We start from the raw sequence: 144,179 nt of genomic DNA on the forward strand, positions 1-144,179 counted from the left end.
TTCTATAGGTCTCATGTGGCTTTGACACAAAGTCTAAAATCTCAAGTGGACTTGACATATCTGGCCAAAGACGAGCAAGGATTCTCTCCTTGAATTCTCTTCTTGACTCCCTCTATGTAGGGTTTTCGGATTCACTTTTAGGCCCAATTTTAATAATTCGAACCGTATATATTTTAAGATTTATTCAGTATACCATACCTATAAAAAATCAAATTGATCGGATATTAGAAAGTATGTGTTCAGAAAAATCGAACTACAAACTATTTTTTAATAAATAGTTTTCCAAACACATACTTTCTGATATCCGGCCAACTTGATTTTTTACAGGTATGATATACTGAATAAATCTTAAAACATGAACGGTTCGGATTATCAAAACTGGGCCTAAAAGTGGGCCCGAAGGCCCTGCAAGGAGGGAGTCAAGGAGAGGATTCAAGGAGAGGATCCTAATTCGCCAAAGACACCCGAATCAGGATCCTCTCTTTGAGGTTCCTACTTGACTTCCTACTTGTTGAGTTATTGGGTTCACTTTTATGCTCAATTTTGATAATTTGAACTATTCACATTTTAAAATTTGTTGAGTATATCATACTTGTAAAAAATCAAGTTGATCAGATATCAGAAAGTATGTATTCGAAAAACTGTTTATTAAATTTTTTTAAAAAATAGGTTTTAGTTCGATAATTAGAACACATGTTTTCTGATATCTGATTAATTTGATTTTTTACAGGTATGATATACGCAACAAATCTTAAAATGTGAATGATTTGGATTATCGAAAGTGGGCCTAAAAGTGAGCCCAATGGCCTAGCAAGTAAGAAATCAAGGAGGAACCTCAAAGAGAAGATCCTAATTCAAGACACCCATTGTCCTAAGTAACTTGACACACTCGGAATATATGGTGCAAATATCTCACTATTCAAACTTAACACAAACTCAACCAACAATATAAAGTTAAAGACCCCATAACACTGTGCTTGGTTATAAGATTTGAAAAGAAATTTAAAAAGAGAAAAAGAAAGTTATGTGAAATGTAAATAAAATATACTTACATTTCACCTAATTTCACACTTGTTCTCTTTCCCTTTGCAAATCTCTTTTCAAAATTTTCAACCAAACACAACGTAAAATGACTTGGCATCTACCCAAGGTGAAAGTCCTCCCTCATCCTAACCCATTTTAGATGTTGAAGGATAAAATTTGAATAAAATATATTGTTATGAAGTCTTGAACTAGTTTTAGAAAAGTATAAAATAAAAAAAAATAGACTTGATGGTAATTTGGAGGGAAAAATGATCCTTATTGTTGGTTTTTAGCTTATGTAGTACAGGATTTGCTAGAATGCCTCATTGATTCGGAGACAAGGCCCAGCCCATACATACAATAGGCAAAGGAAAGACCCACATTTCGTAGATCCCGCCCGGAAAATACAAGTTTGACAGAGGATTGGGAAGGAGAGATGCCAGAAAAGGCTCCAAATGGTTTAGTAGACTTTGTGCAGATATGTGATGAGAGTCGCAAATATGTTAATGAGAAGGCTTGCGTCTATATGTGTGGGGTAGTGGGTAGGCCTATGTACCGGTTTCTTCTAAGATGTATGAGGCTATTGAAGTTACTAGCTTCAATCACTTGGCTAAGATTTTGATCAGATACAAAATCATATCTAATGGTATTTTTATGGGGATTTAGGCTTGGTTTGGCATACCTCAAAAAAACTAAGAAGTTAAAAAATTATTTAAAAAGTTATCATCATTTATCAAAAAAAAATATAAAAAAATTAATTTTACACAAAATTATTACAAACAACTCTGACGTCCACAGAGCTGACTTTTTTGTAAAAATTACACAGGCGGGGTGCACAAACAACATGGTACTGTTTGGCCCATAGGGGCTTATCACAGGTCACGTTTTGATAATCTGAACCGTTCAATGTGTAGAACTCGTCGAGTACTATATGCTTATAAAAAGTCACATTGATCGGATATTGCTAACTATATGATCAAATCAATTTTGTATAAAAAATGAATGGTGTTATAGGTAACGGTTGAAAAAAAAACTAACTGATCAGGTAGTTATCGATATCCGATCAATGTGATTTTTTACAAACATATAGTACTCGACGAGTTCTACACATAAAACGGTTTCGATTAGCAAAACAGGACCTGTGGTGGGTCCCCACGGCCTGAACAGCACCGTCGGATTCAATGCCCGAAGAGGGAACCATCTCCTAACCTATACTCTGCATACGTTCCCCCTTAGAATATCTCACCGTATTGCATATTCTATTCCAATCTTCTCCTATAGACTAATTTATATAATTTTTTAATACACATTTTTTCGTAAAAAGCCGAAAAGTTATTCCAAACAACCATTTTTTTTTTCTCAACTTTTTAATCTAAAAAGTAAAAAACATACACTTATTTAGGACATCTCAAACAATCCCTTACTCACTATTCAAGATCATTGCCATTCCTTTTTGGGACGCTATAAGATTGACGGCTACCTTTTGGTGGTAGGTTAGGGTAGATGGTAAGGCCCATGTTGTGGCTAATCTTCCTAATTGTGCGGGGCCTAGAGATATGATTAAACAAAAATGCTTTAGAGCTCTAATATAGGAGCTCTAATAGCTCTAATGAGAAGGTAGGTCCTACCCTGATGTGATGTTTGTATCTTGTTTTGTTTTTTTTGCTTTGACACATCATTAGAACTCAAATTAGAGCTCTATATTTAGAGCTCTCTATCATTTCCCATGATTAAATTTGCCATTGCTGCAGGTGTTAAGCAAAATTTAAAGAGAATGAGAAGCAGAGCACCAGAGTTTTTTACTAAGTATAATATAAAAGTAATAGCAAGTGAATTCAATGCTTGTAAACTATGAAAATATATAAGTACAAGAGCAATGATTCATACCCCTTTAAAAGTCTCATTCCCATCATCCGCACACACGTGGGGTTGGGGATTTGAGATCAAAAAAAAAAAAAAAAAAAAAATTTAGCCTATACATAACCAAAAACTAAAAAAATAGGTTTAGGCATCAATATTATTATTGTCTTTAGCTCGCCCCCCAAAAAAAGCGAAGCGGCAGGTGGGGGCGGGAGTGTAATGACCAACGTTGGCCTCTGACACCATTGCCACTATGACTTTGTCAGCTTCACCTTCAATGCGTGATATGTTAGTCCTCTTGTAATCCAATGATTCATTATTGTATATATCCCACCAGCTCTTCACTAGCATCTTGATGTCTTTTCTATCCATGTTCTCTTCTTTTCCAGTATACCTCCATGGGTTTGATCCCTAGAAGAAAAAAAAAAAGGAAAAAAAGAAGCCAAATTACAAATTAATTACTTTAGAACACCTGGATGTCTCCGTCCAAGTATATCATCTTATGGTACTCCACGAACTGCAATTGATAACAAGTCAATATGCATTATTTTAGCTAGAAAGATAATTAATTAGTATGAAATAACAAGGAAATTAAGAACTTATACTGAAACAATAATTTGAGAAAGTGAGAGAGGATAGAGAGAGAGAGAGAGGGACAATTGTTTTATCTGTAAAAAGAATATATTTACACTCAGAGAAGGCACTCTCTTTTATAGAGAGAAATGGATGCCTTGGATGCCTTGGAGGATGTCCACCGAAAGCATGCATATGATGATGTCCACCTAAAGTAGACAAAAGGTGAAGATATACAATTATACAATTATATATTAACACAATGATACACTAACATCCCCCCGCAAACTCAAGGAGGGAAAGCATCAACCAAGTTGAGTTTGGAAACAAGATCATTGAAGCGGCCAGGAGGATGAGCCTTAGTGAAGATATCAGCGGGTTGATCGATGGAAGCAATAGGGAGAAGACGAATAGTACCACAGGTAACATGCTAGCAAATGAAATGACAATCAATCTCAATATGTTTGGTGCGATCATGAAAAACATCATTGTGAGCAATCTGAATGGCACTCTGATTGTCACAATAGAGAGGGGTAGAATCAGAAGAAGAAACACCCATATCAGCAAGGAGCCAGCGAAGCCAGAGAAGTTCCTGAGTAGTATCAGCAAGAGCTCGATATTCAGCTTCGGTGCTAGAGCGGGCAGTGAGGGATTGTTTTTTGCTACGCCAAGCAAGAAGAGAATCCCCTAAGAAGAAGCAGAATCCCGTGGTGGAGCGTCGATCCGTAGGATCCCCAGCCCAATCAGCATCAGAAAAGGCACGCAGTTCAAGAGAGGAGGAAGCAGAGAAGTGAAGGCCATGGAACAGAGTGCCTTTGAGGTAACGAAGGATGCGGAGTAGAGCAGTATAGTGGGGAGTGCGAGGAGCTGACATGTACTGACTGACAATGTGAACAGCATAGGCAATGTCAGGACGAGTTACTGTGAGATAGACAAGGCTGCCGACGAGTTGGCGATAAAGAGTAGCATCAGAGAGAAGAGTCCCATCAAGAGGAGTGAGACGTATCTGAGGATCAAGTGGAGTAGAGGTAGTTTTGCAATCAGTAAGACCAGCACGAGCCAGAAGATCAGAAGCATATTTGGCCTGGGATAAATAGGAACCAGTAGAGTCATGAGAGACTTCAAGGCCCAAGAAGTAGTTAAGAGTACCAAGGTCCTTCATCTCAAACTGGCGGTGGAGGAACTGTTTGAGGTGGAGAATACCAGCTTCATCATTACCAGTGATAATCATATCATCCACATACAGAAGAAGAAGAGTGGTACCATGAGAAGTAGTCCGTATGAAAAGAGCAGAGTCATAGGAGCTAGAGGTGAACCCGAAGTCATGAATGGTAGAACTGAACGTAGCAAACCAAGCACGAGGTGCTTGCTTGAGGCCATAGAGAGCACGCTGGAGTTTGCAAACCTGATGAGAGGGAAAAGTGGACCCAGGTGGAGGTTGCATGTAGACCTCCTCAAGAAGATGACCATTGAGGAAAGCATTTTTGACATCCATCTGAAAGAGCCCCCAGTGGCGAGCAGCAGCAACAGCAAGTAAACTGCGAACAGAGGTGAGCCGAGCAACAGGAGAGAATGTCTCCTCATAATCAATACCATATTCCTGGTTGAAACCCTTGGCAACAAGACGAGCTTTGTAGCGTTCAATAGAGCCATCAGAATGTGTTTTGATTTTGTAAACCCATTTGCAACCAATGGCAGTCTTGCCAGGAGGAAGATCAACAAGATCCCAAGTATGAGCTTTGTCTAAGGCCTGGAGTTCATCAGTCATAGCTTGCTGCCAAAGAGGATTAGTACAAGCCTCACGATAGGAGGTAGGTTCATAAGTAGAGAAGGCAGCAGATCCAACAATATAATCACGAAGATGGAGAGGAGGTTGAGTTACCCGGCGTGGTCGACCTGTAGGAGGATCGGTGGGAGGAAGAACTGGTGGAGAAGGAGGTGTGGCAATAAGAGGTAGACCTTCAGGAAGAGCAGGCTGAACAGGATCAGGAGTGAGCAAGGGCGTCTCGATGAAGGAGGAACCTGTATCAAAATCAGCAGAAAAAAGATCTATGGAAGGATTAGTAAATAGTACAGTAGTGGAAAGTGCGGGTAAGTGAAAGGAGGATAGCGAGGAAAACATTTGGTGCTCCCAGAAAACGACATGGCGGGAGATACGAAGACGTTGAGAGAGTGGATCCCAACAACGAAAACCTTTATGTTCAATCCCATACCCAAGAAAACAACAAAGACGAGAACGAGGTTCAAGCTTGGTGTGCTCATGGGATTGAAGTAGAACAAAGCAGGCAGAGCCAAAAACCCGGAGATTGGCGTAAGGAGGGGGAGTGCCATGCAGACGTTCAAAGGGAGTTTGATTATGGATGACAGGGGAAGGAGCACAGTTGATAGTGTAAACAGCAGTGAGGGCAGCTTCCCCCCAAAAGTTTTCAGGGCAGGAAGAAGAGAGAAGTAGAGCGCGAGTAGTGTCAAGAATGTGCCTATGTTTCCGTTCAGCGCGGCCATTTTGCTGGGACGTGCCAGCACAAGATCGATGAGGCAGTGTACCATGATGTTGAAGAAAGGAAAGGAAATCGGAATCTCGATATTCCATAGCATTGTCAGAGCGAAAAATTTTGATGGTTTTGGAGAATTGGGTGTGGACCATTTGGGCAAACCTATAATAAATGTGTTTAAGTTCAGACCTATTTTTCATGAGAAACAACCAAGTAAACCGGGAAAAATCATCAATAAAAACAACAAAATAGTGGGATCCTCCCATAGTAGTAGTAGGGGAGGGCCCCCAAATATCGGAATGTATAAGATCAAAAGGTGCAAGGGAAACAGACGTACTTTTATTAAATGATAAAGCAGGTTGTTTGGCAAGTTGACAGGGGATACAATCAAAATTATCAGGAATTACATGACCCAACTATCCACTAGAAACCAAAGACTTCAAGCGATTAACAGAAATATGCCCTAAACGACAATGCCAAAGATGAAAGGGAGATAATGGGGAAGTAGATGTAGAAGCAGCAATCTGAGGAGAGGCAGGCACATGAAGGTGCAGGAGTTCATAGAGACGTCCATGCTTACGGCCGATCCCAATAGTCTGCCCTGTCTGAGGGTCCTGTACCAAACAATCAGTAGCAGAAAATGTGACAGTTAGACCAAGTTCACATAATTGACCAATGGAAATAAGGTTTAAGGTAAGAGCAGGGATATGATAAACTTGAGGGATAGATAAAGAAGGGGTGGAAACAGTACCAACATGACGAACAGACATGAGGGAACCATCAGCAGTATGTATTGAGGGAATATGAGGAGATGAAGAGAAGGAAGAAAAGATAGTAGAACTGGATGTCATATGATTACAACAGGCAGAGTCAAAATACCAAGAAGAGTTACCTGGGATTACAGACAAAGCAGTAGGAGGAGGTGTACCAGATGGGGAGAGAAGTTGTTTGAGCATGGCCTCTACATCCGTCGGAGAAAAGCTAGGGGTAGACGGAGCAGGTGACTCAGAAAACCCCGCAGAGGTGGCAGCATCAGTGTGAGGAGATTGATTCCCGGAAGCAGCAGCAGCAGTGTGATGAGTCTGATTCCTAGAAGCAGTAGTAGCAGTGTGATGAGACTGATTCTGGGAACGATGAAAGCTTCCCTGGGAGGAGCCACCGCGAGAGGAGTGGCTATTGGACGATGATCGGGATGGATTGCGAAAACAATCCTGTTGTAGATGACCAGGACCAAGTTTGTTGCAGTAGCGGCAGGATCGGACGGGGCAATTGACCAGGAGATGGGTTGAAGGAAGGCCCCGATTCTGACAATAGAGGCAAGCAGTGGTCCGTTGGGTAAATGATGGCCGGTACGGAGGAGTGGCAAGAACAGAGTCCACATGATGAGTGTGAAGAGTACCGAGACGCGTCTCCTCTGATAGCAACTTAGAAATTGCTTGTTCAAGAGTGGGCAAGGGATGGCGATGAAGCAGAGAGGCACGTACGGGCTCAAAGGAGGCAGTAAGAGCCATAAGAAAGTGCACCAACCTTTGCTGGTTGCGATAGATAGTAAATAAAACAGCATCTTCGGGGGCATGCCAAGTTGGTTCTGAAAGAGCAAGCTGATCCCAAACAGAGTACATTTGAGAAAGGAATTCATTAATGGACTGAGTGGATTCTTGGCGCATGCGGTGAAGTTGGGTCTGAAGTTGATATTGGTGGGCAAGACCAGTAGTCTGGTATCGTTCTTTCAAGAAATCCCAGATGTCTTTTGCAGGAGTAGTTACAGAGTCAAGCTGAAAGCGACCAAACTGAAGACTGATAGAGGTAACAGAGGTATTACGAAACCAGGTAATGATTTGGTAATTCTTACTGTCCCATTCCTCAAGTCGGTTTTCAAATGTAGCAGTAGAAACAGTAGTTTCATTAGTGTCACTGTCTTTCACCGGTTTAGTCACATCCCCGGTGACAATTCGCCAAAGCTTCTTTCCTTTGAGGAAGGAGGACATGGCTTGGGCCCACAGAACATAGTTTGAACCATTCAAAATAACGGAAATAGGATGGGAGGCATCAAGACGATCCATAATACTAGTTGAATAGGGTTTAAAGTAATAGGATAGACCTGTAGGAGCAAAATTAGGTAAAACAGAGTGTACCAGTGAGTCCGGAAGGTCGAAAATAGCCAGGAAAGGTATGCTGGACAGAGATGATGTCAGCAAAGATGTCAGCGGCGCACGTTAGCAGAGTGCAGAAAGGAGCACGTTAGCAGGAAGCGGCGGTGCACGATAGCGGCCAGGCGCAGACGCGGCGCACGGTAGTTGTTTCGGCGCACGCGGGTGCACAGTAGTGAAATGGCGCACGAAAGGCGCACAGTAGCAGGCGCGGCGTACGGAAGAGACAGGGCTGACGTCAGCCGCGGATCTTGTGGGCGCGTGTGGGCGCGTGTCGGAAGTGACAGATGACGGATGGCGCGTGCGGGCGCGTGTGAGAGTGGTGGCGGAAATGATGACGCGCAGTGGACACCGGCGGCGCGTGTGGGCGCGTGGAAGGTTTTCTGAGGCCGGGCTTGGTGCCGTTGGAATCGTGAGGAAATTTCGAGTGGTTTGGTGTAGTGTCGCTGTGTATGGGACTAAACACCAAAATCGCAAATTGCCAGAAATGTAACTCTGGGCTCTGATACCATGAAACAATAATTTGAGAAAGTGAGAGAGGATAGAGAGAGAGAGAGGCACAATTGTTTTATCTGTAAAAAGAATATATTTACACTCAGAGAAGGCACTCTCTTTTATAGAGAGAAATGGATGCCTTGGATGCCTTGGAGGATGTCCACCGAAAGCATGCCTATGATGATGTCCACCTACAGTAGACAAAAGGTGAAGATATACAATTATACAATTATATATTAACACAATGATACACTAACATATACCATGAAATTGTATACAAATTTTTAACTAAAATTTGTTATTATTAGACACATACCTCCCAGATGCGAATCTTAGAGTAGTTGATGACATAGTAGGCCATAGCAAACCGGGTCTGGTTCTCCGGCGGGTACACCGGCACGATCTCACTGACTATGCATCCCTGAGCCACCAGCATACGGCGGTGTTCCTCCGGCACATCCGGAAGCACGGCCACCACAAGCGGGTAGGCAGTGTGGACTTTCCTCAGGCTCTTGGCTAGCCCGACCACGCCCTTGACATAGTCACCATTGCCAGCCAAGAAAGTGACATAAGCTCTGCTCATCGGGCTCGAGGCCTTGACTAGGCTGTTGGCCTTGGTGGTTGCACTCACAAGTTCAGGAGCCATTTGGGATTTCGCAACAAAGTTTAGAGAAAGAAAGAGAGGTCTAGAGAGAGAGAGAGAGAGAGAGAGAGAGAGAGAGAGAGAGGAAGTTGGGAAGTGTTTTTGAGAAAATGAAGAAGAAATCTGGGGATGTTTTGTGGGTTTTTCTTCAAATGGGGGCATTGCGTATTTTTATAGGCGTAAATGGGGGCATTGCTTATTTTTACAGGCGTTGCGTTGGTGGATGAATCTTCGAGGAAAGTCATGTTAAAGGTTCATGATCTGGAGACGTTGTTGGGTTTGGTGGGCTTGAAATGTTTTCCCCAACGGCATAGGGATAGCGAGGCCTACGGAGAAATCTAGATTTGTTATCTGATATCCCAATCAAATCGGACTGTACGCATGTTAGAGTGGGTGTGGCGGTGATTAGATCTGACGGCTGCGAGTTTCCTCCTCGAATAGAGAAAGTATGGAAATGGATAATGGGTCGGTGCGAGTAAAAGGACAAACTAATAAAATAAATATTGAATAAATAAAAATGAAAATGAATTACGATGTTGAATGTAATACCGAATCAATTGGTGTATATAAAATTATTTAATTATAAATATTTAAAATTTGTAAAGTTATCTCATATTATTTGTTAGTAAATTAATTAGTATATAAATTGGTACATATAACATTATTTATTTAAATATCTAAATACGGTGGTGCACTAATTAATATACTAATTAGTATACAAACATATGTGATGATATTACTATTTCAAAATTATGACCTCATCTATTGTAAAATTTACAAAGAACCGAAATCTCTAAAATTATGTCACATCATCTGTTAGTGCACTAATGGTATACAAATTGGTACATATAACATTATTCGTCTAAATATAAGATACTATATGATCATTTAAAAATAATAATAATTTGTTTATTGTCTTATAAGTTAATTTTATATTGATTTAATAAGTGTTTTCACTCACATTTATATTAACAGTAATGATAGAAATACAGAAACCAAATACCTATGCATATAAACTTACTCATGTATCAATGTAAACAGGACATTAGGTGTGTACCCGTGTACTATTATTTTGTAGCGTGAAATTTCGTATTCAAATCCTATGATCTCTATGATTCTCTCTTTTCCCAAGTAACAATTAACATTTAACATCTAGCCTCTTACTAATGTATGTTAACAATAATAAACAAAATACGATAAGAAAAATAATATTATGTCACTTTTGAAAAGAAGAAGATACGTGAGAATTAATAGATATGACTAATTATTGTTAAGCTACAAAATAATCATAAATAATTATGTATTAATAATTGAATTTAAGAAGCGTAGTGTGATATTAAAGTGTTCACAAGCCAACAGAGTATTAAGCTAGGCGCATAATCGACCTTTGGTATCTAACAAAAGAAACCTACTATCCTAAGTAACTTGACACACTTGGTATATATGATCCAAATTGTCCATTTCAACTATTCAAACCTATCTAGGCTTGGTTCAATTAGCAATAGCTCAAATAACATGAGCTCAACCAACAACATGAAGCCCAAGACCTCTTAAAATGGCTTGGTATCTACCGAAGGCAAAAAACCTTCCCGCATCCTAACCCATTTCAAATGTTGAAGGGTACATTTTATAGCGACCCCGGTCTTTTCCCATTTGATTATTGTATCCGGACTTAGGTTCCGTATATTCTGTCATTGTATAATTGGTGTTGTCGTCATTTATTTTCTCATTTAGAGTTATAGGATGTGTTGGGCAGGGTTGTTTCAGGTTGGTTGGGTTCGGAAACCAAGTGTTGCCGTCCAGTTTTTGGGTTGTTCGCTCGAGCGAGGACTTGGTCGCTCGAGCGAGGGTTGTTTTGTGTCTAGTGGCTCGAGCCAGATTATATTCGCTCGAGCGAGCGATTGCGTCTAGTATAGGCCTGAGGGCAGTGTTTCTTCGCTCGAGCGAGATTTCCTTCGCTCGAGCTAGAATCCTGTCGCTCGAGCATGCTCCTGGGTTGCAGACCTGAAGCATTGCATTCTTGGCTCGAGCGAGGGTTTCGTGTGTCTGGTAGCTCAAGCGACCAAGTGTTCGCTCGAGCGAGCCTGTCGGGTTTATATACACAGCAGCGGTTTTTAAAACGTTTTTTCACATTCTTTTGATCCTAAAACCCTAGTTCCGAGTTCTCTTTCCCTCTACTCACCTTCTCTCTTAGGTTTCATCACCTTTTAGGGTGTTTCTACCCTAGTTGCTTTATTAAAAAGATAGAGTGAGTTGAGAGCTTCGTTTTAATCTGAGAGTTTGTAGTTTTGGAGCACTTGGGTTTTTGGGTTATCATCTCCGTCTTCTCTATTCGGGTTATCTTCTTCGAGGTAGGGATTTTCTACTCCATTTTATAAGTTTTGTTCTAAGTTTTGGTATATTGATATGTTGGGGTTACTTTGGTAATTTTGGGAAAAACCCTAGTTGTATTAATAAATTAATTTGTATAATTAATTTAAGGGAATTGGGGAATTTGGTTAAATTCATGAAATTGAGGAATTCATTGATTAAATGGTGTAGTTGGATAATTTAAATCACTCGCCTATTGAATTGTTGATATATTTATTTCCAGTCTAAAAATAACTGTTTTGGGCTATCGGTGGAGGATAGTCGTGATTGTTGTAGACATTGCATGTGGATTAGGAATAACTGAAACTAATCACTTTGGTTAAGTCATTAATTTTGACTATTGAATTAATACAGAAAATATGTGTATTGATTGAGCATTGCATTTGCATATTGTTTGGGAGGAGATAGGGGATGTACTCCACGGTTTAGGGGAAGATAGGGGATGGACCTCTAAACCGGATTTTTGTTTGGGAGGAGATAGGGGATGGACTCCATTAGCATCACTATTATGTGTGCTTATTAAATTGAAGTGTTTTTACATGTTATTGATACAGTACTAAAATGTGTATCAATCGGGAAGTATGAAGTGTTTTGATATAAGCCTGAGTCTCATTTGTGTTGATGATATTGGAGGTAATGTGAATATGTTATGTAGTTCACTGTTATAAGTTTGGCCAGGTTCTGAGCCTTATTGATAATAATGGGAATTGAAACATGTCATAGACGTTAGTGTCATGAGACTGTATTAAGTTATAATTGATTATCTTGGTTGGCCATCTATTGAATGCTATAGCTTTATTCAATGCTTATATTTGGTTTAGTATTTTTCTACTGGGCTGTGGCTCACCCTTTATGGGAACATCATTTTCAGGTTCAGGTGATAAGCTACTTCCAAGGACTTAGCTTGGGAGGATTTGGCTTTTGGATTTGAAGACTTTTTTTAGTTATTTGTTTATTTGATAAACATTCAAGCCTAGGGCTTTATTTGTATTTGAGTTAAAACTCATATTTTTGTGTCTAAGTGTTGGCTTGGAAAGATGTAAGCCCATAGGACATTTAATTTGATGTTACAAGTAATGTTTTTATTTAGTAATACTCTGATGAATGAGATAATGAATTGTTTTCTTTCAATATTGCATGTCAAGGATATATATATAATATGGGTTTATTGGTGAGGGCGTGACAACTTGGTATCAGAGCGTACCGGGTTTGAATACTTTGGGTACGTGGGAAGTGATTAGTATCACAATGGGTTCGTCTCGTTTGATAGAGACTTAGTGTAATGTTATATGCATGCTTACATGATAACATGTTTATGTGACTATGTGGGTATGGAATGTAGTTCCTTGGATGTTGATTGGACCCTTGAGTTTCTAGTAGTCTTGTTGGAAAGGCACTTGATCAATGCTGCTTCCAACCGGAACTATAGTAACGCTTCAGGACTATCATCATCCAGGAATGAAAATTCATAGGTGCTTATGTGATTATGTGCTTACGTGGAATGAATTATTGTTGTCCAATGCATTAGGACGCGAGTGTTTAGCATCGGCACATTTATAAATGTGCTAACGTCTTTGTTTCCTTTATTAGGATGTCAGGACGAGGACGAGGACGCGGTAGGCGTGGTAGGCCGGGTATGCAGGAGGTGCCTGTGCCAGAGGAGATTCCGGCAGTTCAGGAGGGAATTGGCCAGGCCAATGTGGCCGAGCCAGTAGGCCAGCAGGCTATGGGCGCTCTAGCCCGAGAGATAGCAGGGGCATTCAGGGAGTCAGTAGGTATTCTCGGAGCTGAGAATCAAGCTCGGGTCGTTGTTGCAGATGCAGGACCTTCCTTTCTGAAGAGGGAGTTCTTCCGGTCTAATCCGGATGAATTTGTGGGTGATCCTAAAGAGCCGCTTAAGGCAGATGAATGGCTCGAACAGACAACGAAGACGTTTGAGATGCTTGGCATCGAAGACGAGGGGTTGAAAGTGACCTTGGCATCTTTCCAGCTGAAGGGGGATGCAGGTCAGTGGTGGAAGTTCACTAAGGGTCGTATAGGAGGTACATGGGAGGCTTTTGTGAATGCTTTCCAGGAGAGGTTCTTATCTCCAGCAGTTAGGGAGAAGCTGAGAGACCAGTTCTGCCAGCTTAAGCAGTCGAGTTCTTCAGTGGCCGAGTTTGAGGCTGCATTTACTAGTTTGTCCAGGTTTGCACCTGATTTGGTGGCGTCTGAGGAACGCCGTTGTATCGAGTTTGAGAAGAAGTTGAGGCGTGGCCTCAAGCTGAGAGTTGGGGGAACTATGATTCGGGATTATGGGCGTATGGTTGATGCTGCGGCCCACATGGAAATCATGATACAGGAGGAGGAGGAAGGACAGAAGGGCTTCAAGAGGAGTCAGGATGGTCAGAGTGATGGTAGGAGACAGAAGGGTTTTAATCCTCAGCAGGCTCAGGGTAGCTTTTCTAGATCGATTTTTCCTGTGCCGAGTGTTAGTTCGGGAAAAGGCAGTCAGGGAGACATTACCTGTTTCAAGTGTGGCCAGCTGGGCCACAAGTCTCCAGTTTGCCCTCAGAGGGGAGGAGTGCAGAGAGCAGCATCAACTTCGGCTCGATCTCAGAGTCAGGGTAGAGGCCAGCCACTCTCGTGTTATCAGTGTGGTCAGCCAGGGCATATGAAGAGGTATTGCCCGCAGTTGGGTGGCACACCTGGTGCATCTGGTTTGAGGCAGATTCAGGGTCAGCTGCCAACTCAGTCGGGTCAGGCATCGAGGGCCAATCAGGGGGCTTCATCGTCCCAGTCGGTGCAGCAATCTTATGCTCCTAGGGGTGAACAGGTTGATCAGAGGTCGTCTGGGCGCGTGTACGCTGTTACCGCGCAGGATCTTGTACCGGCACCATCAGTTGTGAGAGGTACCTTCTTGTTTTGAAACTCGGTTGCTAGTGTTTTGATTGATACGGGTGCATCTCATTCCTTTGTGTCTGCTGCATTTGCATCTGTTTTGGAGTTAGAGTTAGCACAGTTAGCATCCCCTATTTGTGTAGTGTCACCTCTTGGGGGTGAATTGATCTTGAAACAAGGTGTCAGGGGTTGTGATATAGAGGTCGCCGATCATAGACTTCCATTTCCTTTTGTAGTTATGCCCACGAAGGGCTTTGATGTTATTTTGGGTATGGACTGGTTATCGTCATACCGGGCAGTTATTGATTGCTACCGCCAAAGGGTCACTTGTTGTACCGTGAGCGGGGAGTGTTTTCATTTTCTGGGGGACCGGGTTGGTAGTGTTTTTCCACCGGGGTATGATCTACGAGGGCGGAGTGAGCTTAGTGGTCTACTTGCTAGCTTTGAGAGTGGTGAGGGTAATGAGACCCAGACTGTGTTGCCAAGAGTGGTTTGTGAGTACTCGGACGTCTTTCCCGAGGACCTTGTTGGTTTGCCACCTCACAGAGAGATTGAGTTCTCTATTGACTTAGTGCCCGGCACGGCGCCGATTTCTATGGCACCTTATCGTTTTGCCCCAGCTGAGTTAGTTGAGTTGAAGATCCAACTCCAAGAGTTGCTAGATAAGGGCTATATACGTCCTAGTGTTTCGCCATGGGGAGCACCGGCTCTCTTTGTTAAAAAGAAAGGTGGTGCTTTGAGACTTTGTATAGATTACCGGAAATTGAATCGGGCTACGGTTAAGAATAAGTACCTTATGCCTCGTATAGATGATCTGTTCGATCAGTTGAAGGGTTCCCGTTGTTTCTCGAAGATAGACTTGAGATCGGGTTATCATCAGTTAAGAGTCAGGGAGGAGGATATTCCGAAGACGGCATTCCCTACGCGGTATGGCCACTATGAGTTTCTGGTGATGCCATTTGGGCTCACCAATGCACCGGCAGTTTTTATGGATTTGATGAACCGGATATTTCGGGAATTTTTAGATCGTTTTGTAGTCGTCTTCGTGGACGACATCCTTATCTATTCACCTTCTGAGGAGAAGCACAAGGAACACTTGAGAGTGGTGCTTGAGTTACTTAGAGCCCATAAGCTTTATGCTAAGTTTGGGAAGTGTGAGTTCTGGCTAGAAGAGGTCAAGTTCTTAGGCCATGTAGTTTCTGGGGAAGGAGTGTCTGTTGATACATCCAAGATTGAGGCAGTGCAAGATTGGGCACAGCCTAAGAGTGTGTTTGAGATCCGCAGTTTTCTGGGGTTAGCTGGGTATTATCGCCGGTTTGTAAAGGATTTCTCCAGGTTAGCTTCACCTTTGACTAGATTGACTCGGAAGGGAGTCAAGTTTGTATGGAGTGAGACTTGTGAAAAGTCGTTCCAGGAGTTGAAAGTTAGACTGACCACCGCTCCAGTCTTGATTATTCCGGAGAGAGGGTTGGGTTATGCAGTCTATTGTGACGCCTCACGAGAGGGTCTGGGTTGTGTGTTGATGCAAGAAGGGAAAGTAGTTGCCTATGGATCACGTCAGTTGAAAATCTACGAGAAGAATTACCCTACGCATGATTTAGAGTTAGCAGCTGTGATATTTGCCTTGAAGATTTGGAGGCATTATCTTTATGGTGAGAGGTTCAAGGTATTCTCGGATCATAAGAGTCTGAAATATTTGTTTACACAGAAAGACTTGAACTTGAGGCAGAGGAGGTGTATGGAGTTTATTGAGGATTATGACTTTGAGTTGCATTATCATCCGGGGAAGGCCAATGTGGTGGCCGATGCCCTTAGCAGGAAATCTATTGGTGACATAGCTAGTATAGCCATCCGGGAATGGGAGATATTGGGTGCACTTGGGGAGTTTGATTTACTTCTGGGCGAATCCGTTGAGGCTGCGGTCTTGTTTTCTGTTGTTGTACAGCCTACACTTATGACTCGAGTGTTAGAGGCTCAGAGGGGTGACCTTGAGGTAGAATCCCTCCGTGAGAAGATTTCCTGTGGAAAAGTTGAGAAGGGTTTGACGGTGTATCCCGACCTGAGTGTGAGATACCGAGACCGTCTGTTTGTGCCGGAGTCTTGTCGAGAGGAGGTACTCCGAGAGTTTCATCATTCACGCCTTGCGGTGCATCTGGGAGGCACTAAGATGTATCGGGATTTGGGTCGACAGTTTTGGTGGCAGGGTATGAAGAGAGATGTGGCAGTTTTCGTGTCTAAGTGCCTTACTTGTCAGCAAGTGAAGGCCGAGCATCAGAGGCCAGCGGGTTTGTTACAACCCTTGCCTATTGCTGAGTGGAAGTGGGAGCATGTCACTATGGACTTCGTTGTGGGTCTTCCGAAGACGCAGCGAGGTAGTGATGTTATTTGGGTGGTTGTAGACCGGTTGAGTAAGTCGGTGCACTTCATTCCTATGCGCGTGAGAGATTCGGTAGATCATCTTGCCGACTTGTATATTCGGGATATAGTGAGATTGCACGGGGTTCCAGTGACGATCGTCTCAGATAGAGATCCTCGTTTTACTGCCAGGTTGTGGCAGAGTTTGCAGAGTGCCTTAGGCACTAAGTTGACCTTTAGCACGGCTTATCATCCTCAGACTGACGGGCAGTCCGAGCGTACTATTCAGATCCTTGAGGATATGCTTCGGGGTTGTGTTCTAGACTTTAGTGGGTCGTGGGAGAGGCACTTACCGTTGGTGGAGTTTGCCTACAACAACAATTTCCAGTCTAGTATCGGTGTGGCACCATTTGAGGCCTTGTATGGCCGACCGTGTAGATCTCCTGTTTGTTGGGCCGAGGTGGGTGATGCACCTCTGTTGGGTCCGGAGTTGGTCAGGGAAACGACGGAGAAAGTTGAGCTTATCCGTAAGAGGCTTGTTACAGCCCAGAGTCGTCCGAAATCTTATGCTGACCGTAGGAGGAGACCTTTGGTGTTTGAGATGAGTGATCATGTCTTTCTGAAGATATCACCCAGACGGGGATTGATGAGGTTTGGGAAGAGCGGGAAGTTGTCCCCTCGGTTCATTGGTCCTTTTGAGGTCCTTGAGAAGATTGGTGAGGCTACTTATCGGTTAGATTTACCACCACAGTTGTCCGGAGTCCATGACGTGTTTCATGTGAGTATGCTTCGGAAGTATGAGCCGGATCCATCACATGTGTTGGATTGGACTGATTTAGTGGTTGACGAGGATGTCTCGTATGAGGAGAGACCGGTTCGGGTCTTGGATAGGCGGGATCAAGTTTTGCGAGGCAAGACCATCCCTCTGGTAAAAGTTCTGTGGAAGCATCACGGAGTGGAGGAAGCCACTTGGGAACATGAGTTGGAAGTCCGCGAGAAATACCCGGACATGTTTATCGATTTGTAATCTTGTATTTAGATTTTGTAATATTGTTGAACTTAAGAGCTTTATATATGTCTTAAGTTGTAAAACATTGAGAATGTTTAGTTTATGGAAATATTTTGGAATTTGCCTCATAATGGAAGTTTAGTAACTTGAATATGGTGAATATATTGTTGAATTAGAGTGCTGTCATGAAATTGAATATGATATTGAAAACTGTTAAAATTGAAAGGAAAAATGCATAATACTGATGCGGATTGTAATATATGCTATTTTATATACACATTATGAGATGCTTCTTGATAAGAGATGAAATGACCAGTTTTGGGTCAAGTTGTATACTATTGAATTGTCATATTATTTAAAAAAAAAACCTGTTTCCAAAAAAACTTATGCTTAATTTCGGGGACGAAATTCTTTTAAGGGGGGGAGGTTATAGCGACCCCGGTCTTTTCCCATTTGATTATTGTATCCGGACTTAGGTTCCGTATATTCTGTCATTGTATAATTGGTGTTGTCGTCCTTTATTTTCTCATTTAGAGTTATAGGATGTGTTGGGCAAGGTTGTTTCAGGTTGGTTGGGTTCGGAAACCAAGTGTTACTGTCCAGTTTTTGGGTTGTTCGCTCGAGCGAGGACTTGGTCGCTCGAGCGAGGGTTGTTTTCTGTCTGGTGGCTCGAGCCAGATTATATTCGCTCGAGCGAGCGATTGCGTCTAGTATAGGCCTGAGGGCAGTGTTTCTTCGCTCGAGCGAGATTTCCTTCGCTCGAGCTAGAATCCTGTCGCTCGAGCGTGGTCCTGGATTGCAGACCTGAAGCATTGCATTCTTGGCTCGAGCGAGTTTTTCTTCGCTCGAGCGAGGGTTTCGTGTGTCTGGTAGCTCGAGCGACCAAGTGTTCGCTCGAGCAAGCCTGTCGGGTTTATATACGCAGCAGCGGTTTTTAAAACGTTTTTTCACATTCTTTTGATCCTAAAACCCTAGTTCTGAGTTCTCTCTCCCTCTACTCACCTTCTCTCTTAGGTTTCATCACCTTTTAGGGTGTTTCTACCCTAGTTGCTTTATTAAAAAAATAGAGTGAGTCGAGAGCTTCGTTTTAATCTGAGAGTTTGTAGTTTTGGAGCACTTGGGTTTTTGGGTTATCATCTCCGTCTTCTCCATTCGATTTATCTTCTTCGAGGTAGGGATTTCCTACTCCATTTTATAAGTTTTGTTCTAAGTTTTGGTATATTGATATGTTGGGGTTACTTTGGTAATTTTGGGAAAAACCCTAGTTGTATTAATAAATTAATTTGTATAATTAATTTAAGGGAATTGGGGAATTTGGTTAAATTCATGAAATTGAGGAATTCATTGATTAAATGGTGTAGTTGGATAATTTAAATCACTCGCCTATTGAATTGTTGATATATTTATTTCCAGTCTAAAAATAACTGTTTTGGGCTATCGGTGGAGGATAATCGTGATTGTTGTAGACATTGCATGTGGATTAGGAATAACTGAAACTAATCACTTTGGTTAAGTCATTAATTTTGACTATTGAATTAATACAGAAAATATGTGTATTGATTGAGCATTGCATTTGCATATTGTTTGGGAGGAGATAGGGGATGTACTCCACGGTTTAGGGGAAGATAGGGGATGGACCTCTAAACCGGATTTTTGTTTGGGAGGAGATAGGGGATGGACTCCATTAGCATCACTATTATGTGTGCTTATTATATTGAAGTGTTTTTACATGTTATTGATACAGTACTAAAATGTGTATCAATCGGGAAGTATGAAGTGTTTTGATATAAGCCTGAGTCTCATTTGTGTTGATGATATTGGAGGTAATGTGAATATGTTATGTAGTTCACTGTTATAAGTTTGGCCAGGTTCTGAGCCTTATTGATAATAATGGGAATTGAAACATGTCATAGACGTTAGTGTCATGAGACTGTATTAAGTTATAATTGATTATCTTGGTTGGTCATCTATTGAATGCTATAGCTTTATTCAATGCTTATATTTGGTTTAGTATTTTTCTACTGGGCTGTGGCTCACCCTTTATGGGAACATCATTTTCAGGTTCAGGTGATAAGCTACTTCCAAGGACTTAGCTTGGGAGGATTTGGCTTTTGGATTTGAAGACTTTTTTTAGTTATTTGTTTATTTGATAAACATTCAAGCCTAGGGCTTTATTTGTATTTGAGTTAAAACTCATATTTTTGTGTCCAAGTGTTGGCTTGGAAAGATGTAAGCCCATAGGACATTTAATTTGATGTTACAAGTAATGTTTTTATTTAGTAATACTCTGATGAATGAGATAATGAATTGTTTTCTTTCAATATTGCATGTCAAGGATATATATATAATATGGGTTTATTGGTGAGGGCGTGACACATTTTGAATTAAATATACTATTATGAAGTGTTGAACTAATTTAAGAAAAGTAATTAAAAGAATTGGACTTGATGGTAATTTGGAGGAAAAAATGATCCTTAATGTAGTTTTTTAGGCTTATGTTTACACGGGTTTGCTAAAATGTCTCATTGGTTCGGGGACAAAGCCAAGTCCGTACATACAACAGGCGAGGGAAAGACTCACATTTCATAGTACTTGGGAAATGCAAGTTTGATAAGGATTGGAGAGGAGTGGTGCAAGAAAAATCTGTAAGCCTTTGTTTGACATGTTATGTTTTTTGATTTTTTAGTTATTTTAATTACAAAAGGATAAAAAAAAAAGACTTTTTAACGCAATAAGATAAAATATCATAGCTAACTCATAAATATTTCATTTTTTTCTCACAAAAGTCAAAAAAGGCAAAAAAACATATCCCAAATGAAATTTTTTAGTCCCAAGCTAAAATAGTCAAAAAGCTAAAAAACTAAAAAGTTAACTCACATTCCAAATGAACCCTAAATGGTTTTAGTTGTCTTTGTGCAAGTCGTATGTGGTGAGCAGATATAGGGGTGTTTTGGGAAGTTGGTAAAAAGTTAATTTTTTAACTTATTGACTTTTTTGGTAATTTTTTTGAAAAAAAAATTGACTTTTTTTATGGCTTTTTTGTGCTTTTTTAAAAAAAAACTTGATAAAAAGTCAAAAAAAATAATTTTTTATCAAGTTCCCAAATTGCTTCATAGTAATGAGGAGGTTCTCGTCTATGGGGGTGTTTGGGAAGATGGGTTTGAGGCTAAAATACCCTCAAACTAAAAAAAAAGCCAAAAAGCTCCTAAATCAACCCTTTTTATTAAATAAAAAAAAATAGCTGCAGCTGTCGGACAGTGTAGGCACAGCCTACACTGTTACATTGACAAGTTGTTCCATCACTTGATAAATTACGATTTTGCCCATTTACATCAATTTAAAAAATTGTGATCTTAGGGACAAATTTGTCATTTTAACTTCAAACATCATTTCAACATATTTTTCAATACAATAACTCAAATAAAAATCCAGCCCATCTTCCTAAACACAAAAACTAAAATAGCCCACTAAAATAGCCAAAAAACTAAAAAACCTCTAAAATAGTAACTTCTCAAACATCCACTATATGGTGGCTTATGTACCTTATTTCTTCCCATCTATGAGTCTACTAGAGCTATTCACTTCGATCATTTAACTAAGATTTCAACCGGATACAAAATCATATCTAATGATACTTTTATGGAGATTTTATCCTTATTCAAGATGGTTGTCATTCCTTTTGGTGGTTAGGGTAGGGTATCTTATTACTAATTGCATGTGGGTTAGGCTTCGAACATATGAGAGCAACAATTATGTTGTAGGGCGTTGAGACCATAGCATGTTACACGAAAAGTTATTTATTGTAGAGTATAGTAAGTTGTAACACAGCTTACTTCGAAGAGCCACTTATCCATTATATTAAATTAAGGTTTTAGAGATAAAAATTTAACAATAAAATTATTTTTAGGGATGAAATATTTTTATTGTTAAAAGTGTTATTATTGCATTTTTAATTAGCGATAAATTGGACATTTAATGATGAATTAGGAATATTTTGAGGCCACAATTTGTCTAAATAAATAAACATTTTTTTATCAAATTATTGTCCGTAAAAGTATACTTTTTAGCGACATTTTAAAAAATTTATCGTTAAAAGTTTCTTTTTTTGACTTTTCAGAAGGATTTTTTTAGTTACTATTCTCACATTGAAAGAAATTGATTCCTAAATATTTTTTTCAACGAATTTTAACTTTCAGAGACAAAAAAGCTTAGTCCCTAAACTTTTATTTATTATAGTGGCTATAGTGTTGTTACACAAGATAAGAATGTCACCACACTTGACAAATGAACTTTGTTATGTTTCTGGGTTTGTGAATTGGATTCAGTCGGTGTCATGGCATAATCAAAATAAAGGAGTGATACTTTGGTTATCCGCGAATGCTTCCAAAGGTGACCCTCTAGAATTTCTGGTTCTTTCTACGGTCTGTGAAATATTTGTACCAATTGCTTTAATCATATCCAAATGTTAATTTTGTCAATTTTGTTCATAAAATTTGCTATTTGAAGCAATTTCGGACAGTCACCTAAAACATTAATGGAATAGTAATAAAATATGCATTTGGTATCACTTTGGTATTTGAATTTTGAATTTTGTCTCTAAGCCTTTCAATACTACATTTCATCTTCTTCATTAAGGCTTTTTTTTATTTTTTTTTTATTTTTAGGAGAACTTTGAAAACGTAATTCACATGGAAACTAAAAGCCAAACCATCAGGCTATCCCCTGCACTTCGATATGCAAACTAATTGCTGTAATGAATTTGGCTGAATCTCAACACATGAATTGAAGATAGATTTTGGTGACACTAGCGCTCTGATTGATTGAGGGATTTAGGAAGGGACTCGGAAATAGAAAAGGAAAATGTGTGTGAAATTAAAAGAAATATAGGTATATTTTATTCACATTTTATCTTCATTTTTCATTTTCTTTCCAAATCCCTTCTCAAATTCCTCAACCAAACACAGCGTAAGTGTTTGTTTGGAATAAACTTTTTTAGTCCGACTTTTTTGATTTTTCAACTATTTTAGCCTGACTAAAAAAGTTCTGTTCAGGATGAACTTTTTACTTTTTTGTTGTTGTTGTTGTTGTTGTTGTTGTTGTTATTGTTGTTGTTGATTTGATAGTTATAAGAGAAAAAATGAAATAATTATGATTTAGATAAGATATTTTGCCCTTTTAGTCTATTTTGTGGACTAAATTCACTCTTATCTTGACTTGTTAGTAAAGAATGAATTTTTCCAAACCCAAGTGAATTGCAAGTCCTGCAATTTGCTTGTTCTGTCAAATGACCAACCACGGTATGGAACCTCAAGAATCTCATCTTCACTGGAAATTTTTTTTTTTATTTTTTATCCCCATCTCAAAACTTTTTTCCCTACACGATCAGGTCAAACACTCCCATAGAAATTTGACTTAGAATTATGAGAATCTGGACAGATTGAGAGAATTTGATGTTTGATTGATCGCGTTCTAGGACTTGAAATTGTGATTGTGAACTTTGATCCATAAACAACCATCCAAATTAACAAAGAAACTCTGATTGGAAATATGGTTATAACTTTTAATCATGGAGATATTAGACAAAATCTAAATGAGATACAGAGCACTAGGGATTCCACCTTTGTTAACAATGAAAATGTATTAGTGTAATTATACATTTCCAATATTCACATACCCAATAAAAATACAAGTTAAAAAAAAAACAAAAGCAATATCTACTTTTCCTAATTACATTATCTGCCACTTTAAGTAAGTCAATCCTTCATAACTTTAAAAAGACTATACACATTTCAAAAAATTAAAGAACTAAAAACAGGATTAGGCATGAATGCGGTTCTTCACTTTAGCCCCTCAAAAAATAAGGCTAAGCAGCGGATGGAGCGGGCATGTAATGACCAACACTGGTCTCCGACAGTGCCACCCCTTCAATGAGTAATATGTTAGTCTTGTAATCCAATGACTCATCATTGTATATGTCCCACCATTTCTTTACTAGCATTTTGATGTCTTCCCTATCCATGTTCTCTTCTTTCCCAGTATACCTCCATGGCTTCGATCCCTAAAAAATACCCAAACAACAAATTCACCCCTTCAGAATATTGGTTTCATTTAATTAAAATAATTTGAGATAAAAATTAAAGAACTGGATTATAAATGATCATAATCACTCACCGCAGCACAGTAATGAATTACTTTCACTTTATCAAGCTTAATGCTCTCTGGGTGGCGCCACAACAAGTCCAAAACAAGGTTGTAAATTGGTGAGATAGGTTTGTAAACATCCTTAAAGAACATGTTCAAAAAGTCCTGAAAGCACAACCATTAAAGCCCAAATCAAATTAAAGGCGAAACATATATATATACACATGGAAAAAACAAAAAGGGTAAGACTACACTAATACTAAAACAAATAATTTATAAATAAATTTAATAAGAAAATGAATAAAATAAACCTGAAGTTGATTCAGTATAGTTTTAATAAAAAGTTATGATCCATATTGAGGGTGGACGGTGGTGCTCATATTTATGTTTTTAGTCATATGCAATTGATAAAATCAATAGTCCAGTTGTCCAAACACCTATGTTACATGGACTCGTCACTTTGGGGCGAAGTACCCTTGTCGACACGACACGACACAGGTGCGGGTGTGAGATCTGTGTCGGATTCGCCTCGTCTCTCTTGGACACGGCACTTTACAGACAGCAAAGAAATGAAAGAGGAGAAAGGAAGAGAACCTGGTCACTGTTGGCTTCGATCATCGATCACGATTAGGGCTCTCACTATTGATCACGATCGTCTTCGTCTAGGGCTTCGATCACTGTCGATCTCGACCTCGAGCTCGATCGTCTTCGTCTCTCTCTTCGTTTCTGCTTCTCTCTCTCTCTTCGTCTCGTCTCTGCTTCTCTCTCTCTCTTCGTCTCTCAATCTGTTCTGTCTCTCTTCGCCTCTGTTTTAATGATCATATATATTGATCATATATAATATATATAATATAATTTATATAATTTATCATATATAATAATAATTTTTATAAATTATTATTCATATTACATTTACATTAATATATAATATATAGTATAAATTACATTAATATAATAATATGTAATATTATTCATGTAAAAAAAATTATATAATACAATAGATATTATATAAATTATATAGATATTATATAATAATTATTGTATAACATATAAGATATTTATAAGATAATATATACTTATATATATTAATAAAAATAAATAAACACATATATGTAAAATAATTATTTGTTATTTATATAATATAACTCATCTTAATAACTATATTTAAAATATATATATATATATAACGTATCCCCGTAACCCGTATCCAAATTTGGATACATATCCATGTATCCTTAATTTTTAATTTTGAAGTGTCCGACCCCTAGATACGCACCCGCACCCGATCCTCGTACCCGCGTCCGTGTAACTTAGCCAAACAAAGGCCTCAACACCCTCTATCTTTTTAACAAAGGCCCTAGGCTAGATTCACACTCTAGGGAGATCAAATCTTAGAGAGAATATAAGTGTAGAGAGAGAGAGAGGCTCGAATTTAGGGTTTAATCAAAGAAAGGAAGTGAAAAAGTGATGTTTAAGATGCTGCTGTCCGCTGATATAAAACACGCTCGCTCGAGCGAAGGCTTGGTCGCTCGAGCGACCAGACACAGAAAACTCTGGCTCGAGCCAAGAAGTTCTCGATCGAGCGAAGAAAAACCCAGACCGCTCGAGCGAAGGAAGCTCGCTCGAGCCAAGAAAGACAGCTCTCAGGTCCAGAACCAGGTGCAACCGCTCGCTCGAGCGAGCCACTCTGGCTCGACCCACCAAACACGAACCCCACTCTCGCTCGAGCGACCAACTCCTCGCTCGAGCGAAGGTCCAAAATTCTGGGCAGCAACACTAGGCTCCCGAACACAACCAACCTGTAACAAACCTGCCTAACACATCCTATAACTCAAATATGAAGAAAAGGAATGTAAACACGATAATAACCAACTACCAACATCCACGGACACATGTCCGGATCACTGTACAACAAGGGTAAACCCGGGATCGCTATAACCTCCCCCCCTTAAAGAATTTCGCCCCCGAAATTAAGCACAAGTTTTCAAAAACAGGTTTTCCTCCATTTTAAACAATGTTACATTTGAACATTCAACAATTCGACCCATTACCGGTCATCCCATCCCTTTAACAAGAGACATATCACAATATGTAAACAACATATGTATTTTCAACATGCATCAACATTATGCACTATCTTTCCATATGAGGCAAGTTTCAAAACATACTTCCAATAATCAAAACATTTTCAATGTTTCACAACTTAAGACATAAATAAAAGCTCTTAAGTTCAACAAAATGTAAAATTTAAATACAAGATTACATATCAACAAACAAGTCCGGATATTTCTCTCGAACTTCCAACTCACGTTCCCAAGTGGCTTCCTCCACTCCGTGATGTTTCCACAAGACTTTCACCAAAGGAATGGTCTTGCCACGCAGGACCTGATCCCACCTATCCAAGACCCGAACCGGTCTCTCCTCATACGAGGCATCCTCATCTACCTCTAAATCGGTCCAATCCAACACATGTGATGGATCTGGCTCATACTTCCGAAGCATACTCACATGAAACACGTCATGCACTCCGGACAACTGCGGCGGTAAGGCTAACCGATAAGCAACCTCGCCAATCCTCTCAAGGATCTCAAAAGGACCAATAAACTGAGGGGATAACTTCCCACTCTTCCCAAACCTCATCAGACCTCGCCTAGGTGATATCTTCAGAAAGACATGGTCACCTACCTCAAACGCCAAAGGCCTCCTCCTGCGGTCGGCATAACTCTTTTGTCGACTCTGGGCTGTAACAAGCCTCCTACGGATAAGCTCAACTTTCTCCGTCGTCTCCCTAACCAACTCCGGACCCAACAAAGGTGTATCACCCACCTCGGCCCAACAAACTGGAGACCTACACGGTCGGCCATACAAGGCCTCAAACGGTGCCATACCGATGCTAGACTGAAAACTGTTGTTGTAGGCAAACTCTACCAAAGGTAAGTGCCTCTCCCACGTCCCACTGAAATCAAGGACACAACCCCGAAGCATATCCTCGAGGATCTGGATAGTACGCTCGGACTGCCCGTCAGTCTGAGGATGATAAGCCGTACTAAAGGTCAACTTAGTGCCCAAGGCACTCTGCAAACTCTGCCATAACCTAGCAGTAAAACGAGGATCTCTATCTGAGACGATCGTCACTGGGACCCCGTGCAATCTCACTACGTCCCGAATATACAAATCGGCAAGATGATCCACCGAATCTCTCACGCGCATAGGAATAAAGTGCGCCGACTTAGTCAACCGGTCTACAACCACCCAAATAGCATCACTACCCCGCTGAGTCCTCGGAAGACCTACAACGAAGTCCATAGTGACATGCTCCCACTTCCACTCGGCAATAGGCAAGGGTTGCAACAAACCCGCTGGCCTCTGATGCTCGGCCTTCACTTGCTGGCAAGTAAGGCACTTCGATACGAAAACAGCCACATCTCTCTTCATACCCCGCCACCAAAACTGGCGACCCAAATCCTGATACATCTTAGTACCTCCCGGATGCACCGCAAGGCGCGAATGGTGAAACTCTCGGAGTACTTCCTCTCGGCAAGACTCCGGTACAAACAAACGGTCTCGGTATCTCACACTCAAGTCGGGATACACCGTCAAACCCTTCTCAACTTTCCCACTAGAGATCTTCTCTCGGAGGGATTCTACCTCAAGGTCACCTCTCTGTGCCTCTAACACTCTAATCACAAGTGTAGGCTGCGCAACAACAGAAAACAAGGCCGCAGCCTCAACAGATTCGCCCAGTAGCAAATCAAACTCGCCAAGTGTTCCCAACATCTCCCATTCCCGGATGGCTATACAAGCTACATCACTAATGGTCTTCCTACTAAGGGCATCGGCCACAACATTGGCCTTTCCCGGATGATAATGCAACTCAAAATCATAATCCTCGATGAACTCCATCCATCTCCTCTGCCTCAGATTCAAGTCTCTCTGTGTAAACAGATACTTCAAACTCTTATGATCCGAGAATACCTCGAACTTCTCACCATAAAGGTAGTGCCTCCAGATTTTCAAGGCAAAGATCACAGCCGCTAACTCTAGGTCGTGTGTGGGGTAATTCTTCTCGTGTATTTTCAACTGACGTGAGCCATAAGCTACCACTTTCCCCTCTTGCATCAACACACAACCCAAACCCTCTCGTGAGGCATCACAATAAACCGCATAACCCAACCCTCTCTCCGGAATAATCAACACCGGAGCGGTGGTCAATCTAACTTTCAACTCTTGGAACGACTTTTCACAAGTCTCACTCCACACAAACTTGACTCCCTTCCGAGTCAGTCTAGTCAACGGTGATGCTAACCTGGAGAAATCTTTCACAAACCGACGGTAATACCTAGCTAATCCCAGAAAACTGCAGATCTCAAACACACTCTTAGGCTGTGCCCAATCTTGCACTGCCTCAACCTTGGATGTATCAATAGATACCCCTTTCCCGGATACCACGTGGCCTAAGAATTTGACTTCCCTCAGCCAGAACTCACACTTCCCAAACTTGGCATACAGCCTATGGGCTCTAAGCAACTCAAGCACCACTCTCAAGTGTTCCTCGTGCTCCTTCTCTGAAGGTGAAAAGATAAGGACGTCGTCCACAAAGACGACCACAAATTGGTCTAAGAACTCCCGGAAAACCCGGTTCATCAAGTCCATAAAGACTGCCGGTGCATTGGTAAGCCCAAATGGCATCACCAGAAACTCGTAATGGCCATACCGCGTACGGAATGCCGTCTTCGGAATATCTTCCTCCCTGACCCTCAACTGATGGTAACCCGATCTCAAGTCTATCTTAGAGAAACAACGGGAACCCTTCAACTGGTCAAACAAATCATCTATACGAGGCATAGGGTACTTATTCTTAACCGTAGCCCGATTCAACTTCCGGTAGTCAATACACAATCTCAAGGCACCATCTTTCTTTTTAACAAAGAGGGTCGGCGCTCCCCACGGTGAAACACTAGGGCGAACAAAGCCCTTATCTAGCAATTCCTGGAGCTGAACTTTCAACTCAACCAACTCTGCTGGAGCAAAATGGTAAGGTACCATAGAAATCGGCGCCGTGCCGGGCACTAAATCAATAGAGAACTCTATCTCTCGGTGAGGTGGTAAACTAGCAAGATCTTCGGGAAAAACATCCGAATACTCACAAACCACCCTCGGCAACACAAGCTGGGTCTCACCACTCTCACCACTCTTAAAGCTGGCAAGTAGACTACTAAGCTCACTTCGCCCTCGCGAATCATACCCCGGTGGCAAAACACTACCAACCCGGTCTCCCAAGAAATGGAACCACTCCCCGCTCAAGGTACATAACGTGACCCTCTGGCGGTAGCAATCGATAATAGCCCGCTATGACGATAACCAGTCCATACCCAAAATAACATCAAAGCCCTTCATGGGCATGACAACAAACGAAAAAGGAAGCCTATAGTCGGCGACCTCTATATCACATCCTCTAACACCCTGTTTCAGGATCAACTCACCACCCAAAGGCGATACCACACAAATAGGAGATGCTAACTGTGCTAACTCCAATTCCAAAACAGATGCAAATGCAGCAGATACAAAAGAATGAGATGCACCCGTGTCTATCAACACACTAGCAACCGAGTTGCAAAACAGAAAAGTACATCTCACTACTGATGGAGCCGGTACTAAATCCTGCGCGGTAACAGCATACACGCGCCCCGTAGGCCCCTGGTCTACCTGCTCACCTCTCGGAGCAAAAGACTGCTGCACAGTCTGGGATGACGAAACCCCCGGATTGGCCCTCGAGGCCTGCACAGACTGAGCTGGCTGAAAACCCTGCGTCTGCCTAGAACCAGACGCTCCCGAAGTGGCACTCAACTGTGGGCAAAACCTCTTCAGGTGCCCAGGCTGTCCACACTGATAACAAGTCAAGGGCTGCCCCCTGCCCAAACTCTGACTCTGCGGTCTAGCTGAAGAAGAAGCAGCTTTCTGACCCCCACCCTTCTGCGGGCAAACTGAAACCTTGTGACCCAGCTGGCCACACTTGTAACAAGTGAATTCCCCCTGACCACCTCTCCCGGAGCCTACACTCGGCACTGGGAAGGTCGATCTAGCAACACCACCCTGCGACTGCTGAGGGTTAGAACCCCTCTGCCTCCTGCCATCACTCTGACTATCCTGGCTCCTCTTGGAGCCCCTCTGTCCCTCATCCTCCTCCTGCATCATAAGCTCCATATGAGCTGCAGCATCTACCAGGTGTCTATACTCTCGGATGTAAGACCCACCAACTCTCAACTTGAGGCCCCGCCTCAACTTCCGCTCAAACTCATAGCAACGGCGTTCCTCAGACGCCACCAGTTCCGGTGCAAACCTGGACAGACTGGTAAAAGTAGCCTCAAACTCGGCCACTGACAAGCCCTGCTGATTAAGCCGGCTAAACTGATCCCTCAGCTTCTCCCTAGCTGCTGCAGACAAAAACCTCTCCTGAAAAGCATTCACAAATGCCTCCCAAGTACCACCAACACGAGCCTTCTCGTACTTCCACCATTGACCCGCATCTCCCTTCAGCTGGAAGGATGCCAAGGTCACTTTCAGTGCTCCGTCCTCGATGCCAAGCATCTCGAACGTCTTACTCATTTGCTCTAACCACTCATCAGCCTTCAGTGGCTCTTTCGGATCCCCGACAAACTCATCCGGATTAGACCGGAAGAACTCCCTCTTCAAGAAAGAAGGCCCTGTCTCAGCTGCCTGATTCCCAGCTCTAAGAATACCCAAAGCTCCTGCTATCTCTCTGGCCAAGGCACCCATAGCCTGCTGACCCACTGGCTCAGCCACATTGGCCTGCCCAACTCCCTCCTGCACTGCCGGAATCTCACCCGGTAACGGTACTTCCTGCCTCGTAGGTCTACCACGCCTAGCTCCTCTTCCTCGTCCTGACATCCTAATAAAGGCAACACAGAACGTTAGCACATTCATAAATGTGCCGAAACTAAACACTCACGTCCTAATACATGGACAACTGTAATTCACTCCACATAAGCACATAAACACATAAGCACTTACGGATTTCATTTCCGGATAATGATAGTCCCAAGGCGTTACTAGAGTTCCGGTTAGAAACAGCATTGATCAAGTGCTTTTCCAACAAGACTCCCGGAAACTCAAGGATCCAATCAACATCCTAGAAATTAAATCCCATACCCACATAGTCACATAAGCATGTTAGCATTTAAGCACATAGCATATGATACTACATCTAAGTCTCTATCAAGCGAGACAAACCCATTGTGATACTAATCACTTCCCACGTACCCAAAGTATTCGAACCCGGTACGCTCTGATACCAAGTTGTAACGCCCTCAAAATAACAACATTAAACCCATCTGATAAGGCATGCATTTACATATAAACTAACCACATTCCTTTATTCCTTAGAGTTCCAATACATAAGTATTACATGTTAACATCATAACAAAATGCCCTACGGGCTTACAGCTTTCCAAGTTAACACTTGGTTACAACAAAAGAGTACTAACTCGTTTACACATAAAGCCCTTGGCTTGAGGTTACATGTAATACATCAAAAGTTAAGCAACAAAAGTATGCCCGCCTCTAGCCTCCCAGCTATGTCCTTGGAGGTGGCATGCTACCAGTACCTGAAAATGATATTCCCATATAGGGTGAGCCACAGCCCAGTAGAAATATACTAAACCAACCATGAACAATGACTAAAAGATTAGCAATTGATAGATGGCCAACACTGATACAATCACATAAATCATATATTTATGTCAAACGACTTACAAGTCCCAATTACCTTTCATTTTCCCTTTTTCAACAGATAGGCATATAAGCACTACCCACATGCTCAACAGATATGTATAACAACAATATCCACATTCTCAGATAAGCAAATAAGCTATATCCACATTCTACAACAGATATGTATAACAACAATATCCACAGATAAGCATAAAAGCTATATCCACATATCACAAAGATAAGCATATAAGCTCTATCTTCACTTCTTTAGACAAGCATATGAGCTGTATCTACGGAGTTCATCCCCTATCTTCTCCCAACACTATCCGGTTTAGAGGTACATCCCCTATCTTCCCCTAAACCGCGGAGTACATCCCCTATCTCCTCCTCTACACATAACGTATATAAACACACTGGTTCTATATACAATCACCCAATACATACAGTTAATGTATTCTATCAACCGTCAAGTTCCATGACACACTTCATTGATTAGTTTCAGTTTACCTAATCATCATGCATTGTCTACAACAATCACGACTATCCTCCACCGATAGCCCAAAGCAGTTATTTCTAAACAGAAAATAAATGCACAAATGGATATTCAATCAACATTTCATTTCCTCATTTCTCGCCATTAATTATCCCAATTAATCAATAATGTAATTAGGTCATTATCCATAATTACCATTTCAACCTTTAAGGTCCCATTTTCATCAATGATTTAACATTCATTCAATTTCTCTATGCCAAACATGCATCCAGGTTTATTATGAATAAAACCCCAACTTTTGTAAAATTACACAAAAGCCCCAAACTTTCACAAAATTACCAAACCAAACCCAACATCTCAAAATACCAAAATTTAAAGACAAAATCCATAGAGAGGAGTAGGACATCCCTACCTCGAAGTTTAAGCCCAAAAGGAGATGAAGACTCGAAGATCAACTTGCTCCAAATCCAAACTTTTTCAGATTAAATCGAAGCTCTCAACACCCTCTATCTTTTTAACAAAGGCCCTAGGCTAGATTCACACTCTAGGGAGATCAAATCTTAGAGAGAATATAAGTGTAGAGAGAGAGAGGCTCAGATTTAGGGTTTAATCAAAGAAAGGAAGTGAAAAAGTGATGTTTAAGACGCTGCTGTCCGCTGATATAAAACACGCTCGCTCGAGCGAAGGCTTGGTCGCTCGAGCGACCAGACACAGAAAACTCTCGCTCGAGCCAAGAAGTTCTCGATCGAGCGAAGAAAAACCCAGACCGCTCGAGCGAAGGAAGCTCGCTCGAGCCAAGAAAGACAGCTCTCAGGTCCAGAACCAGGTGCAACCGCTCGCTCGAGCGAGCCACTCTGGCTCGACCCACCAAACACGAACCCCACTCTCGCTCGAGCGACCAACTCCTCGCTCGAGCGAAGGTCCAAAATTCTGGGCAGCAACACTAGGCTCCCGAACACAACCAACCTGTAACAAACCTGCCTAACACATCCTATAACTCAAATATGAAGAAAAGGAATGTAAACACGATAATAACCAACTACCAACATCCACGGACACATGTCCGGATCACTGTACAACAAGGGTAAACCCGGGATCGCTATATAATATGAGCCTATTAAGCATTGTGTTTGCTTAAAAAAATTCTTATTTTTTTAAGACATGAAAAATCTCGTAGTCCATGTCGTAACTCATATTACACCTAATCCTACATTCCTAAACATGTATCGATAGAAAGGATAACAAACTGAGTGAATATTTATATACAAATTGAACAACATAGAAATTAAAGTTCTATTTCTTTCTGTAAAAAAAAGGCATCGTCAAATGGTTCAACAATTAGAAACTAACCTCTTTGCATCTCATAATGGTTCATCAATTTTCATCTCTCTCTAATCTATTTTCGTCAATTTGATAAATTATGACCCACTTCAATTTAAAATATCAAATTTAGTAAATAATAATTTGAATCTGTATCCAGTTAAACTAACCTAGAACAATGAAACTTTGAACAACCAATCAAAGAATTCTAAGAAAATAGAAAAACTTTTGCTAATGGGATTAGTTAAAGCTTGAACAGTATGATACCACAATTCAAACCAATTAAGTCATGAATTTGAAAATCAATTAATTTAAAAAATGAACTCACGAATTTTGTTTAGAGCCTATTTGTTGAAATAGAAAAATGAAATGTGGTTTAGATTTAATTGAGACAAAATGTAAAATAAAAAACATATAATATAATATAATTGATTTATTAAATCATTCATTCTTTCTTACTCCCCCTACCCCACCCACTCCAATTTGATTTTAATAAACCCAAATAATGATAATTGTAAGAAAAAATAAAAAAACCATACTTATAAATTTCCTACACAACCAACCAAATAAATAACCCAGAATAACAATGATCAATAAATGCTTAAGTAAGAATACCAATCAAATACTTACCACAATGTTTCGTTATGAAAGGTCTTAAGGAAGTCCTCAAGCTGCCTAATGTGAGCCTATTAAGCATTGTGTTCCCTTGAAAAAATTCTTATTTTTTTTAGGACATGACAAATCTCGTAGTCCATGGCGTAACTCATATTACACCTAATCTTACATTCCTAAACATGTATGAATAGAAATGATAACAAATTGAGTGAATATTAAATGAAGCTGAGTGAATATTGTTTTGTGTCGTATACATGGCAGGATAACAAACTGAGTGAATATTTATATACAAATTTAACAACATAGAAATTAAAACTCTATTTATTTCTCTAAAAAAAAAAGGCCTCGTCAAATGGTTTATCAATTTTCATCTCTCTACCCCACCCACCCCAATTTGATTTTAATAAACCCAAATAATGATAAGTGATTGAAAAAATAAAAAAACCATACTTATAAATTTCTTACACAACCAACCAAAGAAATAATCACAGTATAACAATGATCAAATACTTATCACAATGTTTCGATATGAAAGGTCTTAAGGAAGTCCTCAAGCTGCCTAATGTCAGCCTATTAAGCAAACACAAGGCTTCAGATTATTGGTTTGAATTTGTGGAAATTAACAAACCTGCGGGAAATTAAGCAAACACAATGCTTCAAATTAAGCAAACACGATGCCTAATGGAAATTAACAAACTTGCTGGAAATTAAAGATTAACAAACCTCAAAAGATGCTCTCTCTCTCTCTCTCTCTCTCTCTCATCTTCATTATTTATAGGTAAAAATCTGCTGCACCAAATAAATTTCTGGCAATAACAATGAAAAAGGCTGAAGGTGTTTCAATATGGACTATGGAAGTTTCTTTAAGACCAAAATCAACAAAACAAAAAAAATCAAGAAATAAGAAAATAAATTCAAGATTGTGCCTTCAATAAAAATATATATATATATATCCACAAATTTTGATTTGTTGCAGTAGTAGGAAAAGTGAACCCGAATACCCAATTAATCAAACACAATGCCTAAAGGACTTAGAGTAAAGAATTAAACAAACCTACTGGAAAAATAATTATACTTGCTTGACCAAAAAAAATTAATACATAAATTCAAGATTGTGCCTTCAATAAAATTGATTATATAATTATAAATATATTTGTATATATCTACAAATATTGATTCGTTGCAGTAGTAGTACCCAATTAATCAAACACAATGCCTAATGGAATTAGAGTAAAGAATTAGACAAACCTGCTGGAAAAAGAATTAAACTTGCAAATATTGATTTGTTACAGTAGCAGTACCCAATTAATCAAACACAATGTCTAATGGAATTAGAGTAAAGAATTAGACAAACCTGCTGGAAAAAGAATTATACTTGCTTGACCCAAAAAAATTAATACTCAAGAAAAATAATTAGACACCTCAAAAAAAAAAACTACCAGATTTAGAAGAAACTCAGAAAAATATACTTGGTTTAAAAATATTCTTGCTGGACCCAAAAAAATTAGACACCTCCATCCATGATGGGTTAAAGATAGAAAAAGATTGGTTTCATGTCTTTTGGTTTGCTCACCTGAATAGTATTTATACCAAATTCTTCCTTTAGATTCTTTATTCAGTCGGTTTGGGACTGCCACTACTGATGAAGATTGGTATGGCGGAGAGAGATGGAGGAAGAGAGAAGATGAAGAGAGTAATAGGGGGTTCGGGATTGGGTCTTCGGCAAGGGTTGGGCTCCTACAGGGAATTGAAAAAGAGCACGAAAATGGGCTTTGATGGAGAGAGAGAGAGAGAGAGAGAGAGAGATTTTGAGATGAGAGGAGTACTTGTAAGAGAGATATTTTGGAACTTATATTTTGGACCATTAGATATTGATGGTAATTGATTTTAACTATTGAAATGTCCAAATAAGACAAATGAGAGTAAGACATTTTCAGCCATTGGATTGAATCAATCTAATGGTCCATATGTTGACACTTATACATTTTGAGCCCTTGAATTCAAACCAAGCCTTCCATCATAGATATATATATGGTGAAGACTTGTACCAACAAATTTTATAAATTACTTTCAATTTTTTGATGTAAATTTTTCATTCATTAGATTATTTTTAAAGTCTACACAGGAGTAATTATTTTATTTTTGACGTTAATTGTGTGTCAAACTAATACCACAAAATTAAATAATTTATGACCCTCACAAGCAAAAAAATGTTGGAGAAATAAGTTTTTAGCTTTTTTCCTTGGGAAAATTTAATGTCAGTGCAAATGTTGAATTTTTTTTCTTCAAAATAATATAAAGTAGTATTAATTATTAAAATTACATACTTTTCATGTATAAGTAACTATTTTTAAAAATTATAGTTGATTTGCAATTTTTCCTTTTTTCTTTCTTTTCTTTTTCATTTTTCTAATTTTAGTTGGGGTTGGGTCATTTGTAGTTTGGATAAGGTGCTTATTAAAAGGATAATGGTAGGCTAACTGTAACTGTAATATTTAGCTAATAACTTTGCCTTTAAAAGAATTAATAATATATTTTTATACAAAAAAATATATGTAATGACCCAATTTTTTCTTTTAAAATAGCCAGCGCATAATTTAATTGAGCAAATTTTTGAATTTGATTACCGTGTAAATTTTGTGCAAAAACAGTTAGGTTTTGTATTTTTTAAAAATAGTTTCCGATCTCAAAAAATTATGAAATTTTTATAGTTGTTCCCATATGAGTCTAGCACGTTGGATAAAAATTTCATAATTTAATGATGAGTATTTATTTTATAAAAATTCATAGACTGATTGGTGTTCAGTTTAATTTATAGCAGAATTTAAAATTGAGTTTTGGGTGTTCGGACCATGATTTGAGATAAATTTGTTGGGTCTATTTTGGTATATAATTGGACCATATTTGACTTATGGGTGAGACCCATGACTTAGATTTAATTTAAATTGAGTTTATTTAATGACTCACGTTTAACTGTTTGGTCTTTTTAAAATGTGATTGGTAATAACTACCTTGAGAGTTGTTATTATTTATTATATAGAATTATAATAAATATTTGATAGTTGATTTTATAATGTGTACCATTAAACGAAATTTATTTTGTGGTGAGATAATATTATATCTTTTTATCATTAAGGATGTTAAAATATACTTTTAATTAATATATGTATATATATATATACATATTTAGATTCATAGATATTTTAATATAATAAAATAAAGTATAATAATGATGATAGAAGAGCAGCCCACGTGGGGCTACTCCATTTCCCATCCCTCTCCTCATTTCACTTCATTCCTTTTTCTTCTTTTTTTGGTTCTTGAGCAGCATTCTCTCTCAATCTCTCTTGTTCTCTCAAATTTCTTTTAGGTTTATCACAAGACCTCTTTGATCCACCAAAATCTATTAGATTTTAGACCATAGTTCTTAAGATCAAAGTGAAGAGTTTCGTGAGAGCAACGTTTTGACCGGTGGAGATCGAAATCCAACAAAGTTGAAAATTGGAGTTTTTGCTTGTTTCCTCTTCTAGCTTGAGGTAGGGATTTTTCCTACACTTCTTTATGCACATTTACTTGATTATAGGGAGCTTAGAGTTGTTAATCATTTAATTAGAATTTTTGAAAATTTTGTGATTTATTTGCTTAAAAGAGAAATTTTGAGAAAAATAAAAAGTTGATGCCCAAATTGCGAAAGTGTAAACTTGGAATATGTTTGTAAGGTTATGAAAGAGTTATGTTTTAAATTTGAACAAAAACGGACTTCGATTCAATTGGTTTTGAAATTTTTACCGGTTTGTGACTAGAAGAGCATTTTTAAATAAAACAAAGGAATTACGCTTAACTTTTTGGGCTTTAGATCAAAATAGGATGTCATAATTGAATAATGCTTGGAGAATGAGTTTGGAAAGAAAATGATGTTTTCTTGGGCATTAATGGTATTATTTCGCTTAATGTATCTGTTGAAATAAAACCGACACGGTTAGAAATGGACCTTGAGAGCTTACCAGACGTGATTGTGATATAAAAACTAGTGTAGTTGTTCATATTTGATGAGACGTGGAATAGATTGTATTTATCAAAAAATTTTGAAATTTAATTTTTTAAATATCTATTTAGATATATCTGTTTTGGGCTATTGGTGGAGAATAGCCATGATTGTTGTAGAAATGCATGAAACTTAGGTAAATTGAACCACATTCCTCATTTGTTGCATTGGACATTGCATTACATTTATTTCATTGGAATTGTATTTGCTTTTGAGAAATGTTTGGAAATGTATCACTTTGCGAAAAGATAAATACTTGGTGAATCTAGGTAGGGGGTGTAGAACCGCGCGATTAGGTGTTGAGCCTTCCAGTTTATTGGTAAAAATGACAATGGTAGTACATTAGGGCCTACTTGCAGACACTCACCTATAGATTCACAGAGCCTGTATTCATGTAACATATATGGTTTAAAATGGAAATGATTTTATATCTGTTGTTGCATCTTAGCATTGCATGCTTTATAAAAAAAAAAAAAAAAAAAAAAAAAAAAAAAAAAAAAAGAGAGAGAAATTGTTTTATCATGAGCATGGCATGAGCATACTCCTTTTTAGTCTTGTCATGAATCATATACTGTGTAATATATCTCTACTGGGCTGTGGCTCACCCTATAAGGGAAACCATTTCAGGTACAGGTGCTATGCCTCCGCCAAGACATTGACTTGGGAGGACTCGGAGCTGAGGCTTCATTTTTGTTTAATTGTTATTTGTTGAATGTAAGCCCAATGCTGTATTTATGTTGAGTTGAAACTCCATTTTGTGTAACCAAGAATGTTCTTGGATAAATTTGTAAGCCTATAGGGCACTTATTATCTGTTTGGCTTCCATTTCATACTTGTTGTAAAATGTGTGCTTGGGATTGGAACTGGGGCATTGAGATGTGAATAGCATGTTTTTGGCATTTGGGATTCAATGAAAATGGATGTATGGAATGGTTAGCTATATATATGTGTTTGTCTATCAGGTGGGTTTTGTAGCATAAATAGATATACGCTGCCCAATTTTCGGGGCTACAATATAAATAATTAAATTTTTGTATACAAATTATGAAAATAAAGAAGATTGAAATTTACAATTTAAGTCCCATAATTTTATCACAATTTATTTATTATTTTTTAATTTGTCACAAATTTAATTATGTAATTTTAGCCCCCTTGTTAGAATTGCAAACTTAGGTGAGTTTAACCCAAGCAACTTGAGTTGATCTTAAAATTTTTTAAAGATTGAACAACATCGTTTTTAATTAAGTGAGGACCTATGCAGAAATTTAAAAATTCAAATTAAATTTGAGTTGACATGTGCAGAAATAGCAAATAACTTGACCAACCAAAACAAAATTATATACAAAAATATATAAATTATTTGTGAATTTATTTTTTTAAATAATAAATTAATTAATTAAAAATTTAATATTAATGAATAAAAGAAAAGGCAATATACTTAAGATTTTCAATAGAATTTTTGTTGAAAATATTTAAAAAATACACCTTTTAGAAAGGGATCATTGAATGAAGGGTTGTTTGAGAAGTGCCATATTAGCTCACTTTTTTTATCTTTTTATCTTTTTGGGTCACATTATATCTCTACTTTTTTTACACATCTTTTCATAAAAAGTAAAAAATGTAATTAATTATCTTTTTTGGGTCACATCACATCTCTACTTTTATATACATAATTTCGCAAAAAGTAAAAAAAAATATATATATATATACTTATTTAGCACTTCCCAAACTACCACTAAGTTGATATTAAAAAATTTACATTTTATAATGGTATAAATAATTTAAATTTGATTTTTTAGGAATTCATTTTAATTTAAAAATTACAATAAAATATTAAATAGAATAAAAAAAATTCTTACAAAATAAAAGTATTTGAATAAAAAAAGGTAAAAAGAAAATTTAATATGGTATTTTTATTTAATATGAAAATAATTCTAGATGAAGAATAAATTATCACCTATAACTCTTTTTTTTTTTAAATAAAAAAGTTTAACGAATTATTACTTTCAATAAAACAAACATTAACGTTTGTTTCTAATTTATTTTAGCAAAAGTAACTTTTTAACAATTTGAGTCAAAGATATCTTTATTCTTTATTTTAATTTCTTTAATTGACAATTGAAATTAAGAAAAAATCTAACAAAATCCATCAGGTTTGGTAAGTACTAAAAAAGTTATGCTTTGTTCTTTTGTTAAAAAAAAAGAATTTATATTAAAAATATTCAGCTTGCTTGTTTTTATTTTTCAGAAAACACTTTTCAGAAAATTCTACATTCTTATTTTTCGTATTTTTTTTTGTTTTTACAGAATTTTTTTAATATTTTGAACAATTTTTTTACTTTTTAGACACACCTAACATAAATACACCTAAAAAGTAAAAAAAAAAATGTAAAAAAATCTTTTAAAAATTCACTAAATACCAAAAATACAAAAAAAAAAAAAAAAAAGAATTCAGTACATTTTTTGTATTTTTATGTATTTATTAATTTTTTAAAATATTTTTTTACAAATTTTTTACTTTTTAGATACATCTAACTATGGTGCATCTAAAAAAGTAAAAAAAAATATTTAAAATTTTAAAAATATTCACTAAAAACAAAAGAATACGAAAACTAAAAAATTTAGTTTTTAAAAAACTTAATTCAGAAAACTCAAACCAAACGCACTGATTATTGTTCAAGTCCTTATTGTTTAGAATGGTATAATTTTTTTTTATAAAATTTAAGACAAAAAAAGAAAAAAAAAATAATAGCCATTAATAATTTGAACACATATATTTAAAACAAATTATATTTAGACCAATAATATTATGGCACATCATTATGACACATATGAATATTGATTCCATTCTAATTGTAGTAATGTAATTTGAAGAAGAATTTAAATTTGAAATTTTATTTTATAATTTAATAAAGGATGCAAAATTTAAGGAATGAATATTGACCTCATTTCAATTATAGTAACATAATTTAAGTAAGAATCCAAATTTGAAATTTTATTTTAAGAATATAAAATTAATTTATAGACCAATCGTATTATAACACCTAGTAAAAAAAATTAAACAAGATAAAATAAATGAGAAAAAAGAATTACAACTTTCAATCTTAATGAAAAGACAATAATTTGCAATTATATAATAGTATATAGATATATAGATAAATCATGAAATGGATCATTATTTAAAACTTATATATTATGGAATAAATCATTATAATTTTAAATTTAAATTAATGGAATGCTTTCCATATTTAGTGTCCCTCAAATTTGAATTTTGAAATGGATTAGTATACTTTATATTTTTTACTTTATATATTTGATATACTTTCCATTTGAAAATCATAAATAAAGAGATATTAATTAATTTTATTTTATTTTTTTTGTTGCTTGATTGAGAGTTATTGAGATTTCTTTAATTACTTATAATAAAAAAATTAGAAATGTTAATTTGAGATATTGGAGCTCTCATAAGACTTGTGGTTAGAAATCCCCTTTTACGTATCTATCTATCTGTATATTATATAAGGAAAATGGTGTTTTTAGTGAGAAACCTTGCGAGAGTTTCAATATCTCATACTAATTTTCTTGATTTTCTTATTTTTAAATAATTAAGAAAATCTTCATTGGCTAACTTTTATTTGATAATCCTATATCAGGAAAAGAATGAAAAAAATGAGTTGTTTTACTTATATAAAGGGAATCTTATACCCCCATCCCATTTAGTGAGAAATCTTGTGAGAGTTTCAATATCTCATACTAATTTTCTTGATTTTTTAATTTTAAATAATTAAGAAATCTCCATTGACTATCTTTTATTTGATAATCCCACTTTGGGAAAAAAAGAAAAAAAAAGAGTTATTTTATTCATATAAAGTGAATCTTATACTTTCATCCCATTTAATATTATAGTGTTGTACATGTTTCAAATTCAATATAATTTAAATTATAAAAGTTTTAATTAATTAATTATAACCTAGCTGATTAGGCTAAATCATTTTTGATTTGTTAGTTTAACTGTGATTTTAGTAGTTTTATTAAAATATATTGATTAGATTTGTTTGATTTGAAATAAACTAAAGATTGATCTAATTAAAGATTTAAATACTGAGATTGTTTGATTAAAAATAAACTTTCTGTCCAAATAATTGTTAACTTTTATTTTTATAATCCCACATCAAAAAAAAAAGAAAAAAAGAAAAAAAAAGTGAGTCATTTCACTTATATAAGGTAAATCTTAATATTGTAGTATTGTGTATACTTTAATTCAAGGCAGTTTAAATTTTAAAATTAAAATAACATTTAAAATTTTTATTTAATTAATTTTTGTATAAGTTGATTGGTCATTTGACCTAACCGATTAAGCTGAACCATTTTGGATTTGACCGATTCATCGGTTTAATCACGATTTCTCATACTAATTTTATTAAAGTTAAACAATTTAAAAAAATTTCATTGGCTAATTTCTATTTAACCATATATAAATAAAATTCTAATTAGTTAATGATTTATTTTATAATCCCACATCGGGAGAAGAAGAAAAAGAAAAGTTTGTTTCACTATCGATCTATGTATTATATAAAGAAAATGTGATTTTTAGGGAAAAGTATTCTGGGAGTTCCAAACCCTTATTATAGAATTATTGAATTTTATTAATTTTAAACAATTAAAAAAATTCTCGTTAGCTAACTTCCATTTACCTTTTATTATACAATCCCACATCGAAAAAGAAACAAAAAGTGAATTGTTTCACTTATATAAAGTGAATCTTATACTCCCATTTATATAAGCAAAATGAAAATTTTATGCTCCCATATGTAAGTATAACATTTTATAAATACATAATATATATGTTGTTCATCAATTATAATACTAACTATCATATTGACAATGTAGGAATACAGATGGAAGACCCACAACAATTTAGATTTTAATTATTCGTTGTTTTATTTATTTAGTGAATTCTGAATAAATGTAATAAATTGTTATTTTTATTACTTGAATTATGAAATTGCTAATAATTTCAAAATATATTTAACATAACATAAATAGTTTTTTAAAATTCAATTCCGTGCATAGCACGGCTGATAAGCATCTCTTCTCTCTCTTCACAACCCCTTCTCTTTATTCACAAGTAGGCAAGCAGACGGTGAAGCAATAATTTGAAGCTGTGATAGAGAGTTTCGAAGAGAAAATCTGCAGCAAGATTGGGTGGTGGTTTAACACTAAAATCGAGCCGAATAGACCCGTGAACACCCCACTCTGTGTGTGTGTGTGAAGCCAATTCCAATTTTCATATGCCATGTTGGCCTCCAGTAGAAAACGCAGGTCACAAAACTCAACCAGAGTGGTGACCATTACATCTGCACAGAACCAACTTCAGTTCCAAAAATTCAAAAGAATCAAACAATCTGAACAATCTGAATTTCGGCCAGAGGCAACAACAAAGGAACAATGCAAAAAAGACAGAAGTCAAGAAGAGTTGCCAAACAAATTTCTAATGCTATGTTTGGCATGATATGGTGGTTCTTCTGTATCCTAGTTTGTCCTCAAATTCATATCAATTGGTTCATCAGATCAATCCTTGGAATGATAAGAAATTCAATTCCCTTCTAGTGGTGATGGTGACTGCTTCGGGATGGGTTTTGGAGTTGTTGGGTCAAATTTATATGTTCATGGTGGCCAAAAGAGAGAGACGGAATCTTCATATTCAGGCACCAAAGGCAAACATGCAGGTCCCTTGCCCAGGTATGTCTATCAAAAAAAGAAAATGATTTAGAAAGAAAATTGTTATGCAAAATTTATTACAAAAAAAGAAAATAGTTAGCCAAAAAAAGAAAAGAAAATGGGGAAGAGTCTCCTAACATTTTCCTTGCTTCTATAAGTCCGGATCCTCCGCCATCCATTCCTGCAGCTCGTCCTGCGGCGCCCCAAAACGACATCGTTTTGGGGCAAGATTTTAATTAAAAAAAAAAGACAGAACAATAGAGGGAGAAGAAGAAAGAAGGGAGAAGAATGAAACGACAGTCAAACGAGGCAACCCACAGTCCGAACAAGGCATCAATGAGTTCCAAACAGAGATTCAGATGCTATCGAAGCTCAGGCATCGCCATTTGGTGTCGCTCATTGGTCATTGTGATGAGAACTCAGAAATGATATTGGTTTACGAATGGACCTCTTAGGGACCATCTATATGGAAAGAACTTGCCTCCCCTGCCATGGGAACAAAGGCTGGATTACCAAAATCCCAAATTATCAACACTTTATAAACATATATAAGAAAAACCCATAAAATTAAACACAAAAAAAAAAAAATTGAATCCACAGCAATAAATTAAATCTAAATCAAGTTCCATCAATCAAACACACAAAAAAAAAAAAAAATTGAATCCACAACAATAAATTAAATCTAAATCAAGTTCCATTAATCAGAACAAGAAGGTTATTACCGTAGCTGATTTTTCTTGAGCCGGTTTGAAATTGCAAGGAAAAGAGCAAGATCGAACCGAATCCCCTCTTTATAGGATGCAATCTGAAAATGAGAACACAAATTAAACCATACATACATACATACATATATATATATATATATGTTAGCAGGTATTTTAATATTATAATGTGTCATTGGTTGTTTCTCTTTTCTTTTCTACCTAGTTTGCTTCCCATTCTAGTCTCCAAGACTTCCTAAACAAGTCTTTCTAGTCTTCTCCAAGTCTTCCCTTTCCTATCCATTCCAAGACTTCCAAGGTAAGCCATCCAAGGTCTTGGTCAAGTCCGCCAATTCTTATCCATCAAGAACTTTGCCTAAGAAGTTTTCATTTCTATATATATATGGAACTTATGTCATATCTAATAACATACGAGAGAAGAAGTTTTGGTTATGTTGTTATGTCTTGATTAAGATTGTCAGGCAAATAAAAAGGGTGTGTGTGATAAAGCTTTAGGTTTAACCAATTGTGCAGTATTGGTGAACCATACGACTTAGTCGGGCTGTTGTATCCTGGGGGGGACAAGTCAAGGTTTTTTCTGCTGCACCGGTGTGATGCTTTGCCTAACCGCAGAGGGCTTGAATCTCCTTAAAGAGAGCAAATTTCCCGCGCCTCAGCCCTTTCAATAATTATTGTAATTTCTATTTTCTAGTGTTTTATTTGTAATTATCACCAACAATTTTAAGGAGATTCAACTAGCAAAGGTTCATGGAGCCAATACTGGAGAAGCCCAACGAGAATACCGGCGATCTCAACAAGCCCTTCCAGTTCAAGGGAGCTCATTTCAAGAGATGGAAAGGCAAGGTGCTTTTCTACCTCAGTCTCCTCAAGGTGGCGTATATCCTGACTGAGAAAAATCCAAACAAAGTCCCCACTGAAGAGATGACCGATGAGGAGTATGCTGCTTATCTTGAAAAAATCGAAAAATACAACACAGATGAGTATAAATATCGATACTATCTTTTGAATTGTCTTTCAGATCAATTTAATGATTATTATGATACTACTTACACCACTGCCAAGAAAATTTGGAAAGCCTTGCAGAACAAATATGACACTGAAGAGGCAGGTGCTAAAAAATATGTTGCAAGCTGTTTTTTCCGCTATCAGATGATAGATGGAAAATCAGTTGTGGAGCAAGTTCAAGATTTTCAGATGTTAGTAGCAGAAGTTAGATCTGAAGGCATCAAAATTGGAGACAATCTTGTTGTAGCAGGTATTGTTGACAAACTTCCATCGTCTTGGAGGGAGTTGCAGAAGTCGATACGTCACAAGAAAAAAGAGACGTCCTTGGAGACTCTAATCACACGGATTCGGGTGGAGGAGGAAGCACGAGGACAAGATGCGCTTATGACACAAGGGCATTCCACTGCAAAGGTAAATTTAACTTCTGGAAATACTTTACCTAAAGGTCGATTTCATAAAAATAGTCACTTGAAGCCAGTTAAGAAAATTTGGAAAAATACTAGAAGGCCACAAAATAAAAATTACCCGAGGCAAAAGAAATGGAACCAAGAACCCCCTTCACAAGATCTGACAAATGTGACATGTTTTGTGTATGGCAAAAGTGGGCATATTGCTCGAACTTGTAAATTTCGGAAACAACAGTCTCGACCACAGGCTAATGTTACAAAGGAACCACTTGTGGCTATGATCATAGATATTTTTATGGTTCAATCTGTGAAAGGGTGGTGGGCAGACTCTAGTGCCAATAGGCATGTCTGCTATGATAAAAATTGGTTCAAAGATTTCACTCCTTTTAATGAGGAGGGGACTGTTATGCTTGGTGACTCCAGTTTAACCAAGGTGCTCGGGTATGGGGATGTTGAGCTGAATTTTACCTCTGGACGCGTGCTTGTCTTAAAAGATGTGTTGTACACACCGTCCATGAGGAAAAATTTGATGTCAAGTTATTTGCTCAACAAAGCTGGTTTCAAGCAAACTATCGAATCTAACCAATATGTAATCACTAAAAAAGGCATATTTGTGGGAAAAGGATATGCCTGTGATGGAATGTTTAAATTAAATGTTGAGAATAAGAAAGCACATGTTTCTGTTTACATGTTGTCTTCTATGAATTTTTGGCATGCTCGTCTGTGTCATATTAATAGCCGATATGTGGGAGTCATGAGTAGTTTAGGATTAATTCCCAGACTAACAAACAAGTTTGAGAAATGTGAAGTTTGCAGTCAAGCAAAAATAACTAAAAGGCCTCATAAAAGTGTGGTGAGAAATACTGAATTGCTAGAATTAATTCACACTGATTTATGTGAATTTGAAGGAATTTTAACATGTGGTGGAAATAGATATTTTATCACTTTTATTTATGATTTTTCAAAATACACGTATGTATACTTATTGAAAAATAAAAGTGATGCTTTTGAAAAATTTAAAGAATTCTTTCTTGAAGTTGAAAATCAATTCGGTAAAAAGATTAAAAGGTATAGAAGTGATAGAGGCCGGGAGTATGAATCTTTTGGATTCAACTCATTTGCTTAGTCTTTGGGAATAATCCATGAAACTACTCCACCATATTCACCTGCATCTAATGGTGTAGCAGAAAGGAAAAATAGAACTTTAACTGATTTAACAAATGCTATGCTAATTGAAGCAGGTGCTCCTTCAAATTTATGGGGAGAAGCAATTTTAACTGCATGTTATGTTATGAATAGAGTGCCACATAAAAAAATAAAAGTTACACCTTTTGAGTTGTGGAAAAGGCATAAGCCAAATTTGAGATATTTGAGGATTTGGGGTTGTCTAGCTTTTGTTAGACTTATGGACCCTAAAAGACCTAAATTAGGTGTGAAAGCTGTCACTTGTGCTTTTCTTGGATATATGCAACAAATAGTACATCCTATAGATTTTTTGATATTGAAAACAAAATAATTTTTGAATCAGGTGATGCAATTTTTCATGAAGAAAAATTTCCTTTTAAATCTAAAAATGGTGGAGGTCAAAATTATCAAGAAAATATTTTATCTGAAACTGGTTCCTCTACTTCTCTTTTACAAAACCAAGATCTTATAGGTTTTGAACCTAGAAGGAGTAAAAGAGCCAGAATAGAAAAAGATTTTGGCCCTGATTATCATGTTTTTAATGTGGAGGAAACTCCATTAACTTTACAAGAAGCTTTGGCATCTCCTGACTCTGTTTTTTGGAACGAGGCTGTAAATGATGAGATGGAATCATTATTGTCCAATAAAACTTGGGTATTAGTAGATTTGCCACCCGGTTGTAAAACTATTGGCTGTAAATGGTTTTTGAGAAAAAAACTTAAACCGGATGGAACTATTGATAAATATAAAGCAAGGCTTGTTGCAAAAGGTTTTAAACAACAAGCAGATCTTGACTTTTTTGATACATTTTCTCCGGTTACTAGAGTTACATCCATTAGATTATTAATTGCAGCGGCTGCAATTCATGATCTAAAAATTCATCAAATGGATGTTAAAACAGCCTTTTTAAATGGAGACCTACGTGAAGAAATCTATATGAATCAACCTGAGGGTTTTGTGGAACTCGGTCAAGAAAGCAAAGTGTGCAAGCTAGTTAAATCCTTATATGGCTTAAAACAGGCCCCTAAACAGTGGCATGTGAAATTTGATTCCTGCATGATTGAGAATGGCTATAAAATGAATGAATGTGATAAATGTATCTACTATAAATCTGAAGAAAATTCACATGTCATTATTAGCCTTTATGTGGATGATTTACTTATATTTGGCTCTAATTTGCATATCATCGTGGAAACTAAAAATATGCTTAGTAGCCATTTTGATATGAAAGATCTTGGTGAGGCTAATTATATTCTGGGAATGAAAATTACTAAAAGCTGTGATGGTATATTTCTTGATCAGTCGCATTATGTTGAGAAAATTTTGAGAAAATATAATTTTTATAATTGCAAGCATGTTCTTACTCCTTTTGATCCTCATGTGCGTTTATTTCCTATTGAAAATGATGAGGATGTAATTAATCAAAAGTAATATGCTAGTATGATTGGTAGCTTGCGTTATGCGACTGACTGTACTAGACCTGACATTGCATATGCAGTTGGAGTACTTAGCAGGTTTACGAGCAAGCCTGGTAGTGATCACTGGCTAGCCATTGAGCATATTATGAAATATTTATCTGGTACCATAAAATATGGCTTGCTTTGTAATAAGTATCCTGCAGTACTTGAAGGTTACAGTGATGCCGATTGGAATACCTTGTCAGGTGATTCATTATCAACCACTGGTTACTTATTTACGTTGAGAGGTGGTGCTATAAGTTGGAAATCGAAAAAATAAACCATTATTGCTAATTCAACAATGGAGGCTGAGCTTATTGCTTTAGCTACAGCTAGTGAAGAAGCAAATTGGTTAAGAGATTTGTTAAATGAAATCTCTTGTTGGGAAAAACCAATTCCACCTATATTAATTCATTGTGATAGTACCGTAGCAATTGGTCGAGTTAATAACCGTTATTATAACGATAAATCCAGACCTATAAGAAGAAAACACAGTACTGTGAGATCTTATATGAATAATGGCATCATAAATGTGGATTATATTAAATCTGGTGATAATCTTACAGATCCATTATCTAAGGCCTTAGCAAGAGATAAAGTCTGGAATACATCGAGGGGGATGGGGTTGAAGCCCATTGAATATAGCAAGAGCCATGTATAAGGATACTCAACCCAGGGACCAAAGATCTTGTAACTGGGTTCAATGAGAAAAACGATCATATGATGGCCGTGTGAAATGCACTAAATTACTTTTTACCTATCCCTATGATGTAAGTGCATTTATCTTGTAACGTTGTAGAGGTTGAGTTATTAAAAGAACTCTTAATGAATTTCTGTAGCTCTTATTGAGTGGGGTGTCATAGTTACAGGAGCACCCTTGACAGAATTCACCTATGTGAGTGTGGTAGTGGGGCCGCTACCTATGAGATTTGGGCTAATTCTCAAACACACTCATGAATCCTGGGATCGCACAAGGCCGTAATGTGCTAGCTTTTAAAGCTTTTGTGAACACCTGGAATATTATGTGTGTGCAATAATTATTTATTTTCCTTAAGTAGTCGTAGTTCAATGCTGAGCATACTATTGGCTCTGGAGTAGATATTATTGTTTCACTAATGGAGGTTCAATGCAGAGCACACCTACCATGATGCATAATATCCTTATTTGCCTAATAATCTCAGTTTTTTGTTACCTATAATATTAAAATAGGTGGGGGAATGTTAGCAGGTATTTTAATATTATAATGTGTCATAGGTTGTTTCTCTTTTCTTTTCTACCTAGTTTGCTTCCCATTCTAGTCTCCAAGACTTCCTAAACAAGTCTTTCTAGTCTTCTCCAAGTCTTCCCTTTCCTATTCATTCCAAGACTTCCAAGGTAAGCCATCCAAGGTCTTGGTCAAGTCCACCAATTCTTATCCATCAAGAACCTTGCCTAAGAAGTTTTCATTTCTATATATATATGGAACTTATGTCATATCTAATAACATACGAGAGAAAAAGTTTTGGTTATGTTGTTATGTCTTGAGTAAGATTGTCAGGCAAATAAAAAGGGTGCGTGTGATAAAGCTTTGGGTTCAACCAATTGTGCAGTATTGGTGAACCATACGACTTAGTCGAGCTGTTGTATCCTGGGGGGGACAAGTCAAGGTTTTTTCTGCTGCATCGGTGTGATGCTTTGCCTAACCGCAGACGGCTTGAATCTCCTTAAAGAGAGCGAATTTCCCACGCCTCAGCCCTTTCAATAATTATTGTAATTTCTATTTTCTAGTGTTTTATTTGTAATTATCACCAACAATATATATATATATATATATATAAGGAAATAAGAAATGAGAGAAAAGAGGGAATTGAAGATGGAGTTTTGAATTACTAGGGGTTGAATCAGTATGTCATTGTGATGGAAACCCAGAACAGAAAAGAGAGGACTTGGATGCAAATGAGGTTTATAGATGTGAAATGTAAGGTCAACAAACACAATATACATAAAAGATTGATGAGAACCACAAGAGAGAAGGAGTCCGAATCTGCCGATGCCTTTTTCTATAAGTAATGCTATACAAACCAAAAAAACACTCAGAAAGCCCATCGAGAATGATTGATGTCTATTTTTAAAAATGCGACCTTCAAATTATTTGTTTGTAATAAATTTTTCATAACAATTTTCTTTCTAAATCATTTTCTTTTTTTGATAGACATACTTGGGTAAGGGAGCTGCATGTTTGCCTTTGGTGCCACAATATGAAGATTCCTTCTATCTCCTTTGGCCACCAAGAACATATAAATTTGACCCAACAACTCCAAAACCCATCCCGAAGCAGTCACCATCATCACTAGAAGGGAATTAAATTTCTTGTAATTGCAAAGATTGATCTGATGAACCGATTGATATGAATTTGAGGACAAACTAGGATACAAAAGAACTACCATATCTTGCCGAACACAGCATTAGAAATTTGTTTGGCAACTCTTCTTAACTCCTGTCTTTTTTGCATTGTTCCTTTGTTGTTGCCTCTGGCCGAAATTCAGATTGTTTAATTCTTTTGAATTTTTGGAATTGAAGTTGCTTCTGTGCAGATTTAATGGTCACCGCTCTGGTTGAGTTTTGTGACCTGCGTTTTCTACTGGGGACCAACATGGGATATGAGGCCAATTGGGATATGAAAATTGGAATTGGCTTCACACATACACACAGAGTAGGGTGTTCACCGGTCGACTCGGCTCGGTTCTAGTGTTAAACCGTCACCCACTCGGGTGGGTACACTGATTCTATTGTTAGCATTTGTGCCCTCAAAAACCAATTTATTGACTTTATTAATTGATTATATAAATTGCTTGGCATTTTATGTTTTGCATTTTGTATGTTATTATGGGTAATGTTATATTTAATGTTACATATGATGTGAGCATAAGGTCCCTTGGGTAACATTGTAGAAAAACATGCTAATGGTTAATGAACCAAAAGCTGGGAGTTATGATTTTTCGGTGCCTTGTAGACCCAATTAATGTTCTAGGCTATGGGTGTTGATTGGGCGTCACACTACTATGGCCTACACCTATTTTGCTGCTATATGATAGAATGATTAACTCCATCATTGAGGTAGTGACCTTAGGCAAATAGGTGGGTGTTATGCAATAAGCACATGCACTGAACAGGATCGGTTTTAAGAACACCTATGGAATGATCACTGTCAGTTTAAAAGGTAGTTCTATTACAATACACTTATTTTCCTTTGACCTGAGAGGCTTGTATAAATTAATTAACTATTCATTTAACTTTGACATTGTCAATCGGTGACGCCGAACCAAAGGCTAAACACGGACATGTTGGGTTATGTGAGTGGTAATTGATTCATATAGGTGCTTAACATGGAATCCACCATTCTTAAAGTGAGAAAGTATATTCAAGCAATTTTTCCTATTAATGTTGGACCAAAAGAAAACCGGCCGGTTACTTTTTCGCAAAAATATTTTATACATATATAATTGTAAAAATACTATTTTTGGAAAATGCTTTTAGGGTCCAATTAGAAGAAGGAAAAATTTAGAATTCGGTTACATGAGTTAGGGTTTTTTATAGTGATAAATTTGTCCATACCTAATAACTCATGTGGAATATAGTTTGGTGGAAGGAAATTTGTGATTAATTGTAAGAAAGGGCCTCACTTGTAATTCTCTATTTTTAGGGGTTTAATTGTAATGTGTTGATGGACATTATTGCAATTAGTGGAAGTTCTATATTATATGTTTAAAAGATAATTAATGAAAAATTGGATAAGTTGTATCCTGTATATTTAAGATAAAAGATATATCTTTTATTTTATCCCCACAACTAAAAGATAGAGATCCCTAAGGATCCCACCTACATGCAAACTCTATCATGTGTTGTGTATATATATAAGATGTATTTGATACAAAAATTGGCCATTAGAATTTTTAAGGTCTGTAGAAAATATATACACAAAAAATAAATAAAAGAGGGTGCAAGGTGAATCACTTTGGCTGCGAGACACTTGGATCGCTTGATGAGGTATTATCAACAACTTACTTGGAGAAGGTATTTTAAATTGTGTAATCAGGTGGTGTGGAGAAGGTATTTTAGATTGTGTAATCAGATGGTTTTTCTTTGAAAAGTGTTTTTCAAAATAAATTATTTTTCCGCAAACTTTCATCTATCTCATAGACTATGCAGCCCTAAGCCACCAGCATACGGCGGTGCTCGTCCGGCACATCCGACAGCACCGCCACCACAAGCGGATACGCAGTCTTGACCTTCATCAAGCCCTTTGATAGCCCAACCACGCCCTTCACGTAGCCACTGTTCCTAGCCAAGAATGTGACATAAGCTCGGCTCATCAGGCTCGCCGCCTTGGCCAGTCTGGTGGATCCACTCACAACAACTTGAGGAGGAGCCATTTGGGTTTTCAAAAAATTCTATAGAGACAGAGTGGGAATTGCTTTTGAGAAGACGAAGATGGAAATTTTAGAACGATTTGGTGAGTTTTTTGGGTTCAATGAGGCATTGCTTATTATAGGCGTTGGTGGGTCATGAATTTTCCGGGAGGTTGAGATCTGATGATCAGGATAGGGAGGTTTTCGTGTTAAACAACGTAGTTTATTGGAATTAATGGTGTCGTTTTGGTGTCTCGGGAATGTCCCCTAGGAAACTTTGCCCATGAGTCGTACTTGGATTAGATGTGAAGGTGTTATCTGATCGGAAACAAATCGGACTGTACGTGTGTCAGTATGTGTGGAAAGCAATCAGATCTGACGGCTATGTTACCTTGTGTAGTAAAATACTCTAAAAATTGGATAATATGTAATACTGGTTGTCGGTGCGTGTAAAAGGATAGTCTAATAGTGAAACAAAATTAAAACGATGGTGCTTTATATTAATTGATATATTAATTAGTATATTAACATATTAATATAATTACTCGTGTTATGTATAGATATAAATAAATAATTAAATATTAATTTTTAAATTAAATAATAATTTAGAAAAATTATCTAGAATATTTAGTAAAAATGATTTAGAATGAATTAAATTTTATTTATTTTTATTACAGTTTCATATAAAAGAAATATATTTTTATTCTTATGTCATTAATTGTCTTCTCTAAATTTTTAATAACAAATATATGTCATAATTTAATTAGTAAAAATTAAAAAATAAATCACAAAAATTATATTTATTTGGCCAATTCTAAAGGCCTCATGTGTCTTTGACACTAAGTCCAAAATCTCAAGTGACTTGACATATCTGGCCAAAGACACCCAAATCATTGCACATGGCGTCACAAGAAGCACTAACGCTCCCAGCCAACACTTCGATTGGCAAATCACCTGAGGAAGACGACCACTTGGAGCGTAGCACCAAAAAGATCAAAGACAAAGTGGTTGCCACTGAGGATCAGGAAATGGTGGAAACCCAACCACCATTGGAAGAACAAAGATCTCGATCCTTCAAACAAGCATTAACTGCTACGAAGCTAAACGAGAAAGCCTTTGATAATGATCTCGATAGGCTTTCCTGTGATGATGAGCTTCTCTCAGATGACGAAGAAAATGAAGAAATTGAGGAGATGGACGATGTAATCCATGAAAGGGATCTAGGGATTGCGATCCCAAAAATTAAACTTCCATCGCGCCTAATCAGGTACATTCGTAAACCTTGGAAAGATTGTCTCATTGTGAGATTACTGGGGAAGACAATTGGTTATAAGTTCTTTGTTACGAAGCTCAGAAAAATTTGGGGCTTACAAGGGGATTTCGAAGCTACTGATTTGGGGTTAGGTTTTTTCTTAATTAAATTTGAGATGATGGCTGATTGTAGCAAGGTTTACACTGAAGGTCCATGGATTATTATGGATCATTACCTCACAGTCAGGAGATGGGAGCACGATTTTAAACCCTCTGAAGCAGGAGAGGTTGCCACTGCACTTTGGGTTAGATTCCCTCAACTCCCAATAGAGTATTATAATGAAAGGGTACTTTACCACATAGCTAAGGCAATTGGGAAGCCATTAAAGGTGGACCTTAACACAGCTATGTCAGCTAGAGGTAGATACGCCAGAGTGTGTGTAGAAGTTGACCTTACCAAGCCTCTGATCTCCAGATTTGCAATTGGAAAGTATACATACACCATTGAATATGAGCATCTGCATTATTTTTGCTTCACATGTGGTAAAGTTGGTCACCGGAAAGAGTATTGTAGTACTAAACCGACACCGGCGCCGGCAAGAACAGATTTGGGCACCAACTCTAACGGTCCAGTAGGACAGCAACGGCAAGACACAACGGCTAATTCACCTAACACCCCAGCCTCAATTGACAAAGAACAAGAAGGGACAGAATATGGCCCATGGATGTTGGTCAATCGGAAACAGAGAAGGCCCACTGTGTATGGGCGTCAACCAGGACCCAACAATTCTAGATGGCCCAATAACAGATTTGGGCCTTTAGGTGACAACCCCTCCAACACTTTGGACAGACCCAGAGGCAATGGGAAAAGTGTTGATCCAAACCATTGCAAGAAACATTTTCTGAACAAAGCATCATCTAGTGACAGCCACGGGCAAAGAGTAGGTGAGAAAGAATACATTGAAAATAGCATCGCTTCAGAGAAGGCACAACTCCAGCTCACAGACAAAGCACCAGCTCAGCAAAGACCAAATAGATCTGAGATGGAAGAGACTAGTCATAACCCTAGGCCTGAACAGATTACAGGGAAGGAAATAGAGGCAATTATGACTGATGCGTGCACATCCTCTCCCAGCACAATCCCTAATTTCTCCATATCTACAACCTCCCAAAACCCAGTTCTCACGGCTTCCTCTCTACTGCTCTGTCCTCCTCCACCCTTGATTCCCCAACCAGAGGTCCCAGCTAGTGAAAACCTTGATTTTAAACACAACCCACCCGACTCCAAGAATGAGCCAAAATCTCAGTATCGACGACATGGTGTTACCAGAGGTGCAACTGACCAGAATGACTCACAGTGCAGTGGGCTCGTACCTAGAACCCGAGAGCGAAGCCATTCATCTAGTAGGTATCGAATGGTGGATCGAAGAGATAAGACTGAACATCGAGGCCAAATGGCAGTGTGCGGGAGGAAGACCAGTGCAAGCAACACAGATGGCAGCTCTGAGCTCATTTGTGTTAAATCAAAAGAAAGTTCGTGATATAACTGGTCTAAGCAGTTTGGAACAGTTACCTGTTTTCCCCAATCGTTCATCTATGGATGTCATGCTTTGGAACTGTCGGGGGGCCGGCAATAAAGTTTTCAAAAGAAATTTCAGGGAACTCATCAGAGTTCATCGGCCTGATGTGGTCACTTTATTCGAAACAAAGGTTCCTTTCAGTTCTATGGGTTTATTTTTCAACAATCTAGGCTTCACTGCTTCTACAGTTGTTGACCCAGTTGGAAGGGTAGGAGGTATTTGGCTCATATGGAATCCTACTCAAGTCTCAGTCAATGCATATGTTGCAACTTCTCAGGTTATTCAGGCAACAATCAAAAGAGAAAATTTTGAGGAGTGGATCTTGTCTGCTGTATACGCTAGCCCTAACATCAGTCTTCGTCACAAGCTCTGGAAAGATTTAGACGACACAGCAGTAGCCATGAGATCCCCTTGGCTAGTTGCAGGGGATTTCAACGATGTAGGCGGCCAAGATGAAAGGAGAAGCTTCAGCCATAACAACCAACAAGGCAGGTATCGAAGGTTCCAGGAGAGCATAAACAATTGTGGCCTCATGGATTTGGGATGTACTGGCCCTAAATTCACCTGGTCTAACAATAGAAGAGGAATGGCAAACACAATGGAAAGGTTGGACAGAGCTCTTTGCAATGTAGAATGGAGAACTGCCTTCTCTGAAGGTGCAGTTCGGAACCTCGCTCGTACTTACTCCGATCATTCACCTCTCATTGTCTATACTGAAGGTATATCCAAACTCTCTCCCCTTAACCGCCCTTTCCGCTTTGAGGCCGCTTGGCTACCACACCCTACTTATGTTGATGTTGTGAATACTTCTTGGAACTCTGCTGATTCTTTGAATTCTAATCTCAATCTTGTTGCCGAAAACTCCCTTGTTTGGAACAAGGAAGTCTTTGGTAACATTTTTAAAAGAAAACGGTGGCTCCTCGCTCGCATTGAGGGAATCCAAAAAGCTCAATCTAATTCTTTTTCCCATAATCTTTTCTTTCTTGAAAAAGATCTGGTTTCACAATTTAATAAAACTCTTTATCAAGAGGAACTTTTGTGGTTTCAAAAATCTAGAGCCAATTGGATCACTCAAGGTGAAAGAAACACTAAATTTTTCCATGTTTCTACTATTACTAGAAGAAGAAGATTAAAAATTGACTCTTTGAAAAATGAGCAAGGTGTCTGGCTACATGATCCTATCAGTGTGAAGGAGCATATTCAAACCTATTTTATAACCTTGTTTAAAGCTGATGTTACTGAGATTCTTGATCATTGGTGTAATCTTGCACACCATAAAATTTCTATTGATGAGAATAATGTGCTTCAGAGAACCATAACCAATGCTGAAATTCTCGAGGCTGTGAATAACATTGGTGCCTTCAAAGCTCCTGGCCGTGATGGCTTTCAGGCTATATTTTATCACAAGTTTTGGAATGTCATTGGGGATAATGTGTGTCATTTTATTAGGCATTGCTATCATGAGAAATCCATTCCTTTAGAGGTTAACAGAACCCTTATTGCTCTTATACCTAAAATCGATAACCCTGATAATATTAAGCAATTTCGCCCCATCAGCTTGTGCAATGTTTCCTATAAAATTCTCTCCAAAATTCTCGTGAACCGCTTGCGCCCTCTTCTTGATAACTTGATCAGCCCTAACCAAAGTAGTTTCATCCCTGGTCGTTCTACCCATGACAACATCATTATCACTCAAGAATTGATCCATACTTTGCGTAATAGGAAGGGTAAAAATGGGGGTTTAATCATTAAGCTTGATTTGGAAAAAGCCTATGATAGAATTTCTTGGAACTTTATCAGAGAAACCTTGACTGAATTCAATCTTAATACCCATTGGGTGGATCTCATCATGAGTTGTGTTTCCAATGTGAATTTCTCTATTTTGTGGAATGGTGAAACTATGCATGACTTTTCTACTGGAAGAGGTCTCAGACAAGGAGATCCTCTTTCACCTTATTTGTTTGTCTTATGTATGGAAAGGCTCTCAAATATGATTAAAGTTAAAGTTGAGAACAAAGATTGGAAAGGAATCAAAGCTTCTAGGAACAGCCCATCTGTCTCTCATCTTTTTTTTTGCAGATGATCTTCTTCTGTTTGCCAAAGCTGATCAAGAGAATTGTGAGACTCTTATGGAAACCATGGAAGAATTTTGTGCTATCTCAGGCCAGAAAATTAATCTCCTTAAATCTAAAATGTTCATTTCTCCTAATGTGGACAGGAATCAAGCCTCTAGCCTTAGTCTATTTTGTGGTATTTCTTTGACTCAAGACCTAGGGAAATACCTTGGAGTGCCCCTTCTCCACAATCGGGTTAGTAGAAACCTTTATAATAATGTTGTGGACAGGGTTCAGAAAAAATTATCTGCTTGGAAAGCCAGAACTTTATCTCTTGCTGGGCGAGCTACTACAATCCAGTCAGTTTCTTCTTCTATCCCCTCTTACCTTATGCAGACTTCCAAATTACCTCAAGGCTTGTGCGAGAACATTGACAAGATACATAGAAGCTTCTTGTGGGGTGAACAAAATAACAAGAGATCTATTCATTTGGTGAATTGGGATCAGGTTTGTCGTAGCAAAAGAGAAGGTGGATTGGGGTTAAGGAAAGCTGCTAATCAAAACCTAGCCCTCTTGACCAAGTTGGGTTGGAAGATCAATTGTGATAAAAATCTTACCTGGTGCAAAATTCTTAGAGGGAAGTATTTGAATAAAAACACTTTCTCTGGTTGGCCCACTCACAGAAAAGCCTCTCAGACTTGGAAAAGTATTATGAAAACCAGAGATTTTCTCAATAAAGGCCTGAAGTGGACAGTTGGTGATGGGAAGCACATCTCCTTTTGGAATGATTGGTGGTGTGGTGAATGCACCCTTGCTACTAGATTTCCAGGACCTCACACTAGAGAAGAGGTGTCAGTGGAAGACATGATAGATGAGGAGGGTAGATGGAATCTGCAAAGTGTAGAAAACTTTATCTCTCAACAAGCTTTACAACAAATCCGCCAAACCCATCTTCCCCAGCATGTGTTACTTTCAGATAATCCTTACTGGATAGGTTCTTCTAATGGAGGGTTTTCTGTTGGGGCAGCTTATGACTTGATTACTGCTCAAGAGCAAATGTCTCATTCCATTAACTGGAGTTGGATTTGGAAACTCAAAATCCCTCAGAAGATCAAGGGCTTTATTTGGCTTCTCCTTAATGGGCGGCTCACCACTAACCACTTTAGAAGAATCAGAGGGCTCTCACCTTCTGACATTTGCCCTAGATGTCATCTTTATAGAGAAGATCTACATCACCTTTTCAGAGAATGTACTAAAGCTGCAGAAGTCTGGAGGAACATCAGGAATCTTAGTTGGCTAAAAATAAGTTTGAACACTCCTTTTGATCAATGGTTGCTATCTAATTTGAAAAGTAAGAGCTCTAATATCTGGAATGTTCCATGGGGAACTATTTTTACTCTAGCCCTTTGGAAATTTTGGAAAGACAGGAATAATATGGTTTTTCGACAAGAAGATTGTAATGCACAGGAGGCTGCTAGATTTATCCACTTGCAAGCCATTGAAATTCAGGAAGCCTTTCTGACTGATCATTTCACAGGGAGGAAAATACCTCAAGTTTCTAATTGGTGTTGTCCTCTTGCAAGTAAAATTAAGCTTAACACGGATGGATGCTCTAAAGGCAATCCTGGACCAGCGGGTTATGGAGGTTTATTCAGAGATGAAAGAGGGACATGGCTGCATGGTTATCATGGAAAGCTTGATAATGCAACCAGTGAGGTTGCTGAATTGTGGGGAGTTTATAGAGGTCTCACCATCATCCTAGAGAAGAGCATGACAGACATTCTTATAGAAACTGATTCTGATCAAGTGGTGCTATTCATCAAAGGGAACACTCCTCCAAATTTTGCGCAAAGAGCCCTCCTTGAAGACACCAAATTTCTCATGCTCAGGTGCAATTGCTCCATTAGTTACACTCCTAGAGAGGCCAACAAATGTGCAGATGGACTAGCAAATTTAGGAGCTATCCACCAAGACAATCTGGTAGTGCTTGATGACCCTCCAAGTGCCATTGTAAGTCTGTTGATAGCAGACATGGTGGGGGCATCTTGTGTAAGGACTTAGTGTCCCTTCTTTCTTTCCTGTTTTGTTCTATTTCCTTTGAATCAAAAAAAAAAAAAAAAAAAACACCCAAATCAGGATCCTTTTTTTGAGGTTCTTACTTGACTTCCTACTTGTTGGGCCATTGGGCCCACTTTTAGGTTCAATTTTGATAATTCGAACTATTTACATTTTAAAATTTGTTAAGTATATCATACTTGTAAAAAAATCAAGTTAATCGGATATCAGAAAGTATGTATTCAAAAAACTGTTTATTAAATTTTTTTAAAAAATAGTTTTTAGTTCGATGATCAGAACACATGTTTTCTGATATCCGATCAATTTGATTTTACACAGGTATGATATACTTAACAAATCTTAAAATGTAAACGATTTGAATTATCGAAATTGGGCCTAAAAGTGGGCCCAATGGCCTAGCAAGTAAGAAATCAAGGAGGAACCTCAAGGAAAAGATCCTGATTCAAAACACCCATTGTCCTAAGTAACTTGACACACTCAGAATATATGGTGCAAAGGAAAATGAGTGAGAGCACTAATTAGTGCTACCACTAATGATGTGGCAGTGGGCCCCACCATGAATGATTTGATGTATTGGCCTTGGTGTTATATTTTTTTCTTTTTTTATTAAGTGTCATGTCATTAGTGATTTTTTTAGAGCTCCAAAATTAGTGGTCTCTATCATTGTTGATGGTGCAAATATCTCACTATTCAAACTTAACACGAACTCAACCAACAATATAAAGTTAAAGGCCCCATAACGCTGTGTTTGGTTATGAGATTTGAAAAAAGGTTTAGAAAGAGAAAAAGAAAGGTATGTGAAATGTAAATAAAATATATTTACATTTCACCTAATTTCACACTTTTTCTCTTTCTCTTTCCAAATCTCTTCTCAAATTTTTCAACCAAACACAACGTAAAATGACTTGGCATCTACCCAAGGTGAAAGCCCTCCCTCATCCTAACCCATTTTAGATGTTGAAGGATAAAATTTGAATAAAATATATTATTATGAAGTCTAGAACTAGTTAAAAAAAAAAAAAAAAAAATCTTGATGGTAAATTGGAGGGAAAAATGATCCTTATTGTTGGTTTTTAGCTTATGTAGTACAGGGTTTGCTAGAATGCCTCATTGATTCGGAGACAAAGCCCAGCCCATACATACAATAGGCAAAGGAAAGACCTACATTTCGTAGATCCCGCCCGAAAAATACAAGTTTGACTGAGGATTAGGCATGAGAGATGCCAGAAAAGGCTCCAAATGGTTTAGTGGACTTTGTGCAGATATGTGATGAGAGTCGCAAATATGTTAATGAGAAGGCTTGCGTCTATATGTGTGGGGGTAGTGGGTAGGCCTATGCACCTGTTTCTTCTAAGATGTATGAGGCTATTGAAGTTACTGGCTTCAATCACTTGGCTAAGATTTTGATCAGATACAAAATCATATCTAATGGTATTTTTATGGGGATTTAGGCTTGATTTGGCATACCTCAAAAAATTTAAAAAGTTAAAAAATTATTTAAAAAGTTATCATTATTTACCCAAAAAAAATATAAAAAAATTCATTTTACACAAAATTATTACAAACAACTCTGACGTCCCCCAGACACAGAGCTGACTTTTTTGTAAAAATTGCACAGGCGGGGTGCACAAACAACACGATATTGTTTGGCCCATGGGGGCTTATCACGGGTCCCGTTTGATAATCTGAACCGTTCAATGTGTAGAACTCGTCGAGCACTATATGCTTTTAAAAAGTCACGTTGATCGAATATCGCTAACTACATGATCAAATCAATTTTGTATAAAAAATGGATGGTGTTATAGCTAACGGTTGAAAAAAAAACTAGTCTGATCAGGTAGTTATCGATATCCGATCAATGTGATTTTTTATAAACATATAGTGCTCGACGAGTTCTACATATAGAACGGTTTCGATTAGCAAAACGGGACCTGTAGTGGGCCCCCACGAGCTGAACAGCACCGTCGGATTCAATGCCCGAAGAGGGAACCATCTCCTAACCTATACTCTGCATACACTGCCCCTTAGAACATCTCACCATACTGCCTATTCTATTCCAATCTTCTCATATACATTAATTTATATATTTTTTTAATACACATTTTTTTATAAAAAGTCAAAAAGTTTTTCCAAACAACCATATTTTTTCCGTAACTTTTTAGTCAAAAAAGTCAAAAACGTACACTTATTTAAGACATCTCAGACAATCTCTTAGTCAGTATTCAAGATCATTGCCATTCCTTTTTGGGACGCTATAAGATGGACGGCTACCTTTTGGTGGTAGGTTAGGGTGGATGGTAAAGCCCATGTTGTGGCTAATCTTCCTAATTGTGCGTGGGTTGGGCTCAGACCACGTGAGATATGGTTAAATTTGTCATTGCTGCAGGTGTTAAGCAAATTTTAAAGAAAAGCAGAGCACCAGAGTTTTTACTAAATATAAAAGTAATAGAAAGTGAATTCAATACTTGTAAACTATGAAAATATATAAGTACAATTATACATTTCCAGATATTCACATACCCAACCAATACAAATTAATCAAAAACCAAAAGCAATCTCTATCTTTCCTAATTACACCATCTTCCACTAGGAGGAAGGCCAACTTCAAAAATAGAAGGCCACCTTTCATAACTTTAAAATGTCTATACATAACCAAAAACTAGAAAAATAGGTTTAGGCATCAGTATTATTATTGTCTTTAGCTCGCCACAAAAAAAAGCTAGGCGGCAGGTGGAGCGGGAGTGTAATGACCAACGTTGGCCTCTGCCACCATTGTCACTATGACTTTGTCGGCTTCACCTTCAATGGGTGATATGTTAGTCCTCTTGTAGTCCAATGATTCATCATTGTATATGTCCCACCAACTCTTCACTAGCATCTTGATATCTTTTCTATCCATGTTCTCTTCTTTTCCAGTATACCTCCATGGCTTTGATCCCTAGAAAAATAAATAAATAAATAAATGTGGTAAGAAAGAAGCCAAATTACAAATTAATTACTTTAGAATATTGATTTCATTTATTTAAACTAATTTGTGAAAAAGAAGAAAAGATTGGATTATTGGTCATGAACACTCACCGCGGCACAATAGTGAACAACTTTCACTTTGTTGAGTTCAATGTTCTCTGGGTGGCGCCAAAGCATGGCCAAAACAAGGTTGTAAATTGGTGGGATAGGCTTGTAAACATCCCTAAAGAACATATTCAAAAAGTCCTGCAAGCACAACCATTTAAGTTCATATCAAATTATTGCCAAAATAAAATTTATATATATAGGACACAGATTTTGTATCCCAAAATTCATGCCCTTATCTCAATACAATTTTAACTGCATAGCATTGTCTTGAAAATTTCCTTGTTTCGATATTCTCGCCACATCATGTGAATGAAAATTCATTGAAAATAAAATAATGAGAATTTTATGGTCAAAATATCTTGTCCATTTCAAAAGCTCAACTATTATGTATTGGGATTTTAAACTTTCAATACCAATATTAACTGATATATCAGTAAACACTATTTAATATCGGCTGATATATAACAATATTGTTGATATTGATATGCATCCCAATACTGTCATTTAAAAGGTGTTCGAATGACAAAATTTGATTATTACCTGCTCAGCAAAAGGGGTAGGCGGGGTGATTTTGAGGGTCTCTAAGAGGTCATCATAAATTGAGAGACTGGGCTCGAACACGAACATGCCAGCATTGAAGTAGAGGGGAGGCTGGGGACCCAACTCTGCAGGCCACTGGACCTTATCAGGGCACTGTTGGCAGTACCCAATCTGGTACTGTGGGGTGTGAGACCATGTTTTTTCACAAAAACAGTCCTTCACGGCATAAAAGTAGCCATTTGGATTGTCAAAGAGGTGATCTATGTTTTCAAACACCTGGATGTCTCCGTCCAAGTATATCATCTTATGGTACTCCACAAACTGCAATTGATAACAAGTCAATATGCATTATTTCAGCTAGAAAGATCATTAATTAGTATTCCATGAAATTTTATACAAATTAAGAACTTATACCATGAAATTCTATACAAATTTTTAACTACCTCCCAGATGCGAAGCTTGGAGTAGTTGATGACATAGTAGGCCATAGCAAACTGGGTCTGGTTCTCCGGCGGGTACACCGGCACGATCTCACGGACTATGCATCCCTGAGCCACCAGCATATGGCGGTGTTCCTCCGGCACATCCGGAAGCACGGCCACGACAAGCGGGTAGGCAGTGTGGACCTTCCTCAGGCCCTTGGCTAGCCCGACCACGCCCTTGACATAGTCACCATTGCCAGCCAAGAAAGTGACATAAGCTCTGCTCATCAGGCTCGCGGCCTTGACTAGGCTGGTGGCCTTGGTGGTTGCACTCACAAGTTCAGGAGACATTTGGGATTTCGCAACAAATTTTAGAGAAAGAAAGAGAGGTCTAGAGAGAGAGAGAGAGAGAGAGAGAGAGAGAGAGGGAGAGGAAGTTGGGAAGTGTATGAGAAAATGAAGAAGAAATCTGGGGACGTTTTGGTGAGTTTTGTGGATTTTCTTCAACGGGGGCATTGCTTATTTATGGGCGTTGGTGGATGAATCTTCGAGGAAGCTCTTGTTAAAGATTCATGATCTTGTTGTTTAATTAACTGTTTTTTTGGAGTCGTTTCGGTGGGTTTGAATGTATTCTGCCCAACGGACTGTACGCGTGTTAAAGTGAGCGTGGCAGTGATCAGATCCGACGGCTGTGAGTTTCCCCCTCGAATAGAGAAAGTCTGGAAATGGATAATGGGTCGGTGCGAATAAAAGGATAAACTAATAAAATAAATATCAAATAAATAAAAATGAAAATGAATTACGATGTTGAATGTAATACCGAAAGCTCCTCATTAATGCTAGTCTATTGAACGGTGGTATTAAATGGTAGTGGTATATGTAATAATTAATTATGACATTATTTTGACTTTATCTATCAATTACATTATAAATTTTAGAAACTTTTTAAATTATATCACATCATCAATTAGTATACTAATTAGGACATTAATTAGTACATATAGCATTATTCGGTATTAAAATACGGTGGTGTTATATTTATTAATTGATATATCAATTGATATATATAGTATTATTTAATTGATCCATATAGTATTATTTTAAAATTATGATCAAACCTATTATACACAAATTATAAAGATTCAAAATCTCTAAAATTATGTTATGTCATCCGTTAATATACTAATTGATATATAAATTGGTGCATATAGTATTATTCATCTAAATATAAGGTACTGTATGATCATTTAAAAATAATAATAATTTGTTTATTGTCTTATAATTTAATTTTATATTGATTTAATAAGTGTTTTCACTCACATTTATATTAACAATAATGATAGAAATACAGAAATCAAATATTTATGCACATAAATTTACTCTCATATTATTGTAAACAGGACATTAGGTTTGTCGTGCTTGTGTAGTACTATTTTGTAGTGTGAAATTTCGTGTTCAAATCCTATGATTTTTCTTCTTTTTCCCAACTAACTAATATCTAACCTCACTAATGTATGTTAACATATTAAATAATAAACAAAATATGCATGATTAATAGATATGACAAATTATTGTTGGGCTACAAAATATTCAGAAATAATTTTATATTAATAATTAAAGTTTAAGAAGCGTGGTATGTTTTTAAAGAGTTCACAAGAGTATTAGGCGACGAGCATAATCAACATTTGGTATCTAACAAAAGAAACCTATTGTTCTGAGTAACTTGACACACTTGGTATATATGGTCCAAATAGCCCATTTCAACTATTCAAACCTATCTAGGCTTGATTTAATTAGCAATAGCTCAAATAACATGAGCTCAACCAACAATATAAAGCCTAAGACCTCTTAAAATGGCTTGGTATCTACCCAAGGCAAAAACCTCCCCGCATCCCAACCCATTTCAAATGTTGAAGGGTACATTTTGAATTAAATATACTATTATGAAGTTTTGAACTAATTTAAGAAAAGTAATAAAAAGAATTGGACTTTATGGTAATTTGGGGGAAAAAATGATCCTATGTAGTTTTTTTTAACTTATGTAGTACACGGACTTGCTAGAATACCTCATTGGTTCGGGACAAAGCCAAGCCCATACATACAACAAGAGGGAAAGATTCACATTTCATAGTACTTGGGAAATGCAAGTTTGATCAGGATTGGAGAGGAGAGGTGCAAGAAAAATCTCTAAATGGTTTTAGTTGTCTTTGTGCAAGTCGTATGTAGTGAGCACATGAAAAATGATGCATGTGTTTTGTGTCTTAGTTTTTGTTTTTTTTTTTGGTTTTTTTACTTGCCACATCATTAATGGTGGTTTTAATGGTAGAAATTTAGTGATATGTAGCATTCTTGGTGAGCACATATAGTAATGAGGAGGTTCGTGTCTATATGTGTAGTGTGGTGGGTGGCTTATGTATCTTATTTCTTCCATCATCTATGAATCTACTGGAGCTACTCACTTCGATCCATTAACTAAGATTTCAACTGAATACGAAATCATATCTAATGATTACTTTTATGGGGATTTTATCCTTATTCAAGATGTTTGTCATTCCTTTTGGTGGTTAGGGTAGGGTATCTTATTCCTAATTGCATGTGGGCTAGGCTTCGAACATGTGTCTTACAACTATGTCGTAAGAGCGTTGAGACCATAGAATGTTACACAAAAAGTTATTTTTTGTAAAGTATTGTAAATTGTGACATAGCTTGCTTCAAAGAGCCACTTACCCATTATAATAAATTAAGGTTTTAGAGATAAAAATTTAACGATAAAATTATTTTTAGGGATAAAATATTTTCGTTGCTCTAACTGTTATTATTGCATTTTTAGCGACAAATTGGACATTTAATGATGAATTACGATTATTTTGATACCACAATTTGTCTAAAAAAATAAACATTTTTTGGACCAAATTATTGTTTGTAAAAGTATACTTTTTAGCGGCATTTTTTAAATTTTATCGTTCAAAGTCCTTTTTTTGATTTTTTAAGAAGATTTTTTAGTAACTATTCTCACATTGACAGAAATTGATCCCTAAATATATTTTTTTAACAAATTTTTACTTTTAAAGACAAAAAAGTTTGGTCCTTAAAACTTTTATTTATTATAATGACTGTAGTGTTGTCACACAAGATAAGAATGTCACCACACTTCTTTTTTTTTTTAGCAGAAAAGGAATATATATTAATTAGTAGAAGAAACATCCAGGTGAGCCAAACAACTCAAATCCTAGGGGTGTTTAGCAACCCAATTTACAGGTAACCGTGACTTTACACTGGCATGGGCAACCCAGTGTGCAACTCTGTTAAAGGTTCGCCTGGTCCAACAAAAACACAGGAGCCAAGCCTGGGAAATACATCTAGGCCATGTTTGTTTGGGTGGACATAAGCTTGGGATTGGACTAATAGTCCAATAAAATTATTAATCCGATATTTGGTTAAACAATTGAAGTACCGATTAATTATTTTAAACTTGACTATTAGTTAAAATAGGATACATAATCCAACGGATTCGTAGTCTTAGGACTATTAGTCATGGGAATGCTAATCCAGTCCGCCCAAACAAACATGGCCCTAATGTTAAAGAAAACTGCCATGCTGTCCCAAGGGGGCACATTTTCAGAAACACAGAGCTTGATAGCTAGCAAATTGTCACTCTCGACGACCACATTCCTCCAGTTTTGTAGTTTTGCTATAAGGCAAGCCAACCTTATCGCTTGGGCCTCAACTTGGAAGGTGGAGGCAGTATGGGTATTGATAATGTGTCCATCAATAAGTTGCCCTGTCGAGTCACGAAAGACGACGGCTAAGGAAGTTTTGTTGGACTGCTTGCAAAATGCCGTATCACAATTGGCTTTCAGAGAGCTAGGAGGAGGAGGTTGCCAGCTGGTAGGCCTAACTTGTGGAAGAGGAGAACCATTTTGCTCAAGTACAATGTTCTGCTGAAACTGGATATGTTCCTGCCAAGCATGGGCAGCACGAGCTATGGTTTCTATTGGATTAACTGGAGTATGAGTAAAATAAATGCATTCCTAGTCTTCCAGATTTGCCAACCAGTCATGATGAACTGACTTAAAAAAAGGCGCCAACTGGGTATGGATTCAAATAATTCCAACTGTTGACTCATCTAAACTGTTAGATTGCTGACCGTACCCCTTCCAATACGCAGGCTAAGTGGGCTCCCAAACCACACCGTTTGGGTCCAAGGACAGTCAAAAAACAAATGCTCCACTATTTCTAAATCTGAATGACAGATTGGGCACATCCTAGAGGCAAAGCATTTTTATTTGAGGAGGTTGGCCTGGGTAGCTAAAATTTTTTTGCAAGCTTTCCACCAAAAATGTTTAAGCTTGAGAGGTACATCAAGGTGCCAAATCTGTTTCCAGAAGTTGGGTGGGAGCTGGAAGGAAGTTGAAGGACGAGTCTGTTGTTGCGGGTCTTGTAAAGCACGAGCCATAACATATCCCGATTTGACTGAAAAAATTCCAGATTTGGATGGATGCCATACCATTATGTCCTGTTTGTTTTCCATTAAAATAGGGATGAGACTAATAGCCTGTAGTTCCTCCAACGTAACAACCTATTGCAGAACCTCCATCTTCCAACACTTACGATTTGGATCAATAGCATCTGCCACAACATGGATGGATGTATAGAGTGGTTTGACAGTTAATATCACTACAACAAAATAGTCTTTAGAGACGAAAACTAATGACGGAAATAAAATTTCGTCTCCAAATGTACCATTTTTAGAGACAAAAATAAAATTTTGTCACCAATCTAAATCATAAAAAAAAAAAAATTAGGTGATGAAATTATTTTTCGTCATTATTTATATTTTTTTTGTCACCGAAGATTTTCCCGCTAATTTTTCCAGAGGATACCAAAATTTTGAGACTTTTGGTGACAAAAAAATTGGTCACCAATTATAAAATTATTAATGACGAATATATTTTTGTCACCAATAATTTTAATATTTTAATATCATTTAGTGACAAAACTATTTTTGTGGCCAATAGTTTTATCTTTGGTGAAGAAATAATTTTGTCATCAATAAATAATTTAGTTGCTAAATATTTTAAGGGGAAATAAAAATGTATTGGCGCCTATAGGAGCAAATAGATAGCAATCGGTTCTTCTTCTTCTCAAACACACAATAATTTCTCCATCAAACCTAATTTCACACGCACACACCTCATACTCATTCACACACAGTTCCCTTACCGTCGCTGCTACCATTTCATCGATTCACATACATTGCCGCTGTACCGATCGGCTCACCGCCGACAGCCTTTCCTCACTGCCGCCGTTGGTTTCTCCTTCCCTTGCTGCCGATTGTTAGCCCCTCCTTTCCTCACCGCCGCTGCTGTGCCGATCGGCTCACCACCACCGCTGTTAGTCTCTCTCTCTCAATGCTCTTTCTCTGATGAATATAAAACAAAAGAATTGGGTGTGGAAAACATGAAATCACATAGGAATGGCAATGGGGGCAATGGGGTGGATATTAATTCCCCATCCCCATTCCCCTATAATAAATTTTCTCCATTGCCCATTCCCCATTCCCCATTCCCCATGGGTACCACCCTCCCCATTATTTAATGGGTATGGATTTTTCCCTATCCACTTTAATCCCCATTTTTATTTTTTATATTTAATGTTAACAACCATTTTTTTTTTTTTTAAAGGTTCACAACAAAAACTAAATATACCTTCAATATTTTTTCTTTCTTTTTTAATATATTTAATGTTAACAATTTTTTTATTTTTTTTAATTTTTATTTATTTATTTATTTATTTTTAAGGTTCACAACAAAAGTTAAATATACCTTCAATCTTTTTTCTTTCTTTTTTAATATATTTAATGTTAACAACCTTCTTTTTTTTCTTTTTCTTTTTTTATAAAGGTTTTAGCTAAATATACCTTCAATCTTTTTTCTTTCTTTTTTAATATATTTAATGTTAACAACTTATTTATTTATTTATTTTTTATTTTTTTAAGGTTCACAACAAAAGCTAAATATACATTCAATCTTATTTTATTTTATTTGGTTCAACAACAAAATCAAATACACATTAATTAATTAATTAAAAATTTTGTTTTATAATAATCAAATATATAAGTTTGTATTTGATTTTATTGTTGAGCCAAATAAAATAAAAAAAGATTGAATGTATATTTAGCTTTGGTTGTGAATCTTAAAAATTAAAAAAAAAAATAGTTGTGAACCTTAAAAAAAAAAAAAAAAAAAAGATTGGAGGTATATTTAGCTTTGGTTGTGGATCTTAAAAAAAAAAATGGTTGTGAACCTGAAAAAATAAATAAAAAAAAAAAAGAAAAAAGATTGAATGTATATTTAGTTTTGGTTGTGAATCTTTAAAAAAAAAAAACATATGGGGAAATTAGTGGGTACCCATCCCCAACCCATCCCTGTGGATATTTAAAGAATATCACATACCCTACCCATGGATAAGAAAAAAAGGGGAAAACCCATGTATTTGGGTTGGTTCTCCATGGATACCGACAGGGTAGGTTATCCATTGTCATCCCTAAAATCACATGGAAATTTCAATAAACATTCTAAAGATTAGTAAGTGATTCTACACAAAAAAAGTTGAGACCCAAGTCAATCATGAAATGCAACCTGGTTTGCAGAGTAAGGTAGAATTAATTGGTATGTTATCTCTCTTTAGAGTGGTTCCTTATGCCTTTCTGATTATATCATTTTTCAAGGGCTTGAAGTATAATACTAAATTTATTAACAGTGTGATTGTGTTAGTATGCCAGAAAATGCTTTGCATTAACTCCTTTTAAGTATCTATTTATTATGTTGTAATTATATCTTTGAAGCAACATTCCTGGTTTATCTGGCAACTGATAATTTGACAAGTATGTGCCCGACACATTAACTTTCCCCCACTCCACTGCTTCATAGTGGTGTATCTTGGTCATCATACATGAACCAATATAAAGTTCAGAGTGAAAGATGATCTATTGGCTACAGATGCTAATGCATTACTTATAGTGTTTTTATCTTTATTGTTCTCATGTGTTGACCATGTTTATTAATGTATTAATTCTAACTTTTACTCTCATACATTAATTATGTCTCTTTTTTCCTCATATATTAATTATTCTTATCATCCCAATGTCACTGTTAGAAAGCCAACCGTAGTTATCAGAAGGATATATTAGCTTTCCGAGAGGCCAGAGACTCCAATGCCAATGCATTAGTTGCTCAAGAGGATGGTCAGGGGAGTGTGATTTCTGGAGAAGGTAAAAAGTTCACAGTTTGAGTCTTAATTCATGTTTTGGCAACTTGGACACCACATAACCACACTTCATGCCAAAGTATTGAGTATTGTTATAGGTACTTATCTTTGAAATTTTCCTTTTTAAAGATGCCTTTTACCAAACGAGGTCCAGCTTGGAATCTGGATGTTGGAGTTATCTTGCGGCAGCTTGTATGATTATGAATCTCTTTTAGGTAGGCATAGTGCTTTTCTTGTTAAACTAATTGAGCTGCACTTTGAGAAGCTCAAGATCAGCTATCCAAAAAGCTTGTTACAGCTTCTTCTCCAGCAAATGAGCTTGTGAGCTCAACTAATTTTCTGAGTTAGATTATCACTCATCCAAGCTTGACCAATACTGGAATTAACATGACTAGGCTCATGGACAGTTGAGGTAGGCATCATGCAGTTATAATGGCTCAATCCGTAAGAAATTGCCTTTCAAAGAATTCTTTGGGGAGGTAACATTAAGGAACAAAGTTGAATAGAGTTGGATTTTGGAATATGTTATAATTATTAACTTGCATTATCAAGCCCAGGATTGTATGGTTCTTAGGCAGAGATGGATTTCAGATGAAGCTATTAATTAACAGGCTCAATTGTGGTTAAATTTCTTAAAAAACAAAGCTGGATGGGGCTGGTTGAGTGGGAGCATTCTTGAGCTCTAAGCAAATGCAGTCAACCTGTGCTTGATTCTTACAACTCTGATTATTTAAAGCCATATAAGGCACTTTAAAATGGTTTTTCATTCCTTGGGTAGGTGGCCCTTCTAGAACTTGGATTTAATGAATTGTGATTTTAAACAGAGTTTTACAAGTACTGTCTTGATGTGGCTGGATTATAGATGTGCTTGTTTGGTAAAATCTTATTCGTGATTGTAATTTAATGTTTTTCTTTCCCATTCAAATATTGGTATAAATTTGTTTGCCTTTGATTTTGCACTTGATCAGGTTTATTGAGTGGGCTAAATGAAAGTCCTTAACCAGAATCCTAACAAAGAAAGTATTGAATGTTTAACAAGCAAATTGTGAATTTTATTGGTTTTAGTATAGTATTGTTTAACACTAAATGATGTTGCTTTGCATGATGGCAGAGTGGGTGTATGACAACTCTTCAGGCTATTACTGTAATCAAAATAATGGTTGTTTCTATGATCCAAACTCTAGCTTCTACTACACTGATGCTTTAGGTATTGAGTGTACAAATAGATTTACTTGAGTCATTTTTATGTTGCTCCTCCCAAAATATACTTCTTGGTTATGTGTTCTTATAATAGTATTTACTTGTTTGAAATGAAACAGGCAGGTGGGTGACACGAGAAGAGGCATTTGCTGCATCTCGAGCTTCTTCAAATTCAGTTTCAAAAAAGCCCATTTTGAAAAAACCATTGTCAGCTTTAGAGGGTAGATCAGCTTTGGAAAACAAAGGCGCTGCAAAATCTCATAATGGAGCGCTACCTGGGCCAGTTGTTTCTGCGCCTCTGAATCCCAAGAGATCCATTAAAGGTGCTCCTTCATCTGTCACTATTAACAAGAGAAAGAGGCAAGATGAAAAGCCCAAGGTTTTATCTGAAGAGGAAGCAGCTGCACTTAAAAAAAGGGAGGCTGCAAGGAAGAGAGTTGAGGAGAGAGGGAAGTCGTTGCTTGGCCTTTATAGACAATGATTGAATCACTACTGCAAATACTTGTATTATTGTAAGAGGTATGCTTTAACCTGTTTGTTCTTAATTCAAATTGCAATACATTAATTGGTGCATTACCCTTTCAGACAGCTAAAATGTTGGCTATGTGAGAATTGCTGGAATGCTATTTTCTTTCTGACCCTTGTAAGTTGTAACCATTTTCAAGTTCATGGTTTTGGTATCATGGTCCAACTTGTTAGAATGTACCATAGAAAATATAAAATGGTCTTGGTGTCTTGCGAATGCGTGGTTGTACTTTTACTAAAATATGGATTACTCATATACTATCATATACAAAAAGTATTGTGGTTTGAAGTATTGAGTTCATATACAAGTTACACAATACGATCCTTATAGTATTGAGTTCTCTTTTTATGACTTAAATGATAACAATAACATAGATAAAGCAAGAAATGTTTGAATTTGAATTCATTGGGTTTGTAAAAAATGGAGTTTATAATGTGTAGTTTCATCTTTATGTAAATTTTATGTTCTAAAATCATTAGTGTAGTTAAGGTGTTCTCTTCAACATTCAAACGTGTTTTTGTTTTTAGATTCTTTTAAGTTCCCTTGGATTGAGGATTTTGTTGAAAAAACGAGATCACTAAACTTCTGAATGTGATGTTTATGCATGAATTTAAGGTGTAGAAAAAGTATTGCAGTTTGAAAACCAAGTAGAAAAATACACTTTTCTAACATTTAGGATTGAAAATAAGCCATCGGGGAGTCAAAATCGTAAAGCAGCCACGAGAAGGCCTGGGGAACACCTCAAATACTTCGGGAGGGTCCAATGTAAGTTGTGGAAACATACGGAACTACTACTGGACTCCCAGTTTGCAAACTAAGTAGAAAAATGCACTTTTCCAACACTTAGGCTTGAAAATATGCAATCGGGCTCCAAAATCGTGAAACAGCCACGAGAAGGCTCGAGGAACACCTCCGTAGGGACCGATGTAAGTTGTGGAAACTTGTGGAACTAGCACGGGACTCCTTGTTTGAAAATTAGTAAAAAAATACACTTTTTCAACACTTAGGCTTGAAAATAGGCAATCGGGGGGCCAAAATCGTGTAACAGTCACAAGAAGGCCAAGTGAACACCCTAAACACCTCAAGAGGGACCAATGTGAGTTGTGAAAGCTTACAGAACTAGCACGTGACTCCCGGTTGAAAACTAAGTCAAAAAATGTATTTTTCCAACACTTAAGCTTTAAAATAGGCCATCGGAGGGCCAAAATCGTGTAACAGCCACGAGACGGCCCAGGTAACACCTCAAACACCTCGGGAGGGATCAATGTGAGTTCTGAAAACTCACGGAACTAGCATGGGACTCCCGGTTTGAAAACTAAGTCCAAAAATGTACTTTTTCACACTTAAGCTTGAAAATTGGCCATAGGAGGCCAAAATCGCACAACAGCCACAAGACGGCCCGGGAAACATATCAAACACGTCGAGAGGGACTAATGTGAGTTGTGGAAACTTACGGAACTAGCACGGAACTCCCGATTTGAAAACTAAATCCAAAAATACACTTTTTCACACTTCAACTTAAAAAGTAGACCATCGGAGGTCAAAATCGTGCAACAACCACAAGACGGCCCGGGGAACACGTCAAACACCTCGGGAGGGACCAATGTGAGTTGTGAAAACTTACGGAACTAGCACGGGACTCCCGGTTTAAAAACTAAGTCAAAAAATGCACTTTTTCACAATTAAGCTTGAAAAGTAGGCCATCATAGGCCAAAATCATGCAACAACCATGAGATGGCCCGAGGAACACCTCAAACACCTCAAGAGGGACCAATGTGAGTTGTGGAAACTTGCGGAACTAGCACGGGACTCTCGGTTTGAAAAGTAAGTCCAAAATTGTACTTTTTCACACTTAAGCTTGAAAATAGGACACCGGAGGCCAAATCGTGCAACAGCCACGAGACGGCCCGGGGAACACGTCAAACACATCGGGAGGGACCAATGTGAGTTGTGAAAACTTACGGAACTAATACGGGACTCCCGGTTTGAAAACTAAGTCCAAAATGCACTTTTTTACACTTCAGCTTGAAAAGTAGGCCATCAGAGGCCAAAATCGTGCAACAACCATGAGACGACCCGGGGAACACGTCAAACACCTCAGGAGGGACCAATGTAAGTTGTGGAAACTTACGGAACTAGTGCGGCACCTCAGGAGGGACCAATGTAAGTTGTGAAAACTTACGGAACTAGTGCGGGACTCCCGGTTTGAAAACTAAGTCCAAAATTGCACTTTTTCACACTTAAGCTTGAAAATAGGCCATCGGAGGCCAAAATCGTGCAACAGCAACGAGACGGCCTGGGGAACACCTCAAACACCTCGGGAGAGATCAATGTGAGTTTTGAAAACTTACGGAACTAACACGGTCCTCCCGGTTTGAAAACTAAGTTCAAAATTGCACTTTTTCACACTTAAGCTTCAAAATAGGCCACCGGAGGCCAAAATCGTGCAACAGCCACGAGACGGCCCAGGGAACACGTCAAACACGTCAAGAGGGACGAATATGAGTTATGGAAACTTACGGAACTAACACAGGCTCCCGGTTTGATAACTAAGTCCAAAAATGTAATTTTTCACACTTAAGTTTGAAAAGTAGGCCATCGGAGGCCAAAATCGTGCAACAGCAACGAGACGGCTCAAGGAACACGTCAAGCACCTCAGGAGGGACCAATGTGAGTTATGAAAACTTACGGAACTAGCACGGGCCTCCCGATTTGAAAATTAAGTTCAAAATTGCATTTTTTCACACTTAAACTTCAAAATAGACCACCGGAGGCCAAAATCGTGCAACAGCCACAAGACGGCCCAGGGAACACCTCAAACACGTCGGGAGGGACCAATATGAGTTGTGGAAACTTAAGGAACTAGCACGGAACTCCGGATTTGAAAAGAACACCTCAAACACGTCGGGAGGGACCAATATGAGTTGTGGAAACTTAAGGAACTAGCACGGAACTCCGGATTTGAAAACTAAGTCCAAAAATGCACTTTTTTACACTTAAGCTTCAAAATAGGCCACCGGAGGCCAAAATTGTGCAACAACCACGAGACGGCCTGAGGAACACATCAAACACGTCGGGATGGACCAATGTGAGTTGTGGAAACTTACGGAACAAACACGGAACTCCCGGTTTGAAAACTAAGTCCAAAAATGTACTTTTTCGCACTTAAGCTTGAAAAGTAAGCCATCGGAGGCCAAAATCATGCAACAGCGATGAGACGGCCCGGGGAACACCTCAAACACGTCGGGAGAGACTAATGTGAGTTATGGAAACTTACGGAACTAGCACGGGACTCCCAATTTGAAAAGTAAGTCGAAAATTGCACTTTTTCACACTTAAGCTTCAAAATAGGTCACCGGAGGCCAAAATCGTGCAACAGCCACGAGACGGCCTGGGGAACACGTCAAACACATCAGGAGGGACCAATGTGAGTTTTGAAAATTTACGGAACTAGCACGGGACTCCCGGTTTGAAAACTAAGTCCAAAATTGTACTTTTTTCACACTTAAGCTTCAAAATAGGCCACCAGAGGCCAAAATCGTGCAACAGCCACGAGACGGCCCAGGGAACACGTCAAACACATTGGGAGGGACCAATGTGAGTTGTGAAAACTTACGGAACTAACACGGGACTCCCGGTTTGAAAATTAAGTCCAAAAATGCACTTTTTCACACTTTAGCTTGAAAAGTAGGCCATCATAGGCCAAAATCGTGCAACAACCACGAGACGACCCGGGGAACATGTCAAACACCTCAGAAGGGACCAATGTGAGTTGTGGAAACTTACAGAACTAGTACAGAACTCCCGGTTTGAAAACTAAGTCCAAAATTGCACTTTTTCACACTTAAGCTTGAAAATAGGCCATCGGAGGCCAAAATCGTGCAACAGCCACGAGACGGCCCGGGGAACATGTCAAACATGTCGGGAGGGACCAATGTGAGTTATGGAAACTTACGGAACTAGCACGGGACTCCCGGTTTGAAAACTAATTTGAAAAATGTATGTTAAATTGTATATTTTATGAATAAGATAATAATTGTCTAACTTTTATTTTTATTTTTTTTTGTGTTTCTTTTTTTTTTTTTGCAGATTCGAGATTTGATATGGACATGTTTGGTAATTTAGAGGGCAGATGGTAGCTCATTTTATGTTTTTGTTCATATTACCTTATATGTATTTTGGTTGTGTTGTAAATTTTATATTTTTGTTGGTATTACAGGGCATGTTTGGTAATCCGCCCATGATATTTTATTTTTGTTGATATTAGTAGGCATGTTTTTTGTTGGATATTAGGAGATGTGTTTGGCAATCCGCATGCGGTTGATATTATATTTTTGTGGATATTAGTAGACGTTTTTATAATCCACATGCAGTTCATATTGTATTTTTGTGGATAGTGCTGAAATTCGATTGTAATGTTTATGAAAATGAACAGATTTTTGTATTGATTGTAATAGATATTTTATTGAATAGGTTATTGAAATGCGCAGGGAATTGTTACTAAAAGGAAAAAAATTCGGAAGAAAATAGTACCTTCATTTTCAAATTTTTTAATTTTTATTAGTATCGAAATAAAAAATGTCGCTATTAGTTTTCAAAAAACATGACGAATAATTTTGTCACTAATGATATAGTATGAAACAAATAATTTCGTTACATTTGTTGAATATTTCGTCTCTAAATTTAAATATTTGGTGACAAAATGTTTTTGTCATTGAATAATTTTCTTTTTTGCTTATTTTAGTGACAGTTTTTTTTGTCATCTTAATCCATATTATTGGTGAGAAAAACTTTCATCACTAAAATATATTCGGTGACGAAATATTTCGTCGCCAAAAATAATTAAAATAAAATAATATTTAACTTTGGTGACGAAATTAATGTTTTAAAGGACAAAAAATTCAACATTTGGAGACGAAACATTTCGTCGCCAAAAATGAAAAATAGGTGACGAAACTATTTTTCGTCACCAGGCACTTTCAGCGACGACGTATAGGCCACGAACGTGGTGACAAATGTTTTTCGTCGCAGATTGCTTTAGTGACGAAAATTTGATGTTTGGAGACAAAATCAGTCTGTCACCAAAGGTTTTTTTTGTTATAGTGTATCTTAAAACAACGGGCCGACGGTATCCACTTATCCTCCCAAAAGTTAACATATTGGTTATTATGAATTTTCCATCTGGTGCCCCTTAGAAGTAAGTCTCTACCTTTTAACAGACTTGTCCATGCCCATAATGGCCGAGTGCCTCTAGTGGCAATCATGAAATTTGATTGAGGAAAATATGAACCCTTGAAAATTTTGGCCCAATAGGAGAAAGGGTTTTGAAGCAATCGCCATCCTTGGCGAGCCAACATAGCTTGGTTGAAAGCCTTAAAGTCTTGAAAACCCATACCCCCAACAGCTTTTGAAGTTGTCATGGAGTCCTAGCAAGCCTAGTGAATACCTCTACTCTCCGGGTTTCCTTTCCACCAGAAATTTCGAATGTAAGCATTTAGCTTGTTATAGAAACATTGAGGAAAAAAGAAACAAGCCATGGCATATGAAGGGATGGCATGTGCCACTGCCTTAATCAAAGTTTCACGCCCGATAGGGAAAAGAAGCTTGCTCTTCCATCCTTGCAATTTGGAGAGCACCCTCTCAATCAAAAATCCAAACACAGCAGCCTTGGATCTACTCCAGAGAGTAGGTATACCTAAGTATTTTGCAGTTGGGTCCACCTCAAAAATCCCCAAAGTCGAACAAATAGCCCCCCTTACCTCTATGCTAGCATTGGTCGAGAAGATGAGACCAGATTTATCAAAATTCAAGACTTGTCCCGATGCCTCACTAAAGATTCTCAAAATTTCCAGCAAAGCTTGGCATTCCCTTTGCTCGCCTTGAAGAAAAAGAATAGCATCATCAGCAAAGAATAGATGCGATAAGATGGGACAAGTACCCCTCATCCGTAGGCCTGAGATATGTCTCTGGTAGAGGCTCCGAAGCAATAATTTAGACAAAACATCAGCCACAAGAAAAAAGAGGTATGGGGAAAGAGGGTCGCCTTGGCGGAGACCATAAGAAGGAGAAATAGATGCATGCTTTGCCTCGTTCGCAAAAATGGAGAATTGAACTGTAGTGACACATTGCATGACCCACTGAATCCATCGCCAGTTAAACCCCAATTTATGAAGGACTGCTTCCAGGAAATCCCATTGGATTTGATAATATGCCTTGTTAAAGTCAAGTTTCAAGGCAATATCCACTCTCATCCCTCTCCTCTTGTGCCTGAGGAAACGGAAAGCTTCGTAAGCCACTAAGATATTATCCTAGATCAGTCATCCCGACACAAATGCCAATTGATTAGGGGTGATAATACTGCGAAGAACGTGTTTTAGATGATTAGCCAGCACTTTGGTGATGATTTTCATAGAAAAGTTACATAAACTTATGGGTCGGTACTGTGTAAGTTTTGCTGGGGCAACAACTTTGGGAATTAACACTAGATTGGTATGATTCAATTGTCAGAGCACAAAGTCGCCATTGAAAAAGCTTTTAATTGCTACACACACATCTTTCCCTACCACCTCCCAATGTTTATGATAGAAAATTCCAGAAAAACCATCGGGTCCGGGGGCTTTTAATGCCCCCCAGCTGAAAGGTTGCCACCTTAATTTCATCATCAGTCACGAATCTAGTGAGAGCTCTATTCATATCCACAGTAACTGTAGTGTGAACCACCTCCAGGGCGGCACTTAAATCCCTGCTTGGTAAGGCTTGATAGAACTAATTAATCCTTGACCGTTGGTGTTAGAACATTTCTTCTCTCAATAAAACTTCCTTAATATCAGCTTGCAAAGATTGGATAAGACCTAAATTGTCATTGAAAAAAGGAAGCATTTGGACTTCCAAGAGTTTAGCTTTAAGGTTTGCAAGCTTGATGCGATTATCCCCGAACTCAGTCTTGCTCCAAGAAGAGAGACCATGTTAACATGATTTGAGTTTGTGGACAAAGTTGTACATAGCCGAACCTACTGTAGAATGTAACCAATTGGACTTGATAACTACACAGTTCAAATTTGTGGTCCACATTGACTCAAACTTTAACAAGCGTGGTGTTTTCTTTAAAGGAACATAACACTGAAGGAGTAAGGGGCAATGGTCGGAACCAATTAAGACTTCATGAAGAACTTGTGCATAGGAAAAGTTTTGCCTACATTCCACTGAAGCTAAGGCTTTATCAAGTCTTTCTTGAACATTGTGAATACCAACTTCATTGTTTGTCCAGGTATACGGATGACCCTTAAACTCTAGGTCCATAAGTTTGCACTCAGAAAGCAAATCCTGAAAGTGCTGAATTCTAGAAAAGTTATAGCCCACTACTCCTTGCTTCTCTTGTATGCTTCCAACCTCATTAAAGTCCCCTAAATAGACCCAAGGTGTCACGACCCAAACCCACCCCTATGGGTTTAGTACCGTAACCGACCAGTAATCCGTGATTACCGAAGGCCTGCTTAACAGTAATACAGAGTACAGGGGCTGGCGGAAGCCAAAACAGTAAAAGAAAGATGTCCAATGAGCTGTGTCAGTCTGTATGCAAAAAGACTTATCATAACATATTCGCATTTGAAACCAAAAACAGTATGTACATGCATCATATACAGGCATACAGGTTAGGGACCAAATCCCTACCATAACAGTACAATACAAGTCTATACAGTCTATACAGAACATAAATAGGAAGGGGGAATCTAAAACACCCCAAAGCAGCCTTGGCTTGGCAGCACTTGGAACCTCGCAGTGAGGCACAGTGGTTGGCTTGACCAAAAAGGGAGTTTAACCCAACGCTCCTAGCTTCAATCCGGTGCCTGGACACCTACATATATATATAAACAGTGAGCTAAAGCCCAGTGAATAACATATGCGTAGAGAGGTTAAGAATGAATGTCCTTTCAGTTTGTAAAACAGTCAGTTATAATAGTATATCAGTCATTCAGTCTGTGGCTCATATTTCATGCCATAACAGTCATTTATAAACTATAATAGTCATATGTGGTACATCCAATAGCAACAATATAGTAGGTCTTAACAGACCAAACAGTCAGTTGATGGCCATCATATCAGTAAACAGTAGTGGTTCCAACATAGGAACCAACAGAGATCTCTATAACAGTAGCAGTAACAGTACAGTAACAGTAATTGCTAAGGATGCCACGAATACAGTTCGCAAATAGGACAAACATTCATTCAGTAAGAAATATCGTTTCAGAAAGCAGTACAGTTGATTGTTCAGAAAGTATTCATGATTGAACATATCTTTACAACATTGTTACTCACAAAGTTCTGGGCTACAGATAGGCTAGTAAGCATCCTCAGATGCCAACCCTACACAGTTACAGGATGAACACACACTAAGTTGCACATTTAGGAAAACAATAACTTAGTCCCTATCTTGACTCGGTGTGGCTCTATAGCATTAACCTCATTAAGATGCCTTAAACTAGGCCTAAAAATGCCTAAGATGAAATGAGAATGCAAAGATGCACTTTAAAACACTTTTCAGAATTTTCAGAAAACAGGGGTCTCGCTCGAACGGACATGCAGACAAAGGATCCCCACTCGAGCGTGACTTCCTTCGCTCGAGCGAGCTGTAAACTATAGTAAAAGTATTGGATGCACAAAAATCACGCTCGATGGGCGCTCAAGCGTGCATTCCCTCGCTCGAGCGGACTGTAAACACATGCAAAGTACTGGATACACGCATTTCACGCTCGAGCGTTACTTTCTCCGCTCGAGCGGGATGCATGTAATCAGATTGTACGCTCGAGCGTGAAGTCCTACGCTCGAGCGTGGGTCCAAAATCTGGAATTTCCATATTGAACCTCCAAGCTCAAATCTCGACTTTAAAGCATCCAATTCAATCCTTTGGGGCTAATTTTCTAGAAAACACTTGTAAACTCATAATATGACATGTTTCAAAGATCAATTTGCAAAATCAAAGCCCAAAGATAGGTCAATTAAATACAAACTTCAACTCAAAATTCAAGAACATGAAGAACATAAGACATGCATGTGTTCTAATGAGTTCAAAGCTTCTAATACATGCTCCAAAGAGCCAATTCTCTCAAAAACATGATGAGTTCATGAACTAAAATCAAGATATGAACATGCATGTAGTAATTTTCATGATAAGAACCTCAAAACTCATAAATGTGTATATGCATGCATGATACAAGCTTCAATTCAACATGTTAAGCTAATTCATGCCTTAAATTAGTAACCCTTCCAAGACTCTTGCAAGAACAACTCAAATTCACAATCAAGAAGATGAATATCCTGCCTTAGGTCTTCAATTTCAGGTCTAGAAGCTCAATTGTGCAATCTACACTTCAATTCCTCTTTGAAGAACTCAAACTATCTCTTATCTCTCTCTCTCTCTCTAGTCGGTTTGGCCACAAGAAAATTGAAGAAGAATGATATATCAAAGGCTCCAAACAATGTTGTAGGTAGTGGCCCACTAATGGCAAAAGGGTAAATAAGTCCAACCAATGTAATTCAACATTATTTGATCCAATTTAATCATACCAAACCAAAATTCAATTAAACATACCATAAAATCACATAAATTCCAATTAGCATAAAACATTAATCAATTTCGGATTCGGCCGCCGATAAGGCCTTCAATTTGCAGTTTAAACATAATACATGAACAGATAATTTAGCAGTCAAATAGATAGAAATGCATTTAAGCTAATACACTCAATCAATCACTTCCGAATTTCAGTCAAATCAGTTACTTATCATGTTCAGTCATAGTTTAGCAGTAATCGATGGTATTATCAGTAAACAGTGGGAAGGGTTGTCACACAAGGATAACAATTTGCAGTAGCTAAAGATTTTAGGTATTTCTAGAAAATTTTCCTATCAGGCCATCTAGGAGGGCATAGACAAAGGCGGCCATCCACCCATAAAAAACTGTTCCCAGAGTAACAAAACACTTGAAGAGATTTGCAGACTTGTAATGGACTTGCAGACTCACTACATCTCTCCACTACAGCGCTAAGCCCTTAGAAACACCCACAGGATCCACATAGCTAGTATTAGGAAAGCCCAAACTTCTTCTAATTCTTTCTAGCATGGGTTGTTTATTTTTAGTCTCCATTAAGAAGATTATTGCAAAACGATGGGTATAACACAACTCTCGGAGGATCTGGATTGTCAAGGGTCGTCTCATCCCCTGACAATTCCAGCTCAAAATCAACATAGAATGTGTGGCTGGTTAGGGCCAACCACAAATGCCCATGTAACAAAGCTATTATCTACATCGGGGTAGGTACTTGGAACTTGGGACTCGAACTCATCAGCAGCATTAGGCAAAAGGCTTACAGTTGCTGGATATATACTCGCATCTACCTTATCGGCAGCAAACTGCTAAATGGGAACATCAACTAGAGTAGAGTTGATGCTAAGAAGTCCTCGAGGGTCTGTGAGTGTTTGAGTGGTTAAGGGTTTACCTTTTTTCTGAATATATTTGTGCTTACCTCGGGTCTTCGAAGAGAGACAATGAGTGTTAGTAAGCAGTTAAGTGCCTTGGTTTGCATCTCTTCCCAATTTCAAAAGCTTTGGATAGCGAGTGGGTAGATCAGCGTCCTCTATAGATTTCCTTTTCAAAGTCAGATGTTAAAGGGCCTTGGATAAATTGACATCCATAAGCTGGTTGGGATAGGCAAGTGGAGAGGTGAAAGGTGGGTCCAACGTGTCAGCCAAGGGTAGCCCACTGGGAAATTCATCAGCTACACAAAAAAGGCCTCCCTTGAGGCTATCTGGGGGCTCGGTAACAAAGTAAGTAGGTCCAGTCTGGGATAAGGCAGGGGCAATTTCAGTGTGGGTATGGCTAGGGAGTGGGCTGATGCAGGTAAGGGAAACCACAAGGCCCAGTGTGGAGTGGATGGGTTGGTTAGAGGAGGGGTTAAGCAAAAGGTTAACTGCATTAGGTCTATGGTAAATGGTGGTCTGTAGTGGGTATTGGGCCACCCCCAGTTGTGGAGCTGGGTGCATTGTTGGGGTTCCATGTGTTAAGTGATCATATGATCCAGTGGTGGCAGAAGTTTCAGAAAGATGTGGGGGTGCTTCCTCGTCTGAACAAGCGAATGGAGTGTGCGATCCCATAGCTGATTGATTCAGTACCACGACTATAGAAGGATCACGTGCCGGTGGTACTATTGGGTGTGGTTCAAAGGGTGTTGGCTGGCGACGAAGCAAACCTTGAAGTTTGTTCTCCGCTTCATCAACTTGCTGACAGTAGTGCTCGACGGGAAGGCCTGTAGATCGAGCTGTTCCTGTTTTCAAGTCTGGACCATACCCAGATTGCTCTCTTACCTCTTTAGATACAAACTTACACCTATTGCGATCATGGCCTAATCTTCCACACGCATAACAAAAGTCTGATAGTTTTTGAACTTGTAGGATATCCAGATATCTGTGCCCTCTGATGGGCGTTTAAGCCAAAAACCTCGAGGTAAGGGCTTAGTTGTGTCAATCTCTACTCGGATATGCAAAAAATTATGATATAATAACAACTCCTCTATATGAGCTTCTACCCGAACCAACCGCCCCACATGGTTACCAATGATCTCACCATTTTGCTTAGTGAGCTTGTTAAAGGGTAGCCCATTAGCTTGAACCCAGAACTGGCACCACTTGAAATCAGTCTCATCCATGGTTTGTCCTGTGATTAGTGGTTGAAGAGCTAATAGAAAACACATGACGGACCAGGGGCTGTCCCTCAAGATTTTATTGTTAATATTAAAATGTATTATATTACTATGTATGTATCATAATTAACATATATATATTATACTAATGTAATGCATATATTAATTATACATAGTTATAGGATGCCAGAGCAGCCTCACTTTCGGCTGCTTGCTTTCGGCTACTTTAGTTTATTTTATGCTCCACTTTCATCATAATGTTGTATCACATAACTCCTATAAATGGAGTCCCCTCTTACTCCTTCAGATATCGAATACAAGAATTTCTCTTACACTTTTAATATCACTCTCTTATTTCTTACATGGTATCAGAGCACAGGTATATTGCCTAGTCTCTTCTGCATCGCATTTTTTATTTTGAGCAGATTGTTGCATATCTCGTCCTTATCTGAATTACAGATTGGACCACACCAGAACCTTCGTCTCCTCACGACGAATCCAACGCCACCAGATTCATCATCATCTGACGCTCCACGCGCCGCCACGCGCCGCCAGAACTTTCATCCACGCGCCTCCTCGCCTCTCAGACGCGCTCTACGCGCCTTACACTTGCCCTGTGCTATCGTGCGCCGCGGCCTCATCTGCTAACGTGAGCCGCGTGTTTTTGACGTCAGCTGACGTCAGCCCTGGCTGCTTCCGTGCGCCGCTTGCTTCCTCTGCTATCGTGCGCCGCGCCTGTCTGTGCTAACGTGCGCCGCGCCTGTGACACAGCAGTGACGTCATCTTTGACCAAAATTGTTGACCAACTTTGACCAGCCAATTTAGTGCCTTCTGGTCATCTTTTTTTTGGTCCGTTCACGTATTTTCCACTAATTTCGACCCTCTGAATTCACTGGTAACCTCAGATTTTTCCGATTCGGCTTCGATAGTACTGCTTTTTCCTCATGGATCGCTTGGACTCCTCCAACCACCCTATTTCCGTTGTTCTTGACGGAACTAACTATGTCTTATGGGCACAAGCTATGTCTGGGTTCCTCAAAGGAAAGAAACTTTGGCGCATCATCACTGGGGATGTGTGCAAACCCATCCCAGCCACCACAGAATCCGCTGCCACCACGGACTCCGTTGCAAAATATGTTGACACCGTCTGGAGGATTGGGATAGCAAAAACTATCAAATCATCACTTGGCTCCGTAATACTTCTATTACTTCTATCAGCCTTCAGTTTGGTCGGTTCCAACTTGACTCTGCTTCCTCTCCAGCCAAAGCCATCTGGGATTTTTTACAAGAACGCTACCAGACTACTGGCCTTGCTCACCAATATCAGCTTCTGAGTCAACTTCACCGTATGCGCCAAGACACATCTCAAACCATTAATGATTTCCTCTCCCAAATGTATTATGTTTGGGATCAGCTCGCTCTCTCTGAACCTCCTTGGGATTGTACTAAGGATGCTGCCTTGTTCACTACTTACCGTGACCAACAACGCTTGGTTCAGTTTCTCATGGCTCTCACTCCCCGTTTTGAGCCAGTCCGCGCATCTCTTCTTCATCGCACTCCTTTACCCACTCTTGAGCAAGCAATTTCTGAACTACTGTCAGAGGAAACCCGGATTGGTACTCTCCACCCTGTGGACTCTGTTCTTGCTACTCTCCAGATTCGAAGTTCTCCTTCACCATCTTCCCCACAGAAGACACCTATCTGCAACTACTGTCACAACCGCAGTCTTCCATCGACTCATCTTCTGGTTAATTGTCCAGTTCGTCTTTGTCGGTTTTGCAACAAGACTGGTCCTGGTCATCTCCAGCATGATTGCTTCTGCAACCCTGCCCGTGCCTCTCGCAATGGTCCCTCCCCCGGGCATTTTTCCCGCAACAACTCTCACCATTCTGGGCCTCCGTCTAAACCAATGCCTGCTCCACGCACTGCTGCTGCTGCTGCTGCCTCCGAGGATTTACCTGCCTCTGTCCCTATAGATCCTTCCACTCCAGTCTTCTCTCACACAGATGTCGAAGCCATGTTTCACAATTGGCAGAATTTCGGTACTCCTCCATCTCCTGCTTTGTCTGTCACCGCAGGTAACACTTCCTGGTACTTTGACTCCGCTTGTTGTAATCACATGACCTTTGACCCTACTATTTTTACTCCTCTCTCTTCTACTTCTCCTGTTCCTTCTATCCATACTGCTGATGGGTCTCTTCTATCTGTAAGTCATGTTGGTTCTGTTTCCACCTCTCACTTATCTTTATCTCATGTCTATCTTATGCCTGCTCTCACTTTAAATCTTATATCCATTAGTCAATTATGCGAGCATGACCTAACTATTACCTTTTCCCCTTCTGGTTGTTTGGTGCAGGACCCTCGGACGGGGCAAACTCTTGGGATCGGCCGTAAGCAAGGACGTCTCTACGAACTTATCCATCTTCATGTTCCGAATTCCTCTCAGATCACAGCTCCTACCACTGCCACCACTGCTCCTCCTTTATCTCCTTTTCAACTTTGGCACTGTCGTTTAGGCCATCTTTCTGTTAGTCGTTTAAAATCTTTAATTTCTCGTGGTCATTTAGGTCCTGTAAGTTCTGATGCTTTAGATTGTGTGTCCTGTCAACTTGCCAAACAACCTGCTTTGTCGTTTAATAAAAGTGACTCTGTTTCTCTTGCACCATTTGATCTCATCCATTCTGATATTTGGGGACCCTCTCCTACTCCCACTATGGGCGGCGCCCGCTATTTTGTTGTTTTTGTAGATGATTTTTCTCGTTTTACATGGTTGTTTCTTATGAAAAATCGATCTGAGCTCAAACAGCTTTATTACAATTTTTCTGCAATGGTTAAAACACAATTTTCTAAAACTATTAAACTTTTTCGTTCTGACAATGCCATGGAATATAAAGATTTTGACTTTCTTTCTTTTCTTCAGAGTCATGGTACTCAACCTCATCGATCCTGTCCCGGCACGTCTCAACAAAATGGCCGTGCTGAACGGAAACATCGGCATATTCTCGACACTACTCGCGCTCTTCTTTTGTCTTCCTCTTGTCCGGAACATTTTTGGGGAGAGGCAGCTCTCACTGCTGCTTACATTATCAATTGTATCCCTACCCTTGTCATTCAGAATCACACTCCTTATGAGCGTCTGCATGGAACCCGTCCTCCCTACACCAACCTTAGAGTCTTTGGCTTTGCCTGTTTTGTTCTTCTCCAACCTCATGAACGTACCAAACTTGAACCTCGTTCCCACCTTTGTTGCTTCTTGGGGTATGGTATTGAACATAAGGGATATCGTTGTTGGGATCCTCTCTCCCAATGACTTCGTATCTCTCATCATGTGGTCTTTTGGGAACACAAAATGTTTTCCTCTCTCTCTCCCTTCCGTTTGTCCGTTCCCTCACCCTCTCTTTTTTTTACTGACCCTTCCACAGATCTTTTTTCTGATGACCTTTCTCCACCACCCTTGCCACCCTCTCTCGAGTTTTCTGATCCGTTTGCTCCCACGCCCCTGCCAACCTCTCTCGAGATCGCCTTACCTACCGGTTTGTCCCCTGCACCTGCTCCCTCTGATGGTCCTGCTCTTGCTCCATCGGGATCCTCCTCTCCTGCTGAGTCTCTTCCTCTGGCTCCTCCTCCCTCTGCTCGACCACATCGGGTAATCTAACCTTCTACTCGTCTTCGTGACTTTATTGTTGGTTCTACTGCTTTTTCTACTTATGAACCGACCTCCTATCGTGAGGCTCGCTCTAATCCTCTTTGGCAGCAAGCCATGACTGATGAATTGCAGGCTTTAGACAAAACTCATACTTGGGACATTGTTGATCTTCCTCCTGGCAAGACTGCCATTGGCTGCAAATGGGTATACAAAATCAAGACTTGTTCTGATGGATCTATTGAGCGTTACAAAGCCCGCCTTGTTGCAAAAGGCTTCAATCAAGAATATGGTATTGATTATGAGGAGACCTTTGCTCCTGTTGCTCGTATTACCTCTGTTCGCAGCTTGATTGCTGTTGCTACCGCTCGCCAATGGGATCTTTATCAACTGGACGTGAAAAATGCTTTTCTTAATAGTGTTCTTCTCGAGGAGGTCTACATGCAACCTCCCCCTGGGTCTGCTTATCTCCCGCATCAAGTCTGCAAACTTCGGCGTGCTTTATATGGTCTCAAACAAGCTCCCCGTGCTTGGTTTGCCAAGTTCAGCTCCACTATTCAGAAATGTGGTTTCACCTCCAGCTCTTATGATACTGCTCTTTTTATCCGAAAAACAGCTCAAGGGACCACATTGCTTTTACTTTATGTAGATGACATGATTATCACCGGCGATGAAATCGATGGTATTCTTCGCCTTAAACAGTTTCTTAGCCATCATTTCGAGATGAAAGATCTTGGTCCTCTCAGCTATTTCTTGGGTCTTGAAATCTTCCATGATTCTACGGGTTCTTTTCTCTCTCAGGCTAAGTATACCTCTGATCTTCTTACACGTGCTGGTCTTACGGATTGCAAGACTGCCTCTACTCCCCTAGAACCTCAAAGTCGTCTTACACCTCTTGATGGCACTCTTCTCTCTGATGCTACACTCTATCGTCAGCTGGTTGGCAGTCTTGTCTATCTCACAGTTACTCGTCCTGATATTGCCTATGTCGTTCATATTGTCAGCCAGTTTATGTCGGCTCCTCGTACCCCTCATTATGTTGCCTTGCTTCGTATCCTTCGGTATCTCAAAGGCACCCTGTTTCATGGTCTTCATTATTCCGCCCGCTCATCTCTTCAGCTTCGTGCTTTCTCAGATGCTGATTGGGCTGGCGATCCTACTGACCGGCGCTCTACTACTGGGTTCTGTTTTTTTCTAGGTGATTCTCTTATTTCTTGGCGCAGCAAGAAACAATCTCTTACTACTCGTTCCAGTACCAAGGCCGAATACCATGCTCTTGCTGATGCTACTCAAGAACTTCTCTGGCTTCGTTGGCTCCTCGCTGACATGGGTGTTACCCCCTCTAGTGCTACTGATCTCTTTTGTGACAATCACAGTGCTCTTCAAATTGCTCACAATGATGTTTTTCATGATCGCACCAAGCACATTGAGATTGACTGCCATTTTATTCGTCAACACGTCGCTCGTGGTACAGTCCATCTCCATCCGATTTCTTCTGTTGATCAACCTGCTGATATCTTCACCAAAGCTCATTCTCCTGGCCGCTTCGTTGACCTTGTCTCCAAACTCCAGTTGGTTGATGTTTGTCCTCCTTGAGTTTGAGGGGGGCTGTTAATATTAAAATGTATTATATTACTATGTATGTATCATAATTAACATATATATATTATACTAATGTAATGCATATATTAATTATACATAGTTATAGGATGCCAGAGCAGCCTCACTTTCGGCTGCTTGCTTTCGGCTACTTTAGTTTATTTTATGCTCCACTTTCATCATAATGTTGTATCACACAACTCCTATAAATAGAGTCCCCTCTTACTCCTTCAGATATCGAATACAAGAATTTCTCTTACACTCTTAATATCACTCTCTTATTTCTTACATTTATTATGATCTTCCTCATTAGTGAATTGGAAGAGAAGGGCGTTTTCCATCCATGGGAAAATCAAAAACTCACCTCGAGTTCGCCAAGCATTACGGATAATAGTAGTGACTACACTCCTATTAAATGGTTTAAGGGCCATCACCTTCCCAAGGAGACATAGGTGGGATAGATCCTCATTCTCACCCGATCTTTCGAGAGTCAGACTGTCGAACTCCCGGAGCTCCATTGTGCTAGACACCATAGACAGGCAGAGAAAGGGTTGATGGGAAAATGTGTGGGTACAGAAAGTATCTGGATGGAGCAGGGGAATGTGGGGGTTAGAGTGAGAAAATGGGGAAGAGAAGAAAGAGAGAGGAGAGAGAGGTGGGGGTAGAAAGAATGAGGTTAACAAGGAACAAGGGAAGAGGGATGGGTGGAGGAAGACTGAGAGAAAGAGAGAGAGAGAGAAGAAAAGTTAAGGTAGGTAACAAGTGGTAGGACAAAGGAAGTTCGGTAAACAGGAATGAAGAGGCTGCATAAGGGTAGGGGAGAAAAAGCCAGCAAGGTGTGGAAGAAGGATAAAAATGCCGGCAACCTGGGATGAACCCAGAGAGACTGTCCTAAGACAGAGACGCTCTCATCCTAGAGAGAGAATTTGAATATCCCTTTCAGCACAAACAAGTAGAATGTCACCACACTTGACAAATGATCCTTCTGGGTTTGTGAATTGGATTCATTCTGTGTCATGACATAATCAAAATGAAGGAGTGATACTTTGGTTATCCGCAAATGCTTCCAAAGGTGACTCTCTGGAATTTTTGGTTCTTTCTGTAGTATGTGAAATATTTGTACCAATTGCTCTAATCATATCCAAATGTTAATTTTGTCAATTTTGTTCATAAAATTTGCTATTTGAAGTAATTTCAGACAGTCACCTAAAACATTAATGGAATAGTAATAAAATATGCATTTGGTATCACTTTGGTATTTAAATTTTGAATTTTGTCTCTAAGCCCTTCAATTAGGGATGGCAATTTGAAACCGACCCAACGGGACCTGATCCCCCGACCCCAATTTGAAAGGATTTTTCCCAAAAAATACCCTCGACGGGATGGGGATGGTATTTAAAAATTAATCCCCGATCAATTTCAGGCCGGCAATGGTGATCAGTGCCCAGCCCCGACTCGTTTGTCCCTCGAATATATATATATATATATATATATATATATATATATATATATATACGTATATAATATATTTTTTTATTAGCTGTTTCGTTTCTCTCTCTCTCATTTCATCTTTTTGTTTTCGTTTCATATCTACTATCTCTCTCTCTTCCTCACTATCTCTCACCGAATCGGCGCCACCTTCGACGACGGCAACGAGGAGCACCACCTCCTCCTCTGAGCAAAGAGAACAGAGAGCAAAGAGAAAGAGAGAGAGAGAGAGAGAGAGAGAGAGAGAAAGCACCGAACATTGTCACCGAGCACTATCTCCTCCTCTTCCGGCGTCGGTTCCCTCCACCACGACAGATCTGAGCAGATCTCTCTCTCTCTCTCTCTCTCACAGATCTGATGATGTTGATGATGTTGTTATTTATGTTGTTATTGATGATGTTAATGATGTTGTTGTTGATCTCTCTCCCTCTCTGTTCGGGTTTTTTTTTTTTTTTTTTTGGTCTAGGGAATTTCGGGGTCGCATTTCCCAACCCTCGTTAGAGGGTGGGGACGGGGACAATGATAGGTTCTCCATAAGTGATCGGGATCGGGAACGGAGAAATTTTTACCATCGGGGATTAGGGACGGGGAGTGTGATCCCCGACCCTACCCCGCCCCGTTGCCATTCTTACCTTTAATCTATATTTCTTCTTCTTTATTTGGTTTTTTGTCCATTTTCTTTTTTTCTTCTCAGGAGAACTTTGAAAACGTAATTCACATGGAAACTAAAAGCCGAACCATCAGGCCATCCCCTGCGCTTCGATATGCAAATTAATTGCTTTAATTTGGCAAATTCTCAACACACGAATTGAAGATAGATTTCAATGACATTAAGTGTTTGATTGGAATAAATTTTTTTAGTCTGACTTTTTGATTTTTTAGCTATTTTAGCTTGACTAAAAACTTCTGTTTGAGATGAAGTTTTGGCTTCTTTTTTTTTTTTTTTTTGTAGTTGATCTGATGGTTGTACAAAAAAAAAAAAAACAAAACGATTATCATTTAGATATGATATTTTGACCTTTTAGTCTATTTTATCTTTTTGTAGACTAAGGCCAAGTTTGGTAACTCAAAAATAATCCATCTATTTATCTTTTATCTTTTTTTTTATCACATCACCTCTCTACTTTGTTGCACATCTTTTCGTAAAAAAATAAAAAGTATACTTATTTAGGTCATTCTAAACGACCCTAAATTAACTCTTATCTTGACTTGCTAGTAAAAAATGAATTTTTCCAAACCCAAGTGAATTGCAAGTCCTGCAATTTGCTTGTTCGGTCAAATGACTAACCATGATATAGAACTCAAGACTCTTATCTTCACTGGGATTTTTGTTTTTTTATCCCCATCTCACACTACACGATCAGGTCAGACACTCCCATAGAAATTTGACTTAGGATTATGAGAATCTGGACAGGTTGAGAGAATTTGACGTTTGATCGATTGTGTTCTAGGACTTGAAATTGTGATTGTGCACTCTGATCCATAAACAACCATCCAAATTAACAAAGAAACTCTGATTGGAAATATGGTTATAACTTGTTAATCATGGAGATATTAGACAAAATCTAAATGAGATACAGAGCACCATGGATTCCACCTTTGTTAACAATGAAAATGTATAAGTGCAATTATACATTTCCAATATTCACATACCCAATAAAATACAAGTTAAACAAAAACAAAAGCAATATCTATTTTTCCTAATTACATCATCTTCCACTTTAAGTAAGACCATCCTTCATAACTTTAAAAAGCCTATACACATTTAAAAAATTAAAGAACTAAAAAACAGGATTAGCTATGAATGCGGTTCTTCACTTTAGCCCCTCCAAAAATAAAGCTAAGCAGCGGATGGAGCGGGCGTGTAATGACCAACACTGGTCTCCGACAGTGCCACCCCTTCAATGAGTGATATGTTAGTCTTGTAATCCAATGACTCATCATTGTATATGTCCCACCACTTCTTTACTAGCATTATGATGTCTTCTCTATCCATGTTCTCTTCTTTCCCAGTATACCTCCATGGCTTCGATCCCTGAAAAATACCCAAACAACAAATTCACCCCTTCAGAATATTGATTTCATTTAATTAAAATAATTTGAGATAAAAATTGAAGAATTGGATTATAAATGATCATAATCACTCACCGCAGCACAGTAGTGAACTACTTTCACTTTATCAAGTTCAATGTTCTCTGGGTGGCGCCACGACATAGCCAAAACAAGGTTGTAAATTGGTGGGATAGGCTTGTAAACATCCTTAAAGAACATGTTCAAAAAGTCCTGAAAGCACAACCATTAAATCCCAAACCCAATTAGAGGCAAAACATATATATATACACATGTAAAAAACAAATTCTCAATCCCTACATCACAATATGTGAATGAAAATCTATTAGAATAACGGGTTGTGAATTTTAAAGATGGAGATATCTGGATTTTGAATTGACAACAATAGGTCATTTACCTGCTCAGCAAAAGGGGTAGGAGGGATGATTTTGAGAGTGTTCAAGAGGTCTTCGTAGACGGAGAGACTAGGCTCATATACAAACATGCCAGCATTGAAATAGAGAGGAGGCTTGGGACCCAATTCAGCAGGCCATTGGACCTTATTAGGACATTGTTGACAGTACCCAATCTTGTACTGTGGGGTGTGAGACCATGTCTTCTCGCAGAAACAATCTTTCACAGCATAAAAGTATCCATTTGGATTGTCAAAAAGGTGGTCTATATTTTCAAACACCTGAATGTCTCCGTCCAAATATATCATCTTATGGTACTCCACAAACTGCAATTAAATCACAAACAAATGTATATGACTTTATTATAGCTACAAAGATAATTATTAGTATGAATTACACAGGCATATACCTCCCAGATGCGAAGCTTGGAGTAGTTGATGACGTAGTAGGCCATAGCGAACTGGGTCTGGTTCTCAGGTGGGTAAACCGGTTCGATCTCACGGACTATGCAGCCCTGAGCCACCAGCATACAGCGGTGCTCCTCCGGCACGTCTGGCAGCACTGCCACCACAAGTGGGTACGCTGTCTGGACCTTTCTCAAGCCCTTGGCCAGCCCAACCACGCCCTTCACGTAGTCACCGTTCCCAGCCAAGAACGTGACATAAGCTCGGCTCGTCAGGCTCGCCGCCTTGACCAGGCTTGTGGCCTTGGTGGTTTTACTTACAAGTTTAGGAGGAGCCATTTGGTTTTTCACAACAAATTTTAGAGTTTGAAAGAGATTGGTCTAGAGATGAAGAAGTTTTTGATGAAATGTGAGAATGGTTTGGTGAGTTTTGTTTTGTGGGTTGAATGGGGGGAATGCTGCTTTATTTATAGGCGTTGGTGATAGATGGAATGGAATAAATCTGTTTTTTTGGTGTTTGATGGATGATAACGGCGTCGTTTGGTGGGTTCGAAATGTCAATGAAATGGACCCCCAAAATATCGGAATGTACGTGTGTCAGTCAGTATGGGTTCTGACGCCGTGTATTTGTAGTAAATTACTATAGAAATGGATAATGGCAGATAGGTCGGTCGTCTGTGTAACTAAGCCCGTTTCTTTTCAGAAATATAACGAAGAGATTTATAATGAGGTGATTAATAATACAGTAGTAATTTAAACCTTTTTAAACTTTAACTCTTATCATCCCACACACACGTGACAGATGGTGATTTGAGGAGGAGGAAAAAAGAAAAAAAAAAAAAAAAGGTCACCAATCAAAAAAGAAAGAGGATCAAAAGGGTGATTAATAATACAGTAGTAATTTAAACCCTTTTAAACTTTAACTTTCACCACTCCACACACACGTGACAGATGGTGATTGGAGGAGGAGAAAAAAAGAAAAAAAAAAAAAAAAGTCACCAATCAAAAAAGAAAGAGGGTCAAAAAAGGGGTCCCAATCTTTATTCTTAGGGGATTGTTAGTGAAGGGATTAATAGTGAGGAATTGTTAAATTACTTTTATATAAAATAATAAAACAAATAAAAAAATATATAAGAAATTAAACATTATATTTATAAAAAAGATTCTCAATATATAAAAAATAAAAAAAATAAAAAAATTTCTAATCCCCTCACTATTTTTCTAATACCATCTCTACCCCTCCTTACCAATCTCCCTTCCTCCTCCTTACTAATACTAAGGGATTACTAATCTCATTCCTATCTCTCAAAATAAACACTCAATTTTCAATCTCCTCCTCACTACCAAACCCAATCCCTTCTCTATAACCCCAAACAAGCGGGGCCTAAAAGAGTACTTACTACACTAATACTAAAACAAATAATTTATAAATAAATTTAATAAGAAAATTAATAAAATAAACTAGAAGTTGATTCGGTATAGTTTTAGTTATCATCCATATTGAGGGTGGACGGTGGTGCTCATATTTATATGTTAAGATCTCGTTTGATAATATTATTTTTTAGTTTAAAAATTAAAAATTATTAAAAAAATCAATAATTTATATCAAAAAGTTAAAAATTATATTTTTTCTCTACTTTTTACACGTTTTTTTTTATAAAAAATTAAAAAATCATTCCAAATATACTAATTTTTTATCTCATATTTTAATTAAAAAATTATTAAAATAACATATTTTCAAACTAGACCTAAGTATTATTTGAAGGAGGAAGGTAGTGCTCGTAATTAATGTTAATTTTATATATGATACATTAGTTATTTTACTATACCTGCTAATATTTTACTAGTTTAGCTATTGTTATTGTTATTACTATCTTGTCACCCAACACAACTACTTATATCAAACAGTTTGGTTTACTTCAAATACTTCAATTTTAACAAATAGTTTTGGACAATTGATTGGGTTATAAGTATAATTTTGAATTTTTTTTGATAATAGTCTCAAACTCTATTTGTTGGGCAAAATGAATGATAATAATTTGAAATATCATATTATTTCTATCTATCTATTTATTATTCTCCATATGTTCATCTATTTGTGTTTCATATTATCTATTTCTATTCACACGTCATTATCTTATCTGTTCATCTAATTTGCTTATCTATCCATATTTTCGATGACTTTTTTTTGTTGCCTACTAGCAATGGCAGTGGTTACGTACTTATCACCAAAACAAAACAATCCTTGGATCTAATGCTATACATCAAAAAAATGAATTATTCACCAATTTTCTTAATAATTTTTCAAGTTAAAAAAATTTAATATTCAAATTGGAAAAGTTAATTTTAATTCTTAGTTTCAATTTTATTGAAGAACATTTATCTTTCTCATACATAATTATATTGCTATAATATAAAAAATTTCATTGATTATTAATATTATTAAGCAAATAATAATATTATTAATTTATTATTATTATATACTTAATATTCATTTGTTAATGAGAGAAATGTGGAGCCCACCACGTCGGCAGATTTTGTGCAGGTAATTGATTTTGGCATGGAAAGATACTAATATAAAATTGAATGGAAAGCGTAAAAGTGGGCTACTGAAATATAATAAAATAAAATAAAAGTTCCATTTTTAAATTTTTTAAAAATAAGATAATAATAAAAATAAACGTTGACCTTCTGACCAAAGACTGACTACCAACGAAAAATGGCAACAGTTAGCACTGAAGTCGTCGTCGGTGAAGCCACGTGAACATCTTTGCACCAAGCATCTGGCATTCCTACAAAAGGGGTGCGTTGCGTCTCTTGTGGGAGATTATTCCCCTTTTTTTTTATAATTTAAATTATACATATTATAAGATTTATCGAACAAATTATTCATTAAAAAAAATCAAATTAATTGGATATCTGTAATCTTATAATCAAAACACATTTTTTTATCAAAATTAATGATTAACATAACATTAATAAATTTTTAAAAATAATTAAAATTTAACCATAAGATTATGAACATTCGATTAACTTGATTTTTTATATGAATAATATTCTTGATAAATCTTATAACATGACGATTTGAATTATAAAAAAAAAATCTAAAAGACCTTCCACGAAAAAACAACAATAACTACTGTACCTTAAGATACCGTCGTGCCCCTTCTTCCCATGCGGGGACATCTTTGCTTTGCTTTCTTTTTTTTCTCTTTATCTACAATTTTTTTTGTTAATTAATAAAAATAAACCGATTAAGTTTTGTATCTTGCACACACTCAACAGGTGTGCACATTTTCTAGTATTATTAAAATAAATTTTATTTTAATTTTTAAAATTTTATGATAGATATATAAATGTAGCCTCGATTACTATTGCAAAAGTTATTGCCATCACTGCAAATATCACAAGTATATGAAAAGATTTTAAAAATTAATAATAAATTTTCAGTTATCAATTATCAATTATTTTATTTTATTTTATTTAGTAATCAGTTTGATTTAATTCGGCATTTTTACAAGAATATCACCACTACATTCTTTTTGTAAATTTTTTTTTGGTATGAATTTTTGTAAACTTTTATTTTATTATATTACGAATAAAATACTAAATGATTTTTTTGAATATGTTGTCATATTGATTTAGATTATAGAAAATTGAATTGGAAGCGTAAAAAGGGCTACTAAAATATAAGAAAAATGCTATGAACTCATCTTAAATATCTTGAATTTACTTTGAATGAGTAAATTGTGATTGAAATTAAATTTGTGTAGTGTGAGATACATCTGTAGAATAAATCTAAATTGTAATATGATAATTCTAAATAATTTCTAAATAATTAAGTCTAAATTTATAATATTACAAATAATATAATAAAATAAAAGTTTCTATTTTTTTATGACCATAGGGCAAATTATACCGGTATTCTCTATATTTTGTCTCTTGTGTCATTTTGGTCCCTACACATTCAATTAGCTCAATTTTGACCCTTAATTTTAGATTTTATGTCAATTTGGTGTAACTGATAATACCGTTGGTATTTTTTATGAAAAATTATCATTAAATTGATTGAGGTTTAATTCAAAGAGTTGAGCAAACTTATAATTTTGTCCTTAAAATCGTGACACATGCCACTTATGTATGCATTTTTATTAAAAAAATGCTAATGATTGTATTCTATTGGATAAAATTGAGATAAATTTATAAATTTAAGATTAAAATTGAGTCAATTAAAATTATAAAAATAAAAATAATACAAAGATCAAAATACAAAAATTACGAGTACAATTTATCTTAGATTCCGATATATATATATATATATATATTTTTATCAGCAAATGTTAGTTGTTAGTTGTTAGTTGTTAGTTGTTAGATTAGTACCTGTGAGAGAAAATTTACTCACCTTTGGCAAAGTACCTAAGTACTTGCACTTTCTTAATTCAACTCCCCTAAAAGGAATTGGACCCATGATGGTGAAGACTTATACCAACAAATTTTATAAATTATTTTCAATTTTTTGATGTGAATTTATGACCCTCACAAGCAAAAAAATGTTGGAGAAAAAAGTTTTTAGCTTTTTTCTTGGGAAAATTTCATGTGAGTGCAAATGTTGAATTTTTTTTTTCTCTTCAAAATAATGATAAAATATTAATTATTAAAATTATATATTTTTTCATGCATGAGTAACTATTTTTAAAAATTACAGCTGATTTGTAATTTTTTATTTCTTTTTCTTTTTCATTTTTCTAATTTTAGTTGGGGTTGGGTCATTAAGGGAATAATTGCAGCTTGGATAAGGTGCTTATTAGAAGGATAATGGTGGGCTAATTGTAACTATAGTTGTGTTATATTCAACTAATGACTTTGCCTTTGATGAAATATTCTGCAATGTTCACTTGTTTCACTATAAAAAAATGAATTTTGGATGATTGTTGTGTTGGAGGCATAGCAGGTTGTGCAACCAAACGATTTGAATCATTAAAATATGCTTCAAAATAAGTCCATTTAGCTACACAGTAGCAATTGTTGTGCCCTCAGCACAACAGCCACCCCAAATATGACGTTTATTTGGTGTGTTTGATAAAATGCCTTTAAGATGACTGATAAATATGGCGCAAAGTAAATCAATGCATAATTTTGGCAATGAGATGTCATTTCTTGCGCAGGCCACCGGAAAGAGCAATGGAATGACGTTAAGAAAATGTTCTGAAAATACAGTGTTTCGAATCTATAACCTATATATAAAAGAATGAAAGTAAGCAGGTCCTTTGTATCTAATGCATGAAATTGTCTAAAGTGCCCTAAGATATTGGTTGGTTGAAGTTTCAACATAGAAACAAAAATACAAACATCTACCATGCCACTGGAAGTTTCTTCTGATGACTGTTCCCTTTGACTTGTGAGTTCCAATGAGGTGAGACGGTGTGCTTTGTTGTCTTTCTCAAACAGTGATGATGGTGCATGCGCAAGGGTTATGCGGCAGTAGCTTATTACATGTATGTCCATACATCCCCAGTTTGGTGCATTGGTTCGGCTTGTTTTTTCCTCTCATGTTTGCCCTGGTGTTTTTCTTGAGATGCAGAATCAAGTGGGTGAGTCATGTTGAGTAATAAATTGGTATTCAGAAATTATGTGGTTCTAATTTTCCAATCTGCAACTCACTGATTGTTTTACATGTGATTTGCATCAGCTGGCCAAGTGTATAGGATTATATATATACCTTTTGCTGCTGATATTGGTACTATCTGCATCTGTATCAAACAAAGTAACCGGTATGCTCATCTTCTTTGTCTCTCTCTATCTCTTTGTCATTTTTTGAAAAGACTTGGGCTCCCTGTAGTTGGTCAAATAAGTCATATATTTGAGGTAATAGGTATTTATTCTTGATAGTCACTTTGTTCAATTCCCGATAGTCTATACACAGCCTCAAAGATCTGCCTTTCTTTTTAACAAATAAAATTGGAGCACCCCAAGGTAAAGTGCTTGGTCGGATGAACTTCTTGTCTAACAAGTCTTGAAGTTGGCTTTTTAGTCCTTTCAACTCAGAAGTTGACATTCTATACGAGGTTTTGGAAATTAGTTGTGTTCCGGGTACAACATCAATAGTAAACTCAATTTCTCTATCAATTGACTCCCCGGGCAATTCGGTTGGAAATACATCAGGAAATTCATTTACTACCGAGATGTTCTCTATGGTAAGACTATCAAAAGTCACAGTCAAAACACAACACATGTACCATCTACATCCCTTCCTAAGCAGTTTAACAACTTTCATAGCAGAAATCAAATATAGGGGAAGAACTGTCCTACTCCTAGTAAACATAAATTCAGGTAAACCAGGTGGACGAAACACAACAGATTTATTCACACATTCAATAGTTGCACAGTACTTCGTCAACCAGCCCGTACCCAGTATGCAATCAAAATAATCAATACCCAACGGTAATAAATCAACATACAATGTCATATCACCAATTGCTAGTTCACATGCTAGATAAATATAAGTACATACCATAGAACCCCCGTATGGTGTAGAAACAGACAGTAAATAATTCATAGGTTGTAAAGGTCTAGTCAATTTTTGCGAAAAAACATGTAATACAAATGAATGCATGAAGCCAAAATCTATCAACACATAGGCATTCTGAGCATAGATAATAAGGGTTCATGTTTCATCATACATGGTACATCCATTAGTGTTATCATGCTTGTCAGTTCCATAAGGAACCTCTGGTACTGGGAACTTGTAACATACTTAAGCCACGATATGGTTACCCTCGGGTAAGGGCCTTGAAACCACAGTATTATTACCCGTGGACAAGAGTCGTGAGACCACGGTATTATTACCCTCGAGCAAGGGCCTTACTCATAAACCATAGTATTGTTACCCCCGAACAAGAGCCATGTGCTAAGGATACCACAAATACATTTTAGAAATGGGACAGCCATTCATCATATAGAACATAACATTGCATAAACAAATCTTATTTCTCATACAGAAAATAATTAAGGTCGAACATAGCTTTACTAAGTCATTACTCACTAATGGCTCCGGATGCAGACAGACAGAGCAAACAAAATCAAACAGCTTATAACGTGTGACTTACAAAAATATAACAGATACACATCTTGAAACACAAACCCGAATATTATATAACTTATTTCCTTTCATTTTTAGTGTATTTCTAAGTCTCATCCTCATTATTAGGTCTTAATTATGGCCTAGGAATGTCTAAGATGTAATGAGGATGCCAAAATGTACTTTGAAACTCTTAAGAAAACTTGTGAAAAACAAGGACCTCGCTCGAGCGAACTTCCGTCGCTCAAGCAGACATGCAAACATATAAGGGGCCGCTCGAGCGCAACTTCCTTTGCTTGAGCTGTCTCTAAACTTTGAAAAGTATTGGTTGTGTGAATTCTCCGCTCGATGGTCGCTCGACAGTCGCTCGAGCGTGAGACTGGGGTCCTCGCTCGAGTGGTTTGCAAAATGTGTAAACTTCTGGGAGCTTGCATTTCATGCTTGAGCCAACTTTTAGTCACTCAAGCAAAAGTGCAAGATCACGGAGTGGTTGCTCGAATGTAGCTTCTATCGCTCGAGCCGAAGAAGAGAATCTAAAATTTCCAGATTGCACTTCCAAGCTCAAAACTCAAATCAAACACTTTAAAACTCATCCTTTTTGGCCAAAAACTTGAGGAAACTTGAATGAACTTGGAAAACATCTTGAATTCAAAACCATTTCGTAAAATCAAGGCCCAATAGCATGCCAATTGTTCAAAAGTCAACTAGAAACTTATGAATATGCCATGAACATGACTTGCATGAATTACTATGAACTTAGACTTTCCAAAACATAATCAATTAAGGTCAAATGGTAAGAAATGTGATGAATTCTCAAAACTAAGTCAAAATAGATATAGATATGCATGTGGAAATTCTTTATAAACAAACTCAAAATGCTATGATATATTCATGCATGCATGAATGGCTCAATTTTCTTCATTTCTAGCTTAGTTATTCCATTATTCAACTTAATTCTCTTGAATTCAAGGTCTAGATGTCATATTTGAACAATCAAAGGGTTGAATTCTTACCTAGGCTTGCCAATGAGAGAGCTAGAGGCTTGCTTCTTGTATCTTTAAGTTCAATTCTTTCAATTCCTAACAAATCCTTTAATATGAGTCCAAGGTTTGTTCTTTCTCTCATCTCTCACGTTTTGTTTGCTTGTATAGGCTCAAAGATGTGTTAAAGGAAAGAAATAAAGCACATATAGGAGCCTTCTATAGGCTTGGTTAATGGTTTAATTAAATTGTTGATTAACTAATCAATTGGATATTAAATTATTCTAATTTAATCGTTCCGAAATCAAATTTTAATTAAACCGACCATAATGTTCTAAAAATCCTAAATAGCACATAAATCAAGCCAATTTCATGATCGGATGTCGATAAGGCCTTCAATTCACAGAACAAAACAGAAACTCAAACAGATATTTCTACATTAGACATATATAAGCACAAATAATGCAACACACATGCAATTAATTTAGAATTTTACCTTAATTACTTATTTAATCATGAATTAACATTAATCAGAGGTCAAGATTGTTATACTTACCCTTATTAAAGCCCACACAACAAGTTATGCAAGAGATTTGATGTACCATTAGAACCACATGCTACTAGCTAACAATTCAAACACACCCATGTGATGGCAGCAGCTATTCCAATGGTTGACAGAAGCACCAAAACTAAGAAATACCATTTCGCTCTACAAATTTTCTTTCTCTATATATTCTCACTCTTATGTCAAATCACCATCTCTTTTCTTCCCTCTTCAATCATTCAACAAGGGGAGAGAGAGAGAGAGAGAGAGAGAGAGAGATTAAGAAAATCTAATTCTCAATCGAGACCGCAGTGAAGGGCATAGTAGTCATGGACCCATGTCCTTTCATGAGAATCGTCGGAGGAGGTTTACCAGTAAAACTTCCAATGGCCTCAAGACCCATTTTCTTCGGCGTTCATCCTTCATCATCACCATGTTTTTGCAAAATCAATCTCAAGAACTTGGGTTCCCAAATCACTTCAATCCTTCTAATTCACAACTCGAAGATCACATCCCTTGTCTTCCAACAATTTCTTTCAATCTCAACAAAACCCAATTTGACAAACTAGTTCAAAAGCCTCAGTGTTTGAAGATCAAGATCTATAAGGCTTGCTGTCATGGTCACCGCTCGCCAATAGAGAAGGAAAAATATATATATATATATATATATGCGGATGGGTCGGGTATAGGCTGTTCATGAGTGGTTCATCTGCCACCCATGAAATTCATACTTTTTGATCTGCATCGGCTCGCTCACTACTACACAACCGTCCAAAACTCTTCGGGCCAGGCCAGTGGGACAGGTCGAAAGATCTGTTGCCCACCCTGTATATAGTATTATTTAAATTCAAAATGCTAAAGACTGAAAGTGATGTACATCCCTCTAATTTTTTTATAAATTTATAATATTTGCCAAAAAAAAAATAATAAAAATTGTAGATTTTTAAAATATAAATAAATAAATAATTTGTAAATAGTTTTGTATAAAAAAAATATTATTTTCTATTATCACAATATAAACTTTTTATTGATTATTAGTATCATTACATAATATTATTATTATGCCTAGCGGGTGTTTGGGGTTGACTTTTTTTTGTAGCTGTTTTTGTATCTTTAGTATTTTTATTTTTTTTAATAAAATTTTATAGAACTTTATATTTTTGGATTTCACTCATGTAGATGGATTAGAAAAATAAAAGTAATGTAAAAAATGTGAAAAAAGATGCAAGAAGGACAAATAAATAAAACAAAAAAAAAAGAAGCCAAAAAAATTGATTTTTTTTAAATTAATTTTTTTTATTATTTTTAACTTTAATGGATTCATTTATGCAAGACTTACCTATGAATAACTTTTTTTAACAAAAAAAAAAAAAATCATCAAAAATATATATATATATATATATATATATAATGTTATTAGTTGTATGCCAATTCACCCGTAATATTTATTTGTGGATGTAGAAAATGTAAAAAAAGAATTTACCATAACAATGATATCAATGATATTGTATCATCATTTAATAATTATTTATTATTTTTAATATATATGGTACGATAGTTAGTAGAGTCATCATTTTGGTATAAATTTATTAGAAATGATAGAGACTCTCTTTTTCTTTGATTTCACAACCTCTACAAATACATGTCAGTGAGTAATAAAATGAAAAAAAAATAAAAAAATAAAAATAAAAAGTCAATCTCAATAAATTAGAAGTGATGGGAGTTAAGAAAAAAAAAGATTCAACCTTTTTCCTAAATTTATTATTAATTGATTACTGATAACATAATATAACCGTTGTATTGAATTTTTGTCCCTACCACATATCCTGCGGACAGATAGTGTGGACCTAAATTTGTTTTGGGGTGCGGAATGCCTTGATTTTGGAGAATATAAAATTGAATGGAAAGCGTAAAAGTGGGCTACCAAAATATATACTAATAAAATATAGAATAAATTATATTGACATTTTTTTATATTTGATTCAATTACATTTTATTTTTTGATATTTAAAAAATTAATAATTTCATTTCATAAATTCGTTTACTTATATAAAAAATATCAACTTCTAATAAAAATATAAAAAAAATTATATTAAAAGCAAAAAAAACGGAAAAAAAAAAAGAAATATGCAAAGTAAAAAAAAAAATGCATGAATTTAATATTTTCATTCCGTCTAAATAATTACAATAACAGAAAATTAGCGTAATTTTTCAAACATTGAGAAGTGATATATATTAAATCAAAATCTCAATAGTGTAAATATAATTTAATCAAAAATATAATTTTTTTAATATAAGATAATAATAAATAATAATAATAATAAACGGTAATCTGCTTGACTTTCACCAACCAAAGGCGCGACTACGAACCAGAAACGGTAACGTCAGGTTACTTCTCAAACGAAAGTCGTTGTCGGTTAAGTCACGTGGACAGCTGACCCTGACCCTGAGCAATTACATGCGTCAGTTATTCCGTTGTAGTCGGTATATGACTTCGTTTGAAAAAAAACATAAAAAATTCAAACCTTTTAGTTATTTTAATCTGATTAAAAAAATTTCGTTTCGGATAAATTTTTAATTTTTTTATATTTTTATGAAATAAAAAAAAAATTATTATAATTTAAATGTGATATATTATCTTATTAATTTTTTTTTAAAAAAAATTAATAGGCTAAATAAATCTCAATTGTCTTACTAAATGAAAGAGTAGACATGGTTAGGGAGCTGTGCAAGCGCAATTTTATTTTCATATACTAATTTAGTATTAAAAAATTTAATATAAATTTATTCCCTTTAACTTTAATTAATATATTTATATAAGAAAGACTTGTTATATGTTCTTCAAATTTTAAAAGAGATTAATATAATTATTTTATTGATTTTTATACGAATCTTCGTACTAAAAACGAGTGCGAGGCAAAGTTCACAAAATAATAAATAGATAAAGACATGACACAGTTTGTTGGAGAGGTTGTGTGTGGACATCTATGGATGGACTAAGGGGTTGTACTTTTTATTAAATTATTTTGTAATTTTACATAAAAATAGTAGAGTTGATTCGGTTAGAAAAATGGATTGGATTTGATCAATTTTAACTCAAAATAAAAGTGATCAATCCACGTGTTTTAGGACGAAATTAGGTCATAACATGGTCATATATAGAACAATAATTTTTCATTGCAGAAAATCATAATAGAGTTAAAAATAGGTAAAACATTTCAAGTCTAAATCATGTTAATTGTAAATTCAAACACAAGTTTTATTTTTTATATGTTGCCGACAGACTCAATGACACCACAATTTTTGAAAACTGTAGAACGTAATATGCCAATACAAGTTATAAATTCATATTTGTATAAATTTGTTATATTTTAAATATATGCATAGTTTATTTAAATATAATAAAAAAGGATTTTTTGTTCATGAAAAAAAAAAGCAATATAACTCTAATTAAAATTAAAACAAACATGCATTCCATAACTTAAACATAAAAATTATCATCCAAGTAATAATTCCATAAAAAAAATACAAAAGAATTTTATATGTAGGAGTGCTCAAGTTGAATTTGGCAGGATGCAAAACATTGTTACTAATATGATTCATCATATAGAACGAATACAGATAGTTTTAAAAAGTGTCGCTAGAATATCCACAGAGCATCGACGAGGTATTTAATATTATAAATTTTAATTTTTAATTAAGAAAGTTGTGAAAGTATCAGAAGACGGTGTACATTCACTGAATCATGGTTTCTTTTTTTCTTTTTTCTTTTTTCTTTTTTTTAAAAAAAAAACTATGGAGAATTCTCAGTATTTAGAGTTATCTCTGCAAACATTAAATACAATAACAAATTAAGAATTGTAAAAACAATAGAATGTTGCACGTGTCAATGCATCTAAAATGCCTGCTTGATATCCAAATCACAACCACTTCACTTCGTATCTCCCTTCTCACACTGATTTGAAGTCTAATTAATAAAACTCAAACGCGTGTAACATTATGGTCAAGAATTTTTTATTTTATTTTTGACAAGTTTTTTTTTTTTTTTTTGATAACTCAGGTATACTCAACTCGTTAATTTTAAGGGAAGTCAGGACTAATCCTGAGGGCCCTGAAGTTAACGACCGGGCAAACCTCCAGTGGCCCCAAAGGATAACTCGAACTCGAGACCTGTATCTTTTATCTTCCAGAAGTTGATGGTATATGAACCAAAAAAAAAGCATACAAAACAGCACCAAGGGATGCAACCGATATAGGATGTGCCGGAGGAACAAAAAAAAAAAAAAACCTGCAATTAAGAAACCAAGCCAATATGTCTTATTTTAGCTAGAAAAGTGAATAATATGAATAACAATAAAATTAATTAAGACCTTCTCAAATTTCTCTTAGGCCTCGTTTGGAAACATGTTTTTTAGTAACTTTTTGACTTTTTGGCTAAAATGTAATGTAAAAAAAACTAATATGTTTGGAATGACTTTTTGACTTTTTACGAAAAAATGTGCAAAAAGTAGAGAGAAAATGAAATCTTTGACTTTTTAGTATGGATTGTTGGCTTTTTGATTTTTTTTAGTAATTTTTTGACTTTTTGGCTAAAAAAATTACTTGCCAAACGAGACCTTATTAGGATCAAGGAGGGAAGACTAAAAAAAAATTGGTATCTTATGTAACGAGTTTATCTGTGTATCATATCATTCCTATCCATATACATACAAGTGTATTTGTTATATAAGATACAAAATCGACTTCAATTAGTCTATCCTTTCCATATGCACACAAGTGTATTTGTTATATAAGATACAACGTCAACTTTAATTTGTCTATCTACTCGTTAGATGGAGTTCGGGTGGGTGCTGTGACAGCGCTCACACTCACTACAAGAAAACACACTTTTGGAGACTAAAATATTAGTCGCCAAAAGTGTTGATTTTAGTCGCCAAAAGGCTTTGCCGACCAAATACTTTGGTCGCTGGCTTTGTCGGGGATACATCGTCGCCGAAGGTATTAGCGACTAAAGAATATTTAGTCGCCAAAGGTACCACAATATTATCGACTAACACCTTAGTAGGCAAAACTAATAGCTATTAGCGACGAAAATAGTATTAGTCGCCGATGACTCACATTAGCGACCAACAGATTAGTCGCCCAAAGGGTCTATTAATTTGTTTAACTCACTTCTTTAGCTACTAAATATTTTGTCGCGAAAACTGAAAATCTTTACGGCGACGAAATCTTTTGTCGCCAATACTATTATTTCAGCTACTAAATCTGTAGTCGCTGAAAGGGTCACTGTTGTTTGGCTACTAAACTTTTTAGTCGGCTATGCTTTTTTATTATGTTTTGGCGACTAAAAATGTTGTCGCCAAAAGTGTTTTTCATTTGTTTTGGCGACTAAATTTGTTGTCGCCAAAAATGATTTGATTTTTAGCTACTAAATTGTTAGTCGCCAAAAGTGTTTCGAGTTGGTTTAGCTACTCAATATTTAGTCGCCAAAAGTGTTTCAATTTGTTTTAGCTACTAAATATTTAGTCGCCATAAGATTTATTTCTTTTTTAGCTACTAATTGTTTTGTCACCAAAAACGTCATTTTATATTTTTATTTTTATTTTTTCATTTTAATAAATTTTGTTAGAACCTGTATCCACCAAATCCTGTAATAGGTATACAACCTATATATATTATCATCTATTCCGTAATGCATGTTTCACTTACAACCATCAAATAAAAAAGAACACCTGCTAATGTAAACTTATATAGAAACCAATATATATATTTCAATTACAAATAATAACGTCATACATTCCAAATACGTTACCAAAACAATGTCCTTACACAACATTTTTACTGTATTACGCATTGTAATGACCATTTGCCAAGGTACAAATTACCATGGTTATATGTACCATGACAAAAGGTAATCTATGTATATACCACCTGAGCAATTAATACATGTGGAGCAACAACAAATGTGAATGATCTATGTACCCCGTCATTGATTCTATACGAATAAAGCAATTAATAGAAGCTCCAAAAATACTATGTACCCCGTCAAAAATTATATGTACAATTGGTCCACAGTCCACACAAAAAGTATAGGACGACAAAAAGCTTCCGAAATTTGGAAAACTATGAATGATCTTCCGGATAAAAAAAATAGAAGATCCACATGTCAACGCCAAAAGCCATCTACACAACCAAAATTACACCCATTAGTTCCATTGTAAACAAAAAGTTATAACCATCTACAAAACACAAATTGCAAGGATGTCAATTGTAATTGAAATTGTATTTAACTATAGTTTGAATTTAGGAATTTCAATATACTTTCTTTACACTTTAAATTGTATTCAAAGTGTACATTTAAAGTGCAAAGAAACTTCCCAAGTCAAGCATGAGCTCGAAGTCAAGTTTAGTCTAATGTGTGAATATATATGTATTTTATTCATAAATGTACATATATAGAGATGCTTATACAATATATATTTTTGTAAGCTTTAATATATGCCATCACAACTTCATCAAAAAGTGGTAGAAAAGAGAGGTTCAAAGCAAATGCTAACAATAGAAACAATTTAAATATTGCAATAGAAACTAGTCAACACTTGTGGTAAATGTCAAGTTTCTTATCTTTCAACTTCGGAAATCAATATAAGCTTTAATATATTTTTTGTGTAGCTTTATAGCATTTCAGGGGCTGCTTTCATTTTTCGGCCCTCGAAGGCCCTTTTTCGGCTAAGTTTATGGCATTTTCCACGACAACTCCCAACTTACACGTGCTAATTACGTCCCGTCTTTCCCCACAGGTCCTATTTGACACAATGAAGCTACCCGTGCCATCCCTACAGTGGTTCGAGGGCTGCTTTAACTTTTCAGCCCTCCAAGGCCTTTTTCGGCTAAGTTTATGGCCTTTTCCACGACAACTCCCAACGTACCCGTGCTAATTACGTCCCGTCTGTCCCCACAGGTCCTATTTGACACAACGGAGCTACCCGTGCCATCCCTACATTGGTTTGGGGGCTGGTTTCGTTTTTCGTCCTTCCAAGGCCTTTTTTCGGCTAAGTTTATGGCCTTTTCCACGACAAATCCCAACGTACCCGTGCTAATTACGTCTCGTCTGTCCCCATAGGTCCTATTTGACACAACGAAGTTACCCGTGCCATCCCTACACTGGTTCGAGGGTTGCTTTCATTTTTCGGCCCTCGAAGGCCCTTTTCCGGCTAAATTTATGGCATTTTCCACGATAACTCCCAACGTACACGTGCTAATTACGTCCCGTCTTTTCCCACAGGTCCTATTTGACACAACGAAGCTACCCGTGCCATCCCTACAATGGTTCGGGGGCTGCTTTAATTTTTCGGCCCTCTAAGGCCTTTTTCGGCTAAGTTTATGGCCTTTTCCACGACAACTCCTAACCCAAAATTATTGTCCACTAACAGACCCCAAACCTCTTCTCTCTCAAACTCATCACTATGAACCAATCATGGCTTTCATGCATTTTAGACCAGTCAAGTTGTACTAGTTATATTGTACTAAATCAAAATTCATTCCAATTTAATTGTCTGCTGCAATTAGTCTTAAATTTAAAATGACATTCAATTGGATATCACTGCTAATATAGTAACTGGCCTCATATTCATAGGCTCATCGTATTTGCTTTTACAAAACTTCATATTTCATTGAAATCATGTGGTTATCTTACGGAAATCAGGTTACGGTCCTTTGTGTAATGTAGCAAAACACCACGTCGGCTGCTGCATAATCTACTTACTTTATGCCTCAAAACCTATTCGAAGCACATAACAAAAACAAAATTTGCATAGCAACTTTAGAAAAGAATTCTTTGTGAATATGCTCCATATTTTTTTGTAGAAGTTGAACTAGCTTGTCAAACAAAATTTTGTTTACCGAATAATAGGATGACCATCTGAACCCTCCAAGAGGGTTGTGAGCCGGGACACCACGTCGTTCAAATGATTGAGTTGTACTTGTTGTGCCTCCCGTGCTTTTTTTTCTTCATCGACTTGTTTGATCAGCTGCTCTCTTTCCCTCGTAATTTCCTCCCGATCTCTTTGTCGCTCCTCTTTCTCCTTCAATAGCTCCTTTCGATCTCTTTGCCGCTCCTCTTTCTCCTTCAATAGCTCTTCCCGATCTCTTTGACGCTCCTCTTTCTCCTTCAACAACTCCTCATGATCACTTTGACGCTGCTCACGAAGAACCTCCAGATCCGCTCTTATTGACTCCATATGTTTATCACGTGCTCGTGCCGCACTAGAAGCTGTGGAAGAGGGTTGTGGGCCTATCCCACATCCACGCAAGCAATTTTTTTTTTCCCCAAGCACTTGCCTTGATATTTCTTCGTGGGTCAATGGCAACCCCGCATCGGTGGCTGTTACTTATAGATTCACCATATCATCCTGTAATGACAAGAAAACAATAAAGTCAAGATGGGAGAAGGAATTTAAAACAACTTTATTAATTGATATGCATCACACTTCGTTTCAACATTAAATACTCACATGTAGCTCACCACATTTGGGGTCAATCCAATCTCCTGTCTTCTTCGACTTGTGTGCTTTCTTATAAAATTCAGGGAAATCTATATTTCCATCCTCATTTGCCTGTTACGTTTGAAAATTTTCCATTGACGAATTAGTACATGGTAATATTCAGAATCAAGAAGAATCAATCATCCATTACATTACTAAATTAACTTCTCACCATAAGCGACATTGCTATAGGAAATGACCGCGATCCACTTGTAAGATTATAGGGGAGCATACCCCTATTTGCTTTACCAGCTCTTGAGCGTTTCTAAAAAAATAGGAACATGTCAGCATAAATAAATAAAAAACATATTAGTGAACAATTTTTACATATTAAAACATAAATTAATTTCAATAACGGAATTTCTAATTAATTTGTTACCAAGTGAGATTCATCTTTCCAAGCAACATTAATCATATATTTCCAGTCCTCCAAGCTCCCTCCACTAGGCGGATGACCATAGGGGTCATCAACACCCTTTTCCTCAAGTTCGAAAAACTCTTGCTTTAGATTGTATCTCCAATCCTTGTATAGCAAATATGCCTTTCTATCGAGGATCTGTTGCGTTTGTTCATCATTATCAAAATCATCGCCGATAACAAACTTGTCCTGTAAACATAATAAGAGAATTAGTACAACAATTAATTTATGCAATTACAAATAGGGCAATAAAGACATTATGGCAAGATGATTCTCATACTAGCACCGCTTGGATGACCGCATCTTTGGTAGGTTGATCAATTTTTCTCTATGACTTCACGCTCTGAAGAGGGCACAACCGTCTGATTTGAAGGCCCAACACATTCGTCGCTGGGGTGGCATTCCCTCCTGTGATTGCGTTCAACACTCGATTCACATAGACATGTAATTTCTCCCCCTTTCTCCTAGTAATTTTCTTCTGCACTCCTTTGCCTAATGTTGGTCCTCGTACATGAGTTGACCTCGTTTGCCCTGGTACAAAAGGGGAAGGAGTCACAAATTACAAACATTGCTAATGAACTTCGAAAAAAAAGATGCTGGTTGTGGGTCTTGTTAGTTTTTTCGCTGCCTACTGTTGCGGGCAGCGAAAGTTTCGCTGCATAAAGTCAAACATAAATTATGCTATAACTTCAATTTCGAAGCTATTGATGCAGCTTACTACTAAGTTAAATGCTCTTACCCACTCCACCTGGTTGCGTCTCGTCCACCACTGTTTGTGTATCATCTGGTGGTTGCGTCTCATCAGAGAACGTCAGCGGGGTGCCAATCTCCTGTGGACATGCTTCAGAGGCTGATAATACGTTGCCACTTGTTGCTCTCTTCCGCCGCCCCGTCTTGATTCCAGGAACCATGATACCTACATTACGTAACAAACATACATGAATAATTGTTCCTGATAGATCTTTTGCATTACAAAAAGTCTACTTTCACATAAATAAAACACATAAAGATTCCAACAAGCAAAGAGGAGCAACTAGAAACACTTATTACACTCTCTAACAGATTCCATGACAAACACAAAAAGATAAGAGTTAACAGTTAAGAGTCCACATCAAAGTCCTGGACTAATATGGGTGGCTCAATCTGTGATGCGTTGAAAAAAAAAAAAAAAACTACTAAAATTTTGAAGAAACATTTTTTCTCCATCATTTATTATTTAAATGATGCTACGGTTTGGTTAGCATACATGTTGACTTGTTAAGATTCAACCATGATTCTATAAATTAGTTTGAACGTTGCTTGTTTCAAACTATTTTAAACTTTTTACTATAACATGTAGAAACCTACATTAAACTTTTTACTATAACATGTAAAAACCTGCACAAATGTAATAACAGAGACAGTAGCAATTTTACACTGATCACTTTTGACATTTTTAGCTATAGAAATGGGGCTGGAGCCGAATTTCAGAATAAGATTAAAGTTCGACATCAATGCTCAAATGTAAACTACTATTGGTTACTACTAATTGTGATTTTTGGTTATGGAGCATTGTTGGTTATAATTAAAGTTAATCTTCAATTATGCTCTAAAGTGGTGTTAACTATAACTTTAATATGACTATGACCAATAGTTCAGATTTACTCTTTTAGTTCAATTGCTATGGTCAATCACACTTTTCTTGTGTTTTTCATTGTACATGTCAGCTCCATTCTAGTTTTCTTCTCATATACTTGTGATTTTTGTTTTTTGTGCTGTTTTAGTTTAGACTTTTCTTCTCAACGATTCGTAGCATAACCTTTTCTTGCCTCCAAGTTGCCACCAAAAATTACACTTTTGACTCTTGTAAATCATCATGGTAGTGGATTGGGATTTGGGATCTCTGTTTCATGGTAGATTAGAGTCCCTTCCTTGGCATCCAATCGTACTTTAGACTCTGATTCGAAAGATGTCAGGGAAATTTGAGAGTCCAATCAAAGTCATTTTAAAATAGGAGGAAGAAATTTTTTGAAATTCAGCTTGAGCCCCATTTCTATAGCTAAAAATGATTTGTTCAAGTCAGACTAAGATTAAAGTTCGAAGAAACTAATGAGAAAAAAGAAAAAAAACAGCACCAATTTGAGATCAATTTATCAATATAATTGTAGAGAGAGAAAAACAGGACAAGAGATAATCACAACTAGTATTACCCAAATTGAAGTGTAAAAAAAATGCCAAATTGTAACACAGGTTTAAGAGTGCCCTTAAAGAGACATAAGTTTAAGAGACATAAACTAGGAGCCCTGCACTAAATTTTAACACTGGTTTTCTTTCAATCCCTTTTAACACAGGTTTAAGAGACCTAAGTTTGCAGCAAATCGTAAACATAAGAGAGCCCTGCACTGAGTTGCACCAGATCAGTAGGCAGAAATTCTTGGTGATCAGCCCAGAAACTTACTTATTTAAAAGATTTCTTAGACCTAGCCGTTTTTGAATGACTTCTCAAAATGTGCATGGTCTCTGCATAAAGAAAACCAGTAGCAAATGTGAGTGTTCATGTGAGACTATCATCCTAATGTGTTCAGTATGAAACTTAATGCCTCTAGACTACTTTTTTTTTTTTTTTAAATGTGATATTCAATAGGTGAGAATTATCACTTCCAAGTTTTTCTTATTTATTGATGTCAATAGCTGAAACAAAGAGAAGGAAACACATGCTATTAAATCAAAAGGCAACAAGAGAACTTCACAGGATATTAAGTTTGTGGAAGTTAGGAATTAAGAGATTTATTAGTTTAATTTGCTATAACTTGCTGGCACATGTGAAGATTGCAAGTTTATTCAAGAAGTTGTTTCTATCAGATAAAGCATTAAAATAAATAAATAACTAAATTTAACTCCTTTTACTTTAGTCTCGTTTCCTATCTTTTTTTATTTCATTTTGCTTTCCCTCAATAAATGTAAGATCCAAACATGGCCTAAAGTTACTGTAAGGATTCTATAAACTATAGAAAGGCAAAGCACAATAAAGAAAAATCACAACCTTGAAATATCAGTCAAAGCACAATAGAACATTTGCAAACTTATATATATATCTAAACAATGAAAAAAAGATGCAAATTCAATATGAACCTTAGGTAGAAGTACCTATTACTGAAGATTCAATAAAGTCAATATTTCTTTTCTCAACTCAAGATACTCTGCACAAACAGCTTTGGTTGGAACCTTTGGCTTGAAATTAACCTATGAAAGGAAAGGGCATGATTGCTTATTAAGAAGCATTTTAAGGGAAAAAAATGTGTACGAAGTGACACCATAAGATAGCAAATTCTGAAACATCATCATTTCATATTCAAAAACATCTAATGAAGAACAATATGTTTATTATTTCCTGAAAATTTAAAAAGTATGTTAGGCTTTGGAGCAATAAGGAAACACAAAAAGGAGAAGTATCTAAAGCTTAAGTTACACAAAAAGGTGCACCTCAAGCAAGCTAACTTAAGCAACTCAAGTTATAGCTCTCACTATAGTATAATACGTGTAACACCAACAATTAAAGCAGCTATGTGATAATGTGATTCATATCTATGGAACACACTCATTATGTTGATAGTATCATCATTGGGCATATTGTCAAACACATTGCAGTAGTTCAATCAAACACCAACAACATAGAAATCCATCAAGAAAAAAGAAAGTAACAGATATACATATTATGAAGTTTCTGATATCAATCAATCAATGAATGGGAAGTTAAAAAAAAAATATCCATCAGGTCCAAAATTATAGAAACATTCATATATAGAAACTCAAACAACAATCACAAAACACAAAAAAATATAAAATTCAGCCAAACAGCACACCTGACCTGAGTATGAACATGTCAATTCAAGAAGAAGAAGAAGAAGAATCAAGACATAACTAGTCTACTCACCATATTCTTAATTGCCCCCATTACATCAACAAAACAAGCCAGACAAAGAAACAAACTGAGTTAAAACTTTAGGTCCGTGTCTATATCAAAATCACTTTCTATCTCATCTTCTTCTTCGTCATCACCCGCGATGGATAGTTCATTATCATCATCACAGATGAAAGCATCATCCATAACACCCTAGGGTTGTACACGTTTATTGGACTGGGAAACTTCCATTGAAATAATTTCAGGTTCAATGTCATCCCGACGCAAAACAACATCATCATCAATAGGCTCAGTTGGTACAATAGTATTGGCTTCATCATCTTGCAACAGTTCATCAAATTCTAGCACATCCAGCTCTGGCACATCCCAAATTCGTCGATGTTGAAACTTTTCCACGACTCGCCAATTTGGCCCTAATTTCGTATCATGAACATAGAAAACTTGTTGAACTTGGCTGGGGAACACAAACGAGTCATCTTTATACCATCGACTTCTTACGTCAACAGTTGTCACATGTGGTTCGACCCGCAAAGTTCGACTACTACCGGTGTTATACCATTCACATTCGAACAAAACAACCCGATGTCCAAACAAATATGTTAGTTCCCACACTTTACAAAGGTAGTCGTAGAACTTTATCAATTGGCCTTAGTGGTCGCCTTCCACTACCAACCTACTATTTTGACATTTACGACGGTTGTCACGGTCGATAGTATGGAATCGAACGCCATTACAAATGCATCCCAAATATGTGTTCACTAAGGCATTAGGTCCATTAGCTAATGACCACATCTTATCAGTTGCTTCGGGTAACTTTTGATTTCGCAATTAGTTCATCTACACAAGAAAGTATGTCATGTCAATTCAAACTTAGAATAAATAAACGTTATCTGCAAACTACACACTGACACGTTTTAGCTTACACGATGTTTGAACCATTTAGGAAACTGTTTGCATTGTCGCGTTGCAATGTTACATGAACTTCCGTATTTGTGTTGCAACACGAGCTTGTGTTCCCTAGTTAATACAATGTAAGTCATAAGTAATTGGAATTATGAAGACTTTACAAAATACACACCATGTAGAAAATGTATGTTGCATATATGATGAGGAATCATACTCTAGATATTCGTCCACTTCCAAACTATTGTGTAGGACAAACCAATGAGCCAATTCGTGATCAGCTACGGACACATCAATTGCCCTTGGGAGGTGACCAAAAGGACGGACATTTTGAGTGAAAATCGCCAACCCCGGGCCATTGTAACCCCCATCGTAGTTCTTTTCTTCCCGGTTAAACAAAGTTTCAACTCCATGCAAATACAATGAGCAAAACGTCGTACACTCTTTCGATATGTAGCCCTCTACAATGGAACCTTCTGGGCGAGCTTTATTGCCCACAAATCCTTTAAGAAGTCCGAGCATCCTACATGTACACATCGGCCTGATTGTTAGTATGGTCATATTGAACTATAATTACATGAAAAAAGTTAAGAAACTCGTAGTTCTACCTCTCAATAGGATACATCCATCGATATTGCACAGGCCCTCCAAGCCTAGCCTCGTAAGGCAAATGAATTGCCAAGTGGACCATCACATCGAAAAAAGCAGGAGGAAAAATATTTTCAAGCTTACACAATATAAGTACGATTTGTTCTTGTAATTTCTCCAAATCAGTCACCCTCAAGGTCTTTGAGTACAACTGTTTGAAAAAAGTTCCCAACTCAAACAATGTCGTCCCAATCTCGGTAGGAATGTATCCTCGCATCCCAATGGGAAGAAGTCATTGTAGAATGACATGACAGTCATGACTCTTCAGGCCAACTAACTTACCACCATTCGAGGTGGCACAATTGGATGTATTTGCTGCATAGCCATCAGGATACTTAATCGATTTCAAGAAATCTGAAAACCCTATTCGTTCTGCCGAGAACAATGTGTACAATGCCGGAGGCTTCTCAAAAGAGCCATTCGCATGCCTTATCAAGTGTAACTCCTTTTGCATTCGCATGTCCTCCAGGTCCAAACGTGCTTTGTCCGTGTCCTTGTTCTTCCCATCTATGCTCAATAGTGTCCCAAGTAGATTGTCACATATATTCTTCTTTATGTACATGACATCAAGGTTATGTCGAAGCTTAAGCGTTTTCCAATAGGGTAGGTAGAACAAAATGCTTCTTTTTGTCCAGTTCGGAGTTGGATTTTCAGTTCGTTGTCTTTTTTCGTTGGTTGGATGCTTTCCATACGGCCTGTACGTCCCTAAATTAATTTGGTCCAATATTTGATCGCCCGATAACTCCACAGGTTTGGACCGATTCTCAATTTCACCGTTGAATAGCTTACTTCTTCGCCAATTATGGTTCTCAGGTAAGTACCGTCGAGCACCCATATACCCTATCTTACTTCGTAACCTCTGAGATGATGCATCCATGTTACAATTAGGGCATGCTAGGTAACCTTTTGTACTCCAACCAGATAAGGAACCATATGCAGGAAAGTCATTGATGGTCCACATGACTGCTGCATGCATTGTAAATATTTGGCCGTTTGAGGCATGATATGTTTACACACCATGCTCCCACAGAGTATTTAACTCTTCTACTAATGGTTGCAAGTAAACATCAATGTCTCTTCCAGGTGCGGATCGTCCGGGAATAAGTAATGACATCATGAAGAATGGATCTTTCATACACTTCTATGGAGATAGATTGTAAGGCATTAAGATTACGGGCCACATGCTATACGATGTACTCATATTTCCGAATGGATTGAAACCATCCGTGGCAAGCCCAAGCCTTACATTCCGAGGATTCGCAGAGAACGTAGGATGCAGCCTATCAAAGTCCTTCCATGCTTCACCATCAGCTGGATGTCGCAATACTCCATCATCCACACGCTTATCTTTGTGCCATCTCATATGTGCGGCTATTTTTTTCGACATATACAATCTCTTCAACCTCGGTGTCAAAGGAAAGTACATCAGTATTTTGTGTGGAATTTTCTTACCCGTCTTGTCGTTCAACTTGTATTTAGACTCCGTACATGTAGGGCAATTCTCCAACGTGGCGTTGTCCTTCCAAAATAAACTACAATCATTCTTGCATACATGAATAGCCTCATATCCCAAACCCAATTCACGTAAGAATTTTTTCACTTCGTAAAGGGTCCATGGAACATTTTCATCACACTTTGGTAGAATGTCTTTGAAAACTTGCATAACCATATCGAAAGATTTGTTGCTCCATTTGTTGTACACCTTCACATGAAGCATCTTAATTACGAAGGACAAGATGGAGAACTTTTCACACTCTGGATATACTTTGCGTTGAGCATCATCGAACAACTTCATGAACTTCAACAAATTGTGTCTCTCCGAACTAGTACGTTCATCGTCGATATGATCATCCATGAGACCATTCATGTAAATCTCTTCTAACATGGTTGGAAGTTCATCCACATATTCGTGATTGGTTGTCATTCCAGCTCGGTGGCTTTCAGTATCATCGTTTCGCATAGTAGGATAAACACGAAACATGGGAACGTGTTCCCCGTGGTGGACCCAAGTTCAATAAGAACATGTGATTCCTCTTCGAATCAAGTGCAACCGCACAACGTGTGGACTAAATTTTGTGTCGTTCAAGCAATCAACACAAGGACAACGGATTTCATCCTGCGACCCTAAATTCTTCGTAGCGAACTCAATAAATGACTGAACACCTTCAAGATACTCTTTACTTTTTAGCCTATCGATGATCATCATCCAACTCTTGTCCATTATTGGAACAGTACACATCAAGCGAAGATAAACCTGGGAATGGACGGAAACTTGGAAAAACACGCTGTACTGGAAGAGAGCTTAAGTAAGTTTACTGGTTCGATTAGCATTGCAATAATGAAGTGAATGAAATAGTAATAACAATTTCAACTCATACATGAACAATTTTGACATACATGAACAATTATATGTGAAGTCATCTTACAGGGAGACATATAATTGTATCTTTATGTAAATAGAAACTAAATTTGAACTATAATTATATTTTGTATTGTTCATATACTAAAAAATTGTGTGAACAAATTGATTTTCAACCGTAAAATAATTAATTTAATTACAAGGATTGATTGTTCCTTCTAAGTAGAAACCAAACCGAACAAGAAAAAAAGTCAAGCAAAAAAAACCCCCCAAAGAATCAAAACCTCAAACTACCATTATTTGGAATATTCCATGAAAACCAAACACCCCATAGACCTATTAAACTGCACCCATCAACCATCACCATCAACCAAAACATGAACAATTCACCATTCTGATCCTTGTGTGATATGTGATGTGATCAATTAAAATTTCACCACCACATGGTTTAAAAAAATATGTAACTAATTGCTTCTCCAGAGCCCCCAGGAAAAGATATGCTCAATCAGTAAGAGCTTGAAAACATGTTTGGTTGCCCATTGCTCTTTTGGCATCTTAGAGAGAGCAGAGTAAAAGAAAAGAAAAGAAAAGAAAAGAAAATGCTTGACAATAGCATCCTTTCCATAGCAATTTTCTGAATTTCGCCATTTGTTTATTTTTGCCCCAAGTTCTTCCCAAAAGAAGCCCCATAATATTTGTTTTATCTCCTCATTGTTGATACCATCTTGCTTAACAAGACCAGTGTTACTTTCATTTGAAGCTCTTACCATAATCTAAATTGGGCAGCAAAATGTTCAAATATAGACATCTAAATTCAATGTCAACTTTTTTGTTTCAAAACCCTAGACCCGTTCAATCGTATTGACCTTGACACGAATCTAGGACTTTGAGAGAAAGGCTTGTTTTTCTGAACCCCGAAAGACTCCTATTACATACCCAAACAAAATCCTAAATCAAGTGTCTTGCCTAGTGCCAAAATTCTACTCAAAGGTACACAAACAAGAACTAAATGAAAATTTGAAAATGCAAATTCACGAAGACACCCTGAAAGTTTTTTCTGCTAGTATGTTAAACATCCAATGAAGAAAATTTCCAATTTAACCATCACTGATTTAACGTGAGACTTTTACACCCCACCATGAAAAAATTTCTTCACCCTTGTTCCCTCTATAAACATCACCATCAAATAAAAAACACTATCACTAACATCATCCGCTCTTCCCTGTCATAACCATATATATATATATATATATATACACATACCCATATCAGACATGATGCCTCAATTTTTTCCGAAACTAAAAATACAACTGTTACAATGAAGGAAAATTCGACTAAGAGGACACTTGGCAACTAATAGTGTCAGAATATGCCAAAAGAGAAAGAAGAAAAATATTGTAACTACTAAATACATTCAACAGATGCAAAAAATATTAAGACTACATTACTTAACACTGCTAGAAAATTTATGATTGCTATGACAGAGATTATTACACTGTACACCCACAACTCGTCTCTATTCTTACTCACAGATATGTAAAATGTAAACAAAATCATAAACCGCCAATATATGATGCTACCCAACTCAGTTTTGTCATTTATTCTAATAATTGAAATTCCTAATGATATCACAGCACATACAGTATACCATCTGTAGTCCTTTGTGCATACATACCTGTACCTATTCTCTCATTTGCACGCTGTAATGTTCACAAGCAGCACTATACTGTCCTATTATGTTATGTAGATACATGTACTGATTCTGGATTATCACTGGAGTGGAGGCATGAAAAAATATATTGTTGATTGTGTTACAAATTTATCCTTCACTCAGATGAAACGATCACCGCTGTTGTCACCTGCATTACTTTGTTTCAAACTAAGATTGGTGGAAGCCCTCAACAAATATAAAATGATGAAATTACATGCACTCGAATTGGTATACCTTTTGCGCTTGCTCTTCAAGACTGTAGAACTGGAAGAATTGCTGTGCCAATTCCTTTTCCTCTAAGTAATGAACCAATTATTTATCTGTTTCAATTGCAACCCTGTTTCCTGGACCAATCTTGCCTTGTGTTCCTCCTGAAGGAACAACAGTTAACCACGGTGATTTAGAAAAGCTCACCACTTAATTCTTGCAGAAAACTTACAGTTGTGCTTCTCAAATTAGAAAAACTTACCCATTAGTTCTATATATACCCTACGAAATTTGAAACTAATAGCACAAAAGCAACCCATTCAAAGCCAAAGGTCATTGTGTTTCTCAATCATGAAAACTTACAGTTGGGTACAGCCACTTAGAATGTGATTGCCACCAAGCCTTTAACATAGACGTTGTATCACCAGGGACCTATTATATATATATATATAGGGTTAGTTTCGAATATTCCTAAAACAGAGGAACATTGCTCATATAGTTCAACAATCCACAATGGAGAATCAGAAAGCGGCAATCCGAAATTTTAACCAAACCCAATGATGAAATCTGAAAAAAGCCCTAAACATTGTTTACGAAATCAATGGAAACTGAAAGAAAAAAAACATTTAAAAACCCTACAGTAGAATGGGAGACACAGCGAGGAAGAGACCCAGAGCGACAGAGAGGGAGAGAGACGAGAGAGAAATACCTGATAGATTGTCGTGGGGCCGATTTGCAGTGGTCGTGGTGGCCAACGCCGGTGGCCAGCGACGGTGATGATCGGCGGTCAGGTTTGCTATCGACTACTGGTGTGTGAGGTAATATATGTGTGAAAGAAAACAAGTCCGAAAATGTGTCTGTGAGATATAGATATTGGGCGCGAATATTTAGTCGATTTCCCTCTAAAAAAAATTTCGAATATTTAGCGACTAAAGCATCATTTGTCGCCAAACATCATTAACAATGACCAAACATTAGTCGCCAAAAGCACCTTATTTGGCTACTAATTCCAATTTTTGGTCAGCAATGTTTTACTATACAGCGACTAACCTAGTTTTGGTCGCCACAAATCCATGAAAAATACTCCATCTTTGGGCGACAAGTTTTTTTGGTCGCAAAATGGTGGAAAACAACGACTAAAACTAAGTTTAGTCGCCAATAATTACATATGGCGACTAAATTAATTTAGTAGCTAAAAACATTAAACAAACACCGACTAAATCAGGCTGTTTGTCGCCTAATATGGTGCTTTTGGCAACTAAAATTGGTTTTGGTCGCCAATTTTGGTCGCCAATTGTGCATTTTGTTGTAGTGACTGTCTCAACTCGTGAGGTTTGTTCTGATTATATTTTGATAATCCGAATCATTCATAAGATTCGTTCAATATATTTTGTATATAAAAAAATAAAATTAATTGGACAAGTATAACACTATGTCAAGCCAAATAATAACTATAAGAATTTACCAAAATCATACTAACCGTTTATTTTTATTTTTTTTTCTTGATCAACAAAAGAAGAAAGCTTTATTGATGAAATCAAACATACATTACATATGGAAACCATCAATAAAGAAAGACAAGAGCTAAATAGCATCATAGCACCCCAACCTAATCCCAACTAGGTAAGCACCAAGAGGGATGCGCAATCATATACTAGCTCAAGCCAAAATGTTGGTGAGAAACTGTGACGACCCCGACCTCCAAATTAGTATATTATGTTATTTTAATGAGCCTAATTGCATGATTATGTGCTTAATTGTGTGATTATATGTTTGATTTTGTAATTATCTGTTGTCATATGGAATATATGTTTAAATAGACAACTTAGAGTTAGAAATTGAGAGCCTAAACGGCTTCAGAAACTAAAATTGGCTAACCCAATAGGCTAATTAGAATATTTACAATTTTGTGGTGACTTTAATTGAAATTTGATTCGGATCAAAATAATTAGAATAATTGATTGGAACCCATTAGAATAAAGTGGGATTAATAATCCTAATTAAGCTTAATTAACTTAAGCTAATGATCTATATATATTTGAGCTACATAAGCTCAAACAGACTAAAACACATCTTTTGTGCTGAGAATTTGAGAAAGGAAGCTAACTCAACACATTTAGAGAGAGAAACTCAACACTTAGAGAGAGAGGAGAAGAATCGCGAGAGAGAATTGAAGAATTAAGCTATACAACACTTGAATTCACACATTAGGTATGAAACTCAATCCAAATTCTTGGAATCAAGTCATGTAGAAGTTGCATTCATCAAGGTTATGAGTTCATTGTATGAAATTGAAGCTCCAATGACCTTGAATTTGGAAGTTAGGGGTAAAACATGTACATGCATGCATAACTTGAGTTAGAATCCATGAAATTCATACATTCATGAAGCTTATGAGGCATGAGCTTGAAGATCATCCATGAATTCATGCATTTCATATCACTTAGTGGTGTTTTAACATGAAGAAGGCTCAATCCATAACATGCATGGTTTCAACTTGGAAATTAAAGCTTGAATTTGGGAAATTAGAACATAATTTTGAATAAATTGTTTCAAATTGGAAGTATTTTCATGTTATATAATGATTCTACATGTTTTTGTACCAAAAACACAAGTTTTGAGGTTTTGAATATCAACCATGAAGCTAAAACACAACTCTGGAAATCCCAAAATTCGTGTTGTCCGCTCGAGCGAGAAAAGCCTCAGTCGAGCATGAAAATCGAGCTCCCAGAAGTTTTCCAAAATTTTACGGGTCACTCGAGCGACCAAAATGGCGCTCGAGCGAGGAGCCTTTTTTACTCAGTACTCATTCGAGTGACCGTCGAGCGAGAATTTCATGTAACCAGTACTTTTGCAGACCGCTCAAGCGAAGGAAGTCACACTCGAGTGACCACTTTTGTTTTTGATCCTCCACTCGAGCGTGGGAAGTTAAACTCGAGCGTGGACTCTATTTTCAGCAAATTTTGAGAAACTCTTTGAGTGCATATTTGCATCCTCATGTCACTCCAAGCATACTTAGGCACCATTTGGACTCTTATAATCATAGAATAAGTTAGAAACACATAAAGAGAATTGAATTAAGGAAATGGAGTTTCAATTGCATATTGTTATGTGTTTTGTTTAGGTGGGCATTCGAGGCTTAGTACGCAAACCACTATGATTAATAACTTTATAAAGATATGTTCAAGTTATCTCTATTTTCAAAAATGTTATTGCTATTGAAATGGATCTGTGATTAATTGAATGAATCTTTGAAACGACATGATGATTGATAACATAGCTCATTGAAATGTTATTTTCTTATAATGAATGAAGTTCTGTTTCGAAATGGTTTTATGGCACCCATTGAACATTGACCCTTGCCTGGGGGAGATTAATACCAAGGCAGGTGAACATTGGCCCTTGCCTGGGGGAGATTAATACCAAGGCCATTGACCCTTGCCTGGGGGAGATCAATACCAAGGCCATTGACCCTTGCTTGGGGGAGATTAATACCAAGGCTATTGACCCTTGCCTGGGGGAGATTAATACCAAGGCTATTGAATTTATTGAAGCACAGAAATCTCTAGTGTTAGACCCATTGTGGTCCATTGTTATTGAAATATTGTTACTCTAATAGGTATGCCACACGTATGAACGAAATGCTTATTGATGCTAAGATTGGTATTTGTAATGATAATGAACTTCATTCATTTAACCTCTTTATTCTGTTATTACTCATTGGGCTCTAAGTCACCATTTATTTATGTACATATATGTAGGTGGCCAAGCGGAACAACAAAGTTAGAGAGCCTCAAGTCTACCCTAGGTCAGCTTTTGAGGAGCTTCCAAGTGAAGCAACCAGGCTTGGGAGGAGTCGCGCTAGTCAAACCCCTTTTTGTGTATTTTAAAGTTCTTTTGCAATTGTGTATAGTTAGGGTTGTATATATATATATATATATATATATGTGTGTGGATATGGAATACATGACTCGTACTCATGATGGATATATCTTTGAAACAAAACTTTGTTTGACATATTTGTTCTCCTCATATATGCACAGCTCAATAGATAATTTCTATGTCATTTTACACTTCCGCTAAGACCCATACTTTATAATTAAGGGTTCATTTGTATAGAGGCCTTAGGTAACCTATAGTTACTGGTCGGTCATGACGCTAAACCTATAGGGGCGGGTTTGGGATCGTGACAGAAACCAACCACCAATAGAAGAAAAAAAAACACCCCAGACAGAGGAGTAACAAACAATCAAATTAACCCCACCTGAGAAATCTTCCAAACAGTAACCACCTAATCTACAAACACCAATCTCAACAACCAAAGTCAGCCCAGAATTCTGATTCTATTCCGCTTCCTTGAACAAGATCTTACTTGCTGAAGGTTGAACACCACATCATTAATAGAATAATGTACCCCAAATGTGTTATATTTCAACCATAAAGCAATTCTAACCTTTAGTAACTCCCCAAAAGCCATAAAATCTAGTTGAATTTCATTGAACAAACATTCATTTTGAAGCTTCCGTACAGACCACATGAGAGCAAAAGGAATAGAATGCCATATCCTCCTTTCAAACGTGCTGCAACTTGTACCTAACCACCATTCCAGAAGACCTCCAATAGATCCAGGAATTACCCAAGACAAGTTCCACCAATCTAGTAATTCAGACCAAATTCTCCATACCAAAGGGCAATGTAGCAAAATGTGATTGGTAGTTTCTACATTCTCCCTGCAAAACAGACAATAGTTGTTCACATTGGGATCCAAAAATCCAATTCTTTGAAAATAGAAAACCATTTTCACTCTATCTCTCCAGGCCAACCAACCAAAAAATTTTACTCTTGGTGGTGCTCCATTACCCCATAACAGTTTAGTAATCCTAAGAGATGGACCTTAAGCAGACTCACACCATCTTCTGGAAGAGGAAATAGAGAAAGAATCCGATGGGTCTGCATTCCACGAAGCTTGATCATCAATATTGACCCTTAGATTGGGAACATCCTCCAATACCTTAACAAGCCTTTTAACCTCCTCCTCTTCCCAGGCTCTTAAAGGTCTTCTAAATGAGAACTGCCACTGTAATAACCCCAAAAGTCATCCTTATTTAATTAGAGGTTAATGTGTTTTAATTCAACTATATCTATTGGAATTGAGAATGTTTTTATCTTATTTTGGGGTATTGATTGAGGTGGTGGTATGATGGTAAAGTAAGATTGGACCAAAGAATATAATCCGGATAGTTATTCTACGATCAGCTGTCACTCATTTGCCCTTTTCTTTTTCTACACTTTGAATTTGAATGTGAGGTTAGAACCATTGGAATGCTTATTTTGGGGGCTTCAATTTGGACACAAGAATGACCTAGAACAGAGTCCCGATGAGAGAGTTATACCCGTTTGAAGTTTTTACATCTGTGTTGGAAGCAGAGCCACACGTGCGGGGAATAGCGCCGCATGTGCAGGCTGTGCGGGACAGCAGCTTAAAAACGAGATTTTTGGCCCATTTCTTACATTTTCTTTTCCTGTCTTCTTCTCCCCTCTTCCATGTCCGAAACCCTAGCTCCCAAAACCTTGATTTCCTCCACTTTTATCAACAAATCCACCATAGATCTTGCATCAAGGATGGAGAACAAGAAAGGGTCAACATTTCCAACCGATTGAAATTCAAATTTTTTGGAGGATTCTTCTCAATCTTTGCTCATTTGCTTCATTCTTGAGGTAGGGGTCCTTATTCCCTTTCAATATTTGCATTCATGGATGGAATTATGGAATTTTGTGCATATACAAACAAAATCTATAGTTTTGAGCATATTATGTCCAACTTGAGAATTGAGGGTTTAGAGTTGGAGATGTTGGAAGTTAAATTGGTGGGTTAAAATGATGGATTGTGACTCCTAGATGTATAATCATTGGGAAATTGGAATAAAAAGTAATGGGTTAATAAGTTTGTATTTTTCTTGAAATTTCAATATTTTCTTGAAACCCTAGGTTGATTAATGATGATAACCAATGAATTGGCCCAAATTGAAAGTAGAGTAATGAAATTGAGGTATGGAATTATATGTGTTCAAGTTTAATTGGAATTTGGAAATGTTTGAAAATTATGTTTAAAATTTGCGAATGAGCTATATTATAAACATTGTAATTCATGCTGTAATGTGAAGGGAAAATTGGGGAAATAATCTATTAATGATATGGATGATATGAACTCGGTTTTGGAATGTTGAAATGGAATTCAAAAATTTATTTTGAATTATGTTAAATTACAAATGGTGTTGATGAATTAAGTGATATCGACTTTGTTGGATTATGTTGTGTTGACTCATAGTGAATTGATTGGTGTTGTACTATGATGAATTATGTTTGAATTATGTGAATTGTGTAGGGTCAGCTACAGGGGCGGATCAAGCACCTGAACGCTATGAGTAGTAGTACTTTGATGCACCTTTAACTGTATATCGTTATTGATGTTAAATCTTCGTCGTAAGAATTATGCTGACATATATGTTATGTATGCTATGTAAGAAACACTGTGACATTATGGAAACTTCAAAAGAGTTTGTGAAGTTATGTGAGAAACATTATGAAATTATGAAAACATCAAAAGAACTTGTGAAATATGAAGTTATGTGACCAAGGGCCATTTGTGAAGATCAAACCTATGTAGCCAAGGGCCGACTTGTGACTTATGAAGCTATGGGGCCAAGACCAAATTTGTGAACTTGTGAATCCAAAGGACCGAAGACCGATGTGATAAGTTGTGAATCTATGAAACCTAAAGGCTATTGTGAATGTGTGAACCCCTCAGGCCAAGGGCCGAACTGTGAAATTGCAAAACCAATAAAGTCATCTGTAATCTAATGAAAATGTGCTTACTTTTCGTTACTACTTATCAGGAATGTCCTGTTAACTTTACGTTAATTATGTCAACTCATGGGAATGGTATAACGGTTACCATTAGAACTCTGTTAATTACAAGGCAAGGCAACTATGTTAACATATAAGAATGATTAAACAAAGGTGTATGCTATTGATTAATAGAGCACGTAAAGTAAGTCATTTACCCAAAAGAATTTATGTTCATTCTTGAAGAATGGATTCTGAGTAAATATAAAAGTAGCTATGTGTATCCATATGAATTGAAGTTATTTTGCTATGTTGCTTATAACTTGGAAGTTGTTCAGAATCTACGATATAAGTGCAAAGTTTAGCATCATTGTGTGACCCTCATGAGAATGTGAATTAGTCTCTCATTGTTAAGCGTATGATAATGACATGATACAATAAGAAATGCTCTAGTCATGATATGTTCCATTTGAATTAATGAATGATGTTCAAGTATGTTTCAGGCATGTTTCCAGTATGTTACAAGTTCAAGTATGTTCAGGTATGTTTTAAGTATATGTTACAAGTTTAAATATGCTACAAGATCAAATATGTTTCAAGGGCTTTATGCCAATCTTTCAAGGGCTTTATGCCACATGTTTCAAGGGCCTTAGTGCCATATATTACAAGGGCTTTATGCCATATGTCTCAAGGGCCTTAGTGCCATATGTTACAAGGGCTTTATGCCACATGTTTCAAGGGCTTTAGTGCCATATGTTACAAGGGCTTCATGCCACCATGTTTCAAGGGCTTATAGCCACCATGTTTCAAGGGCCTCGTGCCACCATGTTTCAAGGGCTTATAGCCACCATGTTTATGTTGCAAGATTGAACCTAAGGCCATTATGTACTTAGCACAGAATCAGACTAACTATGTGAACTCTACATCTTTATATGCATTGTTATGTGTTATGTTTCAAGCTAAGCATCGTTTTATTTATGTATTACTATTCACAGAGCCCAGCTCACTCTCTGTTATGTCTGTTTCTGTAGGTCGCCAATTAGGTGATCAGTCCCAGCCGTGACACCGCTTTCTTTTGTCAACCTTCGTATGTCCAGGCACTATACACAGCCATGGATTTTGTTAAGCTGATAAGATGTTGGCTTGCTTTTCGAATGTCTATCTACGAGTGATGTATATAGCTTTCGTGTTTTTGTATATGCCCAATGATAGGGCTAGGTCTGTATATATGTATGTATATAACCGATGTTCAGGTGTATGTTTTAGATTTTATTTGTTTGTTAAAAGTTTGTGATCCTGGCATGATAGTAGTAGCTCGATGAAGTTTGTTTCCAGTGTCAAATTTTGATATTTAGTGCTTCCGTTTAGGCCCTATATATATAAATATAAAACAGGTTAAGTGTCCATTTCTGAAGTGGTCATGCCCAAACTTCTAGGGGCGGGTTTGGGGCGTGACAGCCACCCTCTTACTTCATTTCTGAATTGAACAAAAGACTTCAGGGAGCCATCTTTAGTCTCTGATAAGCTAAACAGCCTAGGGAAGGCAACCTCCAATTTTTCAATCCCCAACCATTTGTCCCTCCAAAAGTGTACCCTTTTACCATTACCAATTACAATTTTAAAATTTGCAACAAAGAATGAGTGTAGATCAATATTTGACAGAACAGATGATAATATACCTTGCCAAACTAAGGACATAGATCTATTAATGTCACAACAGTCTTCCATAATGATCCATTCTCAAAACCATATCTCTACCACCATTTTAGGAGCAAACTCTCATTGAGATCCTTAATTCGGCCTACTCCCAATCCACCCTGAGCTTTAGTTTTGGTAACTTCCTTCCATCTCACCAGGTGGTCTTTTTTCTTCACAGTTGAACCCCCCTATAAAAAGGCAGCTTGCAGTTTTTCAATGGTCTTTACCACCCATTTTGGCATTCTGAAAATAAATAGATAATAGATAGGTAAATTTGGGTATTGTCTTGATAAGTGTTAGTCTACCTGCAAAAGACAACAATTTCCTTTTCCAAGATGCTAGTTTCATGTTCACCTTGTCCACTATTGGTTGCCATGTCTTTTTTCTTCTTGGATTTGCCCCCAAAGGTAAACCCAAATACTTTAATGGTAATTTTGCCAACCACAATTGAGTAATGATGCCTAATACTGAACACTCTCATCCTCCATCCCAATCCCACATATCACACTCTTATGGAAATTAATTTTTAATCCTGACAATATTTCATAGCATCTTAAAAAATAATTTATTGATAGGATCTCCTCCTTCTCAGCCTCACACAAAATTATTGCATCATTAGCAAATTAAAGATAAGAAATACTAACCTCTTGATAGCCTACCACTGCCCCTTTTATCAATCCTCTTACTTTAGCCCTTGATAGCAGGATATTTAGTCCCTCTATCACTATTGTGAAGAGGAATGGTGAAAGTGGATCCCCTTGTCGAATCCCTTTTTCCAGGAGAAAACTCCTCAATAGGTGATCCATTTACCAGCACTGATAGTCTTGTTGTTAAAATGTAGGTTTTAATCCATTTCAACCATTTCTCACCAAATCCAATGTTATCCATCATAGATAATAAAAATTTCCAATTGACTGAGTCATAAGCTTTTTGAAAATCAAGCTTCAAAATTAAGCCCTTTTTCTTCGATTTCCTCCATTCATTCACCACCTCATTAACAATAAGCACTCCATCTAGGATATATCTTACCCCCAGAAAAGCAGTCTGGACTTCACTTATAATCTCAGGTAGCACCATCTTTAAACTTCTTGCAAGCACTTTTGCCAAAACCTTGTAAGTTGAGTTCATGAGACTAATGGGCCTATAATCTGATAAGTCAGAGGGGTTATCATTCTTGGGAATAAGGACAATCAAAGTGCTATTAATGCCCTTCACCAATTTTCCATTCATGTGAAACTCCTTAATAAATTGTATGAAATCTTTCTTCATGAATCTCCAGCATTTTTTGATACATGCCATGTTGAATCCATCCGGCCCAGGAGCTTTATTTCCTCCATAATCTTTTACAGCTAGCCAGATTTCATCCTCAAAGAATGCAGCCTCCAGCACTTCTTCAACCTTTACCTTACTGATGGTTTTAAATTGTCCTGAAAGTTTTGGTCTGTTAACCCAATTTTTCAAAGAACAAACTAGAAAGGTGTCTACATACTTCCTGTTTAATTGTAATTGGTTCTTCAACTTTGACACCATTCACTTGAACTAAATCAAGTAAGTTTCTACTTCTTCTCCTGTTGGCACAAATGTGAAAAAAATCTGGTATTCTTGTCCCCCATCTAAGCCCAATCCAATATGGACTTCTGAAACCATAGCGAATCTTTCCTTTTCCTTAATTTCCACACCAGGCCCTTAGCTTCACATCTGTTTACATTTTCAGATTCAGATAAATGTGGTTTTCTTAAACATGAATGTGGTTTTGTTATGAGTTACAGATGCCTAATTAACTTGATTTTTTCATGAATGATCTACTCAATGAACCTTACATTATAAACGGTTTAAATCATTAAAATAAATTCGCGATACATCTTTACGGGTTCATAACACGGTGCTATACCTATAAGGCACCAACCCCAATTTCCTTTGGAGTAGATTAATCGATGAATCCAAACAAGAAAGGAAAATAAAATTGGAAAAACGTAAACTCATCATCCTTGGTTTGATTAGGAAAATGGAAAAATAAGTGGACATTAGTTTCTCTTTTACCTTTCCTTTCCTATTCCTAAAATTTTGTATCCAAAAGCAATAAAATCAATTTTTGACAAAAAAAAGTCAAAAAATTAATATCAACAATTGAAAAGGTTAAATAATACATCAATTTTTTCAATAATAAAGAAGAAACATTTTAAAAATTCTCCATACACATTAATTTTTTTTAACACTTAAAAATCAAAGGTTGCAAAAAAATAAATCTCATACAATTGCTATGAATGAAAAAAAGGACATAACACATGTAATCATATTTGTTTGTAAGGCAAACTCCACTCTACCATCTTTGTGGTTTCTGCCGAATGTGATTTATCCTTAACATTTAAAAATAACTACATAACTCTCTTGTGATTTTTGGACCAAAGCACACCGTCAGCTTTTCCATTTAAGTTAACGGAATGTGAGCCTCATGCATCTAAAAGGAGAGCAAGTGAATTTTTAATACTAAATTACTCCTCATTCACCTTTAAATTTATAAAAAAATATATTATTCTTCTTCCTTCTTCTTTCTCATCTATTTCTCTCTCTATTCAATCCCCCTTACCTTCCCTAAACCAATGTCCCTTTCCTCTTATTTTTACCCCCACCTCAAACCACTGATCCACACAAACTTTCTATCAAGAGTAGGAATGGCAATGGGGGGCAATGAGGTGGATATTAATTTCCCATCCCCATTCCCCTATAATAAATTTTCCCCATTCCCCATGGGTACCACCCTCCCCATTTTTCAATGGGTATGGATTTTCCCCAACCCACTTTAATCCCCATTTTTTATTTTTTATATTTAATGTTAACAACCACTTTTTTTTTTTTTTTTTTTTTTTTTTTTTTTTTTTTTTTTTTAAGGTTCACAACAAAAACTAAATATACCTTCAATCTTTTTTCTTTCTTTTTAAATATATTTAATGTTAACAATTTTTTTTTTATTTTTTTTATTTTTTATTTTTTATTTTTTTTTAAGGTTCACAACAAAAGTTAAATATACCTTCAATCTTTTTTCTTTTTTTTTTAATATATTTAATGTTAACAACCTTCTTGTTTTTCTTTTGTCTTTTTTTTATAAAGGTTTTAGCTAAATATACCTTCAATCTTTTTTCTTTCTTTTTTAATATATTTAATGTTAACAACTTATTTTTTTATTTTATTTTTTACTTTTTTAAGGTTCACAACAAAAGCTAAATATACATTCAATCTTATTTTATTTTATTTGGTTCAACAACAAAATCAAATACACATTAATTAATTAATTAAAAAGTTTGTTTTATAATAATCAAATATATAATTTTGAGAAAATCAAAAAGTTTGTTTGAAGAAAGTGTTATAAGACTCATATTAAATTGCATCAGGGCATAAACAAGGAATTGTTAGCCACGGACAATTTAGACATTAAACCATCTTTCTCTTAGCAAATTTGAACAATTCATTTTAATTTATCCAAAATCTAATTATACCTTTAACAAATCTGAACCACTCATTTTAAGATATCTATGCATTACCACACCCAATCCATCCTCCATTTTCTTCCTTTAGTCCCCCACGAATTTTGTTGTTTGTTACTTTTAAAAAACAAAAAATATTTTTTCAATTAAATTTTTACTAATTTCACAACACCATCACCACTATTCTCACTTTCACTGTCACACTACCATCACCATAGCCACTACCATCATCACTGCCGCCATCACCCCACCACTATGTAACAATTTCTACTTTCACCTTCGTTCCATCACCACCACCACCAAATATAAAAAAATATATTTTGAATTTTTTTTATAAAAAATATTTTTCATTAAAAAATATTTTCTATCTAAATAAATGAAGCATAACATTGGGAAACAAGTTGATTTCAGTTAAATCTGTTCATAACTAAGAAAAATTCTTTTAATTTAAAAAAAATTATTTAGTATGACTTTGTATCCCCTTTTTGTTTTTCTAGCAAATAAATCTATGTACCCATCATTTCTAACCAATCACAACTCATGCTTGTTTTGATTCTCTACAATTTCCTTATTTTCAAATACATTCATATATATATATATATATATATATATATATATGTTGTATAAATTGTGTGATAACATAAAACAAATAGATTCATACTCGTTAATTGAAATTTCAGAACAAGCAAACCATTCTGAAAATTACAATACACAACAAAATAAAATAACATAGAAAAACAAACCGAAACTTACACTAGACAATGTCCTTAATTTTTTTAAATAAATTTAAAAAATTCTAGATATGCATAAAATTTGACAAGAATAATGTGACAATGTTAATTAATGTGTATTTGATTTTATTGTTGAGCCAAATAAAATAAAATAAGATTGAATGTATAGCTTTGGTTGTGAATCTTAAAAAAAAAAAAAAAAATGGTTGTGAACCTTAAAAAAAAATTAAAAAAAAATTAAATATATATTTAGCTTTGGTTGTGAATCTTAAAAAAAAAAAAAATGGTTGTGAACCTTAAAAAAAATTAAAAAAAGGAAAAAAATTAAATGTATATTTAGCTTTTGTTGTGAATCTTAAAAATTAAAAAAAAAAATGGTTGTGAACCTTAAAAATAAAATAAAAAAAGATTGGAGGTATATTTAGCTTTGGTTGTGGATCTTAAAAAAAAAAAAAAAAAAAAAAAAAAAATTGGTTGTGAACCTGAAAAAATAAATAAATAAAAAAAAGAAAAAAGATTGAATGTATATTTAGTTTTAGTTGTGAATCTTAAAAAAAAAAAAAAAAAAAAAAAAAAAAAAAAAAAAAAAAAAAAAAAACATATGGGGAAATTAGTGGGTACCCATCCCCAACCCATCCCCTGTGGATATTTAAAGAATATCACCTACCCTACCCAATGGATAATAAAAAGAGGGGAAAACCCATGTATTTGGGTTGGGTCTCCATGGATACCCACAGGGTAGGTTATCCATTGCCATCCCTAATCAAGAGTAACATATATGTACAAACTATATATACATATATATTCTTGGACTAAACCTGTAAATGTACATATATAATTTGTATTTTTATATAATCTGTATATATATATATATATATATATGTATTAATCTGTATTTAGTTGTTAGTTTTAAGAAACACTATTGCATTGAAAACTTGGATAAGAACATTTTGGATGAACTTCAAAGAAGTTACGAAGAAGATATAGAGGAAGCTGTTAAATTTGGGTGTCTGAATACAGATTCTAAATTGGGACACTTTTATTGATGGTCCAAGCCCTTTACTGTAAAACAGAAATCAAGAAGCAGCATTGATGTTGCTCGTCCTTTGGTGCATAGGCAACTAAAATCCAAAACCGCTCTCAACCTCCCTCCCCTGTTTCACGAGGTTCGATTGGGACATTTTTTTTATGAACCTTGCATTTTATAACCTCTTCCCTTCCCTGTTTCACGAGGTGCCAATCCCGTCGTGGCCAGCGTTTAGGATAAACTGCACTCGACTCAAATCACATGGGATAAAGTAAAGTTTGCCCTTGTTTGTAAATTGATGTATGTAACTGAAAGAGACAACAAAACATAGTGATACACATACATCACGGATTATCTAGTAAGTGGTAGCGATCATTAACATACCCAGAAAGTTGCGAAACTCAAAAAGTGGATCCAAATTTATGTCTAGAATTTAAGTGTGATGAACATTGAATAAGTGTAATATGAGGCATGCATCACATTAATATTTAAATAAATTTTTTGAGTATATAGTATTACTGTAAGTATGCCTCCCAAATACGGAGCTTTGAATAGTTAATGATAGTAAGCCATAGTGAACTGAGTCTGGTTCTCGAGTAGGTAAATCGGTTCGATCTAACGTGTTAACAAACTAAAAGAATCATCATCACGTATTCTTTCGTCAAACATGAACATTGTTATCCTATGCTCCTATTAATTAAATTTTTAATGTTTGAACTAGTCATTTATGGAAGAACTGTTGAATGAACGAAATAACTCAACTACTCCTACAACATCTAACCAATACTTCTTCAATCATAACCACTAACCATGATTCAAATAATGAAAAGGGAACTTTTATTTTATTTTTCTTTTTATAAATCTTAACCACTAACCATGATCTAAACAGTGAAAAATGGACTGAAAATAATAATGAATTAAGTGTTTTAGTTTACTTTAGTCGGTTGCAAATAAAACAAGACACGTATGGACTAAGGAAAAAAATGCTACATAAAATCTTATTTTTTATTAAATTATTTTGTAATTTAACACAAAAATATTATAGTTGACTTTGCTATAAAAATAGATATAATACATACTTCAACTTTAAGCCAAAATAAAAGTGATCAATCCACATGTTTTACAACAAATTCACGTCATAATGTGTTCATATATAGAAGAACAATTTTTATATCACGCAAAACCATAATAGACTGAATGATAAATTCTCCCAAAATCACCCTTTCGTAATAGTTGATCTTTATAAATGTTCACAATAAATATCTTAAAAGTTACACCAAATTAAGCAATTAACTATTTGTTGGTGATAATTACAAATAAAACATTAAAAAATACCAATAAAAAAATTACAATAATTATTGTAAAGGCTGAGGTACGGGAAATTCGTTCCCTTTAAGAAAATTTAAATCCTCTGCGATTAGACAAAGCCTCACACCAATGAAGCAGACAAAACCATGACTTGTCCTCCCAAGATACAACAGAATATGATTCACTAATACTGCACAATTGGTTGAACCCAAAACTTCATCACATCCACATTTTATTTCTTTGCCTGATAATCTCTCAAATAAGAAACTTGAACTACCGATAGGAAATGCGAAAAACTCAATTTATAGGAAAGGAAAGCTTGGTCACCAAGAAAGGAATTAACTTAGATGAAAAGTATAAAAGGAAATTAGTGAGAAATTTCCTTAGAGGTGAGAAAACTTAGTGGGAAATTTTCTTAAAAGCTTTGTGGATAAGAATGAAGACATGACTTAGTGACTTGACTTGGAGACTTCGTAGACAAGTTTTCTTCGAAGAAAAGAAATGATTAAGTAAGAAAATAAGTTATTTGAAACCCAATCACATAATATAATGTATAACACATTATAATATTAAAATATCTACTAATACTGTTGAAGAAGATAATTTAATGATACATCCTCACAAGCTCAATACCAAAGCACCAATATTTTGATTCCATATAAAAATAACAAACGAAGATCAACATTTATAACTATTCAAATATACCAGTACAATTATAAAGTTTCAAATTTTCACATACCTTACAAAATACAAAATACACACAAAAAAAAGAAAAAAAATATTCTAAGCGGCGGATGGGGCGGTAATACAATGACCAGCCTCCGACAATGCCATTGCTATCAATTTGTTAGTTTCACCTTCAAGGGGTGATATATTAATCCTCTTGTAATCCAATGACTCATCATTGTATATGTCCCACCATTTCTTTACTAGCACCTTGATGTCTTCTCTATTCATATTTTGTTCTTTTCCACTATACCTCCATGGTTTTGATCCCTGAATCAAACCCAAATGACAAATTTACACCTTTAGAATATGAAATTCAATTATTTAAAAAATTTGACAATGAAAACAATTAGGATGGGAATGATAACTCACCGCGGCACAATAGTGAACGACTTTTACTTTGTCAAGCTCAATGTTTTCTGGGTGGCGCCACATCATGGCCAAAACAAGATTGTAAATTGGTGGGATAGGTTTGTAAACATCCTTAAAGAACATGTTCAAAAAGTCCTACATGCACAACCATTTAAGCCCCAGACAAAATTAGAGCTGAAACATACATATATATACATATATATATTTAACGAATTCTTTGTCCCAAAATACATGTCCCTATTTCCATATAATTGTGTCTCAAGATTTTTTTGCTTTGATATTCTCATCGCAATATGTGAGTGTAAATCTATTGTAATAAAGGGACTTGAATTTTAAGACAAAGATTTTAGATTCTAAAATAACAAAAATGAGTTTTTACCTGCTCAGCAAAAGGGGTAGGAGGGGTGATTTTGAGAGTATTCAAGAGGTCATCGTAAATAGATAGACTAGGCTCAAATACAAACATGCCAGCATTGAAGTAGAGGGGAGGCTTGGGACCCAACTCTGCAGGCCACTGGACCTTATCAGGGCATTGTTGACAGTACCCAATCTGATACTGTGGGGTGTGAGACCAAGTCTTCTCACAGAAACAATCCTTAACAGCATAAAAGTAGCCCCTTGGCATATCAAAGAGGTGGTCTATGTTTTCAAACACCTGGATGTCTCCGTCCAAGTATATCATCTTATGGTACTCCACAAACTGCGATTGAGAACCAAGCCAATTAATACGTCTTATTTTAGCATGAAAAGTGATTAATCTGAATAACATTAAGAGCTTCTCATATTTCCATTAGGATCTAGGAGGGAAGACTAACAAGAAATAGTATCTTGTGTAACGAACAAATTTGTGTATCATTCTTTTCCATATATACACGCATATTCGTTGTACAAATTATAAAATCAACATAATCTGTCTACGTGTGTTAGATTTGTCAAGAAATCCAATCCAAATAATAATAATAGAATTGAAAAAACTAACTCGCATTTGTCCATTCACATCCTATAACAATAAAATCAATTTTTGACAGTAGTTAAAAAAAAAAAATCATTAAATTATTTTCATCTACAAAAAATGTTAAATATTACATCAACACCACAAAAAAATGATTTTTAAAAACTTCTAAACACATTAATCACTATAAGAAATTAAAATTTTAGAGACAACAATTTAGAGACAAAATATTTGTCGTCAAAAGTGTATTATTTTATTTTTAATGACAAAATTAAATATTTAATGATAAATTATTAACCTTTTGAACCAAAAGTTTTGTCTAAAAAATGAACCTATTTCGTCCCTATACATTTATTAGTAACATTTTTAAAATTTTATCCCTAAAAGTTTATTTTTTTGATTTTTCAAGATTACTTTTTCACAACTATTCTCGCCATAATTAAAATTAATTCTTTAATATTTTTTATAAAAAAAATTTATATTTTTAGAGAAAAAAACTTAATTTCTAAAATTCTTATTGTTGTAGTGAATTTTTTTAACATTTAAAAAACTCAGAAAACATAAATCCCATTCAGTCAGTATGAACGGAAAAAATCATAACAGAGTGAAAGAGGCAACATAATAGAGTGATACCCATGTGTGTAGCACAAGCATCTAAATCATCTCTAGTACTTTTTTTTTATTCGAGTAATTGAGATTCTAAAAGTTTTATTAAAGGAAAATGTTATATGTTCATAATTTTCTACTAAATAAATGAATAAATGTCTTATGTGAGACATTTAATTATTTATTTAATAAATAATTTAATTTCTCTAACATTACTCTCTATGAAATATATGAATGTGAGATTACAGTCATATGGTAGAAAATTTAAAGATTAGGATCTCCTCCAGTCTGGAGGACACTATTTAGGACTATGAGAACTATCACGGTACTATTTCGATAATTTAAATCGTTTCTTTTGTTGATTTTTTATATATTTCATTCACAAAAAAATTTAAATTAATTTGATAACTATAATTTGTTCAATTTACTACATTTATCACTAAAAGATATATAATTTATTTTTAAAAACACAATTAGTATCTATTTTTTAAGTAAAAAAATTAAATAAATTATAATTATCAAATTAATCTAATTTTTTTAAATAAAATATACAAAGATGGAAAGAATCGGTAATGTGTCTCACTGGCCCCAATTCAAAATCTGAACTGAAGAAGATCAATATCCAAAATTTAATAAAATTTTTGGGTGTAACATTTCTCCTTTTTATTCTGTTATCATCCCATAAATATTGGAGACCACCGACATAACAGAAAGTTCTAGAATTTAAAATATAAATTTAAATTTGTGTCCAGAATTAAAGTAAAGTATGTGGTAAAAATTAAATGAGTGCATTACGAGGTCATAGATCATATAAATATTTTCAATTAAAATTTGAAGTAAAATTTCTGAGTATATAGTATTAGACAGTGTAGGCATACCTCCCAGATACGAAGCTTGGAGTAGTTGATTACGTAGTAGGCCATAGCAAACTGGGTCTGGTTCTCGGGTGGGTAAACGGGTTCGATCTCAAGGACTATGCAGCCCTGAGCCACCAGCATACGGCGGTGCTCCTCCGGAACGTCTGGCAGCACCGCCACCACAAGCGGGTAGGCAGTCTTGACCTTCCTCAAGCCCTTTGCCAGCCCAACCACGCCCTTCACATAGTCACCGTTCCCAGCCAAGAACGTGACATATGCTCGGCTCGTCAGGCTCGCCGCCTTGGCCAGGGTGGTGGCCCTGGTGGTTCCACTCACAACAACTTCAGGAGGAGCCATTTGGGTTTCAAGAAAATTCTAGAGAGAGAGAGAGAGAGAGAGATCTAGAGAGAGATTGAGGAGTGTTTTTGAGAAGACGGAAATGGAAATGTGAGAATGATTTGGTGAGTTCTTTGGGTTTAATGGTATTGCTTATTTATAAGCGGCGGTGGATTGATTGCTCAGGTAGTTTATTTTTTTATTTTTTATTAGTTGTTATTATTATTATTATTTTTTGATGCTTAGAAGGCAGGAGATTCTTACAAATCAAATTAGAAAAGTTAGCCGATCTATTTAGACTTTCAGTTAAATGGCAAAAAATTTGAACACTAATTAATACGGAAAAAATTATTTATAAGTCCCATTAGTAAGACTTATGTTACATATGATCTTACTAAAAAAATATATTCTCATAAGTCCTATGAAAGTTTGAATGTTATCATAAATCATATCTATATAAACGTAACATAACGTGACACCTATACGTAACGTGACACCTACATAAACGTAACGTGACAAATCTATATAAACGTAACGTAACGTGACACCTACATAAAGGTAACGTAACACCTATGATTTATAGCAACATTCAATTTTCTATACCATAGATTATATTTATGTGAAACGTAACGTGACATCAACATAAGCCAGTAACATTTTCACATTCAATTTAAAAAAATAAAAACTCATTAAGTTTACAAAACGTAACGTGACACATTACATTACGTTTATGTAGGTATCATATTACATTTATATAGGTAACTATATAGAAAATTGAATGTTATCATAAATCATATTTATATGAAACGTAACGTGATACCAACATAAGTCAGCAACATTTTCACATTCAATTTAAAAAAATAAAAACTCATTAAATTTGCAAAACATAACGTGACACGTCACGTTACGTTTATGTAGGTGTCACGTTACGTTTATATAGGTGTCACATTACGTTACGTTTGTATAGGTGTTACGTTACGTTACGTTACGTATATGTAGGTGTCACGTTACGTTACGTTTATGTAAGTGTCACGTTACGTTTATATAGGTGTCACGTTGCGTTACGTTTATGTAGGTGTCACGTTACGTTACGTATATACACGTCACGTTACGTTTATGTAGGATCTTATGGAATACATTCCTATTTAAATAAGACTTAAGACTCTATAAGAAATTACACAGGACTTAGCCTAGTATAAGTGTCTGAAAAAAATCTTATAAATAAGTCTCCCATTAATAAGCTATTGTTTGGAAAGTGGGTTTAAGATTAAAATAGTCAAAAATAAAATAAAATAATTTTTTTTGTTTAAATAAAATAAAATATTATATTTAATTCATAATTATTATACTTTTTCTATTATAAAAAAAATTAAAAAACCAAAAATTCTTTTCAAATTAAACTTTTTAATGATAAATTAAAATAATCAAAAAAAATTAAAAAAAGTCAAATTACTATCCAAAGCAAGCCTAAGAAGAGGATTAAACTCTCTTATCAATTAAAATGTGCGGTGGCGGCTCACGTAGTTTAGATTTGCGTTAAACGGCATTGTTTATACTATGACGGCGTCGTTTGGGTTATTTGGACAATGTGGGCAGTGAGTTTTACGGAAATGTTCGGATCCGAAACAAATCAGACTGTACGTCTGTCAGAGTGGGTGTGGTGGTGATTAGATCGGACGGCTGTGAGTTTTCTCCTCGAATCGAATAGAATACTCTGAAAATCGATGATGGGACGGTGCGAGTCAGGATCTTCTCCTTGCGGCTTCTGTCCTTGCGTCCGTCCTTGCAGGCCTTCGGGTCTACTTTTAGGGCCAATTTTGATAATCCGAACCGTTCATATTTTATGATTTATTCAGTATATCATACCTGTAAAAAATCAAGTTGATCGGATATCAGAAAGCATGTGTTTGAAAAATTGAACTAAACATTATTTTTTAAAGAATTTAATAAACAGTTTTCCGAACACATGCTTTCTGATATCCGATCAACTTGATTTTTTACAGGTATGATATACTGAATAAATCATAAAATATGAACGGTTCGGATTATCAAAATTGAGCCTAAAAGTAGACCCGAAGGCCTGCAAGGACGGGCGCAAGGACGAAAGCCGCAAGGAGAGGATCCTCACTCGGGACGGTGCAGGTAAAAACAGTATAATAATAAGGATGAGGATCCTCTCCTTGCGGCTCCCCTCCTTGCGCCCGTCCTTGCAGGCCTTCGGGACTACTTTTAGGCCCAATTTTGATAATCCGAACCGTTCATATTTTATGATTTATTCAGTATATCATACCTGTAAAAAATCAAGTTGATCGGATATCAGAAAGCATGTGTTCGGAAAACTGTTTATTAAATTCTTTAAAAAATAGTGTTTAGTTCAATTTTTCAAACACATACTTTCTGATATCCGATCAACTTGATTTTTTATAGGTATAATATATTGAATAAATCATAAAATATAAACGGTTCGGATTATCAAAATTGGGCCTAAAAGTAGACCCGAAAGCCTGCAAGGACGGACGCAAGCACGGGCTTGCAAGGAGAGGCTCTTGACTCTAATAATAAGACAAATAAAATATTTCTCCCTCCTAAAATATTGAGGACAATGATATATTCCTTAATTTAATTTTAAAATTCTAATTGTACTTTAGTAATATGATAAAAAAATAAAATAAAATAAATCAAAACATTACATTAATGGATGAGGTGCATCCCCTAAAGCTTATTTAGAGCTCCGATTTTATAGCACTCAAACTTTTTGAAATATTAATCTCTTTTTGGAAAATTAAGGTAGTATTTGATAGAATTTTAAAATTATAATTTAAAAATAGAGTTGTATTTATGGTCTTTTGGCAATATGGTAAAAAATTGTGTTTGTAGCTCGGGGAAAAAAGGCTACATCGACTTTTTTAACAAGAATTTATTTGGCAAGATGAAAAAAACTTACATATGAAATTACAATTGTACCATTTATGTTATTTAGGGTTATACATGGATGAAAATATAAATTTTCTAAATTGGGTGGGGGATAATTTGGTCATTTTATTGTGATGTGACATCATAAATAAATATTAACTAACAAAGTCAAAAACAGTTTTTTACCAACTTCTCAAATCACTTTTCAAAAAAGTCAAAAAATTTGGTAAAAAGTCAAAAGTCAACTTTTTACGAATTTCCCAAAACATCCATTTGAGTTTGTGGGTTTTGAAATTATGATTGGAAAAAAAAATTATTTGGTTATGAGTTTTGAATTTTTGATGTGACATATGAAATGAAAAGAATTGTTTGGATATGAGTTTTGAAAAGATTTTTCAAAACTTAATTGAAAAATTTATAATTCATAACCAAACACACAATTCAAAACTCTATTGAAAATTCTATTCAAAACTCATAACTAAACTCTTTTTAAAATTCAATTCAAAAAAATAATTTTTTATTTTGGTCTAAAACTATAATTTTTATATTTAAAAAATATCAAAAATAAATATAATTTTTTTTCCAAATAAAATTTGACGATTGGCACAAAAAAAAAATAGTACTGTTCCCGTTAACCAGTCATCCTCAAATCGGGTAGACTAAAATTAAAAA

General features: G+C 36.5%; 6 protein-coding genes, 1 long non-coding RNA gene and 1 pseudogene across 7 annotated transcripts; 3 read left to right on the forward strand and 5 right to left on the reverse strand.

The window, feature by feature from the left end:
• Window positions 1-3,027: 3,027 nt before the first annotated feature.
• LOC114300129 (galactinol synthase 2 pseudogene) lies at window positions 3,028-9,239 on the reverse strand (annotated as a pseudogene).
• Window positions 9,240-23,449: 14,210 nt separating this feature from the next.
• LOC114300132 (galactinol synthase 2-like) lies at window positions 23,450-25,328 on the reverse strand. The gene is made up of 3 exons (XM_082906238.1): window positions 24,586-25,328; window positions 24,022-24,156; window positions 23,450-23,908 (listed from the first exon to the last, which is right to left on the reverse strand). Exons 1-3 carry the CDS (start codon window positions 24,607-24,609, stop codon window positions 23,714-23,716), a joined length of 354 nt encoding a protein of 117 aa, XP_082762364.1. The 5' UTR covers window positions 24,610-25,328; the 3' UTR covers window positions 23,450-23,713.
• A 12,098-nt stretch (window positions 25,329-37,426) lies between these two features.
• On the forward strand, window positions 37,427-39,135 carry LOC145807663 (uncharacterized). Its single transcript, XR_014350934.1, has 2 exons — window positions 37,427-37,686; window positions 38,823-39,135. It is a non-coding gene; the product is annotated as an uncharacterized LOC145807663 (long non-coding RNA).
• Window positions 39,136-55,927: 16,792 nt separating this feature from the next.
• On the forward strand, window positions 55,928-60,026 carry LOC145814292 (uncharacterized). Its single transcript, XM_082910958.1, has 2 exons — window positions 55,928-57,881; window positions 57,991-60,026. Exons 1-2 carry the CDS (start codon window positions 55,928-55,930, stop codon window positions 60,024-60,026), a joined length of 3,990 nt encoding a protein of 1,329 aa, XP_082767084.1.
• Window positions 60,027-62,478: 2,452 nt separating this feature from the next.
• Window positions 62,479-64,746, reverse strand: LOC114300127 (galactinol synthase 2). The gene is made up of 4 exons (XM_028244989.2): window positions 64,100-64,746; window positions 63,657-63,977; window positions 63,120-63,254; window positions 62,479-62,979 (listed from the first exon to the last, which is right to left on the reverse strand). The coding sequence occupies exons 1-4, from the start codon at window positions 64,592-64,594 to the stop codon at window positions 62,761-62,763; spliced, it is 1,170 nt and encodes a 389-aa protein (XP_028100790.2). The 5' UTR covers window positions 64,595-64,746; the 3' UTR covers window positions 62,479-62,760.
• A 4,509-nt stretch (window positions 64,747-69,255) lies between these two features.
• Window positions 69,256-73,289, forward strand: LOC114300098 (zinc finger protein ZOP1-like; the record flags this gene model as incomplete). Its single annotated transcript, XM_082906253.1, has 4 exons — window positions 69,256-69,471; window positions 71,237-71,351; window positions 72,459-72,554; window positions 72,667-73,289. Coding segments are annotated over 4 exons (789 nt in total), but the record flags the coding sequence as incomplete, so codon positions are not given.
• Window positions 73,290-93,094: 19,805 nt separating this feature from the next.
• On the reverse strand, window positions 93,095-94,973 carry LOC114300128 (galactinol synthase 2). Its single transcript, XM_028244991.2, has 4 exons — window positions 94,368-94,973; window positions 93,964-94,284; window positions 93,645-93,779; window positions 93,095-93,531 (listed from the first exon to the last, which is right to left on the reverse strand). The coding sequence occupies exons 1-4, from the start codon at window positions 94,698-94,700 to the stop codon at window positions 93,337-93,339; spliced, it is 984 nt and encodes a 327-aa protein (XP_028100792.2). The 5' UTR covers window positions 94,701-94,973; the 3' UTR covers window positions 93,095-93,336.
• Window positions 94,974-137,410: 42,437 nt separating this feature from the next.
• LOC114300125 (galactinol synthase 2) lies at window positions 137,411-140,869 on the reverse strand. The gene is made up of 4 exons (XM_028244988.2): window positions 140,280-140,869; window positions 138,223-138,543; window positions 137,844-137,978; window positions 137,411-137,741 (listed from the first exon to the last, which is right to left on the reverse strand). The coding sequence occupies exons 1-4, from the start codon at window positions 140,613-140,615 to the stop codon at window positions 137,529-137,531; spliced, it is 1,005 nt and encodes a 334-aa protein (XP_028100789.2). The 5' UTR covers window positions 140,616-140,869; the 3' UTR covers window positions 137,411-137,528.
• Between the last annotated feature and the right edge of the window lie 3,310 nt (window positions 140,870-144,179).

Source organism: Camellia sinensis, chromosome 2 (assembly GCF_055761805.1).
Source record: "Camellia sinensis isolate YWXY chromosome 2, ASM5576180v1, whole genome shotgun sequence".
Classification (NCBI taxonomy): domain Eukaryota; kingdom Viridiplantae; phylum Streptophyta; class Magnoliopsida; order Ericales; family Theaceae; genus Camellia; species Camellia sinensis.

Bases quoted from the DNA above. Each gene is read 5' to 3' on its own strand.
- LOC114300127 (XM_028244989.2), bottom strand. From the start codon at position 64,594: ATGCCCCCGTTGAAGAAAATCCACAAAACTCACCAAAACGTCCCCAGA. The intron at 63,978-64,099 runs GTAGTTAAAAAT...TATCAATTGCAG, and splicing joins CCAAGCTTCGCATCTGGGAG to TTTGTGGAGTACCATAAGAT. The intron at 63,255-63,656 runs GTAATAATCAAA...TTGTGCTTGCAG, and splicing joins CTACCCCTTTTGCTGAGCAG to GACTTTTTGAATATGTTCTT.
- LOC114300125 (XM_028244988.2), bottom strand. From the start codon at position 140,615: ATGGCTCCTCCTGAAGTTGTTGTGAGTGGAACCACCAGGGCCACCACC. The intron at 137,979-138,222 runs GTAAAAACTCAT...TTGTGCATGTAG, and splicing joins CTACCCCTTTTGCTGAGCAG to GACTTTTTGAACATGTTCTT. The intron at 137,742-137,843 runs GTGAGTTATCAT...GGTTTGATTCAG, and splicing joins TCGTTCACTATTGTGCCGCG to GGATCAAAACCATGGAGGTA.
- LOC114300128 (XM_028244991.2), bottom strand. From the start codon at position 94,700: ATGGCTCCTCCTAAACTTGTAAGTAAAACCACCAAGGCCACAAGCCTG. The intron at 93,780-93,963 runs GTAAATGACCTA...TTGTGCTTTCAG, and splicing joins CTACCCCTTTTGCTGAGCAG to GACTTTTTGAACATGTTCTT. The intron at 93,532-93,644 runs GTGAGTGATTAT...GGTATTTTTCAG, and splicing joins TAGTTCACTACTGTGCTGCG to GGATCGAAGCCATGGAGGTA.
- LOC114300132 (XM_082906238.1), bottom strand. From the start codon at position 24,609: ATGATCGAAGCCAACAGTGACCAG. The intron at 24,157-24,585 runs GTTCTCTTCCTT...TTGTGCTTTCAG, and splicing joins TCGAAGCCAACAGTGACCAG to GACTTTTTGAACATGTTCTT. The intron at 23,909-24,021 runs GTGAGTGATTAT...GGTATTTTTTAG, and splicing joins TAATTCATTACTGTGCTGCG to GGATCGAAGCCATGGAGGTA.
- LOC145814292 (XM_082910958.1), top strand. From the start codon at position 55,928: ATGGATGTCATGCTTTGGAACTGTCGGGGGGCCGGCAATAAAGTTTTC. The intron at 57,882-57,990 runs GTATGGAAAGGC...TTTTTTTTGCAG, and splicing joins ACCTTATTTGTTTGTCTTAT to ATGATCTTCTTCTGTTTGCC.